Raw genomic sequence first — 144,179 nt, 5'->3', positions numbered from 1 at the left:
TGCATAAGCAATCAAACTTTTAATTATTCCTTAATTGCTTACAATTACATTGTACATATATATTAACCCATTTCCCCAATAAATTGATATTATATAAATAAGTCAAAATAATTTGTCATTTTATATTTTTTCCTTGTACTTTTTTCTTTTAGAAATAAAATTCCATTCCTGGTGATGGCAATATTTTATAGAATAATTATTTTTCTGATGTTTTTATGTGAATTCTGAATTTTTAAAAATTGCTTATAAAAATATCATTTTTTCCAACAGAGTTACTCCCCTTACTTTGGCGTGTTCTATTTTTAGATTTACGCACTAGAACCTTTTCTAATGTATTTTATTAAAATATAGAAAAGTTCTCCTTTCAATCCGTGTATGTGATTCAGAGTTTTAATTACTCTGAAATTAGGACCCGAAAGTCCCATACTCCCTTAACTAAACCTGCTAGCATGTAAAATATGATAACTAATATATATACTGTTGAATAACACATTTTCGTAGGGGTAAATATGTGCGTGTATTAATGGACGACGACCCAGCAAATTCAAGTCCTAAACAAAATGTACTACATGAAATATGAATACCAAGAATAGTAATCAAATTCTCGAATATTGGAGCAGAGCAAACATGACCTATAAAAATTATAGGTGGGATAAGGTGCCATGGATGAGGACCACCATAATGGTATAGTGCTACTTGTACATAAATATGGGAAATTTGCTATAAATTTTTTTAAGTCATCACACAATGTTATTAAGATAAAGTTTTTGTTGTAAAATTGACGAATAAAATTGCATATGGTTCTAGGTCGATCCACAAAATCAAAGCTCTGTGAATTTTAAGTATACAAAAAATATTTGATTTTACAACATATTTTCATGAGGAGCAACAAAATATAATTCCGAATATTATTCTACATTTCGTCAATATTACAATTTATAATATATCAACTGGTTTAATGCTAATAAATAAATATAATTAAAACATAAAGTTATAATTGCTTTTCTTTTTTTCTATTATTGAAGTTATTTAGTTCATTTTTATTTGGTTTGTTGAAATATATTTTTGTGTCCAGGTAAATCATGTATCATACTCGAGGACAAAAATGTAAAAATTCTTCAAATGCGTTGTAGACATTTATCTTCATTATTTGAAAATAATTTATATATCAGAATTAAAAAAAAAATCTTAAAAAATTTCATACACAAACTTCTCGTTTAAAAAATGTAATGGTAAAAGCTGACTTACTTTATAAATGTAACGACACCAATATTCGCGATGTTAACTTTGATAGAATCCCATGACTTCTCTAATAAATTAAGCTGTTCCTCAGAGAGTCTAGGTCCTGCAGCTTCCTTCACTGCAATTTTGTTGTAATTAATGTCACCACAGAGAGGGCTAGTCACTACAGAACCCATGTCATAAGACAATAGAAGAAGATAACACTTTGTTTTCACAATTCACTTTTCTAACGTTGTAATTAACAATCAAAACAATTGTATAATTCCTGTAGCTTATGGAGAATTTAATCTGCCTTTCTATTTTCCATTGTATTGACACTGTCGCTAGGCTGTGTTTGCAACGTACTCACTTTTTCTTGAATTAATATCTTTGGAGGATTAACTAGTATAAATATGACAAATCGCAATTCCGATTAATGACCTCTTTACGTCAAGCAAGTGCTCTTGGGTTTTATTCTTTCGTTATTCACTTTCATAAAAAATGAACAACACTAACACAAAAGAAATTGACCATAAAGACGACCTTTCCTTCTTAATGAGATACTTTCGCTATAGCAACAGCCAATAATCACCATAATAGAAAAGTCATCTGAAAAAATTCAATTTTACATGCATTCTACATGAATTTCTGTTAAATACAATATATGACTGTTAGAAAACCCCCTCTTTTATATGTAAAATGCAATTACTTCTTGGCTTCCTCTAACTAACCAAAAGCATATTAAATTCTCTGTTGGAAATATTCAGAGAATATCATTTTACGTATTTCGTCAGCACGTCAAATCCATACTTTGAGGAGAGAAAATGCAATTTTTCGTCGAAGGAAATCACGAAACCAATTTGTTCCCAGTTATTCTAGTCGTAATAGAGCTCTCAAGCTGTATTAACTAATATATTAACATGTACATATGTAAGCCTCAAGACTTCATGCAATCAACATGATGTCAAGCTTTAATAACCCTGACCATGCTAGTTTATAAAAATTTACAGGTGCAAACTTAAGACTATATATCCTTGGAGATGGCAAGAAACCTAAAATACATCCGTACGGTGACCGTTCAAAGACACATCTATGCAGTATACCGCTTATATTGCGAGAACTTTATTTTTGCTTAGTTACGCGAGACAGACCGTCTCTCATATTTACGCGAAAATCAAGCCAATGCGTACTCCTTCTAGACACCATCTGATCCCAACTCATTTTTCTGAGTTCTGGGATTTTGTGTCGTATTTACATGTTTGTATTGTTTGAAGGTTGTAAGAGATCGATCACTGTTATCTTCACTTTCGTTAAGTCATAAGGCTCTGTCTTTTATGCCAGAAAATTTCGATTACGTATAAAATATAACAGTATTGTGTACGTTTCTCTTTCAGAAAATGTTAATAATGTCCGTAAAATATGTCTACATTGACGGATTCTGTCTTTGTTTCTGAACTAGAGTCTCGAAGTAAGGACTTGATCCTTACGTCGCGGGTTCGAAGCCCACTATGGGACGTAGAGACCGGTCCATCGGATGAGACCGTATAAACCGTGGTCCCGTGTTGCAGTAAGTGCTGGCATGATAAACACCCTCACTACTTAAAGCCGCTTGGTCCGATTCTAATCGCTAAAAATATATATTCGTTTTTCTTCTTGAAAAATAATTGTCCATAAATTGTTTCAACTTTTGTCAAATTATATCCCCAAAGTCTTTTTCTTTTAAAAGATATCAAAATTCAAAAGTTAAAAAAATAATTTTTGTTAGGTCACACAAAAAATAATCCTATGTTGATCATTGTTGATATCGCGTGAAATCACCTTCGAAAAATTAAATTTATCGCTTACATGTTTATCTCATGAAGAACAAACCCGAGCATTTTTTTTTTCACAACAAAGTACATAATATATTACCCGTACACGGACAGTATTTTAGCTCCTTCAAAAAAATCATTTAAAATATCTCATTCTACTTTATTCTTTATATATGCATATTAATATAAAAATTACTATGGATTATATTCAATTAATTTCTTAATTTTGAAAAACTGTATTATCACTAAGGCTTCTACTAATAAAGAAAAAAATACTCGGGTTCGATTTATCTTCATTATTAGATATAACCGATAAATTTATTTTTTTTCAAAATTGACTTCACAACAGATCTTAACTTCCGTCAGGAACTACTGTTTGTCAGTAAGGTTTTTGATTTGCGTTTTCCATGTTAGGATTGTTGTAATAAACTATTAAATCAATCCCATGATTTATTTTTATATATTATCTATGTAATGACGTACTTTTATTGTGTAAGATAATATGTGCCTATTTCGGGTTAAGCGGCTTTAATGGCCGTAAGTGCCGACTATAGGACAAAATTTGCAGCTCTCCACCGGCATATGAATGAAAAATTCTCGAGAAGGACTTAAAACTACATAGAATCAATCAGTCAGTCAGTAGCTCAGGATTGAAATGTGAAGATAACAGTGATTATTCTCAACGGTTCACTGAAAGACTACAAACTATGAGCTGAGACAACAGGGGCGTCTGGAAACAGTATTGGGATCAGGTGCCATGGAGGAGTAAATAACGTTTAAATAATTATTTCAAAGAAAAGGTGATCCATACAAGTAAATCTTAATCAGGTAACTTAACACTGTTCATTTCTTCTGTATTTAGCCATGCAACACTCGATTTTTTCAAGAACGTACATTTTGCAGACAAATTATCAAACCAAAATTAATCTATCTTAGTTATGCAGGAAGCCTAAAACTAAAATGAACACATGTCAAGATAATATTAATCAAATGAAGTGTTGTAAATCATACAGTTCAGACTTTATAAATCAAAGGTGTAACGTACGTTGTTGAGAAGTAATACGTGACAGTCAGCATCAATAAACATATGTATTTTGGTATTAATAATATGAAAAGCGCTCGGAGTATGTTTTCTTGAAAATCATTTCACAGTCAGAATGATAAATGGGTTTTAGTACAGTACTTTACCCTTATTATATACATAATTTATCGTACTATGTACCATCATCATTTAACCAAAACACTCCATATAAAAATACATGCTCCCTTAACAGAGAAAAACTACTGCAAAGTAATTGTGCCATCTACATTGTTTTGAATTGATGCATTCTGGTCAGCAATGATCTTCTCCATTATTTTATTTCCTTAACATCAATGAAGGCTGATCATCCATTTCATTTTTCTAGAAATTCATTCCAATGTCATATGATGTACATCAAACAGTGCTGGTGTCATATAAACTGTTTTAGAATCATGTAACATTTTAATATTGATTGTCGTGTCACTGTAATGCAAGGATATCTGTGTTGGGAATTGCAAGCTGTCTGTGATTTATATTGTTTTAATGATCATTTCACCTCAGCAAAAATTTATTTGAAAAATTACAATTCATCTATAAAATCAAATTACAATAAAAGCATTGTTAATAAACGCGCCACTCTTCACTCTCAAAATCATCCATAATCATTCAGAAATTTCTGTAAACTCTGACGTACCTATTTCTCTGAAAAGATAAAAAATAAGGTGTTAATTAAACAAAATAATATTCTAGGTACTAATTCAATTATAAAATCGGTATGTAGCATAAACAGATCACCTGAATTGGTCTGCGAATTCCTATCATTTTAAGAGGGTCTTTGTGGGAATCCTCAACTTCTTGTAATCTCTTAAAAGCCTAGAGAAAAAGAAAAAACATGAAATATTAATGCATTGATTTTATGTTGATTTCTTTATTCATATAAATACTCCATGCATTATGCAATCGCTAGCTAGTGCATTTGTTCAGCCCAACAAAGCCAGTATTCACCAAGTTCAATAACTTATATTATAGTATTTTCACATGTTATATTGGTGTTAAAAAATGGACGCAAAAAATAATAAGGATAATATGATTAGTTTGCTTTTTATACCAGGTAGATCATAAAAAATGAAATGGTTCAACAACTTAAAAATAAGAAATACATGTAATACCTTTAATCAAAATTGATGCATGTTTGTTAAAGATTAACTTCCTCTTCTAAAGAATAAAGCAGCGTCGAAAACATTCAAATTTTGAACACGATATATTTTTTAAGGATTCATGAATATTTTTTTTTATTTCATGGCTCCGGTTCTTATTCCACCCACCTTCTTTGTCACCATTACAGGACATTTGAAGACAATCCATTGAACAGTTTCGTAACACGGCGGTGTCGTTAAAGATCCAGCGTACGTGTAGAATCTCTGATCATATGGAAGGACATCTGCTGGAGAGATCCCGCACTCTACATTCACCATGTCATCATGGTGGGCCTCTTTTTTAAAACAGTTGTTGTTGATGTAATTATAACTAGGTGTTCTTCCACACTGAAGATCTGAAAGAAAAAATAGTCAGTTGGTTTTATCAACCAAAAAATAATTTGCAGAATCTATTAGAGGGATTCAGTCCAAAAACAGTGATTGTCTGAAATCTAGTTTTATTGGTATCAATCATAGATACATGTATGCTCAATTAATTATTTTGATTTTTTTAATCCACACCAAAGAAAGAACAACTTACCATCAGGGGGTGAATCCGCACCAGCAGTATCAGGTTCAACTGCATTGTGTTTTCTAATCTTTTTGTAGTACTTCTCCATTATTTTACTTAATGTCCTAGCAAACCGCACTCTGCATTCACCATGCTGTATATAAGTAAAAAAGTATATGAAGTATATATCCTTGGGAAGTTACGAATGTGTCCCATATTTTTCTCGTAAATGTATATAAATATACATGTATCAATGAAAATCAATAAAACATGTTTAAGAAATGAAAAAGAAGGAAAAGCAACATTTTTACGTGTATATACCCGAATTCTTTATATTGACAGTATTTTAACACCAGTCACATTTTCAAAAAAAAAAAAAACAACGGCTGAGGGTTTTTGTGGCAAAAATAGAATTCTTCTGGCGACAGTCGGCAGTTCATTGTGCATTGTCATCTACGATTTTGACATCCTTGATCGTTGACCGACCAATTCTGTGTCCATGTGGCCAAGTTACATATGTATATTGTTTTCTGCGTCGGAGGTCGATTCATTAAATAAAACTCATTCGATAAATCTTCAACCATCGTCCTATCATCACAAGACAGCTTGTTAAGTCAGTTGTCGGTCGGTCAATATTTAAGAATTCAATATAGGGATTTAATAAATATCGGCCAATTATGAAAATCAAACTGGAATTCAGCGAACGATGATAGGGTGATTGTTGGCCGACATATGAATATTATGAAGTTTATACCTTGGTCACATTTAAGCCGATGGTCGGGTGAATATTTTTTTTCTCGAATCGTCTTCTGAAAAAAACCATGATCGGCTGACGACAGTTTCGGGCTTAGCGGTACAGTCATATTTTTTCCTAGGCACACCGATGATTTTAAAAATGTAAATACGTAATTTTAAGTCGGCCAATCGTCGCTTGATCGTCAAGCGCTGGGCTGCAGTTTGATTTCCTTCGTCGGCCGACATTTACGAAAACACATTGCTTAAATGTAGACCGACAGACAATGGATTTAAGAAACTATTTATGGATGGTCGGTCGATACTCGATTGGACGATGGACTATTCGATGACAGCTTCAATTAAAGAAATTGGCCATCGATGCAGAAAAAAAATATATATAACTGGAACTGACGGACATAAATTAAGTCAGCCGATGAAATAAGAGGTAGTGGAACTGCTGACGTAGCTCTATGAAAACCCAATTTTACATAAAAATCCGTTGGTCTTAGGTTGTTTTTGGAAACTTGGGCTTAAAGGGCATCAGTTTTTATCAGATTCAGATTACTTTCTCTGCGTCAATCTAGACTATTTATTCGGCCTATTCCTTTTTTTAGCCATCGACATAAACATTTTGGTCGCCCGACCATTGTCAAATATATGACTATAGGTATAAGTTTTCAAAAGTTCATTTTGAATTCACAAAATGGTTGTTTATTAGGAACCAGTAAGTCATAAATTTGTTTTGATTATTGGAACATAGTTTTGAACAATTTGGAGTACCATGGTTAGATACCATTTTGGAACAGTTAGAAACATTTGGGTAATCATAGCAATAGAAAATAGAGGAAAGATGGTTCTAAAAGAATCAGATCCTATAATGTAAGTATTCCGAATAAAAAACTCTATCAGAGATTAAGTTAAGCCATGTTCAATAATGCATTTACATAGCATTTGGAAGTTGAATTTTAAAGGAAAAGAAAGGATGAGTGCACTTAAGCTATTAGAGTTAGATCCCGGTGTTTTCCGCAAAATAAAATCATGAATTTCATTAAATTCATGTTTTATAGGTATTAAACTATGTCTTAAGAGCAGGTTTTGTTGTATTATATTACATGAAAGTACTAAATAATGCCGAGCGACACTAGCTTTTGAGGCGGGGGTCTAACAGTTTTGTCACATTTCTATTGTCATTCATATGCATACGAGTTTTCAACGGCATTGTTTACATCGAGCCGCAACTTCGCCGTTGGTCTCATTACAGAAGGTGCATTTTAATCTAAACTTATGCATATTCAAAGGACAATGTTGGCCAAGTTTCGGCTCAAATCTAATTTAAAAAAAAAAGTCTCTAAACTGCTGTCGAGTTCGCCAATAAATTAGCAAATTCCCGAGTGTCAACAATTGATATTATAATCACTTTACTCACGTGACATTCCACGGCTCGATACGCCAACGCTTTCATTGAACAATTTATTGTGTTTATCATTTGAAATTTCTATTCAGACAGTATCTATCGTACTTCCAACTTCAAACTATGGAAGATTTTTGCGCAATTTTTAATAAGGTTCGAAGATTATATGTCTCTAATTTTACTGTGTATTTTCCGTTAAGAGGAGTGTTTTGAAAGAATTCTGGAATTGGAAGGGAGATTATAGTAAACATAGGCCGATGTCTCTTCTGTATAATGGTCTGTAGGGCGATATATTTTTCTCGCATAATTACCAGTGTTAGATTGACTTGTCCGGTGTGAGACAGCAGTGTGAGATTTTTCTGTCTTACACCGAGTATTACTACGCCGCGAACGATAACGTTAACCTTCCGTCTTAATATAAAGAAATTGTAATAATGTTAAAAAATATCACATATAATTAAAATGTTGTCATTTAACTTATTAAAATAAACTTATTTTCATTCAAAATATTGTCGTATTTTCACTTTTTAAAATGCACTATATTTAGATCGCGGAAGAATTCTAGAATGAATGTTTACGCTATCGGATAGATAAGTTTTTTTTATTCCCAGTTTTAATCTATCTAATTAATTTACATGGACTGAAATTCATTTTATTAGTTTACACTACCTGTAAACCATTTTCAGGTACGCTTTCTCCGATGGTGTATTTAGATTTTTGATTAGATGGAAAATTAAAAAAATATTTTTTTTAGCCCTATGGCGACGCCATTGACAGGCCGTTATTTTGGATAAAATAATGCGAGAAAAATAATCATTCATTACTTACTAAAATACATGTATGTGGGAATTCTTTATTATGTGTAAGATTCTTTTTATATGGAATATTTATCACACTGTAATGATGATTTTATAACCTCATAAATTTTTCATTTCACATGCTGAATACTATCATTTAGAAAAGTACATGTATCTCGGCAAAGCCTCGTCCTAGACTGTGCGAGAGACATAACCACTGTCGCTTTACTCAGTGGAATTTGCAGAACTGAAGTCACACACATGTATATATTCAATGAATGATTCTATTAATCCCATTCCTAAACACTGGAATCATTTATTATTTGTGCACCATGAAACTACACAATCTCTCTCTTCACCATTTCAATTCGTAGCGTAGCATCTGATTGCGAAAAAAAGCATATGTGCTATTGTTTACATTCCACATCCATGCGATTTAAATGTCTCCGCCTATTTGTGGGTATCTTAAATTCGATAGAGCGATTAAAATACACCTTCTGTGCAAATGAGACCAATGGCCAAGTTGCGGCTCGATGTAAACAATGTCGTTGAAATCTGGTATGCATATGAATGACAATAGAAATGTGACAAAACTGTTAGACCCCCGCCTCAAAAGCTAGTGTCGCTCGGCATTATTTAGTACTTTCATGTAATATAATACAACAAAACCTGCTCTTAAGACATAGTTTAATACCTAGAAAGCATAAATTTAATGAAATTCATGATTTTATTTTGCGCAAAATACCGGGATCCAACTCTCATAGCTTACCGGAATTTAAGGCTAATACATGTTCTTTTCAATGGCATTGTCTGTAATTACAGAAATATGTATAACAAAAAATTCAAGGCATAAATATCAAAAGCATTTGCTTGCACAATAATTATAAATTAATTTAGCGATATATTGTAATGCAAAGATTAAAATGGGTAGCCGAAAAGGTTCCAAATGAGCACTCATTCTTTAGGGCTGATAGAGGATTTAAAAAAAGACATAAGTAACAATGTTGGTTTTGCAATTGTTTGTTCATACCCCTCTGTAGAGTCTTCCTCTGAAATAACCATGGTCTTCGTCGCCATTTTCTGAAGGACAGCCAAGATTTCTTCTTCTCTGTAACATTCAAAGTAAGTAACATTGTAATACATCACTTTCTTTAATGATAATCTCATAAAAAGAAGGTTGGAACAGAAAGAAATATATAAGTATTTGACGCGATCGATCATTCAATGCACTGCAAATTTGTAGTCTGACCTAAATTTATATAAGAGGTTAAGGATGAAAATTTCAGAAAACGTCTTGCAAAGCCTATACTTGTGCTCCAAAGTCGTTGCACATGGTTTTATATCTTTGAACGTTGTGCTTTATTTAACATAACTAGAAACACAACCAAACATAAAATTAACCTCTCCATTATCATTGTAACCATTGTCGTCATCCTCATCAGATTCGTCAGAATCATCAGAATCGTCAGAATCCTCACCCCCTCTCCTGTCAGGCTTTAATTGAAAAAAAAATGCATTAAAATTATGTCAATAAATTAATTGGAATAAAAAAGAGAAAATGACATTTTTTGTATGCTAACCTATAATATATTGACAGGTCGGAATAAAAAAAAAATACCTCCAACATAACGCCCAAAACAACCAAACCGTCGGGGGCAAACTTTGCATGGCCTATGTCTGAATACATACTGTCGTAAAATACCATGTGAGCCTGAAATTACACGGTTACCACTTATTATGAAAAATATCAAAAGACGAAAATTGTGATCATTTATATATCTATTAAACTTTATCTTTAATAATGACAAATCATACAACATGTACAAGTGTATTCAAAAGGAAAAATGTGATGGAAATGGAAAAAAATAGTTCACCACTTATAACACAAACCAACAATATTGATAAAATATTTTTCCAATACTTTGATTTACAGCATCTAAACATGTTCTTACGACATTAATTAACACGAAATATTAAGAACTGAAGTTGTCCTCAGGGGACATGAATCCATTTTGAGAACAGAGGAACGAGTGTATATTTGCTCACATGTGCAATCAAACAGTTAGCATTTATACAAATTCGAAAACGGTAATCTTTTCTGTTGAAATAGTCTGTCCGTCTCATTATTTATTCTTTCACATCCTTAAAGCGTAATTAAAAATAACTTAAGAACATCTGATTGGACAAAAATATTTACAACATAACCCTTATGATGAGGAACTTGAGAGTAAAAGGTTGAAGATATCGAACAGAGATCCATCTAAAATCAATAAACAATACGAATACGGGTACATGTATTTTGCGAGGATATTATACACGCACTCTTAGAAATTCGAGAGTGGGATCAGGTTCCTACGAGGAGTAAGCATCCCCTCCTGTTGACGGGTCACATTCACCTTCAGTCGTTTGCATTGATCAGGTTGAGGAACTTGAGAGTTTGACCTTTAATGTTTACTTGAAGGTTTATTTCTGGATATATTTTACCTCCATAGGGTAGAATCTGTCGTTAATTGAGTGTTCTGACCCCTTATCCTCGTCATGACCGAGATGCACGTGCAGTTGGGCAAAGATGTACCTCTTGTAACTGGGCCTTCCTGGGACACGGGTCAGAATGATATTGTTATCATCATCACTGGTGTCCACGTTGACATCAAAATGTGGAGAATGCCCTGTTAATTAATTAGATTCTTTTAATAGAAAAATTTTGCTTTTGTCAGATGTTGCCACTCCACTCAATACATTCAGTCGGATACATATTTTTATCTTTCCGAGATTTAAAATACTGGATATTTTGAGAAATTCAAGATATCTTATTCAATCCATTTCACTTACAGTATCAACAACTTGAAGATAAAATGTCACTTTTTTTAATATTCAATCACCGGAATGTTAGCTCATTCGGTAGAATACTAGCTCTGTGATCGAAAAGTTGTGGTTTCAAACCTCGATAGTGACTGATCTGACTTGATAAAATTTATGTAGCAATTGTTCTTTTACCCAGCACCAAATGAAAACTTGCGGGGATTAGACCAATTTGCAGCAAATAATGGCCGTTTGAATACGCGTAAACATAAAGGTTTTAAAAATTGTACTATTTTTTCCGCACTGCAAATATTTTCCTTATGTATTGAGTCAATTATATATCCAAAAATCTCTTACAGTGGGCATAACCAATTATTTTTAGACCGTTCAGCTACACAATAATTTTCTTAAAAATATAGATAAAATTAAATTTTCGATATTTCTATATATTAAATATTAATAATTAGTTAAGATATTTAATCATTTTGATTAGAAATAAATGTCACCCATATTATCAACTTCTCAGGTTACTTGTTTCAGACAGTCTAAGGGTTGTAAACATCAAATTTGACATCCCGGAAATATATAAACAATGTCCTGGAATGTAATCTTAGCCAGGTCAAAAAGTCAACTCAGTTTCATATTAATGTATTCATAGAAAAGGCATCCAAAAGAAATTATAAATTGTGTCCTTATCTTTGATTTTTAAATAAATTCCTTTTAGAGTCCTAGCATATACATTGCTTTTAAACATTTTTCAAATTGTATACACTAAACATTTGTCGAAAAAAATCATTCATGCTAAAATGAATAATTATGTACGTATCGATCGACATGTTGCAATAAAATTATACTAAAACAAACATCACAATGTCATTATTCTATAACGCAACTCCCCCTCTCATGCTTGGTAAATTATATTTGATTATAACACGAACATGTATCATAAATTACCATTGTTGAAGATTTCTGCGTTGGCTCTCTGGTTGAGGTTTTTAAGCTCTAGATTCCTGAAATATCTCCGTTCTGTTCTGTGGGAGTTGATGTTGATAGGCGATTGTCTTCTATCTGAGCCACAAGTCGTCCAACATTTGTTAACTGAACACCAATCCCTTGGACCTAGTATTGAGGAAACGGAAGGGATTACAAATCTTTCAAATGATGTCACACAGATTTATATTTATCAATTAATTAGCTGAACACCTTTGACATACTATCATGCTTGTCTTCATAAAAAGAAAAAAAAAGCCATATACGCCCGACGTCCTTAACAAAAGGTGCATGGTAATTTACACCTACATGTAAATATTTTGTATCAATTTTCTATCTAGAAACAGCATGCCTTTATGTTCTTAAAAAAATCTCAACATGTTTATTTGTGAAAATAATTTTTATTATAATAAAATGTATTGGCGGGAATTATTCAGTTCTTGGAATTAGATAAAAAATACATTAATAATTCCAAGAAGAAGTACTTTCCGAATTTTTAAAAAGAAAATTATAAAAACGATATATAATACTTTACCTTTTTGAATAATAGTAATTGATTAATTGAATAATAAAAATTAATATTAACTTAAAACAAACTACACTGTCAATATTTGATTTTTCATTGTTACGGGAATAAATGATTGGAAGAGATAAAACATGATTAAGCTGATCTTCAGATGATATTTTCAGAACGGATAAATTCATGTCCGACAATTTAACTTCTTAGCAGGACTTTTACTTTCAACGTGAATTAAAATCAGCAAAACTGAGCTTCAATACCTTTTGATTAAACAAAGAGAATTGCTTTTTGCTAGAAATGTCATAACTTGTTTTGTGTTTAATTATTTTTGTCAAGAGATACATCGGAAGTTATATAAAAATGTACAGTGGGAACATACATATTGTTTACCACCAGTTCTTCTGTGTACAAGGAATTGCCTTGTTTATTACATAATGGTAGTTACTAATATTACACATTTAAAATGCATGTTGATCTTGTAATTCGAACCCTAGATTAAAGGCCCCTTCCCGACATCACATGTTATATGCAGAACTCCAATTAACGAAGTGTTAAGGGGAATGACACGTTTCTTAAGTGTATTTACCTGTTGTGAAATGACCATTTTATAACTTTGATTATTTTGGTATCATAAACACATGCAAAGATGTCATAATATGGAGGATTTATAAAGATGTATGATTCGACTCTTTTATCCTCTAATAGACATGTTTGTCAAAAACATTTTAATGGAACATTGACATGAAAAAAGTTGGTTTGATTCTTCTGCAATTTTTCAACATTGTATTATTCTTTTACATGCGAAACTAAACAAATTAAATAAGGAAAATGACTTTGTTAATTATTTTTCAAACAACAGAGGTTTAATCACGCTAAATATGACATATAGACTCAGTAATTATGTACGCGAATTACTATTTTAATGAACTTCTATATATTTATGATACAAAACATTTATTATACAAAACATTGATAATACAAAATTTAACTCATTAATAATGAAATATAAGTCTTTTAAAAATTGGCTGTGTAAGGGCACAGTAGTAAATAAATATGTTTACTATTTTTTAGAGTAAGAAAGTCTTTTTCTGCAGTAGGAATATAGTGGAAAAGTGAGGCTGAGATTGAAAGTGAGCTCGTCTAAGTTTTTTGGCCCCGGAGCATGATTCTTGTTAGTCTTAACACAAAATACATATGAAAGCCCGAAAAAGTTTAAATTAATTTTGAAAAGTAAATTTGCTTATAGCTTTAAAAATTCTTCAATATAATTTTCAAGTGTTATCTAACAAATTCACTTACCTTCGCAAGATCCCATTTCGTAGCTGAAATGGGCGGCATTAATGTCCTCATAGTAACATGCGCCTTGGGAGGGGGGTCTTTTGCCAATGTATCCAACACAGTATACCGTTCCTACGAAACACAAAGCCAAAACTACCACCTGCCCGAAGCCTGACATGGTCTTGAGTGAGATGGTGACACCCAGCAAACCTTATATAGTTCCTATCGTGTATTGTACATTGTCTATACTGGAAACCCTTGTCCACTCATAGAATTTATATGAAAGACGAGGACAATGTATCTATGTCATAATAAACAGGTTATGACCCCAGCAGAAATTGTTAAGGATTAGGTACGAAAGTGTACATTGTAATTAAAAAAGGCATGTTGAGAGTTCTTTTTTTCTTTACAATGCATAATATGCATATACAATGATTTTAAATGTATGTTTCCACTTTAGATCTATGGTAAGAAACAGTCTTTAAGCGCATATTCCCCGGTTAGTTCTTTAAACTTACTAAAAATGAGAAAAGTCATGAAATAATGATCATAAAAAATAATTAATATATGAGATCCTGTTATTTTCTTGTAAAAATAAAGAACATTTTTGCAATAGTCGATATAGTTTCATATTTTCTTAAAGTACCTATGCTTCAAAAATAGGAAGTGTTCAAAGGATTATAAAAGTGTGACCTTTTAATGCAGTGAAGTGGATCACTGTCATTCAATCTTATCCTGATTTTTCAATAAATATTGAATTTGGAAGGAAAAATTAGCATAGACCAAAAAAAAAAAATTAAAATGTATTTAGTAATTGAATATATATGATCAATTTATCTGAAACTTGCATCTATTAAATTCAAGATCTCCTATAAAAATTAAATTCTAAAAATAAATAATCAATTTGCTGACACAATGTTCGCAATAAATGAACTATCGTTCTCTTCAGATGATAAAATATCAACAATTATCAATTTATTAATAATGATAAAATATCAACAAATTATCAAATTTATCAACAATCAAGTAATGCAAACAATGATTCATCTAAAGAATAAAATACTTCGATGGATGTGCGCAATCATTGAACCATGTTGCTTTAAAAAATTGAAGTGAGCGCACAAATTTTATGCATTTAAAATATACGTAAATAAGCAATAAGATTTATTGATATATATATTTCTCACAATACATTTAAAATAAGTTAATGATTGAAAATAGAAAGTATCATTACGATAATTTACCAGGGGTTGGTAAGAAATTTAATTCACTATGTTAATTAAATGATATAAAAAGATAAATTCATTTTCCCTTATTGCAAGAGTTTTTTGTCTTAAAATTACAAACATGTTAAAGGTTACTACTCCCTAAAGCCGAATGGTTTTAAAGTATTACAGTCATTTCATTAAACGATTATATAAATACAATTTTTTTTTCAAAGTTAATTCATGTATACGAGGGCTGTTCAATAAATAATGTCCTGAACTATATGACATACATTACAGATATCGTATGACATTAAACTTGACTTTCTCTCATTATTGAATCTTTCGTGAATTTATAACAGTTTATGTGACCACCTTTAATCACATAGTTTCATCATGAGAAGCTGGGAAACAAGGGCTTTTCGAGACACTGCATTATAAATGAATGGTAAAGAATCAGTAAACAAGAGTGAAAATAAAAGCTTCATTAAAGCTGCCGTAAAACTTGATAAAAATCCCAAAGAAATATTAACTGAAATATGTGACATTTAGAGTAATCAATGCCTGTTTTATAGACAAAAGAGCAGGTGGATTTCAATGATAAAAATTTTATAATGGGCATCAAAAATGGGTACCCTCCTTGCCAACAAAAATTATAACAACTCATGTACTGTTCGCCAAATTTCAACAAATAATATTTGATGTTGTATGATTGACTTCAAGACACATAGCAAATTTGATAGACATCACATCGGGGGTAGTTTACACTGTATTTAAGAAACGTTTGGCGGTAAAAAAGCTTGATACTCAAAGGTCACCCTATATTTTGAAAAATGAGTGAAAATGACAGTGTGTACGAAATTCTTCACAATTATTTTAAAATATCAGTAATTGTAGTTATCCACGTTTGTTTTATTTTCAAACAGATATTGGAACATGAATCTATCGCTTAAAACCCTCAAAACAAAATTTACCATTAAGATGTACTTGATAAAAACGGCAAATGTCTAAAAAGTGCTCAGGTATGCAAGAGCACAAAGACAGATTTATATGTAATTTTCGTAAAAAGTAGTGGTTATGTTGTTCAAAATCGTATTTGGAGAGACAGTTAAATTTCTGGAGGAGTCAAATTTTTTGGCAAAAAAATCAAAAGGTTTATTAGAGGAAGGACAGAATCAATCCACTACACTGAATTTCTTCATGCCCTGAAGAGTAAAGGGGTTTTCGGAATGAACAGAAAAATAATGTTCTTTCCCATTAACAATATTTGCAAGATCTTTGACCTCTTGACTTGTTTCAATTTCCAAACTTGGAAAAAAATACCTTTTAGAAGGAAGAAACAAGTCAAGGAAATCATTGGATCTGCCATTTTCCAGTATACTGAGGGACATACCCAAATATGAGTTCTACATACAATCAGATATTGGATAAAAAATGTTACGGACATGTATTTTACTTAAAAGAGATTAATTAATAAAATTATGAAGAATAAATAATTGAAAAGCGTCTTTTACTTCTTTCTGAGCACCGAGGACATTATTTATTGAACAGCCCTCGTAGTCTTTGAAAACAAACTACGTACGTTAAGAATGTGAGGAAAATTTTGCATATTATTGTATGGATTGTAAAACCTATGAATTCCACGAATTAGAGGTATAAACTGAACTAGTAACCTAGTGGTCAGAAAGCAGCACAGGGGCTGAACACTTGTGGCTGACCTCATTTATTTATTCAAAGGAAATAAAGGAGACAGCTAAGTGACATTCAATGAATGTGAAAGAACATCAAATGACACAACAATATCCTCATCTTAAGGTTAGAACTTTCCTGCTTAATGTATAGGTTAGATATAAGATTTTTCACTGTAATATACTAAACAGTATTCCCGTTCGTCATCATTGGCTTAAAAATAGAAAGAAGATATTTAATTTGAAAAATTTTCATGCATGTAATCTCAAACAAAATGAATACATGTATGTATGGGGGTTTTTTTTATCTTAAAAAAAAAACAACGATCTTTAGCTCTTCCTTTAAACCGTTGGCAAGACCTCAGATGTATAATTAAAACCTCTAAAAAATCATAATTCTTTTAAAATGAAAATAATTTCGTAAAAATATAAATCCGTGACATTCCCTCAGTTGTTTAAACAAATGTGAAAAATAGCATTGTTATCTTAAAATTCGATTTTAAAATCAAAGGTATTAATGTCAGCAAATTAAAATTCAATGTACATATAGTGTAAGGCAGAAGAAAGTTTGATAAATCTATAGCCACTGGGGCCAACATTGACCCACACGTTGTCCAGTTTTTCTATGTCACAAAATGCAGTAAATTACCCCTTTTGAGGTCAACACGGTGAAAAAATCCCCTAGATCTGGCCCACAAGGTAATGTGACCTAACCGTGTAACTACCAGAGAGCTAAAAAGTGCCACCAATTGAAATCATAAAGAAACATATCTATTGCGCACAAAAAAGTTCTGCTTCTCGATTTATTTCTCCACATACGAGTAGTGTAAACTGAAATGATATAATATTACAAATTGTGTGTTCCTTACATATCCTTTTACTACTTTCACAATAAAAAAATACCTTAAATACCTACCGGACTTTTAATTTGAGACTATGAAAAAATTCCCATTTTATACTGCCTTCTTAGGTGGCATGACAACTCAAACAAAGGCGATTTTTACATGACTTGTACGTATAGTTTTGTTGAGGAAGTGGTAAAAGAATATTTTTAGGAACATATTGTGTTTGTATATATACTGAAAGGAAAAAGAAACGCATAATAGCATAATATCGAAATATATTTAACTATATGGCCGAAAATTATGAAAATTTGTCAAATGTGTATTTTGATTACTGTGCACTAAAATTGCTGGTCAAAATTACTCAACCATGAAATGTATGGCGTCACGTAGGGGAAATGATAAAAAGCCAAAAACACGTGCATGTTGATGATGACAATTTTATGATCACATTTTGTGGTGCTAATCGATGCATTGGAGTTATAGACATCGTTTTCCGCATTTGAAATCAGTATAAATTTCATGCAATCATGGTATGGCTGACGGAAGTTACACTGGTTCCAGTAACTGAATTGCGTAAGTGAATAAAAAGGCAACAAGATGTTGCTGTGCAGTTTGTTTTAAACTTTTCAACAAAAAAAGGTTTTTCAGTTGTCAGAGAGTAAATTAAAAGGTTTCCAACCAACGATGGCGGTGACGTTGACGCGTAACAACGTCACATCAAGACAGGGCTTTTCATCATGTCACCTCGGTTGTTGTCAAGGTGTTATCACTGAAACCAATATTTATACGGCAAACTATCATACCAATATTTTCACCTTAAAATTGACAGAAATTCTCTGCTCTAATTTGGTCCGCGCGTTTGGCAACTTTTACGTCGATTTTACTCTCACGCGCGCACGTACGCGTCGTGTGCGTAATGTTTTTAGCATGTTCACACTCGGAAAATGTAGCCAGTGTTTGTCGAGACTTTCTCACAAACATACGTGTACCAAACCAGCTTTCTGTAAATTCTATCCTAAAATGAAAATTCGTGGCACTCATTTGGCGGGGGGATTTGTTGGCTTTGGAATAATACAGCTTCTATCAACCATTAAGACTATTGTCGGATTGAATAATAATCAAATGAGAAAGATAAATGCTCTGGTGAACTCAATGCACAGGAAAATCAAGGCTGTTAAAAATGTGCAAGGGAGATGATGAGAATTTTTATTTTAATTTTGGGGGGTATCGACATATCAATTTCAATAACTCAGGAATTATCAGTCAAAGTCACACAAGATTTTGGTAACTTGTAGATTAAAGATGAATTAAAATGTTTGATAACAATACTGGAAAACATTTTCGAAAAAATAGTTTTAGTTTAATTTAAAAGTAAAATATGCGTTTCTTTTTCCTTTCAGTATATATGGAGAAATAATTTGAGAAACCATGCGCTTTTTATCGATATAAATATAAAATATGTACAATGGGTGTTACTGTAGGGCTCTGGTCGTCTTCAGTACAAATCTGCAGCTAAATAATAGATCGTGTATGTGTTGACCATTAGAAATACACTATACATCATTTTGCGTTATGTTGGTAAAAATATAGCCCAAAAATGGTGACAGTGACAATAGATAAGTAGCAAAAAATTCACAATAAAACTAAAAATACACTATCATAGCTATCATAAAGATATTAATAAACAAATGCCTGAAAAAGACAGATGCACATACGATGAATTTAAATTAGGGCTGCATGTAAAGGAACATGTAATGTAATATACATGCAGTTGCTGATGCTGTGACATCAGATTAAATACAGCGCTACAAGTGATCAAAGAGCAAACAAGATACTTCTAAAAAAAAGACTGTAGACAAAAAATTAAGGTGTGTGTGGTAAAGATGATTTATGATGAATAAGGCGTTCAAAGATTCAATGTGTGCAGTTTTGTTAGGTATAGGTCTACTCTTTTAGCTTGCTGAGTTGTATACATTGTATTATAATCTGGGAGTGTCTTTCCCAATTAACTTACAATAAAGATTATTATCATAAATTTAAACTTATGAGACACTAGTAAACGATATATTCATTCTTTCTCCAAAGGAAGTTTTACAATAACAAGGCGAAGTTAATGATGAACAAAGATACATGTAAATACCTGTATGTGCACTTACATGTACAGGTTAAATATATTTTAAAATTTTGGTAATACTTGAATTATTCTCAATATCTATTTAGGTTGATTAATTTGAATATTATGTCCAAAGGGGATTCAAATTTATTCAAATGAAGGGTCATGCCCTTTTCTAAGGTGAGATAATTATGAATATGGGAAAAATCAATGGCATTTAAAAAAAAATCTTCTCAAGAACCATTGTGACAGGAAAGATGAAACTCATGTGAAATCATCCTCAGGTGGTGTAGATTTATGTTTGTTCAAATCAAGACCCCCGGGGGTAGAATGGGGCCACACTGGCCGATCAAATTTTTACAAAGAAATATATAGGAAAAATCTCTAAAAATCTTTTTCTCAAGATCCACAGGGACAGGAAAGATGAAACTCATGTTGAATCATCCCCAGGTAGTGTAGATTCAAGTTTGTTTAAAACAAGGCCCCCGGTTGTAGGGTGGGGCCACAATGGCCGATCAAATTTTTACATAGGAATATATAGGAAAAATCTTTAAAAATCTTCTTCTCAAGAACCATTAGGACAGGAAAAATAAGACTCATGTTGAATCATCCTCAGGTAGTGTACATTCAAGTTTATTCAAATCATGACACCCAGGGATAGAGTGGGGCCACACTTGTCGATCAAAATTTTACATAGGAATATATAGGAAAAATCTTTAAATATCTTCTCAAGATCCATAGCCCATAGGGATAGGAAAGATGAAACTCATGTTGAATCATCCTCAGGTAGTGTACATTTAAGTTTGTTTAAATCATGACCCAAGGGGTAGGGTGGGGCCACAATGGCCGAACAATGTTTTGCATAAGAATATATCTGAAAAATCTTTAAAAATCTTCTTCTCAAGATTCATAAGGACAGGAAAAATGAAACTCATGTTGAATCATCCTCAGGTAGTGTACATTCAAGTTTGTTCAAATCATTACCCCCGGGAGTAGGGTGGGGGCACAATGGCTTTTTCATTAATTAGATCAAAGTTTTACAAAGGAATATATAGGAAAAATCTTTAAATATCTTCTCAAGATCCATAGGGACAGGAAAGGTGAAACTCATATTGAATCATCCTCAGGTAGTGTACATTCAAGTTTATTCAAATCATGACCCCGAGTGTAGGGTATATAGGGGCCACAATGGTACATTCAAGTTTATCAAAGTTTTACATAGGAATATATAGGGAAATCTTAAAACTTTTCTTCTCAAGTACAACAAAGCCATGATTAGTGATATTTTTATGGAAGCATCCTCAGGTACTGTAGATTCTAGTTTGTTCAAATCATAACCCCCAGGGATAGGATTGGGACACAATCGGAGATCCAGGTTTTACATTAAAATATAGGAAATAAAATCTCCTAAGGAATAGCAAAGCCATAGTTAGTGATATTTATATGGAAGCATCCTCGGGTAGTGTAGAATTAAATTTTTTCAAATCATAACCCCCAAGGGTAGAAGGGTTTCAATGGTGGATCGAAAATTTCCGTAGGAAAATAAAGGGGGAAATCCCAATAACATAAAAAGCTATGTTTAGTCATATTGATATGTAAGCATCCTCACGTATTGAAGATTTAAATTTGTTCAAATCATAAGTACCCTTTGGGGAAGGGAGGGAAACAATGGGGAGTAAAATTCAAATTATTACAAAGTAATATATACAAACAAAATGTTAAAAAAAATCGTTAAAAATCTTTTTCTCAAGAACTTTCTCAAAAAGTTATATGCAGTATTGATATGGAGGCATTCTCAAGTAGTATTAGAATTCAAGCCCCCTCCCCCAACCCCTCAGTAATCTTTTCAATTCTAATCTGATTTGTTCTTTTTCCTGGCCGATGTGATCAGGTAAGGGGTGTGGCCCCTGGGCTAAGAATTGCTGGTGTTTATTTTTATAAGTATTTCAATTCCCCAATATGAAAAAAAAACTTGTGTTGTCAACAAATACTCCGTTACATGTAACCGGTTAACTGTCGAATGATACAGTAACGGTTAATAAAACTGCTATGTAGATTATTAAGAAATCTTGCATGTGCAAATAGTTAATCAGTAAAAAAAAAATCACAAGTATATATATATTAATGAAATAAGTAAAAAAAAATCAGCCAAGCAAAGTTTTTCATTGCATTGTTTATTCAAGAATGTTAAACACTTTCATGAAATTAAGTTTTAACTTACTTCCTTAATCGAATTCAAACAACAAAAAGAAATGAACAAAAAACAAAACAAATCAATCCGAACAAAAACAAAGCACAAAAAGTGAAGAAGTAAAGGAGGGATAATATCACATCAAAGTCAAAGCATTTGATTGCAAAATACACTTAGGGAAATTCCATTTTTCAGCTTTTGTAAAGTTTAAGCTGAATTCTTCAATAATTGCTATATACGTGAATGTATCCATGGTTTTTCTGAGAAAAAAAAATTAGAAATAAGTATTAATCTAATTTTATTTACATTAGCTAAAAATCATTTTGAAGTTGAATATGGATGCACAGATTTGTATGCATTCTAATCATTCTGCATTTAGAGGAAGAGATATTCAACAAAATGAAAAAAAAATATAAGGAACAAACCTGAATTTGTCTCCGAACACCCAACTTATAAAGAGGTTCTCCTTGAGAATCTTCTATATACTGGAGACTTTGGAAAGCCTAGAAAATGAAAATAAAAATTCTTTTCAAATTTTTATGTGATTAATTACATTAATTAGCTGAATATGATACGAAAGAGGCCAGATATTTGAATCTACGTAATGTAGTCACTTTGCAATAATTTTTGATTTGCATCATGATTTTGTAAACTATAAAATTAAAAATATCTACTGACCTTTCTTGAGACAGTAACTGGACACTTATAGACAATCCATTGAACAGTTTCGTAACAAGGTGGCGAAGTCAAAGATCCGGCGTATGTGTAGAACCTCTGATCATATGGAAGGACATCCGCCGGAGAAATCCCATAATTCACATGATGTCTATGATCATAGTACGTGTTTCTTCTGTAGCAATGGCGTTGAATGTAGTCATGACCTGGTTTCAAGCCACATCGAAGATCTAAATAAAAACATACAAACACTACTGACTATAAAGCCTTACAAAACAGAGACTAAAAGAGATGCCCCGTGTTTCTGATACTTTTTTGTAATGACTCTCAATATTGTTTTTTACTTTGCGGAGAACTATTTTTTTACGTATCGATGCTGATTTTTATGCTTCCTTTGCTTGCTGATTCGAATAATCCTTTTGTTAGCTGACTTAATGCTAGTTATCCTTATCCTGATGTTGTTTTATAATAAGGTACCGGAAAAAAGATGCTGTAATTGAATTTTAGCATGGTCATTTAAAGCAATAAAACTGCCTATTTAATAATTTCTCTTTGTATTAATAATTTTAAAAAAAATGACAAGATTCTCCTCCTGTTTTTAGTCTTAAATATAGACAAATTATCGATTTTCTAATGTAAGTAGCATAATGCTGATGTAGGTCAATGCTAGTTCTATCCTTTGCTTGCTGATGCTGATCCTAGCAATACTGTTTTTTAATGCTGATCCTGATTTTAGCTGGATGCTGCTGCTTATTTTGTTTATGCTTATTTATATAACAAAATTAGTGCCCTGCACTGCGAGCCTTACTAAAATCAAAAGTCACTTTTACCTTTTGGTCGATAGTCACTAAAATGTTTGTGCCCCAGAGGATAATGCTTCCTAATCTTCGTGAAGTAGTTCTCCATAAGGTAGCTCAAAGAGCGTGCATACTGGAATCTGCACTTCCCATACTATTAAAAGACAAATGTCATTAATACTATGGACATGTATGTAAATTATACACTGTAGTTGCGGATATTTAATTAATATTTAGAATGATAAGACGATGCATGATGGTGATAGCGAATTATTTTTTAACTGGGTCATCAGATACAAGATATTGAGGCCTAGAAGCAGAGGCACTTATTTGGAATCAATGAGCAAAAAGTACTATTTTACTTGTGTTCATCCATTTTATTCAACAAGATATTTTGCTGTGATGAATAGTTTCAACAAATTTTTTAAACAAAATTGGTAAAAATAATGTAGACATTGGATTCTAATTGACACCATTAAAATATCGCAAGGATGAATTGCTTCCTGAATTTAATGGATCATACCCCTTTGTAGTAATTCCGTCCAAGAAATCCATCTTTTCCACGTGTTATTCTTTTTCCCCATCCTACAAGAATCAGCAAAAAAAAAAAATTAATAGCATTTAATTGAAATGAAACAATAGATCATTAATAATTATAATTTTATATATTTTAATGCTTAAGTACCGTTATCTATTTATGGAATAAAATTGGCATTTTTATCATAGTGTGATAGAATGATGAAGTGATATCTAATCATTGAGAGATTATATCGTAAATGTGATTTTTCTTCCCATTGCAAGAAGTTTGAGTTGTACAATTACACTTTTGTCTGTGAGTGGAGTAAATAAACCATCATAAACACTCCACATTTAACTGAAAGACTTTGACACTGTGTTACGAAAAGACAAAGGCAGAGGGAATATCAAAGAAAGAAAAATATACAGAAAATTTGATATTTTGTAGATTAATACGGAATTCTAGATCTATTCATAATTTTGGTATTTTTGACTAGCTACAAATTTCTGTAATAAAATCAAATTGATATCTACAATGCTAAAAAAAGACCATATACATGTATGTTTCAATTTCCTAGCTTTATTTCGTGTAAAAATCCAAAGTATTCAACTTGTGAGCCTTATTTTGCTGTTCAACCATAACAACACAAATACATTGTATGAAATTACATAACCTTTCTTAGATTATCATTGAATGTAAAGATAAGTGATATTCTAAATAACTGGAAGAAAAGTCTTTGCTAACTTTATCATCATCAATTTCTCCTTTGAGGAACTGCAAAGTTAGATAAATGAGTAGTACAAGAAAGTTTTTTTATATGAAAATAAGTTGCTTTTACCAAGTTCATCATCGTCATCATCACCATCATCGTCATTGTGGTCATTTGAAGGCTGATAATAGCCTCTGCTTACCTGTTAAAGCAAAATGAGAACATCAAAAGATATAAAGATGCACATACTCCGATGCTTGTGCTAGATTAATGAATTCGTTTGTAACAAGAAAGGTGGCGAGGTTGAAAATATGAGCTACCTCCAATATCGGAAGATGAGTGAAAAATTTTACAAACAAACATATATGAAATAGAACACCTTACCAAAGCATAATCTTTTCTGGTCTTCGAAAAATATAACTATAATTGAATAAAGATGCATAACATTGTATACCTCAACCATGACCGCCATGACTACCAAACTGTCGGGATAAGAGAGGGCGTGGTTCAAGTTGGAATATTTACTGTCGTAAAATACCAGCTGGGCCTGAAAAAAATTACAAAGATACACGCAAATGAAACAAGTGAAATAAATTTTGTTAAAAATTTTAAAAAGTGCACTTAATATTTAAATTATGTGTACGTAAAGCATATCTGCTTCTAACATTATTTAAGAAATATATGTACAAAGTTTTATTTAAGTATTTTTCTTACTTCCATAGGGTAGAAATAGTCATCGATTGAGTGTTCCGATCCTCTGTATTCATCCTGCCCGGCATGCATCTCAAGCTGAGCAAACACATATTCCTTATATTTTGGTCGGCCAGGAACATTTGTCAGAATTATTTTATCCCCTCTCTTGTAGTAATCTAGCTTCACTTCAAAGCTCGGAGAGTGTCCTGCAAACAGTAACATGAACATGTGCAGGATGGATAATAGTACCTTGTTTAAAAGAAATGTATTTGTTCAGATCTGTGGTTCTCAGAAAGACAAGAGCAAACTTACTTTAATACTGACTCATAATTGAAATCATTCATTGCTTTATGTTGTGTACATATGAGTAGGGGATATTAAATCTAAATGCAAATTGGAGTATCTTGCATATGTTTGGTGGAACAATTTGCTGGGGAATGTTTAGAAGTTCTACATATAACTAAAGATAAAACGTTAGAGAATGTTTTCTAACTTCGACATATCTTATTTTTTACTTTCAAAAATTTTCAAAGAAAATAATTTAAAAGTATATTGAAGTGAGATAATTACCATTGTTATAGATATAGGCAGGAACCTTTTTGTTGAAATTCTTTATCTGCACGTATCCATGGTGATTCTGTTTTGCCCTGTATGTGTCTATGTTGATTGGAGATTGTCTCTTGTATGAGCCACATGTCGACCAACATTTGCTTATTCTGCACCAATCATACGGTCCTAATAGCAAGAAAAACGTAGATAATATGTGCATAATATACGAGTTATAATACTGACTGGCTTTAAGTAATCTTCTTAGAATAACTTTAAAAAATACAGATAGTAGTTGCATCTATTAAGCCTTAAATCTTTTTTAAATATGCACAGTAATCCATTTGTAGTTTTCATTTTTTAAATGATGATCATGTAAATTACTTTAGCAAAACTTACTTAAAATGATAAATATGCATTATTACAGCACTTGCATTGTTTCATTTTTATAAAAAAAATTCTCACCTTCACAAGCGCCTCCTTTGTAACTAAAATGAGCAGCATAGATATTGTCATAATAACAGGCACCCTGAGTTGGTGGTCTTTTGCCAAGGTACCCTACACCGTATGCATTTCCCAGAAACCCACATACAACTAATAGAACCAAGCCCGTCATGTTGAATTTTTGAATTTTCAGTTAGAATTTTTTCTTTTATAGAATTCAATGTGCACTGCACATGTTCGCCAAAGTTAATTTTAGAGTAATGCACGGATTTTGTGTGTCAGTGGCATAGACAGTATATCCTAATCGTGCATCGTATGAAGATACTATTAGGATATGAACCTGTTATACCGGGTGATCGAGTGTAATATTGTCAATTTTTTGAACATTAATCACGAATACATATAAGCTTCTCAGGAGATGTTCAAGTTCTGTTGATAATTTTGGAGAAAGCGTAATAAAATTTTAGCTGACACTTAACTCAAAGCGAATATTTTGAATTAATATTAGTATCAGAAACGTTAATTAGGCACTGAATTTGGACATTATAGAAATTAAGTGCCTCTGGACGTATAAGTAATGTCTGTATTATAACCTGTAAAAATAAATCGACCAAGAAGAAGCAGTTTTACTGTAAAAAAAAAATATATAAATCAGTATCTTCAATGAATGTAAGCTAGTTTTTTTTTTTTTGTTTGCAGATGTCATTTTTATTATCCTGTACTCACGTACTAACATATATGTAATCATAACTCTGGAAGATGTTAGAAAATTGCTTTGAGTGGTTTATAACAAGTTATTCAATTATTCTGGAAAAAAATCAGTCATGAACTGAAGGACATACGTAGCTTAGTTCGAATTTTATTTTCATTTTCCCTAGAGTAAAACAGTTCCACTGTTTTGTTATTTTTTTTTGTATGCTGTTAACCGTCCATCGCGAGAATTTTTCAATTATATGGAGACACCACCACCTGGAGAGCAGCAAATTTTGTCCTATACTCTGTATTCAGGGCCATCGAGCAGGGAGGGATCTTAATCGTGCCAACACCTACTGCGATGCGAGACCTCGGTTTATACGGTCTCAATCGAAGGACCGGTCTCGCCGTCTCACAGTGGGATTCAAACCCGTGACGTAAGAATCAACACCTTACTCTAGAGCAGACGCTCTAACTACTACGCCACGCGGGCGACTTCAAATTTTGAAAGGAACTGTATAGACATTTTATTGTCTATATATGCTGTTGTATATTTCTTCTCAAACAAGTTTGGATAAATTAAACACCTAGAATATAAGTATTTTTGTATACTTTTCTTTGAACTTTTCAAGAATTTTATCGATTGATATATTTTCAAAACCCCTGATTATGCATTCCGATTTTTTGTTTACGAATATCTAATGGCACTTTTTAAACGGAGAATATCTTGAAAAACATCAGTAGGTAGATACGTTGCGTATGTCCTTAAGTGAAACATTAGTCTATAAATGATAGTCGATTTGAAGTCAAAAGTGCAAATCTAAGGAATCGTGAATTATGCGGAAATAACAAGTGACTAATTCTTAAAGTTTTAACCCTGACCCTGAATCTGATTGTACTGCAGTTAAGTTCAACTCCAGACTTTAGTATATTGTAATGGAATGAAATTCGCTTAAATGAAAGGTCAGATTTACAGTAGCTCTTGTAGTCATTCTATACGGTGTGGAGTTAGGTTTTTACAACATCCCTGCAGAAAAAAAGCTGCATAGAATGAAAAAAGCAATGGTATATTTAAAATCTTATCCCAATAACTGATATTAATGGGATTTCCTAGTTGATTAAAGTATACAGTGTGTATTTATGTAGCCGATCGCGTTAAACAATTAACAATTTACCATGGGCTGACACCAAAATATCAATATGAGAAAATAGAGAACGGAAAGAATAATGCTACCTGGTTTCAAGGCCTTAAATTAATAATAAACTGAAGTCAAAATTTCAAAGCAATATAACTTTAGAAATAATTTTGATCATCTAACAAAAAATCTTAATTTTAAAGAGAATTGCTTTTGAACAAATGCATTATATAGAACACGAGGTATTGAGTTTGATCTACGTTTAATGCCTTGGGACCTGTAGATTTTCAACCTGAATTATAATTTGATACAAGAGTAAGGAAGTCCAAAAAATCATCTAGGTTTATAATAAGTAGCCAGGAAATATTTAAAGGCATACTCAAATTGGTGTCCCTCAAATGCTTACAACCCCCCTTTATACAACTACAAGAATTCTTTCAGAAGTAAAAAAAAATGTACAACTTTATAAAACAGGTTTAAGGACATACACACCGTACATGTACACAAACTCTACAAATTACCTTTCTCACAGATAATATCTTATAATATTCTCAATTTAAATCATAATACCATTATATCTATATAAAATAATGGAATTTGCAGTAGTATTTGAAGTAAAATTAACATAGATACATGTATAGATTTAGATGGTATTTCCTAAAAGTTTGATTTAGAGGAGGTGTGCAATATTACTATAGCTAAGGATCATAGAAATGCAAAGAAGTCTATCACTAATTAGAAGTTATTAAAACTACACTGCGTATGTCCTTCAAACAATAAAAATATATGTGGAATTAAAAAAATCGTTTTAAAACAATGATTTTTCAAATATTCCAAAAATTATTACCCAATCGAAAAATGATATCAAAACTTTGCCACTACAATGTATATATGCTTTTCTGCTAACAAATGTATTATTAATGTTTGAAATTCAGATTTTCAAGATCTATTTTGTTCTGCAACATTTTTGCTGTATACTTTTTGTTTTATTTTTAAGTGGCTTTTTTTTCTATTATCAGTAAATTTAAGGGATTGGTATATTGATATGCATTGTGCGAGTACCTTTTGGTCTAGATCTGCTCCCCTATAATGTATATTTTTGGTAGTTTCGTCATTTTAACGTTACACCTTGGAATGTATTTCTAGTAATTGGATCTAATTCAATAGGTACAGGACAAATATTTGTCAACTAATAGACCTATAGAACTTCATTGTTTTAAGGGCAAACTATAATTAAAAAAAATTAAAATTATCATTCATGAATTTTAAATTAAGATAATGTTGATTATAAATAAACAGCAATGAAATCAGAAAGTACGATAATATAGCAATTGAATGATTTTTTTGCCTATCATTAAGTCAAATGCTGACTGACGTTTTCATTCTAATTTTAGACCATTATGGCCACACTGAATTGTCGACAGAATTTTCAGTTATATCCTAATCATTACAAAGTAACACGATTTGTGTGACTGGTCGACAGGGGATACTCACTTCTCCATGGCACCTGATCACATCTCTAATTTTTTAAGAGGTCCGTTTTTGCTATGTTCGGATTTGTATTGTATTAATGGACGTCTGAGTGTGAATACTGCTTGTTATCTCCATATATTTCATTGAAGTCTAAAGCTTCCAGATTAACTTTTTTCATCAATCGGTTTATTTCGCCAAACCCATACAAAATTGTACACGAGGAACATAAATAATATCTATGAAATCGTTAACGGTACACATACATACATGTACATAAAGATATTAAAACTGCGTTAGCAAAGAGGATAAACATATAATAAAAAGTGTGTTTATAATTAATGCAAAAAAAGACCACCAGAAGAACAATTAGTCGTAACTGAGGGTCTTCAAGATTTTTGGAATAATGTACAATGGTTTTCTCAAATATATAATGTCTGTACAAAGTTTTATAAAAAGAATTGACATTTGTACAAAGTTTTCAAAAAAAAAATTAACAGGAAATATATACGGAGATTACGAACAGTATTTAAACTCAAAAGTCCATCAAACGAAACAAATCAGTTAGATCAGAGCGAAGATTTAAAATGAATTCATTTTTGTCTCCTTAACTCTGAAAAATCAGAACATTCTTACATATAGTACTATTAATTACCTGTCTTTACTTTGTTACAAAATAAACATATATTCTTCATTTTGAAAGGGGCACTCTCCCTGTCTCTACATGGTAGAAGTAAGTTATGATTTGATGTACGCATTTTCGTCAATATCTTTGTTTCGGGCGTAATTTATTTTTAGAATTTAATTTTTATATCCAAAAAAAAGTTTTAAAAATTTGAACAGTAATTTTAAAAGAATAACATTGCAATAAGGCTTTAAACTCACATCATCACAGAGATTTATGTAATTAATTATTATTGAACTTGTTTCTGGGTAATTTTGCGGTTTTCCTCTTTTTATGCAACTTCAATCATATCAATATTATTACTATACCTTAAACGGTTAATATTTGTTCAAAACATTCTCAGAATGTTTGTTTATTTTCTTAATATTTTGAAGCTAGTACAATGGACATGAAAAATTATTATTGCAAATTTTTCCACATAAGTCAGCCGTGTTCTACTCGTTTATACAACAAGATAAGCAGCAAGGACAAAACGGCAATGGGACACGCCTTTCGCCTGAATATTTTTCCTGATAAACATTTTTTGATTAAAATCAGAAGTAATCTAAGTTGACTATTTTTTTTCAAAACAGAAATTACATGACATTTTGAAAAAAAATATTAGAAAATAAAAATTTGTAATAACTTAAATTAATGTGTTGTTTTCTTGGTCAAAAGATGTGAAGTCAACATTTTTAGTACTTACTCGATTTGTGAATCTTGTGATTTTTCAAGTTAATTCTGAATTTTTTTTGCAGAACCTTAAAGTTAAAAATCTTAAATGCAATCGTTTTAAAAAAGTTCATGAAAGTTTTCAAGTCTATTCTTTTAATTTATGTTCAGTTATTTAGAGTCAATAACTTAAAATTATGCAGAAACTACGATAGTTTGTTTCTTTGTTGTTAAATGTCAATCTAGAGAATTTTTCAATCATATGGAGATGGTACTACTTGTCAGTGGAGAGCTGCAAATTTTGACCTACATGTATACTCAGCACTCAGGGTTATTGGTTAGTGAAGACTAAAGACGTTTTCGTGCCTGCATATGTTTATATGGTCTCATCCGAAAGATACATGCAGGTCTTCATTTCCCACAGTGGGATTTGAACCTGCAACAAACTACGGTAGTAGGAAATACATTATCATAGCATTCCTTCAACTTAAAATAGAAGTTTCTCTCTTGGTATAGAGTAATACCACAGAAATTAATATGCGCTTCCATAAATTTTATATCACAATGATTTAGTTTAAAGTACATTCCTTGCTTCATTAAATCTTAATATAAAAATAAAAGTAAACTTAGCAGCATAAAAAGGAGTCGCAATTTCATAGTGTCCAGTATTGCTAAATAATTTAGCGTTTTATCCTCTTTCCCTATTTAGACATCTTAGTGGTCAATTAGATCAAATCTATCATATGATGGAAACATAACTTCAGTCTAGTTTTTGTCTATAGCTATTCATTATGTTCCCCAAACGGAGTTTGGGAACATATTGTTTTTACTCGGTTTCTTATTATTATTATTATTATTAAGGTCTTCCGTCTTCAGCGGAAGACCTTCTTGTTATTCTTAGGTTTCTTTTTCACTTTTATTATTATTATTCTTTTTTTTCTTACCGATTTTGTGCACGCGATTTCTCAAAAACGACTCAATGGATTTCCATGAAACTTTCAGGACTTATGTAACATTACTTGAACCTTATGCATTTTTTTCCGATTTGATGACGTCACTTCCGGTTTGGAGATATTGTCGATTTTATGATTTTTGAAGGGTCAGATTGTCCGCAAACTTTCTCAATAATGGCTCAAGATAGAAACATGAAACTTTCAGGTATGATAGACCATAGTTTATAGATATGTATAGTGTATTTCATTTTTATCGGAAGTGCCGCACGTCGGCGCTCGCTATGGCCCGAAAATAGTCCTATCGTGAATTTCAAAATTTTTAACACCTTTTCTACGATATCTTTTTCCCTGGAAATATTTTGTTAAAATATATTGAACAAAAGAAGTGTAGAATTCCAAGATCTTTCAAATGATATCTCAAAAAAAGGGCTGGCCCCTAAAATGAAGGGCTCAGAGGGGCCGAAAGTTTTTTCTTTATATCTCAAAAAGTATTGAAAATTTGTAATACGCCAAAGAAGCAAAGTTGTTCAAAATGTCAAGCTTAATCTTTTGGAGTCGTCAGAATACGTCAGGCGTCGTCACTTCCGGCTAAACCGGAAATAGTCGAAAACGTGTATTTTTGCCATTCTTCACAAGTTTTGGGGTAACATATGTCTCTGGAAGCATAAAAATTAATTTTCCGTCCGTCGTCGTCACTTCCGGTCAAACCGGAAGTAGCAAAAATTGCTTATTTTTGCATTAATTAACATAGCTTTAGAGGATTCAAACCATTTTTAGGCATTATTTCTTATTTTTGTTAAAAATTAAAGCTACTTCCGGTCAAACAGGACGGAAGACCTACTCGTTGCTTTGCAACGAGCTTTGCTCTAGTTATTATTATTATTCTTTTTTTTCTTCTTTGTTCTCCGGTACTTTTTTGTCCGCGAGTGTTCTCAGAAACTGTTCACCCAACTAAGCTAAAACCTTTTTAGGGTTAATAGGTGTGTAGTGTAGGTGTGCGGAACGAAGGTCATTTTGCGCGCATACGCATGCACGTGCGTGCGCGTGAAATGAGTGAAATGACCGATATACTTAATATCGCTATAACTTTTACATTTTTTAATTAAATGATTTGAAACTCATTATATAAAGATATATTAATAGTGTAGATAATATGACACTGTCAAATTAGCACGAACTCACGCGCATGCACGTGCACTTCGCTCTGATTGGCTGAAACAAAAATCTCAATATCTTTTCTGTTTTTTTGACGAAATAATATGAAATTTAAAATATAGGCATACTTTAGGATGTTCTACAATATTGTGTATAAAAATTGTCATGAAAACACGCGCATGCACGTGCGCTGCAATCTGATTGGCTTAAACTTGAAATGGCTATAACTCCCTTATTTTTCAACCAAACAGGATGGGATTTAGAACATAGACAGATATAATAGACTCCTACAAGAAGGTATGGTCATCATGCACGTACGTGCATGTGCGCTTCGTTCTGATTGGCTGAAACAAAAATCTCAATATCTTTTTTGTTTTTTGACGAAATGCTATGAAATCTAAAATATATACATACTTTAGAATGTACTACAATATGATATACGTGTATAACAATTGTCATGAAAACACGCGCATGCACGTGTGCTGCAATCTTATTGGCTAAAACTGTAAATGGCTATAACTCCCTTGTTTTTCAACCAAACAGGATGGGATTTAGAACATAGTCAGACATAATAGACTCCTACAAGAAGGTATAGTCCTCATGCACATGCATGCACGTGAAATGAGTAATATTAAAATACACTTAAATGAGTGTATTTCCTAATACTTCTGGATTAATTGATTTGTTATTAAGTATATTAAAATATATATATAGTGTAGACAAGATGATGTGGTCATTACGCACATGCATTCAGATGAGCACGCGTGCAATGCTAAAATTTAAATACATTTTGTATTCTTCTGGGAAAACGTTGTTTAAGTCTAAATTGCATAAAGTGTGTCTTACTTAATAGCGCTTACAGGGAATACGGCACCCAAATGGAGTTGGGGAGCGTTTGGGGAACATCTGTAACGGTCCCCGTTACAATTAGCCCTAGTTATAAATTGTATTTCAAATTTATATCAGAAAAAAACTATTTTAAACCAGTTTTAAAAAACTTATAAATCGTTCTATCTTTTTAAAGATTATTTTAAAAATTGTTAAATGTTTAGTTTCAAGCAACAATATACAGGATTTTTTTTTATCAGTATTCCATTTTAATCTAGTTATTCTTCATGAAAATAAATTAAGAAGTAAGATAAAAATCTTGCTAACAGATGTATTTGTATTACAATGACGAATCAAAACATTGTGATCTTCTGACTGAAGAAGCAGCGCCATATTATGTTTTTACTACGATTTCAATGGTTAAGATACTAAATATTATTTTCATATACATGTACACTTCATATGATTAATTTTATAATTTGATAATTAATTGTTACTCTTTCTATTCTCTGTGTTAAAATTTCTTCATATCATGATCTGACATAAAAGTCATTTCTGGTAAAATAAGACACGCTTCATACCCGATGATATTTCCCCATTGAAACTGATCCTATAGCTCTTTATGAAAATCAGTGTTGGAAAAATGAAAGGACACGGTAGGGTTACGGCTGAATCTGGCCCTTTATTTTAATGTGAAAAATCAGAACACTGGTAAAATTGTGATTGTTTGCAGTTAAGAACTTTTAAAAATGATGCTTGCTTTAAAACCAGCATTTATTTGGATTTAAAGCTTACATGGAGACAACAAGAGGGTGTAAATTCTAGTGGATTTCATCATTTTTGAGACACTTTTCTCTTCGGGAAACATAGAGCACAAGCTTGCCTATCTGAAATTTTTACACATGAGATGTATCGGATACTAGTGTATAAAATATATCAATTTGGTAGGTAGGCAATCTTGTGCTTTTTGTTTTCTGAAACAAAATGTGCTGTAAAATCGATGAAAATTTGCATAAAAATGAGAAAATTCGGAAGTTGACCTATTTAATTACTTACCTCTCTGTGGACACATTCTAGAATCAATACTCATTTTGTGACAGGGTTAAAACAGGTTTTTATTTATAAACTGTTGCACAATTCTAGTGGACAATCAAAGGGTCTTACCCTATCTTGTCCTTTAGAGCAGAAGGTTTACTAGTTCTGAATATCAAGACAACAGAGCTTTAAAAATACTGGATCTAATAAGTCACACACAATGTTGAATAAATTCTATACAGCTCCTTTTCTGGAAAAGCATCTACTTCAGTCATAAATGTGGCTACTTATTTTATGTACATCTAGTATCCTAGTTATTAATGAGTGAAAATTAAAAAAAGTAAGCCAGTCAAAGTATTTGAATTGTTTATTAAAGAATATTAAGCACGTTCAAGAAAATCATAGTTATATCTTCTACATCGTAAACAGAAGGGAAAAAAAACCAACAAAATAAAGCAAAATCAAACAAACAAAAAATTTTAAAAGCGGGAGATGGATAATGTCACATCAAAGTCAAAGCATTTGATTGCAAATACACTCGAGGAAATTCCATTTTCAGTTTTTGTAAAGTTTGAGTTGAATTCTTCAATAATTGCTATATACGTGAACGTATCCACGGTTTCTCTGAAAAGAAAATAGAAACACATGTAAGTATAAACAAAATGTTGTCAACATATGCTTAAAAATTATTTCAACTTATGGACACAGGAATATGCATGTGCATCACTATAATGTTACGAGAAGAGCTTTACGCCTTAAAATAAGAAATATAAGGAACAAACCTGGATTGGTCTCCTAACACCCAACTTATAAAGAGGTTCTCCCTGAGAGTCTTCTATATACTGGAGACTTTGGAAAGCCTAGAAAATAAAGGTTCTTTTCAAATTAGTATGTGGTTATTTACATTGTTTAGGTAAATATGACACGTGTGCGAGTCAAGATTTTCAAATTTCCTTAAAGGACAAATTGCCTGAAAACTATAGAATTTACAAAAGACGAGATAATCATTATGTATGCTGACCTTCCTTGAGACGGTAACTGGACACTTATAGACAATCCATTGAACACTTTCGTAACAAGGTGGTGAAGTCAAAGATCCGGCGTATGTGTAGAACCTTTGATCATATGGAAGGACATCCGCAGGAGAAATTCCATAACTCACGTGATATCTATGATCATAGTATGTGTTTCTTTTGTAGCAATAGCGTTTAATGTAGTCATAGCGTGGTTTTCTGCCACATCGAAGATCTAAATAAAAACAAACACACTTTTTTTAACTTAATAAATTCTTTCACAACGGAAACTAAAAGGGTTGTCTTTTGAATCTGACACATGAATTTAATTTTTTGCTTTCTATTTTGTTCATTAAAACCGTGAGTACAAATTCACAAAAATCCAAAAGTAGCTCTCACCTTTTGGTCGATAGTCAGTAAAATGCTTGTGTTCAAGAGGATAATGCCTCTGGATCTTTGTAAAGTAATTCTCCATAAGGTAGCTCAAAGAGCGTGCATACTGGAATCTGCACTTCCCATACTATGAAAAGAAATTTGAAGAACTCGTTTACCTCAGTGTAATTAATATTTATTGGAACAATTTTTAAAAGTCATTTAAGCAAGAGAAAGATATGCACATAAAAGGACTGATATTTAAATCATATTTGAAATGATAAGATGATGTATGCAGCTAATTGTATTTTTTTTAACTAGGAAATGTAATGGTATGATAAGTTAGGCGTTGCAACAGAAATTTTGACAAAATTGATTATATAGTGTTGTGTTACCTGTCTTCCTCCATTTAAAATTATATAAACTAATTAACTGATGTAAAGACACTCGGAATTAATTGACCACTTTGAAACATCTGGAGGGTGTGTAGGTGTTGGAATTTAATAAGTCGAGGGTTATTTATAGTCGATAAAATTTTCTTAAATCCCATCAGTTTAAACTTTTTGTTACACCGCGAAATGTAATAACAACGCATAATTCAATAAAATTGTTTTTTTTTAATTTTGTTTTAAACAATGCTTTTAACTCTTTATATTTTTTTCTCAGTTTATTACCCCTTTGTAGTACTTCTTTCCAAGGAATCCATCTTTTCTATCTCTTGTTCTCTTTTTCCACCCTACAAGAGTATATGAGTTATAGATAACATTTTCAATGGTGAAATAAGGTATTGTATATATCAAAAAAATTATTTTTTCACTGCAAGAAGAAATAACGTTTAGTTACATTGTCCTTTCCTATACGAAAAGTGTTGTACATGCACCCCTGCTTGAAAGATCCAGTAACTAAGCCATCATAAAGGCTCAACTATCATCTATAGGTCCATGACACTGTGTTACAAAGAGGGCGACGACGGGGCGAAATCAACGGAAAGAAAATTAAACATGCAAATTCAATGATTTGAAGTTTAATACTAAATACATTTCCTCATGAAATTCAAACTTTTGGATTTGTAAATAAAAATTAACAGCATTGAAAAAATTGACCTGCTAAAATTTTGTAATTTTTGATAACAAACAGATTTCAAAACAACGAAGAATACCACGTATTTCAATTTGTGAACGTTAATTGGTTGTACAACCAAAACAACACAACTAAGAAAATATCTACCATTCCTCAGATTATGATAGAACACATAGATCAAAGATACCATAAAAACGGGATACGAAGAATCTCTTTACTATATCATGGCCAGTGTTTCTTCTTTGAGATATGTGTTGTACTAGTAATTTTTTATGTGAACATAAGTTTATTATTTACCGCGTCCATCGTCGTCATCATCGTCGTCATCATCATCATCATCATCATCATCATCGTCGTCATCATTTAAAGGCTGATAATAACCTTTGTCTACCTGTTAAAATAGATTGAGTATATCAAGATATAACTTTTGATTAATATTTTCAAATGCTTGTGCTTGCGTACGTTATGCATTTGATTGCAACTTATTTGAAGCAGGGGTAAAGCTTTTCATATGTTTGTTTAACGCCCCTTCGAAAATTATCACTCACAGTGAAAATCGTTTGCTGTGGGAGGGGTCTGCAAATTATGTTCTGATGTGCGTGGAATGCTAATATCACTAACATGCACTATATATGGTAAGCATATCTAGTAAGGAAAAATAGGATTTTTTAAAATAAAATCTTTAAAGGTATAACTCCTCCAGCACAATATTACTAACATGCACTATATATTGTAAGCATATTTAGTAAGCAAAAATAGGATTTTTAAAAATAAAATCTTTCAAGGTGTAACTTCTCCAGTTTGTTCAATAAATTATCAACACATGAACTAATTACGGAAGTTGAATTTTTGTGACTTGAGATAAAATCATCAAAAACTGTTTAACAAAGAGACAACCCCACCCTTGCTTTTAATATTTTATGCGTTTTGATTCGGTTTCAACGAAACATTAACCAAAACCCCTTATAAGAATATACGATTTTAAGAGTATTCCAAATCATATAACGGACAGACAGGTACAGTTATAACATAATACAGATATATAACATATTGTATACCTCAACCATGACCGCCATGACGACCAAACTGTCGGGATAAGAGAGGGCGTGGTTTAAGTCGGAATATTTACTGTCGTAAAATACCAGCTGGACCTGAAAAAGCATAGAGACTCAGATACATGCAAATAAAGTGTGCTCAGTTAATTTTGTTAAACATTTATCAAAGGGCACTTGATATGTTAAATTATGTGTATGCAACTCATTCCGGGTATTCGCAGACTAACATTATTTAAAATATACAAAATTTTATGAAATTATTTAAAAGTATTTTTTCTTACTTCCATTGGGTAGAAATAGTCGTCGATTGAGTGTTCCGATCCTCTGTATTCATCCTGGCCGGCATGCATCTCAAGCTGAGCAAATACATATTCCTTATATTTTAGTCGGCCAGGAACATTTGTCAAAATTACGTTATCTCCCCTCTTGTAGTAATCTAGCTTCACTTCAAAGTTCGGAGAGTGACCTGCAAACAGTAACATTTAATTGTAAGTTAACGTAATTACAAAGAATGGGCAAAATCCTGACATGATAGTACCTTGCTTGAAAGAAATGTATTTGTCCAGATATTGGTCTTTCAAAAACACGAGCAAACTAATTTTTATACGCTAATACTGTCTAGGAATTGAAATGATTCATCACTTTCTCTTGTGTTCCGGGGATATTAAATCCATAAGCAAGCTATAACAGTCTATCGTTGAGGATAAAAAAAATTTGTTTTCATTACGTATGTCATTAAGTTAAATCGTCAGCTTGCCATCAGTATCTTTCTCTAGAAAAAGCATCGTAATATAAAATACATGTCAACCTCTGCGGATTCTTTTATTTAGTGAATATATGCATGGAAACAATTTTTTTCAGTAAGAATGCGAATAATGTTAATTAATTAAATGACATCGGTAAACATACATAATGGATATGTCGAATTAAAGACCTCAACAAGAGACATCAACTGTCCCTGTAGAAGTTTTTGAACTAATTCTGCTTTGTATCAACTCAACAAGATATCTGCTATTAACTGGGCACAATGAAGTACCCATCAAAATTCCAACAGGTTATAGGAAGTGATATCTTTCCGTAGTTTTAAGTATCCTTGTCTGATTTACACAACATCCATGGAGCTTTATGTTGTTTGAATAAGGGCAATTAAATTGTACTGATACCAGTTTGAAATACATGTTGCTGCTTTTTGTGGTTGAATCAGAACTATAATTATATTACAAAAAAAAATGATTTCGCGAGAAGTAATTAACATCTAATCCCTTTAATTACCATTCAGGTTTAATAAATTTCTTGAGGGGGAATGTAAATTCTAAGTTCTACTTGTAACTATAGATAAAAAGTAAAATATTGTTTTCTAACTTCGACATATATTACTTTTAACCAACAATAAATGTTGAAAGTAAATGATTTTAAAGTATATATTTTAGTGAGATTTTCTGAATAATTACCATTGTTATAGATATAGGCGGGAACCCTTTTGTTGAAATTCTTTATCTGCACGTATCTATGTTGACGCTGTTTTGCCTTGTATGTGTCTATGTTGATTGGTGATTGTCTTCTGTCTGATCCACACATCGACCAACATTTGCTAATTCTGCACCAGTCATACGGTCCTAATCGCAAGAAAAGCAGAAATAATATGCTTGACATAAAATCATATTAGCGAATTAATTAAACTTTTTGCATCTATTAAGCATGAAAATAAAGTTCAAATAATAGGCAAAGCGAATCAGTTTCATTTCATTTATTTCTTTTTGTAAGACAATTGCTTGAAAACACATTCCATACTAGAACACACCTAATTCGTCAAAGAAAGTAAAGATCGAAAATTTAACTGCATATCTTTCACTTAGTTGATTTTAATATTTTTTCACTTACCTTCACAGACACCTTCTCTGTAGCTGAAATGAGCAGCATAGATATTGTCATAATAACAGGCGCCCTGAGTTGGCGGTCTTTTGCCGAGGTACCCTACACCGTATGCAGTTCCCAGAAACCCACATACAAATAATAGAACCAAGCCCGTCATGTTGAAATGTTTAAATTTTCAGTTAGAATTTTTTTCTTTTATAGAATTCAATGTGCATTGCACATGTTTACCAAATTTAAATTTAGATTTTTGTACGGATTTGAGAGTCATTGACAAAAACAGTGTATCCTAATCGTGAATGGAATGTATAAACTATTAGGATGTGAACCCGTTACTAGAGGTGAAATAGTGCGTTAAGTGTATTATTTTCACTTTCTCTAACGGTCATTGATAAATATAAGCATCTTAAGAGATGTACATGTTCTGTTGATAATTTTGGAGAATGCTTATTTAATTTTATCTTAACAAAAATATGCTAGTTAACTATAGAAAATCAAGTAAATCAGTTTTCAAAGTGATCTCCAGTGACATAGTTATTACAATAGTAAATCAAAGTTTTCAAATTCATCACTATAGTAAATCAACGTTTTCCCATAGTAAATCAAAGTTTCCATAGTTATCACCATTTTTAATCAAAGTTTTCATAGTTATCACTATATAGTAAATCAAAGTGTCAACGTGTTCACTATAGTTAAGTATAGTTAACTATTATAATAGTATTGTTTTGTTAGGGTAGCTGAAAGGTAACGCAAAGCAAATATTTTTATTCGTGTGATATTAGTATCAGTAACTTCTTTTAGACACGGAAGTTATAAATTCAAATTATATGTTATGCTTAACTCGAAGGTCATTTGAGGGCAAAAGTTACATATGTGCTATCAAATCTAACGAAAACGTGAAATATCTAAGAATAGCAATTGACAATTTTTTTTAAAAAATTATAACTCGTAAACGTGATTGTACTGTAGTTACATGGAATAGTCGACGGATTTTTCTGTTCATTCCCGATCATGACAAGGAGCACACGCCAGATGTGATCGGTTGGCAGGGGGTGCTTACTCCTTCATGGCCTCTGATCCTACTTCTGGTGTTTTCATCTTTCATTAAAACAACTTAAGGTATTTTTCAAAAGAAACGAAAATTGGTTGAATAAAAAATTGACATAAGCTTCTGTAACTAGTCTGTACTGTGTGATTTATAAGTTAGTGAAATATTTAAGAAAAAACTAAATGCATTTCAAAACAAATTGACGATTCATTTTAAAAAATGATAAGATAGCATTCTTAGTGTGTCTTTGGTATATAATCTTATAACGTGATATGATTTAGGGTTGATGTTGAAAATACAATTTTAGGCGTTTCAGAAAGTAATAAACATGATTCAAAATATTTCAAATAAAAAACAAAGAAAGTAGAAGAATTACACGCTTAGTTTGGACTTTCAGTAAGGCGTGGCATTCTCGACGCTACCTAATTAGCTTCTGAAATTTACACAGCTTCCCTTCACTGTTGAAATATACATGTGATAAAAATGCGGCCGAATGTCAACTGCTGTAGTAAATAGCCAATTAAAAGTTCTCTCACGGCACAGAGGTGGGGCATAAGTCGTCTGATCGTTGTCAACAACAATTTTAAGTTCCTATGTTATTAATTTCGTAACCTATAAGAATCTACTAGTATTCTCCATTACGTAGCGCCGAGAAAGTCACGCCCTACTGAAAGTCCAAAGATAGGGTAAAATACTCCTAAAACTATGTTTTGTTAATATGCCATCTGTTTCATACTGAGCATTTATTGTCGACAGAATTTTAAAACAGTACTACGGTATTGACATTTTTTCCTGTGCATAAAAATGCATAATAAACAGAATAAATTCTAATACGAGTATGACAATTCAGTTTCAGTGAAAACCGTTCGTTATCTCCATATATTTCATTATTTTTTTCATAAGCACTGAAATCGCAAAAACAAGCCGTCTTTTTTGTTTACACTTTTCAAAGGAACAAATTATCTATCAATACAAGTTCAAAACACAGGCCACTCCACTGCAATCTTAGTATTGGAGCGACTCAGATGTCAACCAAAGATGTAACAGGTTACTAGTAATTCATACTTACATTTTTTTTTATCGTTTAAAAAATCTTGAATTTGAAGTCATATTAAATTCGCGTCTCCATATGAGTGAAAAATTCTCGAGAGGGACATTAAACATCATACAATCAATCATATAAACTTCATTTAACTTCGATCCGTTAGTCATTTTTTATTTATAACTGACACAATGTTCCAAATTATCAAATTTTGATGTCCACTATGAGATACAAATCTGAGGAAGAACACACCCCAAACTGAAAGAAAATATATAACCGGACTCTATTCATCCACTCAATTCTACCTTCTATGTTTTGTTGTGTTGACATTCGCAGGTACGATAAGGCTTCCCAGAGAATATTGTAGTGTACTCTGTGTATGCACTTCTCTGACCTACAAATGTATGACGTCATAATTGAAAATAACGTCAAGTCACTGCAGGAAGAATTCCATTTTATAAAGAAGAAATATATCATGCCCCCCCCCCAAAAAAAACCCCACACCAACCAATTAAAAAGGAAATAAGCTCCATAACAAGTGTGCAACTTTACATATCAATTTATATTATTTTCCATCATTTTGCCGTTAGCAAAACACGAGAAAATTAGCGTGTTTTATTTCCTCCCATCAAGACGGAATTTTTGTTATTAAAATGATTTTATTCGAGTAGATAAAACATATTTTGATAATATTTGCATAAAATATGCATGTTATATTTTTTCTCCTTATAAAACAATACAAAAAATGTCATTGATCAAATTTTTATTTCTCAATTTGTACCATCATTCAAAACCATGTACAGAAATTGTCTTTTCTCACATACAATGCTCAGAATGAAATATAGCTCAGAAGTTTTTGCTGATATTTATATGATTTCTCTGAAAAAGGAAGAATGACGAGGAAATATTAATTTTTTTTAATGATTTGCCATTAGTAATGAGAAGACTTTATAATTTGGTGAAAAAACTACAACTTTATAAATCAAGTTTAATGCTAAAAGCATTAAAGAGGAAACAATTACACATAACATATTCTTTTCTGCTAACGGTCGAATGTACAATAACCTTTCACAATCATATTTTCAAGGAAATTATAATACATGTACATAGTACTTAAAGTACTTATGAATGCATTTTTTATTTTTCACTTAATATTTTGCATGAATTGATATAACTTTGAAAGATTTCATTTAAGGACAGATGATACAAACAAAAATGGATGCCTGGATTGGTATATATTTTTTGACCTAATGTCATTGAAAATAATGCAAATAATAAATTTCTAGAATATATTTTTAGAATTTGTAAACCTTCTGTGATGTTCAAAATCCTGCCTCTCTGAAACCATCCTTATTCATCTATACAAATATTTTTCACTTAAAATCTCATTTTTGTGAAAATTTGAATAAAAAAATAAAAACTACGCATTGACATGTTGTCATTTTACTCATTAAAACATGACTAGGTTGTTAATTTCATATCTTTTGACAACAGTTTGATTGTATCATCTGTCCTTAACGGATTTTAAATTAATATATAATACTTCGAAGTAACTTTTCATCATTAAATTTTTAAAGAAATTTGATCTCATTGCTTTATTGGTATGAAGAGACCCTTTGCTCTATGTACTCCACAAAATATTCAAATTACATACTACTATACAATATTCCAAAGATAAATATTCTTCTTCAGTCTTCATAAATCCCCCCTCTCCCAGAGAATAAGTAATTTTTATGTTCTAGTACACGTTGTTATTGAAAAAAAGATATTTTTGAGAAGATTTATATGTACTTCGATCAAGCAATATCATACCTGAAGTGGTCTCCGTACACCATACGTTTGAAGAGGGTCGTTGTGGGAATCCTTAACCAACTTTAAGTTCTCGAATGCCTACAAATCAATTATAATGTATCAAAATACATCTGCATCTGCTTAATTAAAATATAATTATAAAGAATTCTGCATGAATAACACATACTCTTTTCGACACTTTAATTGGACATTTGAAGACAATCCATTGAACAGTTTCGTAACATGGCGGTGTGGTCAAAGACCCAGCGTACGTGTAGAACCTTTGATCATATGGAAGGACATCTGTTGGTGAAATCCCACAATCCACCTGCACATGCTCCTCAAGGTCAGGGTTATTCTTCATACAATTACTGTAGAAGAAGTCTAAATCTGGCGTGTCTCCACACTCATACAAGGCTAAATTTATTTGGTGATAAAAAAGAAAAATAACTGTGAAACGACACTGAGGATAGTTGCACAAAATATGTAAAATTTGAAGATTTAGAAATCAAAAAGTCTAAGCTTGCTCCGTTTTAAGCACATACATTTATGTGTTTTTGAAGATTCAAGCAATACTATCATGTAACATTTACATTAACTAGAAGGGACAACTTTTTAAAGTTTAGCTTATATGGTGTATTTATGTTTTTCCTGCATATAAATATTGGTTTTTATTAAATCGAGATCAATAACATTGCTTTATTTTAGAAATTAAAAAAAATTCTGTAAATCGTTCATGTTTTCATCTGGCGATATAATTTCTTCGATAAAATATAATAATACATCCAAGTTACACTTAAAATAAGCAACTCACGATAATCAGAATCCTCTTTTATGAAATCTTCTGGCGCAATCGGATTATGTTCCCGAATTTCCTCGTAGTATTTTTCCATGAGATAACTTAAGGTTTTTGCAAATCTCACCTTGCACTTTGAATGCTTTTTTTATTAATGAAAAAAAAACTATTAAAGTAAGACGAATTAGACGATACAAACGATTTTTTTAATATCCTTTATCACAAAACTGTGGAAGTGCCATTTTAATATTTCCATTCTTTTTGATATTATTTCTTCCTTTTGTTTTTATTTAAACACCATGCATCGAAATGCACGTGTCCAAGAAAGCTACAATTTGATAAAAAAAAACTTTCTGAACCATTTAAAGAGATTTCATTCTTACTCCATTATAACACTTTTTACTGTACTCATCTTCATTTTTATCTTCATTGTTTGATGAACAATCACGGCTGTACGTGTACCTTCGATCCTACAATAAAGATTTCCTAAAAGTACATTACACCGATATCTAAAGGAATCAAAAACTAGTTAACCCAAATCGATGCTTTTCAGAAAATAGCAGTTTTTTTATCATGTACTTAGTATAGTTATTAGTCTTTTAGAAGATAGTGCCTTGGGATTTAATGGAAATGACTGATTTAGTTGCTTTTTCTAATCCTAAACTGATTAAAATCTTAATTAGCTGTTAGAATACCTTCCGACCATCCTCTTTTTCATCATTATATTCGTCCTCTGTTTCTTCATCCCCTTCTTTCTCGTCATTATCATCATCACGGTCATCATCATCATCATCATCATCATCATTATCATCATCTTTCACCTTTGGTACAGAAAAAGAGGAAAAATCTTAGCTCGAAGATAAGATTTAGGGGAAAAAATTGAGATGAAATGATTATGTGATTTTAAATGAAAAATATCAGCTATAGAATAAATATATTCTATTTTAATACGCAACGATTGTTACCTTTAAAAATTATTTTTAAGCAATTATTTTTTTTTGTTATTAACTCTACTTTAAGCCCTATTTCAGAACATTCATCAATTTGTTTAAAAAGAAAAAAAAATGCATACTTTATGAGATTCATTGTGCATTACACTGACCTTAACTTTCTATTAAATGTTTATTTTAAAACAAATCGCTTGGCAAGCCATCAGTGAGTCATTAACTTGTTTGTTATATTGCACCAGCTTGTTCTGTTTCTAAAACTAAATTTCATTTTTGCATAATTTCTTTATTTCTTACTTTTATCATCACACCTATTACAACAAGACTGCCAGGTACTGGTTTCGCCATAGAAATATTAGTATATGTCCTATCATAGAAAACCATGTGTCCCTGAAAGGTGACAAATTAATAATTTACATTATTGTCTAAGAAAGTGTTATCAATGTAAAGTATAATTGAATCTTTTCCTAAATAGTATCGGTTTGATTTAATTCAAATTGATTGGATCGTACCTCCATAGGATAGAATTTGTTATCGATGCTGTGTTCCGATCCTTCGTGGTTGTTCACTTTTGAACCTGAGAGGTCGCGATTTTTGGTTCTTGTATCTGTCTCCCTCTGCTTCCCAACATGGATATGAAGCTGTGCAAAGATGAACTGCTTGTTTCCCCTGTAGGGAACATTGGTCAAGATAATATTGTTGAACCAGCTAACTTTGTCTACGTGAACATCAAAGTGGGGAGAGTGTCCTGTAAATGAAATTAAATGAAAAGCAACATGTTATTTCATGAATAACGAATTACATATAAATAATAAGCCCATGAGTTATGTTACACCAAAACACTTTCGTTATATTCAAATCATATTTATGAAGATTTTTTTAAATGATGATAAATTCTGTTATGTATTTTCAGTAAGATGTTTCTTATTTTTTAACTTTTTTTTCTTCCGATTTAAAAACCACGGAACATGTCATGTTTGATTAACATAAATGTCATGTTTTCTTTCAACAGTTGACACGCTGTATTAATCTTTGAGTGATACAACATTACTCTGCCCTGATATTAATTTTAAATTTTAAAAATTCTAAAAATATGCCAAACAAAATTAAGTAAATCCCATTTTAATTCCGGCAGCTCCCGATGAAAACAAATCCACTTGTTAATACGCTTAAGGTACATAATAATTATAAAGGTTGCAAATAAATGCTTTACTTGTGCCTCAAATTTTCACATCCTGTCAAATACCGAATATGAAAAAGAAGTACACATTCAATTCTATGATCACTTGCAAAAATTTAGAATGCATTCAAACTTTTAAAAATTTAAAGATTAGAAAGATAAAATAGCTTATGTGTAAGACGATATTTTCTGCACTCTGGATTGATTTACAATAAATTTAGGAATAAATTTACGAACATTTGTTTAAAAAAGAACGTATATTTAAAGTCAGTATCTCTGCCTGTTTATAACCTACCATTATTAGAAATGATTGCAGGAACTCTTTTATGCTTGTTCCACAACTGAATGTTATCAAAATATTCTCTCTTAGCTTGATGGGTGTCAATGTTTATTGGAGACTGCCTGTGTTCCGACCCACAAGTCGACCAACATTCGTGTACCTCGCACCATTTAGATGGACCTGTAAAGAAGCTTCTTTATATAAAATGATTGTGTTAAACATATAGGATACACATGTCAGTGGCTGATGTTACATATACATTATTCATGAAACAAATACATATACATTAAGTCCCTGACTGTAGTGCTACTGACTCTCATCTTATAAGCAATAATTTTTTTCCAAGAAACAAACTCTCTTTGACAAAAGAAAATGCTTTTTCGACTAGTTGTGGTACTAGTAAATGCATTTATTCTAAATACCATGTTCTTCTGAACTGCTGTATTTATTTAAAAAGACAAGATTGACATTATTTGGAACAAATCCGTCTTGTATGTGCTATTTGGCGAAAAAAACAAGCTCAATGTAGTCAGAGGAGTGTTTTATCCTAGGAATGAAATCCAAATTAATATTAAGATAAATATTAATTTCCCATCAACAGAGGATAACAAGATGCTGGAATTTACGATATCAAAGTTGTGTTTGGAGAAAAAGTCTTCTAATCATCTGTTTGAATTGGTGTATGCACTCATTGTGCCCCTTTATAAGCCGACTTGATATGTTCCTTGAAGTAGATACTAGTATATTAAAAATTTTCTTATTGGAAGAAAACTTTGATATGACTTAAACTCGATATTCAGATATTTCAATGACGTTTTATCAATTTTAAAACAATTGTTATATCCACTCATCTGTTTACTCGATTTTTCCCAAAGCACCTGAATTAAAAGATATGCTCTAGACACCAGTCGATATGTTATATACCTGAAACATTAATGCAGTTATGTTTCAACAGGCTTTTGAGTTTGCAATTTAAGCAAATAAGCAATCTTCGGATACGATACAAATGAAAATTATCGTAATAAATAAGAAAATATACATTACAAATAAGAAATTACATAATGCAAATTAAAAATATGGAAAAACAAATAAATCCAAGTAAAAAGATGATTTTTTTACAATACAATTGAAAAAATACTATAAGAATGTAACATCATATTATTAAAAGTAAAAAAAAAATAACCATAAACGAAAAATTATACTAAACAAAAGAAAAATTATTGCATTGCCAATGAAAAAAACCCAAAGCAAATAAAGAATTATACACAAAATACATAAAAATGGAAAATAAAACAATGACATATAGGGAGATAATAATCAGCATTCAAACTTAAAAGTTCACTAATGTAAGCCAGAAGCAGAGCAAACAGGCACATTCTAAAATATGAAAGGTTGGATCAGCTGCCATAGAGAAGTGAGCATCCCCTGCCGACCTGCCACATCCGCAGTATGTCATGATTGTCAATTCAGTGTGTAAATAATGGTCTAACAATATGAATAAAAAACGTATGATAGCATTTAAATTAATGGTAGATTATATTTGCTGAAAAGGTCATTGTATCGACTAAAAGACTTATAAAAATGGAAAATAAAATGGAAAACTTTACAATGTAGATGGTAAACATCGAAAATTGAAACGTTTTTTCATTATATATGTAACTTTCAAACTTTTGAAAAATGGTTATATGTATAATATCATGTTCTTCGTTTCTTATCCATCTTTTTTGTGCATACTACGTGTAGTCATTTGTATCATAAAAATACATACTAATAACACAAGGCAAAGTTAATGATAAAGAGGACTAGAAATCTTGATAATATTTATGCTTGTATTTTTGCAAACTATAGCAATGCTCTTTTTGGGGTTTTAGAAAAGTAGAAAATTGTTAATTTCTATTTTAAAGTAATTATTTAAGAATTAATTTGAATATTGATATAATGACATACCCTCACAGTCATTTCTGTCGTAGCTGAAGTGGGCAGAATTGATGTTTTGGTAGTGACACTGTCCCTGTGATGCTGGACGCTTCCCAATGTATCCTGCTGTTTGAATTTCCCCAATTAAACACAGCCCCAGAACAACAGGTAAATAAAAACGCCCCATTATCACCGCGCTTAAACGTGGACAAAATGCAGCTCTTATATAAAGTTTCATAACCACTTGTCTAATATATTTTTAATTATAAAAGGAAAGAAAATTCATTTTGTTAAAACTAAATTTGACAAGCAGAAGATGAACATGGCGCAACTGTTGTTAGAAAAATATTTCTGATCAAAAATTGTTAAAATTGATCGTTATAGCGTTTGAAAAATGCTTGCATTAAAATCTTTTTTTTACTAAGCAGATTGACGTAATATTCCATTTTTGTCGCTTTGAAATTTTAAGATTTTAAAATGCATTCTATTAATAACGTTATCAAATAAGAACAATGGTTGCTTTTTTTTCAAAATTTTAAAGTTTGAAGCAGAATGCATGTAAAATACTTAAATAAATTAATTTCTTTTTACAAGTAGAGTAAACCAATGAAAAGCAATAGAAAATTAATTGCAAATTTCATATCCACCCGAAGAGACTTAACAGTTAAAAAATAGTTGCTAGACATTACATGTTTCCTTTTTTTCTGTGTTGTAGAGCTGTTCAATATAAAAACTTATGAAGTAAAAATGTAAATAAATAGGGTTTAGAAGCATAATTTTAGTGCTAAATGTTTTCGTTTATATCTGTTTTGTTTTTATACATCTGAACCTTTTCTTTGTCTTTTGGACGAGACACAGAGTGTGCCTATTTGACATTTATAATTTTTTGTGCTCTTTGAAAGTTTTAATGCTTTATATGAAAATTCCATGGGATGCATGTACCTTGTACCCATTTAATAGATTCTACATCTCAGTGTTGTAGGTTTTTGTGCTTTTTTATTTAGATTCTATCATTATTGATACATTTAAATCTTAGCGAGTAACCGAGACAAACCCCCCTCCCCCTTAATTTTATTTTTTATTCAAACTTTTGAATATGACGTATCATATTCATGAAAAGAATATATATATATGCAATATTTATTTCAGAATACATTCTCCTTGAAGAAAAAATTATTTTATTAATATTCAAAAAGATTACAAGAAATACACAATTGGTTGACAATACAATTTGTATGTATGTTATTTATAATGTGCATTGTACATGAATTTTATTTATGTATTTCCAATTTTTATTTTGACTAGAATACCTTAGCACCACTTATTTCATAATTCCTGTAGATGATTGACAAATTCAACAATATTCTGTTTTCATAAAACTTCCCAGTTTTGTGCTTCATATTGCATTTGATCACTGAGGTTTAAGAGTTTTCTAATGGAGAGGTGTCTTAAAACACTTTATTTAAAAATAACATGAATGTCTTGCACGTTTCATTCATCTCGAATGAACATATAACTTGATTCCATCTGTGGGCCGCATAACAGCAGCTATCACCTTTTCCACATGGTGTTCTTTGTCCAGTGTAAAAGATAACCTAAAAATAAATATCTAGAATACAAATGCTGAAATATACATAGTAGAACTGAATAGGATTACCAATTTTATTTAATAAATCTATAAAACATGATCTTGCTGATGACAAAATAAAAATCTAACGCATGGTCGTTAAAAAGTTCCTTGCTATAGGCTATTGTCTGAGTGAGGTATTAAAAATTAGTATTAATCAATCAGATGATAGGAAAGGTGAATGCTTTTTAAAGAAAGAAAAACAACTAATTTTTGGTTCTTGAATACAGTTTGACTTTATGAAGGTTTAATCACACACTATCTATTCCTGCTAGACAAAGATACTCACTTTTGCAAAAGTGTCGCTAAAACTATTTTTTCCTCGTTCATTGCAAAGTTTTGGCCAATGCAATTTCTGAAGAAAACAAATGAAATGAAATGAAAGATGAGTTAATTGTTATTTCAATTTCTACATGAGCACAGCAAATAAAAATGAATTCTAGAAACTTTTTATATTAAGTTTTAAGTCATTCTATAGTCTCAAACACAAACCTAGGTCCTGCAGAAAATGGACAAAATGCAAACGGATCTCTTCCTTCTGAATGTTCTTTAGTGAACCTCTCAGGTTTGAATTCCATGTGATCTTTCCCCCAGACTGTTGGGTTGTGATGCAGTGAGTAGAAGTTTAGGAGTATTATGCTACCTGTGGGAATTTCACACTCATCTACCTGGATTGGCTGGCTGTTAACTCTAGAGACCCCAGGGACAGGGGTGTGAAGCCTCATTCCCTCTTTTATACAAAGAGTAAGATATTTCAGTTTCCCTAAGTCTTCCCTGACAATAAAAACAATATTAATGATTAAGACTATAAAGTGATATTTTTCAAGTTGAGCAACTTTCTTTCTGAAATTCCTTGAATTCCTTGAATCTGTCCTCCTAACTGTTTCCTGTTGAAAGAATATAAGCCCAAATTTGACAATGTGTGATGCCTTTCAAAAAGTTTTATATATCTTTTTTTCTCCAAAATCTTAAATAAATATCAATACCTAGAATTTTTTCTGAAAAATCTCTATTTTATCCAACTTATTTTATTGATTAAATTTTTTGAAGGGTATATGTACATATTTATAGAACATATTTTAAGGTTTTATTTTACTTCTCTCTTTAATGAATTATAAGAATCTCATAAATTGTATGCATTTTATTCTCCCTTTTGATTCGTCCAAATATAAATTAATTAAGTGTTAAATAATCAACAAACAAATGTGCCATAAACAGGATGCAGCTCGCTAGCTCTTAATTTTCAATATATAAATAATCTAAAGATACCTGCCAATTCCAAATCATCTACAGAAGATTCCATTTGTATATAGTCCATTTTTTTTTTTACAAAATGTTCTTAATACACAGTGTACCTACTACCTAACTTGATATTCAAAGAACCGAGCGAGCTTAGATAAACGCCCAACCCTGCGAACTGCTATTTATACCAACAAATCACGTGACCCTAATTTCGAACACGCGACAACTACGGCCGCACATAAGTATAATTATTATACAAACGCCTTTCCTGCAATGTATGGAAAGAAACAAAACTGTAAACCTAACCATTTGGAGTTTTTTTTTTAATTAAATCAATTCAAATATTTAATAAATATTTCAAGATATCTGGAAATAAAAGAAAGATTAATTACCATTCGAGTTCCCCAGACTTGGTTTCACTAACAACCCTGTCAATTTCCTCCTGACAGCGTTTTTGATGCTCGGGATGCTCAGCCAATGAATATAGAATCCACGAGATGGCACTAGCCGTAGTATCATGTCCTGCAGATAAAATGTGTCAGATATAGGATACTTTAACTATGATCTGACCAAACTGGAAAAATTGAATACCACTCACCCTCAAATAAGAACGTGTCCACTTCGTTACGGATGTCTTCTTTTGTCAACCCCTCTCCATTTTCATCCTTAGCCGTTAAAAGTATATCAAGAAAGTCCAGATACTTTTTGGATGACAAGTCCTTGTTTTCCTATCCAGAAATTAAAATTCTTAAGGAAAAAAGGTAAAGGGTATAAAGGGTAACATTTACTACAATAAGATATGAATTAATCTTTAAGTGGTAAATACATGTACGTTTCGATTTCCTCGTTTGCATAAAGTATTTAGAATAAATTTAAATTATTTAAAATAAAAGAAGCTGATTAAATGTTAAAAATGCCAAGTTCAGCAAATAATATTCATTAAGAACCTTGTCAAAATTTCCGTTGAAAACTTTCCTGTAGACATATAAACATGAACAATAGATAGATTCGCAAATGGATTTATAAATGCTAGTATTTTTTGTTTCTAAATTCATGGCATGATTTTGAAAAATTAGCTTTTCATTTCTGCCCTTGTACATCTAGATGGACCCAATTGGTTCCCATTTAAATAGGATCAGTCTTAAGACTTCTAATCCAATTACGCTTTTTGGGAACAATTGAGTTGAAGTAATTATCAATCCCAACCCTACGAAAATGTTGACATACTATTTCTCGACGTCGCTTGTTTATAATATCTTCTGCCACCTTATGAACATAGTCACAATTTTCCTTGAACTTTCGTCCTTGTTTCGTTCTGTAGAATATGAAATCTGAATGCAGCCAAGGCGACCTGCAAGACGATACAGGATGTATTAAATAAAAAATATGTATGAATATGCACATATTTACGTCATAGTGTATAGCTAAAAAAATATCTGGAGCAGGCATCAATATCGATTTTAAAAAGATACGATATACTGACTGTAAGCTTAGAAACTATACGGAGTGATGCATTTGGATAAGCAAAGAGAGCTGCCTTTATGTACTAGTACACAGACAGTCAGCTTCACAAAATGATACATGTGCAATTACCACAGAGAGTTGACTAAAATAATTAATTCAGAATGTACCTATATGATTATGAAAAAAACTTACTTATTTCTCAGAAGCCATTGTATAGCTATCTCTTGAACTGCAGTTACGTAAGGATGAGTGTTCCCTCTGTTAAACAAAACCAGATTATATAATTCGTCTTCGTTTTGGAATTTCCTCTAAATAAATTTCTTCTGTTGTACACAATTTGTAAAGGTAAAGTTGTATTTAATTTAACATTCAAAGCTGAATAGACTTTTGTTTTTACTAAATAAAAAATTTAATACTTTTCCTTTTTGGATTTATTTTGCTGTGAGCTAATCAAGCCCCCTTTAAGGTTACTTTAACGATTATCATGCCTCTATGTTATATATTCCTTGCTACATGATTATACTTAACAATAGAAAAGAGTGTTGTTTTATGTTAAAAAACAAATTCGAAATCAGAATATCTATTTCAGAAATCATTTTATTTCGAATAAAAATTAATGATTCTTAAAGACACCTTATTTCCTGACAGTCTGTTTTGTAAGAGAAGGCGCATCTGAGTATGATGTCCAACGTACAGGAGCTTACAAGATTGTAAATTTCAATACTTTTTCCCGTATCACTCTGTTGCATGAGGTTTCTCTAGCGGACAATAAAATAGCAGAGCACATTGAAAAAATCTTGTGAAGAGAGCTATACATGTATACCTGCTGTCTGATCTATATGTTTCATATCATAATAATGTTCAATTCGAAAAAAAAATTACAGTATCAGAAATCTCAGAAATATTGAAATGTTACAATTAAGAAATCTATGCCTATGTCCTGCTAGACTTCATGTAAATTAAATTTTAGTTAACCAGTATTTGGGTTAAAAGGATCATATCGAATAAGACCTTAGAGCAAACTTTTATAAACATAATCATATGATCTTCTTGGAAAAAATTACACTGTATATACTTTAAAATGTTATCTTTAGTACATTACCATTAATAACTCTGCACAGCTTTTATAGATTTTCACGTAGGGTCTCAAAATGTCAAAATGAAAGGCAGGTGTAAGCATGCGCCTTGATCGCCTCCATTTTCTGCCACTGGAAATCAGAAGTCCCTCCCCAAGCCAAGGTAAACCGTGTCTGTAAGGCTCACCAAAACCGACAGGTTTAGGATCTGGAATGTACGTTTATCCAGTATTTGATATCTATCAGTCATAAACATTCTAAAGTAATCTAATTTAATTTGTGTAGCATGTTCCAGGTACCTGAAGTGACGAGAACTTTTTTGATAGATTCTGGGTGATGAAGAATTACGCGAACCCTGGTTGGTCCAACCCATGTAATGAACATTTTTGGAAATTGTGCAGTCCATTCCAAAATTTTGTCTAATCTAGAGGTTTTGCCTGCAAACTTAACACAATATTTTGAAACCATCAAGTTTTTTTTTTATTTCCAATGTTCTGAAATATATCACATAAAACAGAATCTATGCATAATATAGTATATGTCCCTGAAGCGACAGATGAAGAAAATTAATGCAAAAATCAGTTTGATGATAATCTTTCCCAACACTGCTTCATGTATATCAAATCATTTAATTCAAGTGTCACTTTATCATTATGCTTGTTAAACCACATGCATCAAAGTTTAGGAATGTGTTTGACTGGCATATAATCTTGAAGTCAAGCAGGTAAGGTAGAACTCTTACCTGTGTGATTAAATAAAAACAGCGGATTAAGTGCGTATAAACCTCTATCTACTGTAACCACACTATATCTAATGTTTACGTGATGAATCAAAAGGTCACTAAGGAGGACAGACATAGGGAATGTTGTTATTGCTTTTATAAATTAAGTAACAAAACGTTTGCATTTATCAATATGAAATTTAATTTAATTTTATTTAATTTGGATTGTCACTGTCATGTACAAGTTAACATGGTAACAACTTCTGTGCAATTAAAATTTCCAAAGTCGATCTATAGTAAATAAATCCAGATCGAAAGAACTAGTTCAGCTATTTAAAAGTCTACTAGAGTATTCAGTGAAATATTAATTACATAATAAGGAAATCGATATTCAATTTTTAAAATGAAATAAGATAAATATTATAATACAATGAACAATTTAAATACAATAAAATAAAACTTACTATAAGTATATGACCGAATAACCAATGCCTTTCCTTTACCGGTTCTGGGAATCCCCTGAATGAATTCCAGAGATAGACAAGACCTTTGATATATTTAGTTGTAATTATGGCTAAGTAAGTTAATATCAGTACCAATAGGATATTTGTCCATTTTCCGCTCAGTAATTCACGTGCTTGTAATATCTCCATCTTCAGCAAGTATGATAAAGTATGGTGTGTCGTTAAAGTAAAATTTCAGTGGTACATGCATTTGTGTTCATGATGTATAACTTTATTTTTTTTAAATGTATGCGCATCTTAGGCATGCGATGCATTAAATCCTATAAACAGCCATTCTGCCTCATTTTGTCATGAAAACAAAATAGTATATCATTTGTTAAAAGGTGCTTTTATCCAACCAATCGCATCGTCTCGGATCTTTCCGTTGAAGGTTGTTTTTCTACTAGTCGGAAAGGCCCGAGAAGTTGCAACTGATTATCCAATATATTCATAAATATGACTGCGTCCAGTTCCGATTATTATACTCACCTGCTTGAAAGCGGGAGGGTATATAGTAATCGGTATGTCGGTCCGTCCGTCTGTCTGTCCGCCTGTTACGCTTTGGGGTACCCATTTCTTATCCGCAACTTCTCTCATACCACTGAATGAAATCTGATAAAACTTTCACATAATTTTTATTACATATTACCATTTTGCACCTCCTATTTTGATCCGACACATATTATGAGTTTTCCATAGCAAAAACATGGACACTACCATTATTAACGTAATTGGGAGGCGGGGGGGGTATCATTTTGTGAGGTCATTGCTCACAGTACCTCTACTTATGGTATTTATGTTTTCCATTAGATTAAAAAGAACATACATGTAGTATTTGTTATATGTGGTTTTGCAGAGGTAAAACATTTATGTATAAAATCATCTATCAGTATTGACTATGAAAAATGAAAAGTCCATGCGGCTTATTTTTCCCTTACGCTTGTTAATCTTTTTCTTTGAAGATTCCAATCATAAATCACAACATTTGAACAAACGTAGCACTTTATTTTGGATTGAAATTAGATGATATTTCAGGCAGAAATTATCAAACATAACAATTAAAATACGATTAATTAATACTAGTAGTTAAATTTCAACAGTTCATCTTGGATGTGCAAATAACTTTATTCCCTCTTTGGCTCGCATAACTGCAGCTATTTGCTTTTCAACATTGTGTGTTTTGTCCACAGAAAAGTCAAATCTGAAATAAAAGATATTCATTAAATATGTACAGTTTTCAAAATTACATGCATACACATGCATTTGAAATTACAGAATTTTATATTTACTTTTGCAAGAGTGTTGCAAGAACAATCTTCTCTTCGCTCATGGCAAATTGCTGTCCAATACAGTTTCTGAAACAAAGATAATAGACTAATGATAATGGTCTAAAACTATTGCCATATTAAATAAAATCTTTTAAAAAATACATCAATTTTCTACCTGGGACCGGCAGAAAATGGACAAAACGCGAACGAGTCTCTCTTTTCGATGTTTTCGCGCGTAAACCTCTCGGGTTTGAATTCCATGTGATCCTCTCCCCATACTGTTGGATTATGATGCAGGCTGTGTATGCTGATTATTATGTTCGTTTTTGCTGGAATTTCAAAGTTGTCAATTTTAACTGGGGCTTGATTTTCTCTGAGGATTCCTGGTACTGGCGAATGAAGCCGCATTCCTTCTTTTATGCACATTGCAAGATATTCCAGTCTGTTAAGGTCTTTCCTTAAAACATAGAAACATTAGGATATATCAAAGCAATTTTTTTTTCATGAATCATTTTATCAAAATTGCTTATGATCATTTTATTTTGAAAAAGGAGAAAAATATATTCTTGGTCTGCTGTTAGCAAATTAAAAAAATTTACCACTCGAGTTCTCCAGATTTTGTCTCACTGACAACTCTTTCAATTTCTTCCTGGCATTTCTTCTGACATTCGGGGTGTTCGGCTAATGAAAACAGGATCCATGAGATGGCACTAGCTGTTGTATCGTGACCTGCAATAATTTATCACTTTTTAATCAATTACTTTTATGACAAGCTGTCCTAAAACATCAGTATAATAAAAGAAGCAAATCCAGTCGCTATATGAAAACACAATCATTTTGAATACTAGTAAATCATATATCTTTTATAAGTCAAGGTACAGTGTACATATAGAGTGAAACGTGATATAAGAAACTAAAAAAGATGACAAAAATTATCGAGTTAAAAAATTATTCTTAGTTCAATTATAATTCTTTAGCACTTCCTAATTCATTTGAAATTCCATTCACTGAAAGTTTTGAATTAAAAAAATGTTCTGAGTAAGCATTAATAATAGTATTACATGTAAAATATTATAGGATTAAACGTTCTTTTTTCAGAATTTATCGATGTGTAAACTCTGCCTTTTTACTCACAAACTGAATAAAAGTGCGAAGCACTTTTATGTAAAGTTTGTGAGTAAAAAGGCAGAGTTTACACATCGATAAATTCTGAAAAAAAGAACGTTTAATTCTTATAATTCCAATTACGAATTTCTAAAATTATTAAAATTATTTCTCTTTGAGGCCGCCATACAATCCGTTATTTTGTACGGCGTAGGAATACTTTATGCCGCAAAGAAAGGTATACAAGATGAATATCGATAAAATCCAACTTAAATTGTCAAAGCAATCAATAAATAAACTTATAAAAACTCATTGAATGTTGTTTAAGTCAACAAATATCGTAAATACGTGTATTCTCCAGAATAATTCGTCCTTGACCATGGCCATGTTGACACTAACGACAACGCTCATAGCGAAAGTTGTAGACAGACGACGTCCTCGATCTGCTCTGGTTTGTTCAAAGATTTAGGGAGAATACGGGATCTGTAGGATGTAAATATATGAAATTGAAGCTGATAAGGCAAGAGTCTGAGGTAGGCCTACGTTTCTTTTCCCTATCACAACGATTCCAACTGAGATGATATGGAACGTCGAGAAAATGACAGCATGATCAGCGATTTTTTAAAATTCACACTCGTGATCCGACAGTGACATAAACATATTCCCGTCTGTCAGTCCTGTTTATTTCCTGTTTTGCTTTTTTTTATTTCAAGTTTCTTGTAATCATAATTCGGCTAAAAGGGACTAGAAGTATCTGTTGTCATTATTTTTACAACAGCCTAGAAGCTAGGTCAAGAAACATGAGAAAGTAGTTCTGATTGAAAAATTCATCGATGTGTAAACTTTTTCTTGAATTTGTTCTCGTCCAATCAAAACACAGGGAATCAATAAATAAAATTAAGATTGGAATTATGACGCAATATATCGACATTTTTAAAGGAAAGTTACCTTCAAACATAAACGTATCAACTTCACTGCGCATGTCTTCCTTTGACATCATGTTTCCATCTTCATCCTTTGCTGTCAGCAATATATCCAAAAAATCCAAATATTTCTTTGAGGAAAGGTCCATAGATTTCTGTTGAAAAAATTAAAACCTTGTGTAAAACATCTTATTTAAAAAAGTTCTAAACAGTTAATCATAGTATTACACTTTATATTAAAATTTTGCATTTACCTCCATCCATCAAATTCAAAAAATTTTGCATTGTAATAATTCCTCAAAACGTACCAGATCTTTTCGTCTTTTGTCAATTACATCTTCTGCTACTTTGTGAACATAATCACAATTTTCTTGAAATTTTTTGCCGTCTGATGTTCGATAAAATATAAAACCAGGATGAAGCCACGGAATCCTGAAAAAGAAAAAAAAATAAATATATGAAATTAATTGTCTAGTATATGTTCATTGCATTTATTATTGAGTAATACAATTACTAATAATTATCAATCTGTTTTTTGGGGACGCATCTCAATCCATCTGCTAGAATTAATTGTGTATTTCACTAGAATGAACGTAATTATATTATCTATAGGACAAGCACATTATTAATATACCCCCCGCTTGAAAAGCGGGAGGGTATATAGTAATCGTTAATTCCGTCCGTCTGTACGTCTGTCCGTCCGTCCGTCCTTCCGTCTGTCCGTCCGTCCGTCTGTTACGCTTTGGGGTACCCATCTCTTATCCGCAACTCCTATCATACCACTGAATGAAATTTGATGCAACTTTCACAGAATCTTTATTACATATTGCCATTGTGTATGGAACGCCATGGCTGTCTTATGTTAGCTGACTTTATTATATGCTGTGGGTTTGTAATTATATGCTGTGGGTTCGTAATTATATGCAGTGGGTCTTTAATTATATGCTGTGGTTCTATAATTATATGCTGTGGGTTTATAATTATATGTTGTGGGTCTATATTTATATGCTGTGGATCTATTATTATATGCTGTGGATCTATTATTATATGCTGTGGTTGCATTATTATATGCTGTGGTTTCGTTATTATATGCTGTAGTTTCATTATTATATGATGTGGGTTCATTATTATATGCTGTGGGTGTATTATTATATATTCTGTCGGTTTATTAGAAACTAGCTATTCGAATCAGGACTTCTCGTTTTTGGAGTTTACTTGCTCAAAATGGCGGCAACTGCAACAGGGCTTACCGTAATAGGAATGAGAGTACCAAATCTCCGAATGAGCACATTGCTTTATTTGTGGTGCCACAAATAAAGCCATCTGCTCATCCGGGGATTTGGTACTCTCATTGCTAGCGCTCTCGAGCGCTAGCAACTACGTTAGTCCAAATTCCTTGAATACGCATGCTCGTTCTGCATTCTGGGAAAATTGTGAAAACTACCATAGGTAGACAGTACGATAACAATTTCGTTGTATCATTAAATAACTTTGTTTATTTATTGTGTAGTTTACACTCTAAAGATAACTGCATAATTGTAATACTTCAAATTTTCCCTTTTTTCTGACGGAAAAGCCCGAGTCACTAGCTCATTGTTCTAAACAAAGACAAAGGAGGTTTTTTGTTAGCGATCGGCTTCACGGTCGGGCATTCTGGGAAAACTTCACACGGTCTAGCTGTCTGTGAAAACGACCATAGATAGACTGTCCGATAACAATTTCATTGTGTCATTAAGTAGAACGGGTCTTTTCTGGTTGATTCTGAAGTTTGTTTATTTACAGTGTAACTTACACTTTGATGTAAACTACCCAAGAAAAAACTTAGGTCATATACGTAATGCAAAGATTCTAGACATCTAGCTTGCGGGTTCTACCACCTTCCTGGATAATGCCGTCAACCTCATAAAAAATCTTCTTTTTTTTTCTTTTCAAAGTTTATTGAATTGGCAAGACACAATAAGCGATTGATACTTCCACACTATATAAAATACACTTCACAAAAGATTATATCTCTAACAATCAGACTCCATACTCATTAAACATTAAAGACTTTGGCAAAATAAATTAGTTAACCACGAACCTTCCTTTCGGCGCTAGCTCGCCTATCTTTTTTTTTAAAAAATAAACTTGTTCCTATTACGGTTAGGCCTGTTGCAGTTACCGCCACTTTTGAGCAAGTATACACAACTTTTTCCCGCAATTACGTCATAGTTACAGAGCGTAGCCATCACATGTCACGTGATGCATCCGCCATTACAACCGTGAAACCCGTGAGCCGTGAAAGATGCATAAAGATGGAGGGGGGGAATCGTGCGCCGTGTTTAACTGTTTTAACAACAGGAAGAAAATTTATTTGTGGAAACATTCTCTCTGCAAAGACCACGTCGGCATTCTCCACAAAGATTGTCCCTGCATTGTGCCTTACAGCCTCCACAAGATGCCGAAAGCGGAGCCAGAGAAACTTCAATGGCAACGGGCACTACACCGCAATGATTTGCCGAAGAATGTGTTCGTGTGTTCAACACATTTTATTGATGGTCGACCAACTGCAAGAAATCCCATACCCAGTCTGTATTTAGGTTTGTTTACGACTTGAAAACTCTTCATACAACGATGTTTAAAAATAGATTTGACATTCATGTAAAGTTAAAGTAAGCTTGCAACAACGCATTCACAAACAAGGCGCTACTAGGCATAAAAATGATAATATTTATATATTATGTATAGTGACATATTTCTGCTTTCAACATGGAAGATAAATTATAAATGTGAACATGCAAGAAAGTTATGTATACATGCAAGATAATTATGTTGACATGCAAGTTACAAATCTTTTATAGGAATCTGATTTAAATCATAGGTGCTCCCCATGTAATTCTGTAAATGACATGTAAATGTAAACATGTCTACATAATTAACTCGCTGCCGCATGTTGACATAGATAAGTGGCATGTTGACATAATTATCTAACATGTTGACATATCAAAAAATGTCGCATGTCTACATAATTATGTTGTATATTGCATCTAAAATGTCAGATACAGACGTTAGTAAGTAAAATTACCCATATATAAATTATATTTCTTATAAGATTGGTAAATTGCATGTCAACATAATTAATTTGCATGTTGACATACATATGTTGCATGTTAACATGATTTATCTTGCATGTAGGGGGCAGAAATATGCCACCATAATTATGCCTTACTAGTAATACGTTTTGAAATAATTTGTAAATGTAAACACAAATCATAATCTATAGTATCTAGTTTACATGCATTCATTATATTTTCTCTGGTTTTGATATGCACATACTCTATGTAATGGTAAGAGGGTCGTTCGATACAACCATTCCCCTTTATTTATCTGTGCTGTGATCTACAAGTTAAATGCTGCTAGATTTTTTCTATTCAATGTGCACCAAAAAATAACTAAAAGTATAAACCATTTATTTTAAAGTTTTTTGCCGGGAGGAGGGGATGAATATTTATTTTATAAGTATCAATCATTTATAGAATTTTTTTACAGGTTATGAAGCTCCCATAAAAGTTGGTCGTCGACTTTTGAAAAGGAAGTCTGTCACAGAACAAAAGACAGATGGGTATGTTTGAATCCAAATAATGAAAGAGCAGAGATAAATATATATTTTGTAGTGCTGCCATTTAAAATAATTTCAGAAAATTGATTGATTGATTGTATGTTGTTAAACGTCCCATGAGAGAATTTTTCACTCATATGGAGACGCCACCACTTGCCGGTGGAGGGCCACAAATTTTGTCCTATGCTCGGCACTCAGGGCCTTTGAGCAGTAAGGGATCTTTTTCGTGCCAGCACCTACTGCGACACGGGGCCTTGGTTTATACAGTCTCATCTGAAGGACCGGTCTCCACATCCTGCAGTGGGATTCGAACCTGTGATGTAAGGATTGACTCCTTACTTCGGGACTCTAGAGCAGACGCTCTAACCACTGCGCCACGCGGGCGACTATTTCAGAAAATTAGATATTATTTTGAGAGATACCTGACAGCAACAGATTAGTTCCCCTCCCCACTTCCAAATTTAAATTAGTTTGTATGAAAGGTTACTGCGACACAATATAACTGAGTATCACAGGACAGTTAGATATACAATTGAAAGCAGAAAATTGTTTTGTATAATGACGTAATGAATGTTTAACTTTATGTGAATAATACCAATTTATTGTATATTCTGGAAAAGAACATATTGATAACTTGGTCACTTACTAGAAATTCCACCATGCTCATTTTTGAGCGCCATTTTGTTCTGATTTTTAAAACATTTTAAGTGTTTCATTGTAAAGGGAAAATACCACTTCCGCTATCTTTTTCTGAATAGATGATATGATATGCCTACTGTTGAAACACAGGATCAATACAATTAATATATTCCTGTATCGTTACAACTTGTTTATCTATTAATAAAACTTGAAATTTATGATTTTGCCTTTATGTTTGTCAATTCTTGTATTATACTGTTAATATTTTTTGCAGGACAGAAGTTATAAAACAACAAAAACTGGCTGCTGCTGCTGCAGATGAAGTCGAAACCCTCACCATTCAGACTGAACCAAACATGACATCTTCTTCCATGCAGACGAGCATCACAGAGAGCAGAACTGCGGGCACACAGTGGACAGATCCCACATTGTGTGAACATGAATACGCAAGACCATTCCTTGCAGGATCTAGGAGTTCAGGTACACAAACAACAGTCATCAAGATGGAGGAAAAAGGTGTAAACTGCAGCACTCTACACGTACGTCTCAGTGCTACTGACATAACAACTAACTCCTTAGTATTGCTCTACACAGGACTGCCTTTGAAGACTTTTAGAACTCTTTTGCGTGTTATGGAAAATTTGAACAATCCACTGACATTTACTATGCCTGTGTCAGATCAAGTCTTACTAGTTCTTATTAAATTAAGGCTTAATTTACTGTTTGCAGATATTGCCAACAGATTTGGTATATCGGAGTCTCATGCGTGCAACATTTTTAATCAAAGACTCTCTTTTATGGCTTCAAAACTAAAAAACTTAATAGTTTGGCTTCCATCTGAAACAATTAGGGCAACCATGCCAAAGTCTTTTCGTGAGAACTTTCCCAAAACTACAGTCATCATTGATTGTGCAGAAACTTTTATTCAACGAGCAAAAAACTTGAAGACCAGAGGAGAAACATATAGTCACTACAAGTCCAACAACACTGGGAAGTATTTGGTTGGTATCGCACCACATGGTCAGATTATGTTTATATCTAAGGGCTTTGGAGGAAGGTCTAGTGATAAAGCAATAGTGGAAGAATCTGGGATTTTAAATTACCTTCTTCCTGGGGATGAAATCATGGCTGATCGGGGTTTTACCATTGATGACCTACTCTTTCCTCTAAAAGTGAAACTTAACATTCCAGCTTTTACAAAAGGTAAAGACCAACTTTCAGAAGAGGATGTTACAGAGACCAGAAGAATTGCCACGGTACGGATTCACGTGGAACGGGCTACTAGACGATTAAAGGTGTTCCGCATATTGAGTCAGATTGTTCCAGTTACCTCGGTGAAGAAACTTAGTAAATACTTGATTGTTTGTGCTGCATTGGTTAACTTAAGATCTGACCTTATCAAAGATGATGATGAGTAAATTGTGTATTGTCCCACCCCTGTACACTACTGTAATCAGTTTATACCTGTCAATTTGGTTATCTTTGCATCAGCAGGTTACAACAGGGTACATGTATTATTTTATAATAACATAATGTTTTCATGTTATTAAAATATTTGTATTAAAAAAGATACTGTGCTTGGCATATCATTATGGAGGTTTACATGAGTGTAATTCCAAAAAGTTTTATGTCTTACAAGAAATCTAAATTCAATTAGTTTTCAATCAATAGTTTGCCAAGATTTGAATATGTTAATTCAATTTTGATCACAGTCTATTTTTTTTTACACGGAAAAGTAACAAATTTCTTTTGTTCATTTAAAAAAAATACATTTGGAACTCCATTAATGTAAAGTTATATACATTCAAGTCACTTATTAAGTCTTTGCATGTTGGTCAATAAATACTGTTTAAGTTTCTTGACCTAACTATTTGAATTTACTCTTTTTTCAGGCATTGATTTTTTATGTGGCACCTAACTTAAAAAAATTGTTTACATATTATATTAAGTAATAAATGATTACCCCAGAATGAAAAGATATTTGACTTTTATTTCAGAAACAAGTTTTATTTGCATCAGTTTGAAAATTTTTCATATTTTCTACTAATCTTCAATCTTCCAGATTCAAAGTCATCAACTACTCTGGGTAAAAGTTTGTTGAAGTAAAATAAACGTAATCTTGAAATTGATGATTGACAGAACTGTTGGTTATATTGAACATTAACAATCTTGTATTCATTAGCTGTCCATATAACAAGTTTGCACAATTCTTTATGTGTAACATGCAAAGTCAATTGTATCTGAAGATAATATCCTCGTGAACTGCTCTGCTTTAGGGACAAAGAATCATTTTGCAATGATTTTACAACATCATATTTACCAGCTGTAAATAAACTGTCAAGGGTCTGGTCATTTTTTAGTATTGGGCATTTTACTTCTAAAAGACATTGTGTGCCATCGTCATCAGTTATTATTCCGTCGGGGGAAACACTGAGCCAGGGCTCTTCATCTGAAACTATAGTCCCTGCATCTTCTATTTGTATTCCAGTGGAACGCAGTTGTTGTTTTGCTAGATTTTCACCAATCTGTCCATGTTTTGTGAATTTATTGCCTTTAAAGGATGGATATAAATGCTCTCTAATGAAGTTATCACTATTTGTAGTGTCACGGATTGGAACCTTGTGAGCAGTGCTGCCTGTTATTCTAATTTTTCTACTGTTATGCCACAGTTCTGATTGACTTTGTGAAACAGTTTTATAAGATAAGGACTTGATTTGAGAATCAGTAAGTTTGATATACTTATTATAAAACTGGCAACACTTTTTACACGTTAGTTCTGCAGAGTGTTCAGTATGAGGCTCAGATGAAGGTTTGAATTGAAGAGTATCAACTTTAGCTTGCACAGATGTATTTAAAAGAGAATTTTCTACTGAGAACAATTCCTGAAGTTCACTATTTTGTACAAAATATTTAAAGGATTGATGGGATACAAACATGGGGAATACTGGTTTTGTGTTTTGTGGTTTTTCATCATTATTGTTAACTTCACTACTGTTGTATTTAGGTTTTATAAAATCCATCTCCTCAAGAATACCAGGTTCTAGGTTTCTCGTCGAGCCCTTGTTCCATTGCATTTGTTCATCGGTACAGGATTTGCCTGTTAGCCCTGACCTCACAGCATATTCAATTTTCCATAACACAGCGCCGACATGACTACACGTTTTACTGTTCCCTGCCATACATGAACAACCAGCACTAAAAATCGTGCCAACTATGTCACATATAATCCATGCATTATGAAACTCTGAATTGACTTTTTGTGAGGGGCGTACTTCAGATTTTAAAACAACTGTTGTATTGTTAATAACAAAATGTAGAATTTTCCCCACGGAACCACTTTTAAAATAATTGAAACTGTCCAAAGATTTGTAGTTTTTCATCCCTTGGCCATCACACGCCTTACTCAATATTAAATAATTGTAAATATCGCCATACTCGACTTGGGGCCACTCCCGCATATCGTCCTTCCATTCTTGTGGTTTGACATCTTTTGGCGAGGAAATAATTCGATCCTTGCAATTTTTACATTGATATTGATTCATATTTAAGGTAAACGAAAGAATTTACACGATTTTCATATATTAAATGTTGTTTGTGCGCTAATATTTACGGTTGAACAGTACGTAGTTTCATCCGTGTGTTGTTGCTACGGAGTTTGTTTATGACAATAATGCAACGTCACGGATGCAATGGCGGCTGCTTTCTGCGACCCCTATCGGGATGAAATTTTACTAAGCGAAATAACTGAAAAAAGTTGTGTATACCCTCCAAAAACGAGAAGTCCTGATTCGAAAAGCTAGTTTCTAATAAACCGAGAGATTATATGATAATACACCCACAGCAATGAACCTACAGCATATTTAATGAAACAACAGCATATAAAAAAAGAACCACAGCATATAATTATGAACCCACAGCATATAATAATGAACCCACAGCATATAATAATAGATCCACAGCATATAATTATGAACCCACAGCATATAATAATGAAACCACACCATATAATAACGAAACCACAGCATATAATAATGGATCCACAGCATATAATTATAGAACCACAGCATATAATAAGGGAAACACAGCATATAATTACAAACCCACAGCATATAATAATAGACCAACAGCATATAATTATAAACCCACAGCATATAATAATAGACCCACAGCATATAATTATAGAACCACAGCATATAATAATAGACCCACAGCATATAATTATAGAACCACAGCATATCATTATAAACCCACAGCATATAATAATAGACCCACAGCATATAATAATAGACCCACAGCATATAATTATAGAACCACAGCATATAATAATAGACCCACAGCATATAATTATAGAACCACAGCATATAATAATAGACCCACAGCATATGATTATAAACCCACAGCATATAATTATAGAACCACAGCATATAATTAAAGACCCACAGCATATAATTACGAACCCACAGCATATAATTACAAACCCACAGCATATAAGAAAGTCAGCTAACATAAGGCAGCCATGGCGTTCCATAATTGTGCACCTCCTATTTTACTTTTTGATCCGACACATATTTTGGGTTTCCCGGCCACAGGAAAACATGGACATTTTCACCAGTTATAACCATATGGGGGGCGGGGGGTATCATTTAGTGAGCTCATCGCTCACAGTACCTCTAGTTTTGATATATTTTGTTTCTATTTAAACTCTCTTGTAAATGACTAAATATATTGTTTATTTAAGAAATAAACAACAATGTTAAAAAGTTCACTGGGAAATGAACTTTTAGTTGGTACGTGATCAAATCTTCTCAGTAGATTTGATCACGTACCAACTAAAAGTTCATTTCCCAGTGAACTTATTAACATTGTTGTTTATTACCTATATTTACATTTGAAACGAATACATTTCGAGTTAAATTGTATTTATTACACGAACGGGCAAATTTATTGCTATGTAGTGACGCGCAATGACCTAGAAGTTGTTTGGTCAAAATATCACATCGCTCTGTGATCCGGTCGCGCTATGACCTCTGACCCCCAAATGAAATTCACACAGAATTGAACAGGGGATCCGGTTAGAATAGATCCTCAGTACCCCCTTGCTTGTCGTAAAAGGCGTAAAAGGATGAGACCGTATAAACCGAGGCCCCGTGTCACAGCAGGTGTGGCACGATAAAGATCCCTCCCTGCTCAAAGGCCGTAAGTGCCGATCATAGGCCTAAATTTGCAGCCCTTCACCGGCAATGGTGACGTCTCCATATCAGTGAAATATTCTGGAGAGGGACGTTAAACAGTATACAATCAATCAATCTTCAATAGGTTCATCTAAGAAAGATATTTGCAAATGTAAATATATTCATATGCACGTTTTTAATTAAAAGCGTTACATATTCTTCATCTGTAAAAATTATTACTTTCTATTTGTTGCCGACATTTAATGAAAAATCGTTAAGGAAGTCACAAACGACATGGATTATACTTGTTTTGTAGTGAAAATGAAAATTCTGGATTCATTTTTGAACGTGCGAATAATGTGCGATCCCTGCTTAAAAACGTAACGCGTTACACGCTGAAAATACCTTTTATCTGTGATGTAAAATTCTACATTTTGCACTAAAATTATTTAAATGTTATTTTCTAACTATAATCGGGTAGTACTGTTCAAAAACCTATCCATTCATACCAAAATTACCCATATTGCGAGTATATTTTTTTAAATCACCGATGAGTTTAATAGGTCATATTCTAAAATTGTAAAAATGACACCAACATCGCGCGTAACGTCAATATGAGTGAAAGATTCGATTTTCCCCAAATCTGTCTTTCTGGGATGTAGCATATATCAAACCCTTGTGATGTACATAAAAATAAAGTCCTAGAAGTCTTACCTGTTTCTGCGGGTCCATGTTGACGCTATTTCATTAACAGCTTTGATGTACGGATGCACTTTTCCGCTTAAAAATAAATATAAGCGTAAATTAAAAAATAAAAGCATTATAAATAAAATTCAGCAATTGTAGTATAACATCAGTGTTGAGAGAGAGATGTATTGATGAATTTTATACAATACACAAGGATAAAAAGGCAATTTAGACACGAAAATTGTGGGAAATTCAATATGATTAATATCTTTGAATAATACTTGTAAATCTTCAAACCTCGAATTTTGACAATCTGTTTCATACGAAAAGGCACATCGTAGTATAATATCGAATGTACAGGAACTAACTAGGCCAAAAATCTCCAGACTTGATTTCTTCTCCGCTAATGCCATCATATTTTTCTTTCAAAACAAGAAAATTAAGATTAAATATAAAATCACATTGTCGGTGGTTTGTCATTTGTGATACTGGTACTATTATGGCATCTATTGCCACTTGAATAAGAGAAAAATTACTTTTAAAATTGTTCGTAATTTATGTCCTAGGCAGATACATATATATTGTGCTTAATGATACATATTTACAATGAAGCGCATTGAAGTGGTAAAATTTTCCGTTTGGGTGAAACGTTCTGAGTCATGTTTTGAACGTCAATTATAACATAATGACACGCCCATATTTTTACAAACGAGAAAGAAATAGTCGTCGTAATGTTTTAGGACACCCCACTCTTCGTGACAAACAACATGAGTTTTATCCATTTCTAAAGAAGTGGGCGTGTCATAAGATGACAATAAACGTTCTAAAGATAGCTCAAAACGTTCCATTCACACTTCAATGCGCTTCATTGTGCAGAAGGAACGTGATACAAACAATATAATGATTTGATTCTTAATATTTCCATTTCCATTTGTTTCTCTGTGATAACTCTTTGAACGTTAAAAGAGTTGATTTTTTTTATCATTCTACCAGTGTGTAAATTTCGCCATGAAATAGGCCAAGTGCTATGGAGGCCTTATATGCTTGTAAATCTCGTGCGTCCGTCTTTGTTTATGACGCTAAAGAGTCCTAATATGCATGTACGTATATCTAGTGCGGCAGTCTTTGTGTTTGAGGTCAATGGGCGGAGACTTTTGAAATTGACTGGGAGGCCTCGTGTAATTTTAATCTTTTGGTCTACATTTTTAAAATCGAAATTTACAATTTTATTTCACAATAAAATAGAAAAATAAGAAAATACTGACTAGTTAGTAGAGTACGAGTACTAGGTTCATCAAATTTAGTTGGACACTTGGGATAATACATGCATAACGGGCTTAGCCCGTTGTGCAAATTATCACACGATTCCAATTATCGATATCGTTGATGCCCTGGCATCCTATACTATTTAGAAAGTGATTTAAATTATTCTTTTGATAAAAGAATATGAGCTGCAACTTTGATGTCGGAATTTTTTGTCGAAAAATTGTTAATTACTTTTTCAATGACAGAAAAACTAACTTAATAAACTTCTGTTGTTTATATTTGCGATCGAAGAACTATTTATAAGCTTCGGAAGGATCAAAATTACATTATTGTCGTCCTGTACAATAATGATTTCTTATAAAACTGTATATTGGATTGTATATAGAAGTCTTTCTCCTGCTTTATTTTAATCTAATTGATCATAAAGGTTTAATTTACATACAAATTTATCATAATAGCACATTTGAACAGAAAAATAAAACTTTCAAAAATGCAGCTCATATTGCTTTAAAATAAACAAGAACCTTGTGGAAAGTAGAATGACCTTGTTATCTCTGTTAAACTGAAATGTTACCACGCCGGAACAAAATCTTGACAAAGATTTAGATGCCATCACTCTAGAGTTCTTATTGAAATTTCAGAGGAAAATGCACTGTACTCGTACTGGTGTTCCAGGGGTAAAATTGCAAATATTACTTTACATTATTATTCTATAAATAAACAACAAAGTTGAAATGTTGCAAACTTAACATAAAAAATTAGAATATGTTGAATTTTGTTGATTTTTCTCAAAATAGTAATTTATCCATATTTAATATTACTATTAAAGAAGTTAAATAAAATACCACAAGGATGTCTGCGCATGATTTATAGATTTTGACGTAAGGCTTCAGAATGTCAAAGTGGAAGGCAGGAGTAAGCAGACGTCTTGAGCGTTTCCATTTTGTGCCCCCAGCAATAAGCAGTCCCTCTCCTAACCACGGAATACCATGTCTGTATGCTTGTCCATAACCAACAGGTTTCGGATCTGTATGAAAATGAAATTTGTAAGAAAGGTTATCATGGGTTAGCAACTTAAACTTTGCATTCATGCATTGTCTGTCATATTTAGAATCAGAATATTCCAATATCAAATTAAAGTGAAGTGGTACCTGCGGTTACTAAGACCGTCTTGATTGTTTCTGGGTGATTCAGCACCACCCTTGGATTTAATGGACCAAACCAGTTGACATAAATTCTTGGGTACTTCGCCGTCCATTCCAACAATTTGTCTATCATGGACTTATTGAATGTCCTTGCTGTAAACTGTAATAAACAAAAAAATTAAGGAAGTAGCGAAGTTAGTAAAGAAGTAAAGCAATACGTCATAAAAGCAATTTATCAATTTAACTCATGAGAGTATTTTAACTGATGCTTTCCGACCAACAAATAGGTTATTTTTACTTTATTCCGTTTAGCTGAACAACACAGAGGACTCAAGTAGGTGTGACCTAGCATTGTGGCTCGCTGGTCTAAAAAAGTAAGGATGGACGACCAGAAAGCTAAAGTGCCACCCACTGGGAAAAAGAGTGTATTGCGCACAAAAGTGCGCTGTTTCTACATTTTTTCACTTGCTTTCAAGAGCATTGTGCATTATCTTTTATAGCTTTCTCATTATTCAAATATTGTGGTAGAATTTCTTTAAAAAAAAAGAAGGGTAAGAAATGAGAATAAGTATAAGTACAGTTTGTAAGGGACAGAGATTTTCCAAAGTGACCACTAAATTATTAAAAGGTCCTTTCTGCCCACCATATCAAGATGAAAAGTGTAATGAAAGGTCAGAAAATATAACGATCTATTTTAAGAAATCGGCGTGAAAAGGTTAGAATGTTTAACACATGCATTTAGGACACACGCAACGTACATGCACACAAACTACAATGTACCTCCCAACAATAATTTTCTAGAGTTTCTTAATTTTAAATTGAAGTCCCAAAAGATACCAAGAATGCATGTATAGGGTTATCGAGTTTTGACCTGATATGTAAAATGATTAAAATGCTAGTATTTAAAAAAAAAAAGAAATGAATATAAATATAGTTTTAGTTGGCATTTCCCAAACATTTGATTAAAAAGAGTTACACAGTATAAGCAGGTATCATAAATTGTAAATAGGTCGTTCAATAACTGGAACTTTAAACAGGGAAAACTACGCTGCGTATGCCCTTAATCTGTAATATTTACAGGTTTTAATTAAAAGTAAATATATACATGTATACTTTACACATTGTAATATGAATACTGTCACTATTTATTGACAAAATATATACATACTATTGGAAGATGACCGAGGAGCCAGTGTTTATCTTCGAGGGGTTCCGGGAATCCACGAAAAGCAATTTTTAGCCTCATAAACTTAACAAACTGCTGGATAATAATAATTATCACAAACGCAATTGCTGCTGTTATAAGAAACCCCGACATGTTGTGAAATGAAACGCAACTAATTCTTTTGTCACTACCTATTGATAGCTAAAAATACAGTGGAACGTAAGGATGTGTAATCAAAGTAAACCATTAAGGTAACCCGTCCGTGACACTGAGATGAAACGGTGAAAAAACTCATTCAAAAGTCATGAGTAATGTTAAAGTTTTTGAAAAGTATGGTAAACTTCAAGGTCACAAGGTAAAAAAATCATAGAGATAGGGCTTATCACAGATAATACTCATGTTTAATGTGAAAGCCCTATCTCTTCCCATTCAAAAGGTGGTCAATTTTAAGTATTTAATTTTTCATAGTGGGTTAACTTCAAGGTCAAGGTCACAGGCAATAGCGTAGCGGGAACGATAACTCTGGATAGAGATTGGGTCAAAGGATAAAAAATCATAGTGTTTTAGAACGGTCTTGTCACAGGTAATACACATGTATAATATGAAAGCTCAGACTCTTCTCATTCATGACCAAGGTAAAAGTTTTTGAAAAGTAGGTCAAAGTTTAAGGTCAAAGTCACGAGGTCAAAAATTATGGTGTATTTAAAAAGGTCTTGCCATAGGTAATAAACATGTTTTATACCACAGAGTCTTGCACATCTGTTTCATATTTAGATATTTTACTTGAAAAAGACGTTAATGGTAATCTAACAACAAAGCTTTATGATAAACGTGTTGACTTAAATTTTTCTATCGTCAATCTCCCTTACTTATCCAGCAATAAACCTTCATCACCTGCATACGGAGTTTATATATCACAGCTAATTCGATATGCAAGGGCATGCTCTACGTAACGAGGTAAATTTGATGATACAAGAATATCAGCAGTCTCGTTTAAAGTTGTCATTTCGTTAGTTCTATGGTTGGTACAATGAACTTGTCAGCAAATACAATTTATTATTGAGTCAAATACTGACATTTTGCAATCTAATTGTTAGTCCATTATTTGTACACTGAATTGAAGACGGATTTTCCCGTTAGTTTCCCATTATGACAAGGAAGACACGGCGGGTGTGACCAGTCGGAAGGAGATGCTCACTCCTCCGGACTGGTCACCTTATCCCATCTCTGATGTTATGGAGGTCCGTGTTTGCTCTGCTCCTATTTTGTATTTTTTTTTTACTTTTGATGATGTATTCTGTTCGTTATCTTCATATCCTTCACAAAACCCCTATCTCTTCTCATTAAAAAGTTATGGACAACTCAATGTGTTTTTTTAAGCAGATCAAACTTCAAGGTCAGGGGGTCAAAAATCATAGTGTATTTAGAAAGGTCTTGTCACAGATAGTATACATGTATAATATGAAGCCCCATGTCTTCTCATTCGAAAAGATTTGACCAAGGTTAAAGTTTTGTGACGGACAGACTGACAGACGAATGAGATTTAATGTCTCCTCGCTTACAGCATTTGATTTGTATTTGAATTAATTCTTAAAGATTTCTAAAAGATTTAAAAATTAACACAAAAAATGATTTCAAGATCAATTTTTCTAAACTTGAATTTCAAGACTTTGTGAACAAGTTCATGATTAGGAATTAACGGAAATGGCGTGCAATCATCCGTGTAAATGTCAGCAACGAAATACTGTTTTGAACAATATCTTATCTCGTACCCATTTGCTGATATCGAAATTAACATATTCTTTTCAATATACAATACTACCTTCAAAGTTCGACATTATTATATGTATTTTTAAATCCTGTACCCGAAGAACAAGATAGTTCCTTATACTGTGACGAGTTTTGTGCTTACTGTATTAGAAAGTACATATTTTAGTAAATGATTGAGCGTGCTTGATGTCAATTAGTGGGGAAGTACATGTATTATGCACTGTGAAACTATTGTTTTTTCTGTCTTTCTTTAAATATATGTAAGCTAGCATATGACATACTATCATATTACCACGTATAATTTGAAGAAAGACATTTTTAATGGTCATTCATGTTGATTCGAAGAACTCAAAAATAAGAACAAGTTTATCTTGACAATCTTTTATGACATTTTTTATTGTTTCAGGATATATTTATAACGTTATTTTGTATCTCTTTCTTTCACACATTTATTGCTCTAAGTTAAACTGATCGAGGTTCATTTTCATAAGAAAAAAATTTCGGCTGCATGTCCAACTGCCCAGTTGATCTTTAGAATTGAGCCTGACAATGAAAACATTGTTCACCTTGGGATAGCAAAAAGCTTAATGCCATTCTTAGCCCGCATAACTGCTAACACCTGCTTTTCAACGATGTGCGTTTCATCCAATGTAAACGTAAACCTTTAAGATAATATATGAATTTAACAATAGGATTACTTAGTATTCCAAATTTTCTAGATTCACCACAAACTTCAAATAATATATCATTGTATGATAAACTGACTTTGATTTTTTTTTCAAAATAGTAAACACAAAAATGCCAACAAATGCATTAACAAGCAAACATAAAAATATATTTCAAATTCATAATGTTTTACAAGTTTACCTCTGAAGAAGCGTTGCTAAAACTATCTTTTCCTCGCTCATGGCAAAATTTTGTCCTATACAGTTTCTGTAATTTATGATTACATTTGATTCTTTCAGATACCATTTAGTCAATCATGCCAGAAAATAAAGAAAGAATACAACTATATTGAGGTATATTTACATGCAGTTTTACCTTGGACCAGCAGAAAATGGACAAAATGCAAACGAGTCTCTCTTTTCCATATTTTCTTTTGTGAATCTTTCAGGTTTAAATTTCATGTGGTCCTCTCCCCAGACTTCAGCATTGTGGTGTAAACTGTAAATATTGATGACTATCGTACTTCCAGCTGGGATGGCTTGATTATCCACAGTGATTGTAGACTGATTGTTTCTTAGAATCATAGGGACAGGTGTGTGTAGCCGCATTCCTTCTTTAATACACCGTGTAAGGTACTCCAATCTCTCTAGGTCTTTCCTGAATTGATATCAAATATTTAAATTTGTAAATGAATTACCTGAATCCATTTCTGATGGAAAGTGTAACCTTTATGAGGAACGATTATGACAAATACACAACGCAATTGTATACATGAATTCTATATTCTCTCGCAAGAACTTTGACATTTCTGTTTATACCATTCGAGTTCTCCGGACTTGGTTTCACTGACCACCCTGTCAATTTCCTCCTGACATTTCCTCTGGTGATCTGGGTGTTCTGCCAAGGAATACAGGATCCAAGAGATGGCACTAGCTGTAGTATCATGTCCTGTTAATGTGCATTAAAAAAAGCTACTATTTAATGTTTTGCAATTATTTTGTTGAAGCTTCCTGTTAAATCCAGCACATTTATTGCCCATAAATAATATTACCCATTTATAAATTTTTATTACATACTTAGTAATAAATACAGGATTTTTGCATATGCGATATGGCTGACGTCACAATAGCCGTATAAGCCCTGCAGGGCTGATATGGATTTGCGGGGCTGATATAGGTTATTAGCCCTGCAGGGCTGATACGGATCAATATCACACCCCTAATAAATTAAACCTCAAAAACAGTACTTGTGATCCTCAAAAACAGTACTTGTGATCATACACATATTTTTGGGGTTACATAATTCTCTTAATTTTAACTTTTTTGAATGTAATGATAATCTAACTGATAAATAATAAATTATTTTAAAATTACGGATTGAGGCAATCTAATTAAAATTAGATGTTCCGAATCCGCTATCACTTCTCAAACGCATTTAAGAAGAGATAGCGGATTCAGAACATCTAATTTTAATTAGATTGGGATTGAGGACATCTGAAATAGAAGTACATGCAGAAACAAAACGAAACTCACAGTACGAGATAATGGACTATGTAAATTTTAAGAAGTCCATGCATGATTATTTACTTATTTTCTTCTCAACTTAATGTGTTCTGTATTTTATTACTACACTGTAAGTATATAATAAATATAATAAAACATACCCTTTTCCACATCACATCATGTATCAGCCCTCGACCAATATCAGCCCTCGGGCCTTCGGCCCTCTGGCTGATATTGGTGTCTCGGGCTAATACAGGATGTGATATGGAAAAGGGTATGTATTATTCTGTATATAATAAACAGTTTATTATTTGGAATGAACAAGTTAACAGCAAACCTTCAAACAGGAATGTGTCCACTTCAGTGCGTATATCTTCATTTGACATACCGTTACCATCCTCATCTTTGGCAGTCAATAGAATGTCTAGAAAGTCCAGGTATTTCTTTGATGAAACTTCTTCATTTTTCTGAAACATCCAATGTATTTTTAATATCATATTTCATTCTAAATTCTGAAGACAATTTTCCCATTATAAGAAACGCCACTCACTAGAGCTTGGCGACGTTTCTCAATAACGCCCTCTGCCACATTGTGCACAAAATCACAATCTCTCTTAAATTTCTTTCCTCCTTTTGTCAAAAAATATACAAAATCTGTGTAAAGCCATGGAGAACTACAAATGAAAAGAAAATATACTTTACTTGATTAAACCCAGTATAGTATAGGCCTAGTAAATCTATCTCGAAAAAGATTTATCATAGATTTTTCGTAGGCTTAAATTACACATTATATTCAACATTACCAATTTCTACGTGTCCATTCCCATGTTAAATCATTCACAGCTTGGATATAGGGGTTTCTCTTTTGACTTGAAAAAAAAATCATAAGATAGATTGAAATAACTGTAAAATTGTTACCAAATTAGGTAAGCTTTCTAATTTTCAAATTGCAGAAAACATTCATTATAAAGCACAGTGTGTTCTTATTATTACTGTTTTTCCTTTTAATGAAAATTGATTAAGTAAGTTTTGATTCCAAACCCGATGTTTTGACAATCTGTCTCGTATGAGAAAGCACATCTGAGTATGATGTCTAAGGTACAAGAACTGACCAAGCTGAAAATCTCCACACTCTCGCCTTTGTCTGACTCAGTCGTTATGTTTCTCTAAAGGTTATAACAATTTGCAATTGTATAAATAGACTATAAATGTAAATAAATAAGAGCATACAAAATTGAGCACAACCATCCCCTTTCAGAGTTAAAATGACATTAGCTTGTTCACACATTTTTATAGGGAAGTGATGTTTTATGTTAGTACAGTAAATAAAAAGATAATTTTTTTTTTAATATTTGAAATTTTACCTATAAACATAATTAGAATTGAATATGTTTTGTACATTGCATTTTCATGTACATGTATAACGTTCTTAAAACCGCAGAGACTTTCTTTTAACTTAACACTAAAGTGCTTAAAATGAAATGTTCATCATTGTTCAAAAGTCGAACATTTTCCAAGCCATCTAAAGTTTATAAAACAAAAGACGAAGAGGCAGGAAATAACACATCAGTACACAGTCACTAGATACCATACGCCATTTCAAAAAATACAGAAAATTTGCATCTGTTTAGATAAAAAAATGAGTATTTGAATTATTGAAACAGCATACCACCAAGAGATCTGCACACGACTTGTAGATCTTGAGATATGGTTTCAAGATGTCAAAATGGAAGGCAGGGGTGAGCAGACGTCTTGAACGTTTCCATTTGGCACCCCCTGCAATCAAAAGTCCTTCTCCCAGCCACGGAATTCCATGTCTGTATACTTGGCCATATCCGACTGCCTTGGGATCTGTAAAAATACATCTTGGAATCCTCAAGCTAACGGATCTTACATATTTTTTTCCTTTATTGGGCATATGCAGTATGGATATTGGATAAAGTGTCGTTATGTGAGCTTTATGAAATATCTCGAACATTATCTTTTAAGACTTGTAAATCTTTTTCAAATATCTTTCTGAATTTTATTTTTTTTTTCATTTTAAACTCCTTTGAGCACCTTATAAAGGTACTCTTTATTAAACAAATCATTCTTGCATGAGACAAATTTTGTCGGATGATATGTGATAAGCTGACGATGAGGAGAAACGCTGTCAATATAAATGAAGAGATTTCCAATCATTCTATTTTAATGATACCTACTAATGATTTGCTATGGGCATTCTGATACCTGCTGTGACCAGTATCTTTTTCACAGACTCTGGGTGATGGACTTCCACCCACACAACAGTTGGTCCTACCCAGAGGACAAAGAGGTGGCGATATTTTCCCATCCATTCAATCATCTTATTCAGTATATACTGGTCATAAACCCCTCCTTGAAACTGAGAAATTAACGAAATAAAACAGGTTTAAAGAAAAACAAAGAATAAAGGCATTTCACTTCAAGTCGATCGATTGAAGAGATTAAGGGTTATTGATCGACTTGGTATTAAATGAATTGAATAATTGTTAATATTAATGTTTGTTTAAATACAGATTTGTTTTATTTGGTAAACTATACATTTTAACAATTGTAGAATTATATAATGGTAGTACGGCAAAGGAAGTGCTATGGAGTTATTCCAATACCATTTCTACGTCAGTCTGGATAGCTTGGTGTGTAGTACCCTGATATAGTGTATTAGGATCGACACAAAACATTGCCATAATGATTCTTTTCCTTATTTTAAATAATGAAAGTAGAACTTAAAAATCATCTTTAAAGAATTTAAAAACCAGCTAGATCGAGAGATATCTTGATCATAATATTAAAACTATGTTCTCCACAAGATTGCACATATCCCTTCCCATATATAATGAGGCACTTAAATAAACAAATAACATCGCAAGCGAATATCAAACTATACCTACATGAGGTAAATGTCCGAGTATCCAGTATTTGTCGTAAGTAGGTTCGGGAAGACCTCGGTATGCATACTTTAACTTGATGTATTTGATAAAGAGCTGTGTTATTACGACCACCACAAAAGTAATGAGAGCTATCGCTAGGATTCCAGCCATGTCTGATTCCTCCCAAACATACAGAACCGAGGTTTATAAATACAGGACACCTAGATTTAGGTTATAAAGGGGTGTAAGGTCAGTTCTCTCTAAACCGTTTCTCTCCCAGGTTATTATACCCCAGCCTGAAAAGTGGGAGCGTACATATTAATTGTGATGTGACTTGTCCGTCCGTCCGTCTGTTACGCTTTGGGGTACCAATCTCTTATCCTTTACTCCTCTCATACCATTGAATAAAATTTCATGAAACTTTCACAGAATCTTTATTACATATTACCATTGCGCACCTCCTTTTTTTTTACTTTTTTACTCGACACATATTTTGGGTTTCCCATAGCAAAACATGGACACTGCCATTATATTCGTATGGAAGGCAGGGGGCATCATACAGTGAGCTAATTGCTCACAGTACTTTTAGTTTCTTTAACGTAACATTTCTCGGTTGGTCATTTCACTCTCCTACCATAGTCATTTCACTCCATTTTTATCTGGTCTAATCAAATCATTTACAATTCAATTCTTGTGTTATCAAATATAATCTGGTCGATTCAATTATCTTAATTAATTTATTATACTTATAAAAACTGAACAGGAGAAACTCTTCCGTCATCTTTTTTTTTACAGGATAAAATGATTTAGAATAAAACAATAAGATTATACCGTTACCAAGCCCTTGCCAAGTGGCAGTTTTCTTTTCATTACGGGCTATAATTTCAAAAGAAGTAGTCAGATCTAAAGTTAATAACTTTTAAATGGCCAAACTTTACCTAAGCCGATATGAAATTTTGTTTTTGAGACGGGATTTTTTTTAAACTTTACAAAGTAATAAAACAAAGGAAAAAGTTCTGTGAACATTTTTTTAATTTTATCTATTGATTTTATAACAATGACACATGTACATGTATGTACGTACTAGAAAAAATAACAGTCAAAAGTCTGTGTGTGTACATTTATTATATTCTGCCTACTTTTTTATTCTTTGTTATTTTTGTAACTTATAAACTGTAGGATTGTCCCAGAAAAACGCAAAAATTTAAAATATCTTGTTTCACTTAGACTATTCCCTGCGAGACGATCATGAATAATTCATGAATTTCCTTGAATTTTTCATGAATTTTATTAATGAAATGTTCATGAAGATCCTATGAACTTATTATTGGACATTTTCAAATCATGAATTTTTATTCATGAAACAAAAAAGATGAATATTCATGAATATTATTTTTTCATGAATAATTCATGAAGAGTCATATTCATGAAGATTCATCATTTCAAGAATGTCCAATATTAAGTTAATTGTATCTTCATGAACTGTTCATGAATAATTTGATGAATTTTTTCAATTTGAATGAATAAAATTCATGAACCATTAGCATTCATGAATATTCTTGCTTATTGTGTAAACAAAAAATGCAATATTATTATTCATGTTTATTCACAAAATGCATGAAGTCATGCTAAAAAAGTAACAGTAGATGATTTATAATACAGCATCTTGAAAGATTTCACAGAAATGTTGTTTTTTTTTCCAACCATGGCAACAAAATCTTTGTTAAAAAACTTAAAATAGACAATTCTGACATAATAAACCATAGTAAATGAGTAATGTAGTTCATTCCTGATAAAAGTATAAAAAAAAATTCAATTCAAACGCAACTCTTTGCACAATGTTTAACCTTACTTGGTCAAGAGGAGAGGGGGGTCCTTCCTAGCTCAGCATGTTTCAAAGTGTGTTTTAATGCCAGAAATTGAACAGTTTTTAATTCCAGTCTAGGAGAAAAGTTTGTTCCGCACGGCAGGGTAACAGTTTTAAGTGCTTTCAAGCAGTTCGAGCAGAAATGGTCAATTCAAAAATCCTTATTGTCTCTCGATGTGGAATTTCCAGAATTTCATCATTTTGATCCTTTGATTGAATGTCATTCATACTTTCATTTCTTTTTTTCTTTCTTTTTCAAGAGCTCAGATTTTTTGCAGCCAGAGATTCTTGTCTTCTGCTCATCAACATTTGTGAACTGCATGCTTCTCTTTTTTCCTTCAAAACGAAAGATTTTCTGAAAATACCCATGATTGTAAAACATAAGACTTTTCTGCATTTTCTTGCATTTTAGTTTCATTTAATTTTGCATCAGAGGCACTTCCAAATTAAAACATTCTGAGTGGAATTTAAGCCTATTTTCTTGGACCGCCATTTTGTAGATCAATCAGGCCTATGAATGTTTTGAGTCTCAGTCTATAATTAATGCAAGTTATATGGTTGGATCCAAACTCAAAGCAAAGTGAGATAAAACTTTCATTAAAAAAAGACATATTAATTTATTTTACAAATAATAGACAGTAACATTTACAGACAGATTTATATTATATTGCCTCCATTTTTTGTCACTCACCAGTTATGAAGTAGATGCGATCCTATAATATCTTCCTTCTTCATATTCTGTTATTTTCTTTAAAAGTTGACAAAGATCAGTGACTATGCAAATTATAGATCACAAATACTGATCCTTCCACTCTACAAATTCCCACTTCCAACATCTCGCGCGTTTTTAAGTTTGCGCCTATTCAAAAATGTACGGTAATTTGTTAAGAAATACGTCAGACAGTTTCGAATTTCCAAGATTTCTGTTTAAAAAAAATAACAAACACTATCTGAATAATTTTTCACTGAAAATACAATTTTTTAAATCAAAATATGTTTTATCAATGAAGAATTCGAACGTTTTTACGTCATTAATTATACATGTATTGACTTTAGTTTCGTATAGCAAGTATGGCGGCCCCCATTAACAGAGGACATATGACATGATAATAACAATCTCTCGCCCTCAGACTGAATATTCTGAGCTGTAAAATAGGAAATTAAAACTACAAAATACGAATGTGGATTATGCCATAGACACTTTACAATCATGCAGTCTGTGCTCTATCATATACACACGAAGCAAGGAAAACTTTTGACATTTTATTTTTAACTGCATCAAAATTAAAATGTATATAGCATGACACATGAATAATATGGTACAGTACAGACAAGCAATATAATTTTTTAGTTGTTAATAAATATATAAACACCCATTCTCAATATAAGGGCTCAAATGATGTCGCCTCATTTTCATTTAAAAGAAATACCACTGATGTAATTTTTAAATCAACATTATAAATAGTCATATAACAATGAATAAGAATTCATATAATTATCGATCTGAAAGGGTATTTAAGGAGTTCCAAATTCAAATATAGTAGCCTATTTGAAATGTACGTTACTGTCGCCGAGGCAAATATTATTCGGAATCCCCTCTGTGTAATATATAGTTTTGATTCTCAAGTAAAAATTTTCTGATAAGTTAAACTTTGTATCATATATATTTCTTTTCATAACAATAAATACATTTTCTTTGTGATAATAAATAATTTTTATTGTGCAATGTCCCTGTCGCTTAATTCTATTTCAACCACAATAAAAGCAAACACAAAGATTATACACCGGATAGTTTTTTTCTCCTTTATTTATTGATGGGCAAAAATTTCAAAGGATTAATTACTTACTTAGATAATGTAACATGAAATTGAACAACTTGAGCAACTTTTATAAATATGTTTACGGAGTGAAAGACATTTTCAATCGTAAGATAAGAAAGAAATGTACGTTACCTATATTCTTCCATTAAGAAAACATATTAAGTAGAAAATATGAGACGACTCTGAATAAGCAACCCCTTGTATCCTGTAAACTGGCAAAGACGTTTTGCTTAACACAATTAAAAATTATTCTTTACATGAAAAGTGATCATTTGAAATGTACGTGACTGAAATGTACGTTACCATGAAATTCGAATTAAGTGAATCTCGCACGAATTTTCATGTATTCTAATACTTTCACACACTCGAATGTTTACACAAAGGAAAAGTTTTAAAGGTTGGAGGTCGGCTAAATCCCAAAATTAATCAAAATAAACGTCTCTGCTGAGGAAAAAAATATATTAAGGTCAATTATTATGTAATATAATTTTGATGCCTGGTATATATTACTGAATACGAAACCTGTATGATGCATTTCTTATGATATGCAGGTTCAAATAGTATCAATATATTGCGCGTCTAACGTATGCTTGTGGAAGAGAATTGATTTTTATATTTGAAATGTACGTTACGTATGGTAACGTACATTTTATGTATTTCTAACTGACATTTTTTTTAATTTAGTCAATGAATTGCGTTTACACGAGCGAAACAAAATTATCATTACAATCCATTTGACAACTGGCCACATCTAAATGCACCCCAATCCTCGTAAATGTATTAAACTGTTACCACATGCTAGAAAATTTATTTCTAAGTGTCTTAAATTCATCTTTGGCAACCTTTTTGCAGTTTGTTTACTTTTAATATGCGACTTTTCGTCAATATTAATTTAATTGTTGTTGATAATTTAAAACAAGGTATGCATAGGCTTATAATTGGTAAAAAAAAAAACAAAACAAAACAAAAAAAAAAAGAAAAAAAAAGAAACAAAACAAATAAACCCAGAACACATTACGGTCACGTACATTTCAAATACTGAATACTCAGTTTTGATTGAATCATTTTTTGGGTTATATTTTTCTAGATCTGCTGATAAAGCACGTATGTTTGTGTTTTGAAAAACGATGTTGCAACATACTAAATGAAATTGTTAACAAGACTGTCGATGGATATATTCGGAATAGATTTATGTTAAGTTTCAATGGCCAAACACGAACATTTGTTAGACCATAGCAAAATACATCTGACTCTTATATTTTTTTGTCTGTAACCTTGCACACAGTTAGAAGTAACTAGGCTACGACCGGTGTCAATTTCAGCGAAACAGCACAAAAGAATGGTTATGAACTTGAGGTGGAGGGGACTTCCCAATAATATGTGAAATGAACGTTACCGAAGTGACGTGACAGTCATGTTTTGATGACAATAACCTCGTTTGTTACATTATGATTTCTATATTACTCCTTAAAAGGCTTCATTGATATGATTTTTATGTCAATAATTGCTTTTTTTTTCAATATTTTGTTATTACTAATTTACATATTATTACAAGCTTGAAATGTACGTTACCTAATACTGAATAATCTGTCTTTATAGTGGTGATTGTGACATATAACACAATGTGATTACATAAAATCTTTTTTGGAATAAACTGAAACAAACGATTAATTTTTAGATGAATTTTAGATGAATTTTAAGCTTTTTATTAAACAGAAATATATCAAATTGAAATGTACGTTACATTTACATAGTTTTCTAAATCGGTATGGATATATGTTAAAAAAGACAGTAACTACAAAATAGAATTTTACTACATGTACATGCTAATTTCCAGTTTCTATTAAAAAAATGACAAACACTATCCAAAATTTTTCACAAAACAGAGAGAAGAATTTAAAGCATATATTTAAAAAATGTTTTTTACATTAATTATAAAGTAACCTTTGTTTTTTGAAAGGAAAAATCAAACACACGTTAACAGAGGACATATGTTGCATGACAATTGGTAGGATCTGCTGGTGTTAAAATGAGATATTCCAATTGTGATTTTAATGACTACATTTTTTTTGACATATTTTTTTACAAAAAAACGAATGTACATTTCAAGATACATTTCTGAATAAAATTACCCTGCTTTATCGTCTTGTCATTATTTCATGTATTACAATTTGACGAAAAAAATCTGGAAAAAAATTTCAGATTTTATTTTTAACTTTCAAAGGTATATTGATAGAAAAATTGTTATCTTGAACTTCATTTTTTACAAAATCAGAGAGGCATTTTTTTATATTGTTAGAAATATATAAAACGTTTTTTACGAGGCTCATAAAGTTCTTTTTCCGGAATGTTTCATCTTCCAACAAGTTGATTAAAGTTTGATGTTAGAGAAAATTCGGTCGAACAAAGTTGTGTGATGAAAAACGACATTATTTAAAGCACATTATGATGAATATAACTGTTTACTTTAAATTATGAAGAAACATAAGTAATCAATTTAAAAAAAAAATGCTGTCAATGGTGATGCAGTGTTTGTTTAATTAAAATCAAATAAAAACACGAAATGTTTAGAGATTTCATGATTTATTTTTTCAGATAGTTGGTGAAAGAATGTTATTAAATATAAATTATACCAGGGGCTTGTTCAACAATTGCATTTGCATGCAAAAGTTGTATTATGAGAGTAATGAGTGTTTTCTGCCAATCATTTTTGTCAGTTATTTTAGTCTTCATGAAAATTCATGAACATTCATAATACCTTGAACTCTACATTTTTTCTGTCTTTAAAATAAAAATTACCAATATTCATGTATATTCATCATTTGTTCATGAACTACATTTTATGAATATATTCATGAATAAAGTTCATGAACCATCTTTATGAATGAACCATTCATGAACACATCATGAATGTTCATGAACGATTCATAAAAGTTCCTGAAATTATGAATTTCACCTCGCAGGGGATGAAGTTAAAAACTGGCATACATCAATATCACTTTATTGTTTTCATATTCGTCTGTATTACATTTCATTTTGAACTTCTTTAATTCTTCTTTCTTTTAATTTGATACAGTTTCTTTAATAAATAATTTGGAATACCTTATTATGAACGTAAATTCAGTCACGCAAACCATGAATCACATTCAAGGCGAATACTAGTAGTCCGAATTTAGAGACATTGTTTACTTGTTATTTTGATGATTTTCAAGAAAATATTTATAGCAGTAATCCTATTTGTTTGTTACTAAACGTCTCTCTCGAGTGCTACTTTTTAGCTCACCTCGACGAGGTCGAGATGAGCTTATGCTATACCCCCGGCGTCGGCGTTAGCGTCGGCGTCCCGCTTAAAGTTTTAAGAGCAGGTCCATTCCCAAGTAACTATAAGCCCTACCTGGACCAAACTTCCATGGATGATGCATCTAGGGATGGACACTACCAGACTTGCTTCGGATGCTGGATGTGACCTACATTTTCCAGATGAGTGACCAGGTTAAAGTTTTTGGAGCAGGTCCATTCCCAAGGAACACCTGGACCAAACTTGCATGGATGATGCATCTAGGGATGGACACTACCAGACTTGCTTCGGATGCTGGATGTGACCTACATTTTCCAGATAATTGACCAGGTTAAAGTTTTTGAAGCACGTCCATTCCCAAGTACATGATAAGCCCTACCCGGACCAAACTTGCATGGATGATGCATCTAGGGATGGACACTATCAGACTTGCTTCGGATGCTGGATCTGGCCTACATTTACCAGATTAGTGACTAGATTATTTCCATGTAACTATATAAGCCCTACCCGGACCAAACTTGCATGGATGATGCATCTAGGGATGGACACTATCAGACTTGCTTCGGATGCTGGATGTGACCTACATTTACCAGATTAGTGACTAGATTATTCCTAAGTAACGATAAGCCCTACCCGGACCAAACTTGCATGGATGATGGACAATTGAAACTTGCTTCGGATGCTGGATCTGACCAATAATTTCCAAATATCTGACTAAGTTAAAGTTTTTGGAACAGGACAATCTCCTATGAATTTTAAGACCTGTTTAAACAGAACTTGCTTGAAAATTATTGTCAGAATAAAAACCAAGTGTTAAGAAAATATGATGTGAGATTTGCATTACCTAAACTGATAATATTCGTCGAGGTGAGCTTCGTAATCTTTGATTACCTATGTTTAGTAATGAAGCTTAAATGTTACTATAACCACATCCTCTAAAAAATAAATTGTTCTTCTCTTGCACTATAACCTAAATAACCACAGGAATGCAGTAAAACGTGTTTGTTTTCCCTTCAATTTTGCCCAATACCGGTGTATTGTTAAGAAAAATGGTATAAAGTTGACGTCAACAATTTGAGAAACGAATATCATTTCCTTCAGAAAAATGAAAGTAATTAGCATCTTTCAGAAATCCATATTAGCCTCAGAAAACCTCAGTAAAAGTCATATACATCAGAGGAATCTCAGTGGGCATTAACTTCATATCCTATCCATGCATTTTTGCTTATGAAAAGTACGCATGCTTGAATAGCATGGGAGATGGAGTCCCAAACAAGGACGATTTACACGTTCACGAGGTACACTTGGACGTTCTATAGATTTTCAATAATTATTCATTTGAATTAGTGGAATAGTCAAAATTTTTAACTTAAAAAATTGTGAATTCTGAAAGTTTGTACCTTTTTGAGTGGTATGAAAAGAATGCAAATTCTATCATAAAATTTTATCAAGTTGTTTTTAATGAGTTGCACGCAGAAGGATAAAAGGTACGCTCAACTAGGACCTTAGGTCCCCTGCTCAGTTCACGACTATCGGGCCTGTTTACTCCGCTACAAAATGTAGGGCGTTGTATACGTAAAGTTAAAATAGAATAAATCATAATAATATGAAGCCTTGTTACAGTGTAAAAAACCCCAGAAAATTTATTTTTGTCATAGGAATAACCATCGGATGGGTATTAGAAAAGATAGAGGGGGCGGGGTGCTGAGCAACATTAACTGCAATATTATAAGATATATGATATACATGTATAAGACATTGATGGATTATGTTGGGTGACATGTGGTCTCCCCTATGATTTTATAATTCCATGTAAGGTTATAGTATCTATATAACACAGTGCCTAACCTCTGATCCCCTTACTAATAGTAAGCGACTCAGAGTGAACGACGCCGACGTTCCAGTCTCTGCATTCGCAGATCTCTAACAAGCTAGGGGAGGATGAAGATCATACCCCCTACCATCCCCTACCTCTTCATTTCGCTCGGACTTTTCACCAATCCTTTAACATAATGGAATAATTATTTGTTAATAAATTATCTAATGTCTCCTTTGTCTTCTTTATGCTTCAATAGGCGACTTCATCACTTTAACACTTTTTAGTAAACCCCTGATTTTATTTATTTTACGAAGAAGATGTACCCCCTGTATTGCGAAGTTTGGGGCTGCATGGAGTTCTCCTCCCCTTTTCCTGGAAATAACACATCAAATTCATAAAACATTCAAAACTACATTTAAAAAAAAAAACAGAAATAAAACTTTTAAAAATGCACCGATTGTTATTTAGTTTTTGGATACATTTAATATATTTGAAGAAAGCAAGTTGACTAATCCTGCAAATTCCAATTACATACATTTAGAGAATTCGGAGAAATTGTGCACTTTTTTCCCTGTCAAAAAATTAGGGTCACAACTTTTTTTTTTGGAAAGGATTTGAAAAATAATTCTACACATACCATGATTTTAAATTATTGCCTACTTACAACTTTTAGTCACATCGTAATAATGTTCAACATAAGATTACCTTTGTCTCATTCATATACAACAATTTGTGAAGCATGAAATCCTTATTGATGTGCAATATAAGACTTCCGCTTGTTCCCATAATCTTTATGCAGATACCAGAGGTAACAAAAAGTTAATAAGACCAGAGGTATATTGTACACCTTTAGGGTGACCATAGGTCACCTTATATTGTACATCAAAAGGGAGACCAGATGTCATTTTCTGTCTACATCAAAAGGGAGACCAGATGTCATCTTCTGTTCTGCATCATAAGGGGGACCAGAGGCCACCTTATATTGTACATCAGTAGGGGGACCAGAGGTTACCTTATATTGTACAACAGTAGGGGGACCAGAGGACACCTTACATTGTACAACAGTAGGGGGACCAGAGGTCACCTTATATTGTACATCATTAGGGGACATGAGTAGGAAGACCAGGGGTCACCTCATATTGTACATCAGTAGGGGGACCAGGAGTCACCTCATATTATACATCAGTAGGGGGACCAGAGGTCACCTTATATACTGTACATCAGTAGGGGGACCAGAGGTCACCTTATATTGTACATCAGTAGGGGGATCAGAGGTCACCTTATATTATACGTCAGTAGGGGGACCAGAGGACACCTTAAATACTGTACATCAGTAGGGGCACCAGAGGAACCTTATATTGTATATCAGTAGGGGGACAAGAGATCACCTTAAATTATACATCAGTAGGGGGACCAGGGGTCACCTTATATTGTACATCAATAGGGGGACCAGAGGACACATTATAGTGTATATCAGTAGAGAGACAAGGGGTCACCTTATATTGTACATCAGTAGGTGGACCAGTGGTCACCTTATATTGTACAGTACTTCAGTCTGGGGACCAGAGGTGATCTTTTATTGTACATCAGTCAGGGGACCAGAGGACAACTTATAGTGTACATCAGTAGGGAGACCAGAGGTCATCTTACATTGTACATCAGTAGGGGGACCAGTGGTCACCTTATATTGTACAGTACATCAGTAGGGGGACCAGATGTCACCTTATATTGTACAGTACATCAGTAGGGGGACCAGGGGTCACCTTATATAGTACATTAGTAGAGGGACAGAGCCTTCAGGTTAACGTTCGTCTCTAGGTGGACCAGAGGTTAAGTAATCTTGTACATGAATAGGCTGACCATAGGTCACCTTATATTTTATTTTATTATGGAGATTAAAGGTCACTTTTATATTGTTCAACAGAGAGGGGACCAGAGGTCACATCATACTGTACAAGACCAGACGTCAGATTATATTGTACATCATAGGGGGAAACAGAGGTCACTTTATACATCAATAGGTGGTCAGAGGTCACCCCATGCTGTAGATCATTATGGGGACCTAAGGTTACTTTATATTTTACAACACAAGGGAAACCAGATGTCACCTTATATTGTACATAAGTAGGGACACCAGTGGTTCCCATTGTTGTACATTTTTAAGGAAACCAGACATATAATAAAATTTATATGAATGCAGAGATACGGCATCTAGACCCGTCTTAACAAGGAGCCATCGGAAAAAAGAATAAGGGCGGACCAGAGTTTACAGATAAAGTGCATATTAACGGGATACTAAAGGTTCTCTTATAAGAACATAACAAGAGGCCTATGGGTCTTATAGGTCATCTGAACATCATATGAAAACTTTAAAACAATTGAATTTGGTTCGCACTTTGAGCCAGTGGCCATGACATTCGCAATTTTGAAAAAGAGCACCATTGCTCACCATAACTATATACTTAGCATGCTTAGTTTGGCTACTTAATACCTATATAGAGCGTAGGAGAACAAAAAAGTGCATTTCAAATAATCAATAATAATTAGCAATAATAAGTAGTGCCCATTGACCACAAAAACCCTCATCCTGGGGTCATGCATTTCACAATTTTGGAAAAGGCACCCTTGTTCATAAAAAAATTGGTTTATACCAAAGAACAAATTTCAAAGCATTAATTCAATTACAGTATTATATAAGAGCCACCACCCCTCAATGGTACCCATGAGCCAGGGGCCTTGAAATTTATAATTCTGGAAGAGACTCCCTTGCTTATCATAACTATAATTATATAGTTAGTGCAATTAATATCCAGGAGCAGAGATAAATATTTTTCAGAGAATTAATGAATTTTAACTTTACAATTTATATAGCCCTATACCGTATCACAAGAACCCCTGACCTTTGGGTCATGAATTTCAAGACTTTGGAGAACAAATGCATTTCACGATATAAACTTTTATAGCCCTGTCCTAACCCCAGGGCCCCTGACCCTGGGACAATGAATTTTACAATTTTGGAAGAGGAGTCAATGCTTATAAAAATTATGTCAACAGTTCGACGGCTTGATGTCAATGAGTAATGAAAAGTTCTGAAGATTTCATAAATTGTAGTAGTTTTGCCCCTACTTTCTTGCCTTAGGAGGTGGAGGGCAGGGACCATGATTTAAAAATCTCCCTTTCACCCTTAGATGATTTATGCCAAAATTGGTTGTAAATGGTTGAGGGATTGCAGAGAAAAACTGAAAATGTTCGAATGTTAACGCACAATGCTCAGCGCACGACGCCAGAAAAAAATACACATAGCAATAAGTCACATGAGTTGATTCAGGTGACCAAATAAGGAGTCCTTTGGTCTCAATATTTATGTAAAATATTAGGTGTCTTCTGGTCTCCCTGTTGATTTACAATATAAGATGACCTGTGGTCTTCTTATTGATGTAAAATATAAATTGCCTTCCGGTTTCTTTATTGTCGTTCAAAAAAGTGTGATCATTGATCTCCCTACTGATGTACAAAACGAGGGATGTTCAATAAATAATGTCCTGAACTCTGTGACATACAATACAGATATCATATGGCATTAAGCTTGACTCTCTCTCATTATTGAATCTTTAATGAATTTATAACAGTTTATTTGACCACTTTTCATCACAAAGTTCCATTGTGAGAAGCTGGAAAACAAGGGTATTCGAGACACTGCATTAAAAAAAAAGAATCGATAAACTAGAGTGAAATTAAACCATTCATTAAAGCTGCTGTAAAATTTGTTAAGAATCCCAAAGAAATACTCACTGAAATATATAAAATTTACAGCAACCACTGTCTGTTTATAGGCAAATGAGCAGGTGGATTTAAAAGATAAAAAATTATATAATGGGCATCAAAAATGGATACCGTCCTTGCCAACGAAAAATTAAACAACTAATACTAGTACATGTATACTGTTTGCCAATTTCAACAAATAATCACTGATAGTGTGTGATTGACTATACTACACATTGTAAAGAACTTTATTCGGAAATAACCAATATTTGCCCCCCAAATCAAGCTTTGATGGAGATATATTTAATAAAGTTCTTAAACAGGGGAGTATATGCTGACTTCAAAGCACTGAATATTTTCATAAGTAATAACGCCATATGTACGTAATGACGCCACAAACATGACGTAAATTTCAGTGTTTTAATGAATTTTACAGAAAAATGTACATATTTCGTCGATATTTTGAGTAAAAGTCACCGAGCGCATGTGTGTTCAGGATCAATATTTTGATACAATGTGTAGAATGATAATATCAATGAAATATGCCAATATTGTTCCTGAACAAACTTGCGCTCTATAAATTTTAAAGCTAAAATTGTTGAAATTTTGTCCATTTTGTCCTCTTTCTGAAAAAGGATATAAAATCGGACTAGTTTGTGACGTCATAAAAACAAAAATTGTGAATACACTGCTTTGACACTATAATATTTTCTGTTAAATTATATTTCTCATACAGTTTATTGAATTCAGCACATTTCAGGAAGTTTTCAAAATTTGACTTTTGTGGGGGCAAATATATGCAATATACATGTACCGCATATAGTTCTTTGATAAACATCATTTCGGGAGTAGTTCACACTGTTTTAAAGAAACGTTTGACAGTAAAAAAAAAAGCTTAGAACTCAAAAGTCAGCTATGTTTTAAAAAGTAGTGAAAACGATTGCGTGTAAGAATATCTAAACAATTAATAAAAAGATAATCAGTAATTGTAGTTATCCACGTTTGCTTGAATTTCAAACAGATAATGAAACATAAATCTATTGCTTAAAATCCTCAAAACAAAATTTACAGTAAGATGTACTTGACAAAGTCAGCAAAGACCTGAGAAGAGCAAAGAATTGCAAGAGCACAAAGACAGATTTATATGCAATTTTCTTAAATATTAGTGGTCTTGTAGTTCAAATTCGTATTCGGGGAGGCAGTTTAATATCTGGAAGAATCTAAAAAGCAAATTTTTTGCAAAAAAATCAAAAGGTTAATGAGAATCAGGAATCCACTACATTAGATTTTTTTTCATGACAGCGTCCAAACCCGCACGCACTGAAGAGTAAAGGAGTCTTGGGGATAAACAGAAAGTTAATGTTCTTTCGCTTTAACAATATTCGCCAGATCTTTCGCCTTTTGGCTTGTTTCCTTTTCCAAACTTGACAAAACGCCTTTCAGAAGGAAGAAACAAGTCCAAGAAATCATAGGATCTGCCATAATCCAGTATACAAAGGGTCATACCAAAAATGAGTTCTAAAAACAATATAATCAGAAATTGGATAAAAATGTTACAGACATGTTTTTAATTAAAAGATAATATTAGGTTAAATCATTATGACTAAATTATTGAAAATCGTCTTTTGCTTCATTCCGAGCACCGAGGACCTTATTCATTGAACAACCCTCGTATAAGGTGGCCTCTGGTCCCGCTACTGATGTACAACATAAGGTGTCCTCTGGTCCCCCAACTGATGTACAGTATAATGTGTCCTCTGGTCCCCCTACTGATGTACACTTTAAGGTGCCCTCTGATCCCCCTACTGATGTACAATAGAAGGTGACCCCTGATCCCCAACTGACGTACAGTATAAGGTGTCCTCTGGTCCCCCTAATGATACACAGTGCAAGGTGTCCTCTGATCCCCCTACTGATGTACAATATAAGGTGACCTCTGGTCCCCCTACTAATGTACATTATAAGGTGACCTCTGGTCCTCCTACTGATGTACAATATAAGGTGACCTCTGGTCTCCCTACTGATATACACTATAAGGTGTCATCTGGTCCCCTAATGATGTACAATATAAGGTGACCTCTGGTTCCCCTACTGATGTAAAGTGCAATATAAGGTGTCCTCTGGTCCCCCATTGAGGTACAATATAAGGTGACCTCTGGTCCCCCTACTGATGTACAATATAAGGTGTCCTCTGGTCCCCCTACTGATGTACAATATATATATATATATAAGGTGGTCTTTGTTCCCTCTGCTGATGTACAGTACAATATCAGTTGACCTCTGGTCCCCGTACTGATGCACAATATAATGTGACCTCTGGTCCCCTAAATGATGTACAATATAAGGTGTCCTCTGGTCCCCCTACTGATGTTCAATGTAAGGTGACATCTGGTCTCCTTATTTATGTTCAATATAAGGTGACCTCTGGTCCCCCTACTGACGTACATTATGAGGCGACCTCTGGTTCCCCTACTGATATACTGTACAATATTAGGTGACCTCTGGTCCCCCTACTGATGTACAATATATATAAGGTGATCTTTGTTCCCTCTACTGATGTACAGTACAAATAATAGATGACCACTGGTCCCCGTATTGATGTACAATATAAAGTGACCTCTGGTCCCCCTTATGATGTGCAATAAAAATAAAAATTGGCCCCCTATCTATTTAAAATGTAAGATGACCTATGATCCCTCTAATGATGTTCAATATAAGGTGACCACTGGTCTCCCTACTGATGTATAATATAAGGTTTCTCTGGTCCCCCTAATTACTTTCATGTTTCTGCTAATATATATATAAGAAAGTAGATCTGTATAAAGTAATAAATATTATTATTTTGGAGTAAGACAAAGAAAACTCTCTATCTTATAAAATTCAATCAATATATAAGGTGACCTGAGGTCACCGTATCGTATTGATATCGATGAATTTACTTTCGTGCCTTTAATGCCTGAAGAGTTCCTAAAATGTTAATTTTATTACTACGCAAAATGACGAACTATTTGCGGGCGACCCGAGGTCCTAGTTGAGCGTACGTTTTATCCTTCTGCGAGTTGCAGCGTACCGTCTTTTTAGATGTCGACGCATAAAACAATCTCAAGCTCTATACATAATTTATGTCTTTTTTCCAAAAACATGTTCAGAAACAGAAATTAAAGTGTTCTAAATTCATCAGTTGGTAGATGATGAAAAGTACGCCCATATTGTCATACATAAGAAAAAAGATGTGCTGAAGAATATAGATCTGTCTAGGTAATATCCATTTGATATTTTTTTGTAGATTATTCATTCTAGTTAGATGTTGAAAGGTTTACTCAGAATCTTAGAATCTAATAATCTTAGCTTCAATTAATTCTACCGTACAAAAGGTACCGGAATGTGCTGTTTTATCACTTAATATTTCGATATAATTTCCATATGTATACAGTCAAGCCTCCAAAATCGCGGTTTTTGTATTCCCAACAAAATTTTCCCTATTAATGAAGGTCCCGGTTAAAGAAGAAAATATTTTATTACTATTTGTAGACATAAATCATAATTCTGTTTGAAAAGCAAATCGTCCGGAAAGTGAAGTTCCGGATAATTTGTTTCTGGAAAATGATGCCCTGTATAATATAATGCTATATTTAATTTCCCCGTATCCCTTCATACAGGTCCGTCATGTAAATTTGAAGAACTCAAAAATAAAAACAAGTTTATCTTGAATATTTTTTTTATTATACTTTTAAAATTTAAGGATAAACTTATGACATTATTTATTTTTAAATATTTTCTTCCCATATTTATCGTAAAAAAAATTGAGGTTCATTTTCATACAAGAAGAACTTTGAATGTCCATCTGGCCAACCGGACATCAGCATTGAAGTTGACAGTGGAGACGTAGTTCACCTTGGAATAGCAAACAGTTTAATGCCATTTTTAGCTCGCATTACTACTAACACCTGCTTCTCAACAATGTGTTTTTCATCCACGGTAAACGTAAACCTTAAGGACAGTTTATAAATATATAATTACTCAAAATTTTCTAGTTTCAACACTTCAACTAAAACACTTTGTTATTAATAATAAACTAACACTTAATGAAAAGCAAACAGTCAGTAAAATGCCAACAAATGTATAACATCTTTCATAGTTGTTTTCCGAGTTTACCTTTGAAGAAGAGTTGCTAAAACTATCTTTTCCTCGCTCATGGCAAAATTTTGTCCTATGCAGTTTCTGTAATTTATGATAAAACTTGAATTCTGTCATGTACTAAGTCAATCATGACAAAGAATAAGGAAAAAATAAAACTATTATCAATTATACTTAGTTTACCTGGGACCAGCGGAAAATGGACAAAATGCAAACGAGTCTCTCTTTTCCATATTTTCTTTTGTGAACCTTTCAGGTTTAAATTTCATGTGGTCCTCTCCCCAAACTTCAGCATTGTGGTGTAAACTGTAAATATTGATGAGTATCGTACTTCCAGCTGGGACAACTTCATTATCCACAGTGATAGTAGACTGATTGTTTCTAATGATCAAAGGGACAGGTGTGTGTAGCCGCATTCCTTCTTTGATACACCGTGTAAGGTACTCCAATCTCTCTAGATCCTTCCTGAATTAATATTTTGATATTAAATATTTATATTTACATTGGTATATGCATTGCTTGAATTCATTTCTGTTGGAAAATGAAACGTTTATAAAGAACTATTATTACAAATTAATTACATAATCTTATTCATGAATTCCAGACTCTCTCTCTCTCTCTCTCTCTCTCTCTCTCTCTCTCTCTCTCTCTCTCTCTCTCTCTCTCTCTCTCTCTCTCTCTCCCAGGGAAAAGCTGACATTTGTCTTAAAGTAATACCATTCGAGTTCTCCAGACTTGGTTTCACTGACAACCCTGTCAATTTCCTCCTGGCATTGCTTCTGATGATCCGGGTGCTCTGCCAAGGAATACAGGATCCAAGAGATGGCGCTAGCTGTGGTATCATGACCTGTTTAAGGTAAGCCATTTTACTAGTTAACAAATTTGACGATGAAGCTGAAATGTTACATGTACTTCTAGCATACATAATGCACACAAAAGCAGAAAAGATTAATTAATTCAAAGCAAATAGCAAAATTCTATGTGTTTTTCTTCTAAGTCAACTGTGAAATTTACTTTAAAACAATTTTCGTGTATACTACTAACGCGTAGAAATAAACACGGAGAATTTCGCGCTAACGTTACGTCTCAATGAGACCACAGCTTCATTCATTTTAGTAAAAATGCAACGATATAGGGCAGCGAGAAATTCAAATATTGAGTATATTTTTGGTGTTTTCTAACATGTAAAATGTAAATATAAGGAATGTTTTTTTAAGTTTAGTGTGAATTATTGGTGTGTAAATCATACAGACTTGCACGTAGGCATATTTCATGAAGCGCGCTACTTGCATATAGGCATATGCCTAGTTGACAAGTCTGTGTGATTTACACACCAATAACACACAAAACTTTAAAACATTCCTTAAATGTTAACACATAAGGCCGTATGTCAGTTTTCTTTCTCCAAAAATGTTTAACTTGTACTTGTTTTGCTCAAATGTTCATAACTTATCACATATTAATTGGTATGTACCGTTTCAGTCATTGAAATTTGCAAACTTCATATTGCAAAAAAAATTTTTTTTTTTTTTCGAAGGTACTTTTATCGAGGAACCTCAATGCAACTAATTAAAACGAAAGAAACTGTGGCATTTAAAATTTTCATTTACATGATACAGGCACGATACTCTCTGATTTATTATTCACAGATAATTCCTCCTGAATTAGATGTTGTTGTCGAAATAAAATGCATACATGCCTTACCTTAATCTCAGTACTTATTCTTAATTGTTATCTTTCTTGTTAAATATTTAGTTGATATTGTCCCATTTAAAATAAACACTTTAGGGCGCTTTGGTTGAAGCTTCCTTTTTAAAAAATCGGTAAAAATTTTTGTTCTTGTTATTGTGTATTATTCATCTGAAACACCTACCCACAATATCCATTTAGAATAGATACTGGTTTTTTTTTTTGTTTTTTGTTTTTTGTTTGTTTCTTGTATTTTTAGATGAAGACTCAAAGCAGATATAAATCTAAACATGACATTTTTAAATCCAATCATTACTTCAACATGTTGGACTTTTGAGATAAAAATATCGACAAATGAAACAACAAAAGGAACCAGCCAAAAGTATTCAAGCTCACAAAATTTTGGGCTTTCAAGAAATTCATTGGATATGATCTAAGGAACAGCTATGTATATTCTTTGTCCCAACTTGCATGTCTTAAGGTATCCTATCCATAATAGCCTCAAATTCAATGAATCTGAATGCATAACAGATACTAGTATATATTGGCTGAATACTCGGTGTTTCAGTGTCAATATGTAAGAGCGGAACGTGTCCTAATTTTTGACCTTGACCCGTCTTTGAAGAGTTTCCCCCTTTGCTTTTAATTAATAAGATTCATTTTTTTAAAAATCTATCTGCTGAAAAATTAATTTTTAATCGTTTTCTATTCTAAATAAGTACATACATCTTTCGACCATATCATTTTGTAATTCAAAGTATTCAATTTTTTATCTAAAAAAATTGCTGTTACCATAGACCTCAATGTATTTTTAATTAATTATTGCTCGGGTAATCATATTTTTGAAAATTTCTCCTGCTACATGTAAATCTTTTTCTACTCTAAACTGCTTTGAATTAGTTCACAACAGTCTCGTTTAAAGTCCATTTCGTAAATTCTATGGACGATACAATGACCTTGTCAGCAAATACAATTTAACATTGAGACAAATGCTTACTGGCGTTTTTCATTAGTCCATTATTTATATACTGAATTGACGACGGATTTTCCCGTTATTTCCCGGTCACGACAAGGAGCACACGGCGGGTGTGGTCGATCAGCAGGGGATGCTCACTCCTTCATGGCATCTGATCAAACCTCTGATGTTTCGGAGGTCTGTGTTTGCTCTACTCCTATTTTGTATTGTTTTCTGGACTTTGATATTGAATACTGTTGATTATCTCCATATCCTTCTTTCAGAGTTTTCAATACGAGATGGATATTTAAGATTAGAAAATTATGTCCTTTCATGGGTCGGATACCTTAAGATGTGAAAGAGATTAATTTTTATTCTAAGAGCAAACCTTGCATCATTCCTGCAGTACACAAAAAATAATGTGGATTTATAGAATCTGACTCTACTTTTCTTTTCCAGCTGAGATGTGCGCAAACGAGCGGCACTAAGTAACTATCCTTATACGCAGTGATGTAATTCATGAAAAATTAAAAGTAAACCTTGGATTTAGATATATGTAAATAAGTGCTTGACTTCTGCACCTCGCAGGGTCAAGGTTTTTACCGCTTGTGAGATGGAATTTGTGAATTTTGACCTCCGTACTATGAACTTTGAACCTGAATTTGAATATTTTAATTTTGATTATGTAATCTTTGCTTTGTTGTGTTGCCAGAGACAGCAATAGAGTTTGATAATTCTTGTCTCTGGATATACAGCTGATATAAATATTTATGCTAATTTGGAATAAACATGTTAACAGCAAACCCTCAAACATAAATGTGTCCACTTCATTACGTATATCTTCCTTTGACATACGGTTACCATCTTCGTCTCTGGCAGTCAATAAAATGTCGAGAAAGTCCAGGTATTTCTTTGATGAAACTTCGTCATCTTTCTGAAGCTTCAAAAATATTTTATGCAAATACACTGACAATAGTTTTTCTTCGTTTGATATTGCAAAAACAAATGACGATAGTTTGAATTGAAAAAATATCATTTATTTTGATCTAATAATTAATGACAAAAGAAATCATGCAGAAAAGCTATTTATACAAAATGACAAGCATTACACAATCATGAAAAACATGTGCATAAATTAAATTAACAAATACATTTTGTTTATCCAAAAATCATAGGTGGGGCATAAAAAAAACGCCCATACTTATTTCATTTCATTTGAAAAAAGTCACCTACCAGAGCTTGGCGACGTTTTTCAATGACGTCATCTGCTACTTTATGCACAAAATCACAATTTTCCTTGAATTTCTTGCCACCTTTTGTTAGATTATAAATAAAATCTGAATAAAGCCATGGAGAACTACAAAAGAACAAGATAATTCACTTAACTTGAATATACTTTTAGATAAATAAGAGAGTAGAGTAAATCTATTTCGTATATATTTTATAAAATTTTTTTGCCGTAATAGAAACATTATTTTCAAAAATTACCCGTTTCTACGTGTCCATTCCAATGTCAAATCATACACAGCTTGGATATATGGATTTCTTTCTTTACTTCAAAAAATTCATTAGATTGAAATAAAATACTGTAATTAATTAGTTTGCCAAATCATTTTAACATGCTAATTGTCTAAATACTGAAAATATTTATTACCGAGAAGTGTGTAAAATATAAAGCACAATGTCTTTTTTATCTTGAAAGTCTACCTTTACTTTTTGCTTTTTAATGTGTAGAAGTTACTTAACAATATTTGAAAAGAAAACCCCTCAAAAGCGTGTTGTTTATTTAGAGTGACTTTTCAAAGACGGGCAGCTTATAAATATATATCAAAATTTAATATTGGTGCTTTGAATTAACTATCGAGGTTAAAAATATGAAACACTGATTGTTTTGTTTAAATCTTTTTTTTGTATACGAAAATTGATTTAGTAAAGTTTTGATTCCAAACCTGTTTTGACAATCTGACTCGTATGAGAAAGCACATCTGGGTATAATGTCTAAGGTACAAGAACTGACCAAGCTGAAAATCTCCACACTGTCACCTTTTTCTGACTGAATCTTTATATTTTTCTGAAGGTTATATCAATTATACATTAATTAGAGCAATTCAAAGACCAGAATTCTGACAAAGAAATTCAAATGATATATTAGCGTGTTTATGCATTTTTTGCACAGGGGATAATTTGATATGTCAGTATAGTAAATAAAAAGATGATAAATGATTTTTTCATATTGAATACATGTACCTACTTTTAATAACAATATATAAAAAAATATATTGAAGAAGTTATGTTTGCATGTGTAAGCTACATACAACCGTCAGGAAGACATTTATTATTTCTTAACACTATAGGGCTTCTCACGCTGACGTTTTAAATATACATTTAATTTCAATATTAATATTCTAAACAAGAATCCTTAAGGTTATCTCTTTACTCTTTCAAGATGTGACAGCTTGCATGACAAGAAAGTATTTTGACTCATCTTACATTTTAAACCAAAGTCATTAAAAACTGATGAAACATTCGTCGTATCTGAAAGTCTACGTTATTAGAGATTAACAACCCAAAAGACAAATAGGCAGGAGATAGCAAATCAGAAATCAGACAAAAGATAGGTATATGATAACCTACATAATCTATTTAATAGAATTAGAACATCAGCTGCTCAGATTAAAAATCATGGATATCTGAAACGGCATACCACTAGGATATTTGCACACGACTTAAAGATCTTGAGATATGGTTTCAAGATGTCAAAATGGAAGGCAGGGGTGAGTAGACGTCTTGAGCGTTTCCATTTGGCACCACCTGCAATCAAAAGTCCTTCTCCCAGCCACGGAATTCCATGTCTGTATACCTGACCATATCCAACGGCCTTGGGATCTGTAAAAAAATTATATTTTGGAACCACCAGACTAACGGTGATTGCATATTTTTTTCCTCATTTTTTTTTAACCTGATACTTACAGTTTTACAAAATGCTGAGATATGCACCATATAGCAATAATGTTTATTGTAGAATGAAAACGTCTATGGTTTGGGTGTATTAAGCGGGTTATGTAATTTTTTTCTGCAATTGCTGTGACATTAATTCCCGTACTAACAAACAGAAAACATTTTATTGTTTATGTTTACATTTGTTTTGAAAATCATATAAATTACATGTAAGTAAAATTAAATTTGTTAACTATTGTTTTTAAAATGAATATGTCATTGTATGTAGAACTGATGGAACAGCCATTGTTCAAGAAAACTACACACGTGGCTTGCTTAGTGTTGTTCATGCACTGATTAATGGCAATGGTTTTCATAAGAAATAAAGGAAAAAAATATTCAGTGGATGTAAATATATCTTTATGAAGTTTATCCAGCATGGACAAGGTTCCTTTATGTGAACTTTTGTGAAATACTCGAACATACTTTCGCTGGTTTGTAATTTATTTCATTTAGCTTATTTTAATTTAATTTTTTTTTCACTTTTTTATTTTAATTTTAATTCATTATTTTTTAAAAAATTTTTGAAGTCCTCTGAACATACTACAAAGCTACGCTTTGTAGTATAAAAATAATTTTCAGCTTTGTATTAGGCACATTTCGTCTGACTATATGTGTTAAACTGACAATGTGAGAAAGTGCTGTCAATATCAGTGGAGAAACTTCCATTCGTTTTTACATAATGACACCTACTAATGGTTTGTTATGAGCATTCTGATACCTGCTGTGACCAGTATCTTTTTCACAGACTCTGGGTGATGGAGTTCCACCCACACATCGGTTGGTCCAACCCAGAGAACAAACAGGTGTCGATATTTTCCCATCCATTCAATCATCTTATCCATTATATACTGGTCATAAACCCCTCCTTGAAACTAAAAAAAAGGTAACGAAAGAAGAAAAAAAAATTCGGCATCATAAAACTAAGATAACAGTCATCTTAGTATACATTTACCACATTCAAGATGTTACATGTAATTCTATTGTAGTTGAGGTGTCCTTTTCGGCTTCATATGGAACTTTAACCTTGTACTTAACAGACATAGTACATGTATTTACTTTTCCCTTGTACATGACAGTAGGATTCTTTGAAAGACCTTAAATGAGTTCAGTTTTAAATATTAAAAAGGTATAACTTGGCAAGCTAAAGAGTTATTTTAGATAGCTCCTTAGCAAGTAGTTTTGTATTATGCAGATCCATACCAGACTATTTGCCTTACGAATTTGACTTCTGAAGTGTCATTAGTAATACAAAGTATAAACTTAAAAGATTGTGTTGCAGTAGATGCTGGGATAAAAAAAAATTTGATTTTTCACTGCTTTTTTACCTAAATGCCCTATAAAGACCTCAATTTGCCGCCTTCCATCGTTAACTGTGGCAATCAAACCTGAGTGAAAATTCTAACAGAGTAATGTAAAAGGCACATTAGACCCTGAAATATAACTATCAGTTTAACATTACGCCCTACATTTCAAATCTTTATATAGAATTCATCCTCTAAAAATTTCGCGGTAAGACTATAGATTTATTGACCAGTGTTAATAATTTAATTAAATGACCTAAAATAAAATTTTAGATTTATTACGTATAGTTTAATGTCCAAGTACCTGTTCATTCCTCCTAAATGAAATAAATGGAGATAACGAAAAGTATTTTAGCTCAAAAATCGATGAAACAATACAATACAAAATAAGAGCAGAGCAAACACGGAACTCCAGAACATCAGAGGTGGGATCAGGTGCCATGGAGGAGTGATCATCCCCTGCCGACCGGTCACACCCGCCATGTGCTCCTTATTATGATCGGGAGACAACGAAAAAAATCCATTGACAATAATGTTTATTCAGTGTGTAAAAAACGGCCTTGCAATTAGCATGAAAAATGTCTGTCAGCATTTGACTCGATGATAAATTGTATTTGCTGACAATTAATGTTGGACAAATATACCATTTGTATTATTTTGTAGTATTACATAATTCCCGTAGGATGGCAAAACAAATACTTAACGAAGTTTTTCAAATATCCCATTTCGGCATTGGTCTGAATAGCTTGGTTTCAAGTACCCTACTTCCATGGTAAGGAAACTTGTTTCGACACCAAAATACATGTACCGGGTATTTTGCCCATTTTGCATAAAATTAACTTAAAGCATAATCCATAAAAACTTAGAAAACAAGATGTATGGAAGAGAATCTGATTATAATAAGTTTTTAAAAAGTACTAGCCAGTATGTTCTCCTTGAGATGACAACTCTCCGTTCCTGATAATAATGGAGAGTTCAAACATGCAAATGACACCATAGGCAAATTTCAAATTATATACATTGTACATACATGTGGTAGATGTCCTACTAGCCAGTATTTGTCGTAAGTAGGCTCAGGAAGTCCTCGGTAAGCATACTTTAATTTGATGTAATTGATAAATAGCTGTGTTAGTACAACGACCACAAAAGTAATGAGAGCTATCAAAAGGATCACAGCCATGATCGATTCCTCCAAAACAAATGTATGTGACCGAAGTTAATAAATATAGGACACTCGATAAGTTGAGAGTTTTACAGGTTGTCATTCTACTTATCAAGACAAAGTATGGAGATCATGGAGAGTAAACTATTTTATCGATAAGTTTAACTTATCAAGGTTTTTTTTAGATATTTAAGAAATAAGGTATCATTTTTTGAGTGTTATTGGGATGTAAAATGGGTTGGTCACGTGATCAAATCCCATAAAGCTCGAAGGGCTTTATGGAAGATTTGATCATGTGCTAACCCGTTTTACATCCCAATAAAACCAATAAAACTCAAAAAATGATACCTTATTACTTATATTTACATTTGTGACTTATTCATACTTTAAACTTGCCTGATTGTGACTTTTAACGTGTGAAATGCATTATTTTTCAAACCCAACGGCATGCATGTAATCCACTGACCGCGCGTCGACCCTTTATGACGTCACAGAGAAATTACGTCGAACGTTTATCCATACGAACATCTATGACCTCTTGACCCCGTACCTGCATTTATACAGTTATAAAAACGCTTGCTTTCAGTAGTGTTATATAAAGGAAAACATTTGCAAATGTAAATATAAGCCATTATCAGTAAGCAACAAATCAAGTAGACATTCTGTTCACAAGTAATGGTGGTGGGTGAATCAGTACAATTTTTTCATTTGTTTTAAGGACAGATAATATAAACGAAAAATGGATGCCTGGATTTATACATATTTTTGGACATGCAGTATAAGTAGAATTTTTAGCGAGGTTTTAATTTTGGAATTATTAGCGAGGGTGCTGACATCGCTAAAATTAAATATCGCTTAAAATTAATTGCTATTATTTGTAATATCTACTTTAGTAAGCAATTTAATATCGCTAAAATTACTTCTCGCTAAAAATAAAATACCAGATTTTGGGTAGAAATCGCTAAATTTGCGTCTCGCTAAAATTTCCACTTATACGGTATTTTGATTGTAAATGACGCAAATATTAAAACATTTCAAACAATTAGAAATTTAACTTATGATTTTCAAAATTCTGATTTTTTGTCTATCACACATATAAGTCTAGACTTTTTTGACTTAAAATTAAGAAAAGTGCGGTTAGGATTATTTATTTCATTAATTAAATATAGTTTACTCGTTATTTTCATCATATTCAAGAAAAGTTTGTTCCATTAGTCCTTAAATATTCTCTCTTTTTTTGGTTAAAATTAGCACTATCAATCAGCAACTCTCTTAGACTAGTTACTGGAAAATACAAATATATCAACTTGTCTATGAAATATTTGAAATGTGACGAACATTACAGAAAAAAAATAATGAATGAATGATATACGTACATAAAGATACTAAATTGTTTGAAACTCAGTCCACCTAATAATGACCTTATTCCGTAAAGTTCAAATTTATCAAAAAGTAGAATAACTCTCCTGGTGGAATTTGGAAAGATAAATTTCAGAATTAACTTGAATTCGTACCTGTCTACCATTAGTTCGACATTGTATATTAAAAATCAGGATTGAGAGACTTCTTAAACCTTTAATTTGGACTCGAGTTTTTTCATTAATGTTACAATATAAAGACCCATCACTGCTGTTGTGTACTAGTTTTTATTTTGACCTTGCTAGGGTAAATGCAGGCTTTAAAAACTGACCTGTAATAATCTTTGTATTTACACCCACATCGAGATGTGTGACAAGCAGGAAATGAATGCATTTGCGTAACTCAGATTCCACCTTTCTGGGACTGTATTCCATGTGTATTTTATCTACGGCTTTTTGCTTCATTTTTTACCATTATGATTAGTAAGTTTATTATTAGTTCGAACATATTTTATTGGAAATTTTAATTAAAAAGCGTTTGGGTACAGTTCTAAAAACTTTTTGTACGCTCAAATTCATTAATCACCATCTTGTGTAATTTACACGAGAAAAAACTTGAATTTTTATGTCTGTTAAATTTCAGGATACCACAAGGACCCAAAACCTTGTACATAAGACAACACGTCTGTGGTATAGTTATTAATCATGAAGTCCCCTGTGTTTCGCCACATTTAATCTCCAATTTTTCTAGCGTTTGGATTCGTCCTCAGCTCCCAGATGGACGGCCACTTTCTTTAAATTGTGTTTGCTGGGATTTATTATGTGGCTGGTCATCATGTCATAATGTTTCTAATAGAATCATGTCAGATTTAAACATTGTATGTTTGACTTTATATTCCATGGCCAGAAAGTTGAGTATTTGTATTGTTTTATATGCTGTCTTTTTCGTCACTTACATGATTAAATGGCATTTTTACTCATATAACAAAGTACATGATTTAGCGAGTTGCCTGTTTTTGACTAAGATTGTAAATAGAAAAAAAATTATAGATATAAATCACTAGTCTGTTGTTTGAAATAAAAGATACCAAAGAGTATGGCGCATCTGTTTCATATTTGGATATTTTACTGGAAAAAGATGTTAATGGTAATTTAACAATAAATCTTTATGATAAACGTGACGACTTTAACTTTTCAATCGTCAAATTCCCTTACTTATGCAGAAATATACCCTCATCACCTGTATACGGGGTTTATATCTCTCTCAGTTGATTCGATTCGCTAGAGCATGCTCCGGGAATTCCAGAGTTGGGATCACATACTCAGGAGGAGTAAGCATCCCCTGTTGACCGATCCCACACGCCAAGTGCACTATATATTGATCAGGGGGTCGTAACATAAAGGGTACTATCTCAGACCATGCTTAAGAAGGACATAAGTACATGTAAAATCTTTGGCAAAACTATGGCGGTCGGTCGAAGAAGTGGTTTAAGCATGTCTGAACTATCTTAAACACATATTTTTTACCTATTCAACTTTAAATCTCGACGTTGAAACATCCCCTTATTCATATTAAACAGTAAAATAACATGATTTGCATAACAAAGGGGCTAAAAATTGGTATGAAACATATCAGTCAAAATACGTCCCATTGATATGTTATTTATGAAATGCTGATTTAAAGCGAGGATGTTGAAATCCCTGCAACATCAACTTCACTGTAAGTAGTTTGTACACCCTGGTTAAAAATTGATCGCGTTCAGAACATGCTCTTAAGTATCGAATAAAATGGGAAACGCAGGCGATAGCAAAATATTACTACATAGTTAAGGAAAGCTGATGATGAAAAAGCTGAAATCATCACGTCTGTCATACAATTTAGTTGTAATTAGACTCCTATCGTCTATAGACAGTAAAACATCCAAATATGAAACAGGTAAATAGACATGGCAGAATCTATGGTGTCTTCCATTTCATGTTCACTGGGAAATATGAAGTCAATATTTGAATGGCAGTAAGTATTGTTATTTGTCTATATACAGGCACGTAGCATCGTTTTTGAAAGTGGGGGGGCCAACCAGAGAAATTTTTTTTACTTACCTGAAAAAGTTGACAAGCAAAAAAAAAAAAAGGATAAAAGTTAAAGTTGCCCAAACTTGAAAATCCTATTTCGGGGGGGGTTTTCTTCCAACTTACTAACTTACTATCACTTCCAATTTTATATCACTATACTACTATGGTTATAAAGTGGGGGGCCAACCATCCTATCAATGAACATTTACTACAGTAAAGGTTATGTTGGGGAAAAAAAAGTATATATTTTAATGTTGAGTTAAAGGCTACAGCAAGAGTTTTCTTCTACATGAAGTTACTTAGAATGAATGACATTATGGTGGGAAAAGTTATTGCTTAATGATCTTGAATTGCTTAAACATTTCCATAGTTTTTTTGTTTTTTTTTTTTTTTTTTACAAGACATCAAAAATTAATAAAATGTTGTTTTTTGTTGAAAAGTATTTATCATATTTTGTATTGTCCTTAAGATAAAGGTATGAAACTTTATTCGATTTTGATGTCTTCAGCACAAATAGTGGAGAAGAAGATTATATTGTTACAGGAATCTTTCTGATTGTTAATTTGACCATCATTTCCTCAATGCTAGCGAAAGATGTTCCCGGCCTTGTAACATAAATTCCTTTTGACAGTGGAAGGGTCCCTCCCATCCCCCCCCCCCTGTAAAAATATGAAGATCTAAATATGGGATCCAGGATGTTATCCAGCCCCCCGGGCAATGTTCTCTACTTATTATAGCATTATACGGGTTTTTTTTCCAATTTTGACCGGGCTAGCTAAATATGTTCCCGGCCTTGTAACATGAATTCCTTTTGACAGTGGAAGGGTCCCTCCCATACCCCTCCCCTGTAAAAATATGAAGGTCGAAATATGGGATTCAAGATGTTAGCCAGCCCCCCGGGCAATGTACCCTTATTAGGAAATACATATAATAGAATTATAAGGTTTGTTTTTTTTATTTTCTCCGGGCTAGCTATATATGTTCCCGGTTTTGTAACATAAATTCCTTTTGACAGTGGAAGGGTCCCTCCCATACCCCTCCCCTGTAAAAATATGAAGGTCTAAATATGGATCCAGGATGTTTACCAGCCCCCCGGGCAATGTACTCTTATTCAAAAAACATAAAATAGAAATAAAAGGGATTTTTCCGAATTTTCTCCGGGCTAGCTAAATGGGTTCCCGGTCTTGTAAAATAAATTCCATTTGACAGTGGAAGGGTCCCTCCCATACCCCTCCCCTTTAAAAATTTGAAGATGTACAAATACTTATTATTGTATTCAACAGTTTTTTTTATCCAATTTTGACCAGACTAGCTAAATAGTCATCATTTTGGTCAGGCTAACTGCATTGGTTTGGGGTCCTCAGTCCTCTTCTTTAAGTGAAGTCTTTGCTTTTCTTCTTAAACACGGATTATGATGCGTTTTTAAAGTTTTTTGAAAAAAAAATTATTAGGACATTTACGGTAATTTGAATAGCGAACCGGTAGACAGCCTGCGGTTCGCCATTCGAATGGTGAATAGCGAATAGCGAATAACCGTCCAACTTCCGATTGCCAAGGAAGCTTGTAATTCACTTTGGGTCAACAAATGCCCGCATTGCAGCTTCTCAAGATATGCGTTTCAACCAATGTAGATGGAAAACAATTGAAATAGAAATATAAATGAAGATCATGTGTTTTGATAGAAAAAAAACATAGTTCTTCACCTAATGTACTCGTACTTCCTCAGAATACGCCCTCTGTGTTGATTTGAAAATGCTCAAAAACAAATTATCTTGACAAGTTTTGATCATTTGCATTTTATTGCTTTTTCTGATATAATTATGACCTTATTTCCGATATTTGTTTGTTTGTTTGTTTGTTTGGTTCTTTTTCTTTTTCTTTTTTTGCACAATTATTGCTTGAAGATAAGTTTCATTTCAGGACAAGAAATTTTCTGAATATTCACTAAAGCGGATCTTTCAGTTCGGAGCGTAACAGAGCGTAAAGAGTTCACCTTTCGGCAACAAACATCGTCGGAAACCCACGGGTGATCTCGTCTAAAGACGGGGTGCGTCCACAGTAAATGTAAACCTTTTAGATTGTGTATAAATAGATGAAATAAGATTATTGTAATTTTTTTCGCTTCAACATTTTTGCTTACAATATTAAATAAATATATACAATGTATAAATAAATAATCAATTAACCTTAGAGAAAAGAAAAATACTCACACTCAATAAATTTATTGGCGTGTCGTCAAAACTAAACAAGCTTACAAAACTTCTCTGTTAGCTTAAGAAAGAAAATTCAAATCCTCCATAAATAATCATGTTATAAAAGAATAAAGCTGGTATTTCGTTTATTCAGTTTACCTTGGACCAGCAGAAAATGGACAAAATGCAAATGAGTCTCTCTTTTCCATATTTTCTTTTGTGAATCTTTCAGGTTTAAATTTCATGTGGTCCTCTCCCCAGACTTCAGCATTGTGGTGTAAGCTGTAAATATGGATGACTATCGTACTTCTAGCTGGGATTACATGATTATTAACTGTGATTGAGGACTGGTTGATTCTAAGAATTCCAGGGACAGGATAGTGTAGTCGCATTCCTTCTTTGATGCACTTTGTAAGGTACTCCAGTTTCTAAAGATCTTTCCTAAATTAAGAAAAAAAATTAGAATAAAATGCAAGCAATGGCAATGACAATGGCAGCTACTTGTATCTGCTTCCAACGGAACATCACGAAATCATATAATAAACACAGTCACATAATATTCAGTACCACATATGAACTATGCATCTCTCTTTCTCTCTCTTTCTTTCTCTCTCTCTCTAATCAAGGAAAAACTGCCAGTTGTATTTTTTTTTATACCATTCAAGTTCCCCAGATTTTTTTCACTGACAACCCTGTCAATTTCCTCCTGGCATTTCTTCTGATGATCTGGGTGTTTTGCCAAAGAATACAGGATCCAGAAGATGGCACACACTAGCCGTCGTGTCATTAATTGTCAGTTTTTTTTTACTTTTTAAAAAAAAAAGTTGCCTATTAATATTACTCTAAAAGTAGTAATTTCATGATGAGTTATTTCGGACGTACTATACTAAATATGTACAAATAAAGAAAGCTGCAAAGATAATATAAGAAGAATAATACATGAAATGTGTCATTGCCATATTTCAAAACCATTTAAATGTAAACTGTAAACGAAAACTTTTCTTTCTACGATTTGCATTAGTTTGATAACTTTCCTTCATGATATCACAAATTAAGATCAGTTTCAGCATTTGAAATATGCATTTTGCAAACTTCAGATGTCAAAAAATTATCTAGATATTTCATAAAATATGATTTGCTTAACTTATCAAAACAAAAAAAAAATATAGAAATAATTGCCAAAATGCAATTTTGTATCAAACATACTTAGTATGTTTAGTTACGTTTAGACAATGCTCTACTAACATATTTAAGGAAAAGAATCGTAATCAGCTATAGAATTTATAACCTTCAAACAGAAATGTATCCACCTCTCTCCATACGAGGGTCGTTCAATAAGTAATGCAATACATAGCACATTATGTATCTCATGATAAACATTGAGGCATTTGATTTTATTTTTTCACATTTGAAAAGTTCTGTTAAAGAGCTCTTAAACACAAAAAATCCCACGAATTTAAATACTAGTATTGTCAACGCAAAGAAATTCATTTTTAAAGTAAGCATGGTCACTACACTGAGCTGAAAACTGTTTATAAATGATCTATGCCAAAAGGATTAAAATAAGAACGTATTTGAAAATTGTGTTTTTTACATAAATCATCGAAAACCTCATATTTGATATATGATTTTTATATGTTGAAAAAAATTATCTTTATTAACGCTGTATACTTTTCAGATGGATTCAATAATTCAGAAGAAAAAACGAGAATTCAAATATGGCAGTCAATGTGGTCAATTAAGATTTGTCGGGAGACCAAAAATTATCCACTTTATGTGCCACATGAAATTTGAAAATGCTATATTTACATGGAAAGACATTGTTAAGATGCTAAACATTTTATCGTCACAGCATTTTGTAGAATTCTGACAAAGGAAAAACATTATAGAATAAAAGAATTAAACGTTCTTTTTTCAGAATTTATCGATGTGTAAACTCTGCCTTTTTACTCACAAACTGAATAAATGTGCGAAGCACTTTTATGTAAAGTTTGTGAGTAAAAAGGCAGAGTCTACACAAAGTTTAATTCTTATAATTCCAATTACTAATTTTTTAAATTATTAAAATTATTTCTCTTTGAGGCCGCCATACAATCCGTTATTTTGTACGGCGTAGGGGTACTTTATGCCGTAAAGAAACGTATAGACCCTTTTCCTATGACATATTTTGCCTAGGAGTTATTCCCCTTAGCCGCCATCTTGTAGGGCAAAGTAGTGAATTTACCTCTTTGAGCAACCAATTTTTAATATGCATGCAAGAAATATATGTTGGAAAATATTTACAATTTTAAAATCATGAATTAATAGAAGCCTTGACAAACGTATATTCATAAGAAAAATAGTGTTACCTTTACCTCATTAACCAGTATAACAAATTGAACTTGGTTGAATAATGAAGAGAACTGGAACTGGATATGTTGCCCTACAACATGGCGGCTAAGGCCAGTATTTCTCGGAAAGATGCGAATGTTTTGTCATAAAAGTTTACTTTTCAGGTATAGTCGGTCTTCGCTCCATTTTTTTGTAAACCAAAAAATATTTATTTTATCGTAAACTTTTATGATTATTTTTCAAAAAAATGGAGCGAAGACCCACTCATATTGAAATATTTTGTTAAAGTATGAAAAATTGACCGTTTTTATTCTTTTAAGTCTGCGTATGCTTTTTCATAGGCAAATATTTTCAGTCTTTGTGAGGTTTTTGTAAATTATACAGATTTTACATTAAGTATACTTTAATTAAGGTAGGCCCGTACTTTCAAAATTTTCTGTCAAACTGATCATTTTTTAACTTGAAAACCTTGAATAACTCATGAACTAACTAAAACACCCATAAAAGACATATCTTTGCTGGTTAATTTTCATACATGTCTCAGAGTACATACCTCTAAAAATTCAACAGCCAAAATTAACGTAAAGAAGTGTGATGTCATATTTTATTTAGTTATGCACCAAATCACATCAAATTTATATTAAAACTTGTGGAAACAATAAACAGTCATTTGCCAGGAGAATATTTGAAATCTTTCCTGGAAAACATTAACAAATTGATGTTGAATCTGTCCACGTCTTTAAGAATAAAATCTCAAAATATTTTTATTTTTAACAATTCTGAAAATCTGAATTGTTTACATGCTATTTTTTCTTTAAAATTAGTAAGAATTATATTTAAGGTTAACAAAAACACAAACCTTTTTATGATTGACCAGAAAATTTAACAAAACAGCCCTTTGAACACGTATACCCCCATTTTTGGAATATTAAGTTTTTCAATCATTTTTTTACAAAATTTAAAACGAAAGTAAAATTTAAAAAGATGATATAGGCCTAAAACCTATAAAATAAACCTCAAGTTAAAAAAAAAAAAAAAAAAAAAAAAAAAAAAATATATATACACAGTACAATTTAGGTTCATAAAGGCAATTAAGAATTTTGTGTCTGTGTATGTGCTAAAAGCATATAAATCCTATGGACAAAGTGTAAAGTATCAATTTCCATAAATTTTATATATTAAATGCTTTGTATTCAAATTGATACTATAAATTAATAAATATATACTTAATAAATAATTTTCAAGCAACCAAAATATTTTATTACAAAAAAAGTGATAATCAGAATTTTATATTGGTGTATAAAATTAAAACCGGATCCGTAAAGGTATGGACCTTCCTTAATATTAGATGAAATATGAAATAAAATTTGAATATAGATTAAATTTTTCACTTTTTATCTGTTGCGCTATATGCATTCTGCCCGCCTTATCCCCCCCCCCCCCATCTTCTTACAAAAAGGAAAGTTAAACAGATTTCCTGCAAAGGGAGTCCAAAATTCGTGACCAGGGTATTTTTCTTGTGACTGACAACGCGACTGCATATACGATTAGAGAAATAAACTAGAGCAAAGCTCGTTGCAAAGCAACGAGAAGGTCTTCCGCCCTGTTTTGACCGGAAGTGACGTCAGCAAAAAGAAAGCAATGAGCTTAGTCGTCTCCAGTCACTTTATAATTTCAATTTTGCATCAAAACCTTAAATAATAAGCTATTTTTGGCTACTTCCTGTTTGACCGGAAGTGATGTCGATGGACAGAAAATTAAGTTTTGTGCTTCTTGTGATATATGTTACCCAAAAACTTGTCAAGAACAGCAAAAATATGCATTTTCTGACTACTTCCGGTTTGACCGGAAGTTACGTCGCCGGACGCATTTTGACGACTTCATTAGATTAAGCTTGACATTTTGAACAACATTGCTTCTTGGATGTATTACAAATTCTCAATACTTTTTGAGATATCTGGAAAAAACTTTTGGCCCCTCTAGATCCCTTAATTTAGGGGTCAGCCCTTTTTTCGAGATATCATTCAAAAGATCTTGTAATTCTGCACAAATTTTGTTCTATATGTTTTAACAAAATATTTTTAGTGTAGAAGATAAAAAGCAAAATATGTGTAAATTTTCGCTCTTTTAGGCGTTCTAATTTTTGACCCCTATATAGCACCATTTTGAATAGAGAAATCGAAAAACAAAAACCACTATGCACAACTTCAATCCTTCTATTATCTAAAATCAGTCGAATTTTTCAACTAGAAACTAGAATTTTTGCTCCAGCTTTAGCCGTCTCTGAGCCTTTGTCTGGAAACGAAAGCCTATAAATTTTCGTTTAAAGGGAAATAACTCAAAACTGGAAGTGACTTTTTGAAATTTTAGATAACATTCTGATAGAGTTTAGTAACGTCTATCAACTCTGAAAATTTGAGCAAAGTCCATCGAGAAATGAGTGAAATATGAGGCCTCAAAGTTGACGTCTAGGAAAAGGAAAAAAAAAGAATAATAAGAATAATCTTAATCATCAGAATCAGTAGAAGGTCTTCCGTTGGAAGACCTTAATAAAATTTTGAAGAAAAGAAAGTATACAGGACTTTTCAATCACCCATATTAGCTTGATCGCAGCCACTGTGAGATCTTTTCATTCTCAAAACACATGAAAACAATCAAAGGAAGATTGTTCAATGTCAGATATGTCATGGGAAATGATGTTCATCAGTGTCTTTGTGGCATCCCTAAAGACGAGTATGCTGAGGATTTCTGTTCATGGATACAAAGACCTAAGACACGCGTAAAGGGTAACAGGAAATGCCTTGATGGATTGAAACTGTTAAGAATATGTATTACGTACTTTTCTTACTTTTAACTGACATGTTGCATTATTTATTGAATGACCCCCCGTATACTGTACGTGTACGTAAATTGGCATATTCAAATTTTAGAGGAATCACTGCGCATTGAGTTATTGGCATAGTCATGAATGAGCGCTACACACTAACATGCTTTATTATATAGCTCATAAATAGTCTCTAATAAAATACTACCAAAAATCTAGAGAATTTTAGCATTCAATATCTCGACATTTAATTGAAAGCTGACTTTGTCTCACGTATATGAGTATAGCCGAAATATTCCGAATACGAGCGTTCAATATCAAACGCCCTGTTGAACAAAAAAAAAGTCTGGTCAAATTCTCAAAGTCAAATTTAAGAAAGGAAGTGGCATCTAGGTAAGATGTGTTAAGTGGAATTATTTATTAAAAATTTAGTACGTATTAGACCCATTAAAACCTAAATCGATGCGATATTGAACGCTAAAAGGACAGACGTTAATTTGAATACCGATACTAAAAAATGATTAATTTGAGGTGTTTTTTTAGTTGGAATAATTATGAATTATGAGGAAATGTTTTAGCTACACAATATAGGAGTTATTGAACTTATATTGGTGAATATTGCACTCGCAAGCTCGTGCATTTGAACAGCCAACTTGTGCCAATATTCAATAACCCTATAATACCTTTTATTTATAAATGATTATTTAGCGGTATTTATAAATTCGCCCATCGCTTGCTGAGCAAAAGCCGTTAAAATAATTTATAAAGCCCGCTTTAAAAAAAAAAAAAGTACACATACACAGTATCTTCCTTTGACAAACAATTACCATCTTCTTCTTTAGCAGTCAATAGAATGTCCAGAAAGTCCAGGTACATCTGTACAATGTGTGTCTTTGAAGAGACATTGTTATTTTTTCTGAAGGAAAAAAACAAACATTTCCTTATTTCCTGGTATGTCATTCTAACACTTTTCAAAAAGAAAAGTCACTTACCATTTCTCGATCTTTTATGGTCGACAGAAGATGCATGATATGAAAATTCCCATTACATGTATTTTCATTAATACTAGTATTGGTTTAAATTTTGTTCAATGCAAAGGAGGTATTTTCTGATGAATGTTCCTTTTTTGTGCGACATATTAATTTTTCAAGATTTTCATTCGTAAGAATTTAATTAAAAAACATCGACAAAACGAACAAACGAAAACCTGGGGGAAATGAACATGACACTTATTAATATATCAACTAGTAAAAAGTTTTTCTATATTTTTGTAGAAAGGAGAAATTATATTTTTGATGCAAACATTGCTGGTATTTTGTCATTATATGCTGGTACTTTATCATTATATGCTCGTATTTTGTCATTATATGCTGATACCTTGTCATTATATGCTGATACCTTGTCATTATATATGCCTTTATTTTGTCATTATATGCTAGTATTTTATCATAATAAATATGCTGGTATTTTGTCATTATATGTTGATACTTTGTCATTATATGCTTGTACTTTGTCATTATATGCTGGTACTTTGTCATTATATGCTGGTACTTTGTCATTATATGATGATACTTTAACATTATATGATGATACTTGAACAAATATATGATGATACTTCACTATATATGGTGCTTTAAAAATAGACATCGGGTTCGTCATCGTGATATCCAAAACGTCCAAAACTTTCACAAGACATGATTGCTACGACAATAATTTTATTTAATCTCTCAGACAAGAGATTTCACTAAATGGATATATGATAAATGCGTCGGTAAGAAATTTCAAAAGTAAGCGTTTTTTTTTATTCAGTGAGAATTTGTCAAAATATTCATGCCTGGGATTTGTTTAATTAGACAAACGTCCGCGACTCAAAGGGATCGGATGGTCATAATTGATCCTACAAATCCTGGAAGCCCTGTGGACCCTCCAAACTGGCGACACAGCTCTAGGCGGAGAGGACAATTAAGGTAAGGGTGTGTGTGTATGTGTGTGTATGTGTGAGGGAGAGAGACGGGTGTATTGATCATTAAGTCAATTTCAAATTTCATTTCATACGTACATATAGCTGACCAGTATTTACATGAATGTTGCTTTCAAAAACAAAAACATTTTAGTAAAGTTTGACAACGGTAGTAACATTATCATATCTATCCCTCTTTTATTATACCCCCGCTTCAAAAGTGGGAGGGTATATAGTAATCGGTATGTCCGGCGTTGTCCGCCCATCTCTCTGTCTGTACGTCCGTCTGTCACGCTTTGGGGTACCCTTCTCTTATCTGCAACTTCTCTCATACCAATGAATGAAATTTTTTGAAACTTTCACAGAATCTTTATGACATATTGCCATTGTGCACCTCTAATTTTACTTTTTGATCTGACACATTTTTTGGGTTTCCCACTACAAAACATGGACACTCATATAATATTCATATGGCAGGAGGGGGGTATCATTAAATGAGCTCATTGCTCACAATACCACTGGTTTCTCTTTTAAATAAATAAGAAAATTTCAAATCGTTCAATGTCATGTACAGTATCTTTGTTACAAAACTTTGCTAGTTTTATTAAAAATTGTATTGGTAACAACTAACAAGCACTGTTCTGTCTTTCACCTTTGCTGCCCCAAGTTTTGACCCAAACTACAGTTCTACAGACTGAGGTTTAAGAGTTCATTTCTTTTTTGACATTATATTAAATTTTACTTGTCATATGACGGTTCAGCTTTCTATACAATCAAATTGCAGTAACTCTTCCTGTAAATGGGCGTTTAGTAACTTTATGTCCAGGAGAACGATCTGTTTCGTTCTGGTTTTGGCGAAGCAGTTCCATTAGCTCGCGTTTTTCCAATTCTAATCTTTCCGTGTCCTGTCTACGCTTGACTTCTAACTCCATTAGAAGCTTAATCTTTTGAGAGAGTCTTGAAACTTCAGACTTGAGTTCATCCATCTGAGTTTGCATGGAGGATTCCTTCTGGACCATGTGACATCTCTGTGTGTTCAGTCTAAGTTCCATTTCTTTTTTCTGCTCGTCGATCTTGCAAGACATTTCTGAACGCAACACGTCTATGGCCGTTTTTAGCTCGGTGATACAATTATGATCTTTGTCTTGTCTTTGCACCATGAGCATACCACAGCCGTTCGGACATTCTCGGGCACGGAATTCACAGGAAGCAAGATGGTTTGCAAGATCCTTTCTCAGTACTGTAGCACTACAGTTGTCATTGGTGCATGGAACAGAGCTAAGTGGACACTCCGATTCGTGGCCTTCGATAAATTCCAGTGAAGTTATATGATTGCAGCCAAGGTTTGCATTAATACATCGAAGCTGTAACTTATCTAAATCGTTCTTCATATAACGAAACAAGGGCTTCAGGTTCAACAGCGATAACTGTTTCCTGTCCTCTGGGCATCGACTTTCGTGTACCAGCCACCCCTCAATGCACTGGCGACAGTACGCATGCTCACAAGGAGCTTGTACGGGGTCTTCCAGAACGTCACGACAAATACAACAGAGAAGGCCTTCGTTCACAGTCCCCAAGAAGCGCTCCACATCAAAACCCATACCTACATGTTCAACGAAATCAATTAACAGATTTTTTATAAATTCAATTATTTAGTGCCAATTCACTACTTAAATGACTTTATATGCGCTGGTGCATAGGTAGTCTGAAAAATACATAACTTGTTTAAAGAAGTCTCTTAATTTTCTTTAGATATTTTTGAAATTAATGGACAATTTTTATATACATAATTATATGTTTGAAAAATGAATGGAAAGAACAGTTCTTATTTTTTAGAGAAGTTTTGTGATATATTTATACGTAGAGGGACTATGTGTCTGCCTTAATTACATGTATATGTGCCACGCATAAAGCTAGAGGACTAATTAAGCACAGTCTTTATTTAGTAATTACCGTATGAAAGTGCACTTATAAACAGTATAAATAATTAGCTAGTAACAAGATGCTCCAGATAGATACTAGTAAATTCTTGCGTATTAATTTAAATTGTTACTATGGTAAAATATATGAAATGTACATTCGGAATCTCTCTCCCCAATTTTTAAAATTATAAACCAATTTAGAACTAATGAAATTTCCATTTACCTGATATTGTCACTAAGATGTCCAAAATTATTATGTTTACTTCCAGAAAAAAGTTTCGTAGCTCGCTGTAAGTCGGTGTTCCTCGAGCTCTATATCATATCCATTCAATAACTCATGATCACTGACGGGTAGAAAGTTGTTTTTGAATGAAACTTTACGATTTATGGTCCTTATTGTTTGCCCATCTGTAAGCTTCAACACATTTATCTCTGTAAAGCAACTCTCGAAAATTGTAAATCTTGGTCAGGTTGATATCTACAGAGACGAAAGGTTGTTTATAAACAAAGCATAGACAGTTACACTCGGTGACCACATTAATATTTCAAAGTCATAAACGGTTTCATTGTTCAAATAATGGTAGAGTATATAGAAAATGGGACACGTGCCAGGTCATTTGATCTCATTTTAATATCGGTACCCTGTCTTGAATTTTCTGATTGCTATCGGCGAATACAACATCGGAAGGATTTTCACGCATATGCACGCAGTGACGTAGCATCGTTTTTGAAAAAGGGTGGGGGACCCGAGAAATTTTTTTAACTCCCCTAAAAAAGCTTGGCAAAAAAAGGAGAATTTCGCAAACTCGAAAATTCTATTTCGGGGAGGAGGGGAGGGGGGGGGGGTTCTAACTCTAACTTCCTTTAGTACCAAACTTTTTACTCATACATTGCATTATCCTTTTATTACCCTTATTTGACAATACTGCAACCAAAAGTGAGGGGGCCAACCTGACTTTCAATGAACCTTTAATTTCCTTTAGAAAAACTTATGTCTGGAAAAAAAGGGGGCAGTCCCCACCCACCCCCAGGTGCTACGTGCCTGTGCACGTGTATGTTGCAAAAAAACTTATTATATTGTTAATATTGATTTGAATTTCTGAACTGATTTAACTTAGTAAATAATGCCTGGAAGAAGGTATTTAAAAAAATCATATATAAAATTGAGTTTTTTTGGATAAGTTCTAACTAATTTAATAATATGGCGTATTTTTCATTTTTAATCAGAAACCAATATTAAAAACATCATTCCATTTAATTGTTAGATATTACCTCATAAATATAAAATATTTCTAAGACTTTCCAATAAATTAAGCACAAATCTTGAAATGGCTATAAATTTCAACATGTTCAAAGATAAAAAATTTAAAACATTATCCGACTTATTTTTACCGACTCCACATTTAAATAAGAAACAAAAACAGAAACATGAGAAATACTAGTATTCAAATTCAAAATCACGTAATGTTATTTTTCAAGCCAGTCAGGCACGCCACATATAGCTTTAAGACTTTAAAAAAAAAAATACGCTATAATAAATTTGCGAGAAAAGATTTGATTAATCCTACAGTAAACCTTTCAAGAACGGATCTATGATTAGATCCGCTCCACATGTCCCCGAGTGACTTACTGACGTATGAAATCTTTAGAGGGATTCCGAGCATACTTATTCATCAGCATGGCCTGGCGAGGTGCAATTTTATTGAGTGCATTAAAAAGTCCATATTTAAAGATACAATAGTCAGGAACAACCAGTATGAGTTTTTGTGCGGAATTAGTTTATTTTTTGTATTTATTCTGCCTTGTGGAAACTTCACCAATCGTGTCGATAAATGGACAACGACTGGAGTTGACGGAAAATGAGGTCAAGATTTTGACTTTCAATTTCACCGAAACGGATAGACCTGTCAAAGTATTTATCCACAGTTCGGATACAGAAATTTTCACAGTTATTGGAGGCACTCATCATAATATAACTGATGGAGAGCATGGGAACTTTTCTACTAGAATTCACGGTGAATTTTTAGGACGTGCCAAGTTGCATTTGTATGTAAACAAATATTTCCAAGGGACGCAACCCAGTCAAGCATTAAGCGACAGTGTTGTGAATGAAAGCTGGTACAAAGTTGATGATTCTGTTGACATTGTAGTTAAACGAGCTGACAGTCCACTCAATACAATTTTTACTTCCATTGTGATCATTCTGGTATGCTTGGCGAACATTGCTATGGGTTGTAAGACGGAACTGAAGGAAGTGAGGAAGACTATGAAGAGACCTGTAGCACCTGTCACAGGGTTACTGTCACAATTCATCCTCATGCCTCTGGTAGTATAATGTTATTATTGTAGATTTACTTCATTAATTTACATTTCCCCAGATATAGTTGATATAAAATATGAAGATAAGTGGCTGTGACCAGTCGACAGGGGATACTCACTACCCCGTGGATCACCTGCATGGTGCAGTGGTTAGAGCATCTGCTATTGGAACTTAAGGAAAATGATCCTATAAATATTACAGGTTCGAATCCCACCGTGGGACATGTACACCACCTTTGGGAGAGACCATATAAACAGAGGTCCTGTATCACAGTAGGATGCTGGCACAGTGAGGGTCCCTCCATGCTCAGTAGCTCTGAGTGCCCAGCATTAGGTCAAAATTTGCAGCTCTCCACCGGTAAGTGGTGGCGTCGCCATATGAGTGAAAAATTCTAAAGAGGAACGTTAAACAACAAACAAACTCCTTCTTAGCACCTGATCCAACCTCTGATGTCTAAAAAGAACTGTGTTTGTTCTACTAACAATTTCAATGGACTATAGAGCTTGAATACAGTTCGTTATCTCCATATTTGAATTATTTCATGCACATGCAGGCACTTGATGTTTCAGTGTTTTCCCTAAGAACCGGCTGACGGCCAAATTGACCACTTCGACTGATAAAAATGCCACCTAGAAATCAAAATTTCTTGAAAGGTTAACATAGTTCTGTTCATTAACATCTACCCTTAGCCTGTAACAATCGATCTTTAACCCTTTACTTTAAAATAAAGGGAAAACAATGTGTTTAAACCTTTCTGTTCATCATGTTCATCAATGAAATATCTCCATACTATAATATAGTATTGGGTGATTTTGATCAAATTGAATTATGAAGGAAGAAAATGATTTACATGTAAAACATCAAGCGCCTGTGGTAAGGAATTGTGGTATAAAAATTCCATTGCCAAAGCTCAGATGCTCAAATCTAAGATATCATCTAAAAATGAAATTGTTATACATGAACAGATTATATGAATCTTTGACCTTGACCTTTAATCTTTTACGTTCAATATCAATAGAAGCCTTCATTTATGCCAGAGGGAGTGGTGATATTAAATTTAATTGAATACCCAAAGAAAACTGAGGAAAATGATATTTGAAAAGTTATTTTTTGACCTTGACATTTGTTCTATTTGACCTGAAAGATCAATAGGAATCTTTGAGGCCATTAGGATATTTAGTATTATATAGAATTTCAATGCCAAAAACTTGAAGGCTTTTCAAACTATTGCACATGGAAATGAGTGTTGGACATAGATTTATGACCCTACCTATCAGCCTTTTATCCTTCACAAATTCAACAGACAGTGTTCTTTTTTAGTCCATGAAGAGTTGTGATATAAAATTTCATTGCAAAAGTTCAAATGCCTCTTGAGATATATCCTCTAGATAAGAAGCAGAAGACTGAGTATAAATTCTGATAATTATACATCAGCAAAATGAAATTGTATAATATTGTATGAATAAATATGCATTTTATAAATGCACTAGGGACTCATTTTTAACATCTCTGAAAGTGGGAAAAATATCCTTTAATCATCATGATCATAATGTATCATTATATATGAAATCCAACATGTTTATGAAACATTGTAGATATCTTTGGGAGTTGGCTACCTGCTTGGACTAGATGCAGCTTTGTGGTTTGGATTCTTTGCTATGGGTTCCTCACCAGGTGGAGCTGCTAGTAACATCTACTGTTATCTATTGGATGGGGATGTGTCCTTGAGTGTTACCATGACATTCATCAGTACCTTATCATCCCTAGGTCAGTGTGTCTGACATAATTTTTTTAGTTAAAAATCAATTACACTTAAAAACAATATAATTGTCTGAATTTTATTCTGATTCACATTACAGCATGTGTAATTTGAAAACCTTAAGGTTATTGGTGCATTCATTAAATATAGGCAGTTTGTGAATGCTATATATATATATAGAGAGAGAAATGATTATTAACTAGTATGCTGTTAAAAAATAAATTAACCTACAGTAAACTGTAAAACTCTATGAATATAGACAAACTAAGAAATTATATCATTCTGTGTGAATTGTGATATGAAAATTTTGGCTCAAAAGGTTGCATGTACATGTACTTTAAATTTTAGCCCTGATTCCTGCCTGGATATACAGTGTAGGGGTAAATGTGATTTACAAGGATATAGAAATCTCCATTCCCTTCACTAACATCATTGTGTCCCTGATAGGCCTGATCATTCCTGTGGGCATCGGAATTCTGATACAGACAAAGAGACCCAAGTGGGCCAAGTTCATTGAGAAGTTAGTTCGACCAATCACAGTTATTTTTGTAATTTTGGTTTTTACAGTAGGAGTGTACGCCAATCTTTACGTGTTTAAACTACTCACTCCTCTGACACTACTGGCCGGTGCCCTCGTTCCATATTGCGGGTTTTTCTTTGGTGCTATTGTCGCATTCCTGACCCGACATGACAGACAGAAAATTCTTACCATTGCCATAGAGACAGGTATCCAAAATACAGGGATTTCCATTGTCATGCTTCAGTTGTCACTGCCTCTTCCAGACTCTGATTTAGGAATCGTGGCTCCAATTGTATGTTCTATTTTCACCCCCATCCCAATGGCAATTGCCATTATATCATATGAAATTAAAAAAAGGTGTTGCACAAAGAAGAAACCTCCAAGCGATGAGAAAATGGGAGGTTTAGACAAAGTGGGGGATTCTGAAAAAGCAGAGGTGAAAGGTTTGTCTTATCTCCCTGTGACTGAGAAAGGAAGTGACAGCGAAGTGGAGGCAGCCAAAGACGTGGAGGAAGATGGAGATGTAAAACAAAGGAATGGGGCAATATGACTTTTTATGTGCGATTTTGAAGAATTTCCTTTGATTCATTGTGCAGGAAGCAGTAGGGATAAACACCGATGATAAAACATTGATCAGTGTAATATTAAATAAGAGAAAAAAAAATAGTTTGTGAAAATGGTAAATATTCAATGTAAAAGTGATGTTACTGTAAGAGGAAAAAAGTAAATGTTATATGTCTGGGGAGAAAATGGTAAATAATCAGGGTAAAAATGATATTACTATAAGAAAAAAGATAGATACATGTAATATGATTCAAGAGAAAATGATAAATATTCATTGTCAAAGTAATTAATTTTAAATACTTTAAAGAAAAAAATATGATTCAAGAGAAAATGTGTAAATGAGAAAATGGTAAATATTCAATGAAAACGTGGTACATGTATTCCTTTTAAATTAAGAAAAAAGTAAAGATGACTAATCATGCTCAAGGGAAAATGGAAAATAAGTGTAAAAGTGATATTTTTTAGTCACACTCAAGAGAAATATACAGATATGTAGTGTAAAATTTTTATTTTAAGAGGAGAATAATTAATATGAAATAATTAAAAATGACAAATACAGTGAATTTGTCAGTGTAAGAGTGAGGTTCTTTAAAAGATTCTGTTAAAGTTCACTGTAACTATACATTTTTTGATTACTTTCATTACTTGTAATGATTTACTGTAATTCAACAAGTTTTAATTGTTTCAAGAAATACATCTGTGAATTTTTAGACCTTTATTACTTTTGCATATTTCTCACCACAAAGCATTATTTTAACTGTGTGATAGTTCCACAGATACAAAAAATTGTAGCTGCAGATGGGTGTCATTTTTGTGATGATACACAAATAAAAACTGTCAAGAATTAATTTTGGCTTATAGTTCCAAAGTATTGTAATTTTGTACTTACATTTCTGTATTCATTTTCAAATGTAAGTAAGATAATATTACATGCTAGAAAGTGCATTATTACACTGAATTCGTCCAAAGCTATTAGCTCAGTAGATATTGAAAGTGCTGGTTGTTAAATTTCAAAGGTTTTGCACAAAAAATGCTCTTTTGCATTGTGTTAATCTGAATTTTATTAAGGTGCTCGTGTAATTGTTAAATATATTCTGTGTCACTATATATTTGATGTGCTGTGACAGTTGATGAGAGAATATCTTGTTTATGTTATATTTTATTAACATCTAGTCAGTGTATATACACATCCATTTATATGGCATTTTATCATGTTCATTATGTTTATAATTTTTTATGAATTTATATGATTTTTGTTGCATGTGTCCAGTCAATCTTTGTTGTCATGGACTTAAATGGACAGGGAAAAAACTGAGAGATATATGAGGATTCCATAAATTGAAATTAGAATACACAAAGAAAATTGTCATTTTGACCAGGTTACTTTTGTTTAAGTTTTACTGTATATCTTCATTGAACATACCTATACTTCAAGTTATGCACATGTATACTCATTAAAAAAAGGGGGAAGGTGATTCAAGAAATTATGTAATTTGGAGATATTTTTGATCCAGGAACTTTCAAACTGTTAACACATTAAGTTTTCAATAATGGTTAATTGTGGCTAGTCCCCTTAAGTGCACATGTATTTGTTGCAAGGATCAGGATAATATAAGAAGTGTCTATAACAGGACACTCAAGAAATTGTTGTCATTCAGGAAAAAGATTACGTTTTTTTTCTGCTGATAAAATCTTGAATTCAATGAGCTCATGCACAAATATGTTAACCCCCCCCCCCCCCACACACACACACACACACCACCACCACCACCACCACCACCACAAACAACCACCCACAGCAAACCCTGTTTATCTTGAAATTGATTGGATTAAGATATCAGAAGATTAAAGATATCAAGATTGAAATACTAGTACATAGAAAAATTAAGAGTTACTTTTAACAACTGTCGTTTTAAGAAGGTGAGGAAATTTGAAGTTTTTGTTGCACTTCTCATATCCTTTTTCTCTATGTCAATTATCACATTGATATTCTTTCATAAGTGTGACATTTATAAAAAAAAAAAACGTTTTCATTCAATAAATAATATACAGTATCCCATGTTGAAAATGTATGTGTTTATGTTTGAAAATTATTATCTTGAACTTAAATGTCTTGGTTACCAAGTTCATTCAAATTTAGCACAACTTAAATCTTTGCATATCTTTTGAATGCATGTCCTTGACCATATCATCTTTTCTACACAATCTGTTTGATACAAAGTAATATACTAAGTATTAAAGTTTGTTAATGCTGACTAAGCCAGCCAAATTGTTTCCTTGTCTGTTTAAAGGAGATAATTTACAGGATATACATTCATCATTTTATATTGTATCTAAAAATTCAAATTGAATTCAGGAGGAAAAAAATAGCTCAATTCACACTTTCTGCATTTCTAGAGTCTTAAGATTTAATGACGCTGGAAAACATAAATAAAATGTGTGTTCATAGCCATGGATAGAACTTTGTGCTTTTTTTGTAGGCCTATTTTTGTAGAAAATCTCAAAGGAATGTTATGTGCTTGTTGTCCTAAATATTCATTAATGTTTTCCTTAATTATAATTATACCCCACGCATAGTTGCGGGACGTATGTGTTTTTGATGTGTCCGTCAGTCAGTCAGTCAGTCAGTCAGTCCATCAGTCTCTTGTAGAAGTCCATTATATCTTTTTTTGTCAGCGCAACTCCTCATAAACCGCTGCACAGAATTTCGTCATGGACTTTGCAGGTATTGACACAATGTTGTAGATGTATATTATATTCCATTATTTTTTCCGGGAATTTCCTGTTTTTAACTTAGGCATTTGGCCATACCTTGAATTGAAAGTTTGTCAGCACAACTCAGATAAACCGCTGCACAGAATTTCGCAAACTTTGCAGGTATTTAGGACACAATGTGTAGATGTGCATATTACCAGGAAATTCCGATTCCATTATTTTTTCCGGGAATTTCCGCACTTTTTAACTTAGGCATTTGGCCATACCTTGAATAGAGAGATGAACAGTTTGTCAGCGCAACTCCTCATAAACCGCTGCACAGAATTTCGTCAAACTTTGCAGGTATTTAGAACACAATGTGTAGATGTGCATATTACCAGGAAATTCCGATTCCATTATTTTTTCCGGGAATTTCCGCACTTTTAACTTAGACATTTGGCCATTTATATATCTTGAATATAGAATGAACAGTTTGTCAGCACAACTCCTCATAAACCGCTGCACAAATTTCGTCAAACTTTGCAGGTATTTAGAACACAAAAATATTACTAGGAAATTCCGATTCCATTATTTTTTCCGAATTTCCGCACTTTTAACTTAGACATTTGGCCATACCTTGAATATAGAGATGAACAGTTTGTCAGCACAACTCCTCATAAACCGCTGCACAGAATTTCGTCAAACTTTGCAGGTATTTAGAACACAATGTGTAGATGTGCATATTACTAGGAAATTCCGATTCCATTATTTTTTCCGGGAATTTCCGCACTTTTAACTTATATCCTTGAATATAGAGATGAACAGTTTGTCAGCGCAACTCCTCATAAACCGCTGCACAGAATTTCGTCAAACTTTGCAGATATTTAGGACACAATGTGTAGATGTGCATATTACCAGGAAATTCCGATTCCATTTTTTTTTACAGGAATTTCCGCACTTTTAACTTAGGCATTTGGCCATACCTTGAATATAGAGATGAACAGTTTGTCAGCGCAACTCCTCATAAACCGCTGCACAGAATTTCGTTAAACTTTGCAGATATTTAGGACACAATATGTAGATGTGCATATTACCAGGAAATTCCGATTCCTTTATTTTTCCGGGAATTTCCACACTTTTCAACTTAGACTTTTTTGCCATATTTTGAATATAGAGATGAACAGTTTGTTAGCACCACTCCTCTTAAACTGTTGTACATAGTTTCGTCAATATGCTATATAGGACATATTCCATTATTTTATCCCAAAGAGTTTTGCCTATTATTCAAGAAAATTTCTCACCCTCACCCCCCCCCCCCCACTTCAAATTAATGTGTGGATTTGTATATTGTCAAGAAATTTTGATTCCATAATTTATCTGGAAACACTTCATTCCACATTTAAATGTCCTCATATGCAAGACATTTTGATGTGAAGATTTTTTGCAATTATTGCCCTTTTTGATCTATATTATGTATTTAAAGTGCACTGTGCCTTTCATTAAATGTGTTTCACCGTCAAGTTATGGGGGAGCGTGGGGTATGTGAGCTAGCTCACTTTTTCTTTCATTTTATGATCTTTTTCTTTTAAATGTAAGTAATGTTATCACTTATCAGATGCTTGTGCTTTTGTAGATTCATTGTGATGCAAGTTTTTAAGAATTTGAGTGTAGTCAAGTACCTTTGATCTTGTACTTAACCTGACCATTATAAGTGTTTTAAAAGTAGCTATAAGGTTTAGACTTAAAGGGAAGGATCTTCGGTAATGTTTAGTTCACTTATAAGAGGAGTGGATCCAAGTATTGGATATACCAGTGGTGGAATCTTTATTACTGGTGCAATAATTGCACCCGTGTGAACTCAATCGGTGCATGGAGACAGGCTTACATCATATTAATGAATTAAAAAAAGTAGTGTTTGCATACAGACACTACATTATCCATTTATAATTTAATTTGGTTGTAACGCGTCATTTGATTGGATAAAAAAAAATAAGTGTAGTATATCGTATAACCTATGTTGCCTACGTCACAATGACACGTCAAAAACGTATCAATCCGCTTGACATTACATTTAAAATTTGTTCAATTTGAAGACAATTTGAAAGATAATATGGCTTAATTTTAATTCTTCATAATGGAAAATTAAATTATAACGAATGGATTTAATAGCTCCCAAAGTTATTCTGGTAAAACCTGGGTTGGAGCAGCAATGCTTTTTTATAAAGTGCAAAGCACAAAACAATCCCAACCCATGTTATACAGTATAACTTGGTAAATTTTTCCCTTAAATATTTAGTTAGTTATTACATTATAATTAACTGAAATGGTATGATTATAATACGAATCATTGTCACCTTTGATTATTACGTGAAATGAAGGATTACGTCATATATTTGAAATGATTTTCTGTATACAGTATATTTATCTGTAACGATGAGTATCACTTGGTTATTGTTAAATTATAGATTTTCAGAGATTTAAATATTTTTCAATAAAATCATGTTTATCAAATATACAGTGTATTTCAATAGTTGTATTTTGTAAGAATCTTATTATAATACATGTATGAGGTTCAGAGATGATTAAATCTAAATTACATATTGCAGCATTCTCATTAATCCTGATTACAATATTATTTCTTAAAAACTATTGAATATATTTTTTTTTGTTTGTTTTTAAAGAGAGTTCTCGAAAAAGTCATTTTTAAGGGGGAACCTATGTCCGAAAAGTCTTTGTGTGAAATTTTCAAAACTTTGACATTTCTTTCCTGACCACTTGTCGCATATCTGCGGTGAATTTCTTTGATCTTTCTGTGGTGATATATCCCATATCACATATGCGATAATACTTTCCACGCCCCTTCATATATCACTGAAGGAGGCAGAAATCAGGTCATGAGAAAAAAAAACTGATTTTATTTCACAAGTTCATAACTATAGAAAAATGAACATGCTATAGCTATTTCTTAGCCTTTAACTAAATCAAAATACATGTATTTAACTCAGTTGCAAGTTCCCAGTCGTTCTAAAGATTAATCCATTTTGAAAGTTACGGTAAAATCCCAAAACTTTATACAGTAAATTCCTTGATATTTCTTTCTGTAATTTCATATCTGTCGAGTGCCTGGCTCAAAGATAAATCGTCAAAATCTTCGAACTCAGTTAAAAAGTCAAAGTCAAATTCACTATTTAACGTCCGACATGTTGGAGAGCTAGCTTGAAATGAATAATTTATTGAATCTTAACTGAATATTTTTTTTTTGAATTTTGACACTCTCAATGAAATTTACGTCATCAGACATGCGACAAGTTGCTTACATCACAGATGCCTCATACTATTGATTATATCGTATGTATATATATATATCGCTTCATGCCCTTGATTTCCACGCCCCATGAAAACGATATAATCAATATTACTCGGCTTCTATGATGTAACCTATACTTGATTTTAATTTTTAAGTATTAAAAACAATACCTTTATATGCTTATTTTTACACAGGAGCACGTGCAAAAACAGTGTGAAATGCTAAAAATAGACTATTTTCAGACGTTATTGTTCTACTCCAAATCTGCGCTAAAAAGAACCAAAAATGTCAAATCACATTCGAAATCAACATGTATTTAATTGATATGACTTGTATCTTTAAAATGAAGGCAAATTCATTGTAATTCATCTCGCATGACAAATTATACAGGAGCACAATGTAAGTATCACCCCGTTTTTCTTGTCGTATTTTTTACAATTCCGACATGCATAACAGGTAATATCTTAAAAAGTCTTTGTGTGAAAATGTGTTAATTCATATTTTATAAAGAAATGACCCCTTTCTTTATTTTAACAAGGAAAAAAGTATACCTTTATGATAAAATAAACGAGAAATATAACGTTTTCTTTTATTTTCGTACTCTTTTGTCATAAATATTGACCTTCCTGCACTAAAAAAAAGGTAAGTTAGCACTGACAAACATCTGAATAAAAAACTATTTTGCAAAAAACGAGTATTTTGTTTTGATAAGAAATAATTTAAACAGATATACTCTTTTTTTCTTCATGCTAATCATTCTGCCCCCCCCCCCCCTTCCCCGTCAACAACCAACACCTAATAGGAATGACTTTATACAATAAAATCTGCATACACTATAAATCAATAAGTAAATATAGGTACAAGTACATTCCTTTATTTTTCTTAGTTTGATCCAGAAAATACAATTAATGGTAATCATAAAATTAAACATATTTCCCTAATTTAAGCCACTGTCTTTGCTGAATTTTATCTTATATTTTTTGCATTTTTATATCAGCATATCATAGAGGTATTTCTGCACAACTGAAATTGCTATGAATTATCAACTAAAGGAAGAGAATTCTGATATTTACAAACTCCATAAATCAAATAAAACTGTTTTAAATGATTAAAAAAATTTCTTTTTGTGAAATTTGTACGTTTTTGATTAATAACAATGTTATGCCTATAATCACAGTTGCAAAAGTCAGCGGAAAAAAACAAACGTCGCTATTGTGACGTCACATAAAGCTGCTTTGACGTCGAACGACATAGGTCCCCCCTTAAACGGCTTTTATGTCATGATGACCGTCACGTTAACACTCGGTTAAGCGCCGTTTCCCTGGTCATGGGTTCAAACACCTACTGCAACTGGCAGTCGATAGAAAGGGTATAGCAAATGGTCATGGGTGCAGAGTAAAGATTTACATTCTAACCACAAGCACTTGTTTAGGTAACAAATTTTTAATCCATTGTATAATAATAACACAATGTGTTATTATAATATTATTATTTATTTAAGCATTGAATTCATATTTTTGGCTGTCTTCGGTCCTATAACACACCTGGCCGTGCCTACAAATTGAATACCGCGCGTTAGCGCGGTATGATAAATTTGTCGGCACGGCCAATGCTTATATTTACATTCTCTAATTTTCCTTCTTCATAATTACTTATTTCGTTAAGCTTTAATGTGAATTTAGCGCCTTTCAAAACTGACGTGGTTAATAGACGTAAGAGCCGTTTGTGACGTCAGGTGACGTTGCAAAGTTAAAAAACGCAAACAAACATTGCGAGGGAAAAATTTCATAAGGAAAAATACACGGAATGTAAATATTTATTATTATATGTATATTTTATTAATATACATCGGATAAAATTTATTTCCGAAACAAGTGCCTGTGATTCAAATCCCTAGATGCCGATATATAAAGGGTCGTCTCTTTGTGAGAGTACATGTATGTATAAAGATTCTCGAATGGGACGTAAATATCATTCATCTATCACTCATTCATGATCACTCATGTATCATGGGTGGCCAGAGTTAAAACTATAGATTACATAGACCCTGACCCTGGGAGGTCCAGGATGCAAGCATGGGAATGCCAGGGTGGACTTTAAAACTATTGATTACATAGACCCTGACCCTGGGAGGTAGAGGATGCAAGTATGGGAAGGCCAGGGTGGACGGCCAGGGTTAAAACTATAGAATATATAGACCCTGACCCTGGGGGTCCCCTGTGGCTTTCCATAGAAGACATCCAAAAATATGAATTCAATGCTTAAATATTTACTGCCAGTGAAAATTGTCACCTTAATTTTTTATGAATATATCATTAATATAAGAACAGATGATACAAAAAATAAAAAATGAATGATCGAATTTTGGATCTTCTTTGGTTGTAATTATATCATTCTCGGAGAACAATGGTAAAATAAAACAAAAATACAGAAAGAGATTAAATGTACTCGATATAGTTTTCAACTGCATTTATAATATCGGGGTATTACTTCTACTCATTGACAGGGTATAATACATACTTACTTCATCAATGGTACTTACTGAAATCCTCTGTAAATATATATGAGATTCAGAAGAGTATGGACATGCTGGTCGAGACAAAGAGCCTTACCCTAATAAGTCTACTAATTAGAAAGCTAATCACATTTCGTGATTAAATATTGAAGAGAAAATGACTTCTCACGCCAAATTCGGTGCTACGCCTTACCAATCTGCTTAGCATGACGTTCTTGGAGAATCAGAATACAGAACTTAGAATTCCAAGAACACTGAATGTGAGGTCTAGATCACCGAAGGTTTGTCATATATGGTGAAGGGTGGTGAATGAGAAAGGATGAGGGTGCAGTGAACCAGGGATCGGGTTATAACAAACTGAAGGCTATCGTTACAGAATTCATACCAATACAGAAAGGTATGTTATGACAAAACAATGTTATTTTAATTTTTTTTTTAACGAAAATTAAATTTTGATTTTTCGTATGCTATGATTTGATTTAAAGAACTACATGTACATGTAATTGTAATTATAAGAACTCCATGCACTTGAAGGGTTGCGAAATGTACTGAACAAAATATATTTTGCAGAGACTTTTTATAATATTTCAAAATATCGTGTGAAAAAAAAATTACTATGTATTTCATTTTCATTATTAGCAAAGGTTGATCTTTAAGCTGAAGATTCAACTTATTGATCAAACAAAATGGCGAGCTATACTTTTCTAATGGATGTTGGGAATGGTTCGGTGAGTATTTTTTCTTGAGAAAATTTCACATAGCAGAAAACCTAAGTTTTAAGTTACTCAAACCTAAGTTTTAAGTTACTCAATCTGATACGTGCAAAAAAGTTTATTCTGATAACTAAATGAAGACAATGTATAATTTGCAGCTTACAGATTCAGAAGTGTCTTCCATGGTAAAACTTTCTGTGACCGGAAGTGGCTTCTCTTTGGTTGGAACCATGTTGTCTTTGTGCTTGATTTGTTTTCTACCGTTAGTGGAGGGTTCCGCTCAAGTTTTTAAGGTGTAAACAAATTATTATACTATGTGAACGAATTACAAGATAATGTATTCTTTGATTGGTTTTCAGAGTTGCTTCAGATGGCATGTTTATTCTTATCAATATGAATGTGTCACTCATTTGTGCCCAGCTGGCATTGATCGGCGCTGAGAATTCATTTCAAAGCAAAGTAAGTATTTCATAAAGTAACATGACAAGATAGCAAACAGAGATCATTCTACTAAATCAAATAAATGAAACTGTGAATATTGGGAAAACACAGACGTCTGGAAACACCAGAGATGGGATAAGTTGCCTAGGAAGTGTAAGCATCCTCTGTTGTCCGGTTTTTGCCGTCGTGAGCCCTCTGTATCGATAAAGAATACAGATTACTCCGTAGTAAATTTTAGTTTAAAAGCAATGACCTAGCAAAAGGTATCGAACGTGTCAGACAAAATGCAATCAAACAATATGATGTACCTACAAACAAAGTCATTATTAATTTATGAGCGACCATAGAGTTTGTGTAATAATGACTTTAGATAAGTTGTGTAAAAGCGCTATTCCACCCAGGAAGATAGACGGATTGACAAATAGATTCCTACAAGTAGAAGTATAGTTTTATGTCTTAATATACAGGCGACATGAGTATATCGAGTGTATATTTATACTTTAAAATGATATTTAATTTCAGTTGGTGTGTAGGACAGCCACAGCTGTGATCCACTATTTCTTCCTCACTCTACAGTTCTGTTCTCTGTCTTATGGACTCCATCTTCTTTCTAAGGTAATAATCAGTGTATCTTAATTAACGAATTAGTTCTTTGCTTGTTCTGAACATATCCTTCCTTATAGACACATTTGAATGAAATTCATGTAAAACTGCATACTTGTATCTGTAACTTTTAATTCTGATAGGAGGTGTCGTAGCAAGAATTGTAGAGTTTCAATAATTATATTATTCATGTACTTTATCACGAAAAAAATTAACATTTTTGAATAATTTCTGAAAGACTATGCAAATACAGTGAACATTTAGGCAGCTGCTAAAATACCTCAGCTGAAAAGCTTCATTTTAACATTCGTATGTGTTTTAACTGGTTACCATTCCAGCTGAAGTCTCTGGCCTTCATGGAGAGGTGTCATAAGCGTGTGACAGCTCTGTTCATCTGCTGGGTGCCCGCCATGGTGGTTGTCGGTCTGACGGCGGCTCTGAGGGGGGATACTTACGGATCAGGCACACTGTAATGAGTTTGGATAATTCATTTTGGTTTATTAATTATATACTTCTCTAAAAGATATATTTATACACTTGGTTTGAATTGTTTACCGGATACATGTATATAAATTATAAAACAATGCCTTTTTTAAGGTAATGATTGAACCATGTTTAATAAGTCTGAAAAGTTAATAGAAAAAATAATACCGGGAAAGATTTACAAATATTTGTCTACATTAAATATGATTATTAAGATTATACTTCAGATGCTGGTTAACGGCTGAAAAGGGAACTCGCTGGGCATTTGTTGGTCCCACTTTAGCCATACAGTTGGTGAGTTTAAAAATTAAAAAGGATAACATTGCCATGATTTCAAATATTTTTTCAAAATATGTATATATTGAAAAAAATGTACAATATTGAGGCTCGACAAAATCTGGCATGGCTTTTATTTCGGTGATTTTTTAATGTGATTCTAAAATTGTTTTTCTTAGGTAAATCTAAATGTATTTGGCTTAATAATGACGACACGATTTGCAATGGATGTCAAAAGGAACTTTGGATTAAGACGTGTTGCTAAGTAAGTTTGAGCATTCATTTCAATGTTCTCTGTAACCATTATAAAATACAATAAATCTAAAATGTCCTCTTCTTTATTGGTTTGACAATGGTTTCCATCATTTTAATAAACTTCGTGCTCGGTCGATACGCTTTTCTGTGAAGTCGATATATCTATGGATCGACCTCATGAAAAGGCTATATTTGTATAATATCTCTAAGCTATATTGGTGTATAATTCACTATTATACTCGAAGACTAGTATTAAGAAGTATAATACTGAGTGTATAATATGGCCGCGGTGAATGTCAGTGACCAATCATGACTTTCTACTATAGGAACCAACTTTTAACTGCAATTTCCCTGGTCCCTGTTCTTGGTCTCATGTGGTCCCTTGGGCTAGCCACGACTTTTGGAATCTCCAGGAACACCCAATACGTGTTTGTGGCCTTGTGTTCCACTCAGGTACATTATATATACAGAAAGAGCAACAAGATATGTACAATGTGGATCTAAAATGTGATTTTGTCTTCACACAATTTTTAGTGTTTTGCTCTAACTGTTTTACTAAAGCCTTGGTATAATTTAAGTTATGACCCTACATACAAATTAAAACTTGCCATTTTCATACTCAAATAAATAAGTGTTCAGTTAGTTTTCTATATTTGTCAAATAGGGAATGTGCATCTTTCTTGGTCACGTGCTGACGAATAGTCACGTGAGGAAGTTGCTTTGTGTAAAGATAAAACCAGAAGAAGATAACGACGAGGACGTCTCAGTGACCAATGAAATCAGTAACGAGGTCACCTACATATCTCAACTCTCCGAAATGAGGGACATCCCTAGAGGTAGGTACGTATTTTTAATAAAGCAAAACCTAACAAATACAGGGTTGCTAAAGTCATATACAGTCAATAGGTTTATGAACCAGTGCTATTTATCTTCATTGAAGTAAGTTTATCATACATGTACAATGTATGAATAAAATTCTTAAGGAACCGTTACTTTATAACAAAACCAATAAAGACTTTGATCTCAGTAGAGAGACATGAACACTATAAGAAAGTTAACACAAATACTGATCGCCTAAAAATAAATTAGCCCCAAGATCACTGATTGATTGAGCAGTGAGGGTTCTTTATCGTACCGATGCTAGCTTTGACACTGGACCTCGGTGTTTAAGGTCTCATCCAAAGGATCTGCAACTTTCAATTGAAAATGCCGAACCCTTGATGAAGGAACAGTTGCTACTTTTTTTTATCAATTAGTCCCGCCCAGGGTTCGAACCACTTTAAATGAGAATTATTCTGAACATAAACTGTTTAAGGATTGTAGGAATATGACGGTGCATCATGTTTATTATGTTGAAAATGTCATAACCATTTAGATCTAGTTAGTTCTATGTTAGATGGCTAAATATTTTTGATGTTGCCAATTCATTGAAAGTATCTCTCTAGAAGTATTTATTTGTTAGAATTTGAAATATATTTGGTATATAAATCTTAAAATATATAAAACAATAATGATAAAACATATTACTATAGCTTAACAAACAGCGAGAAAGAGAATGGAGTTGAGAAAGAAAGAAGTCTTTCTGAGACTGACATTCAGGTCCCCAGTAAAAACCTGCTTAACGTGCCCGACGGAAAATGTCGACAGAGAACGCCAAGACACAGCCTAAAGTAACAGCATTTATTTATATTTGTAATATTTGGTCTAATATAACATCAATGTATCTGAAATATATGTTGTGTAACGACATTTTTATTCTTGTTTTAATATTAGTACAGCAAAAAACTACATCATGTCTTTGAATAATGTGTGTATATAACATTCTACGTATATACTATAAAATGAGAAGTTTTCATTTGGTAGTCAAACACACTTTAAAGAAATTCCTAGGTGTAACAATGAGCTAAATAACTAATTCATAGAGTTTTATACTTTCTCTAAAACGATTTCATTTTATTTCAACTTGAAATGTTGATCACAGCAAAACATGCATTTGATAAACATTGTGTAGAATCAAGGACGAATTTGGCAGAGCAAATGATATTACCCGAACTTCAAACAACTTTTATGCAATACACAACGAAAGAATCACAAAGACAACTGAATAAGTACGACTTGACCTTATGGTATCATAAACTGTATTCAGCAACCAAGTTTTCATGTGGAAAATAGTCAATAGCCTCAATGACAAAAACATTAAAAAGGATTTTAATTGACGATAAGTATCCCCTAATTCTCACTCTCATAAACTCACCTATATTTTCTTCTTTCTTCTGCAAGTTTGGATGGTCGAATTGTTGATTGTTGAGTCTATCCTATCCTAGGTACAATTTTTGATTTAATATATTATACTTTATAAAATTTCCTCTCTGGTTTTTGAACATGTTTTTGATAAAATAAAGCAAAATTGATGTTGTTAGTGTTATTGTAATTTATTCAAAAATAAGGCAGAATTTCACTCATGTTTTCAATCGTTATTCATTTTTTTTAAAATTTGATTTGACATTTTCAATAGCATTTTTCTGTAAAATAGCCAGTTTCTAATTTTAATGATTACCGATAGAACGCTGTATGATGTACCGGTATCAATTTCTCATCCAAACGATACTATTTGGAATTTATATACTAGTATTTTACTTGTAGCTCACATTGCATCTATTTATTAATATTAAGGATATTTAATTTTTTTAATTTCTTACTTTTTTATGGACAAAGACTCTGCTTAGTCAACTCCGATATTTCTACAAATATAAAATGCCTTCTTTTTTCATTTTTTTCCCAAAATGCTTACTTGTGAATTGTTAAACCAAATTCATGAATTTAAATGTTAGATTGTTAAAATGCATGGAAAATGTTATGATTTTTGGTTTTGTTTAAAGGATTTATATTTATTTATGTTTGAATCATTTTTAAAGCGAAATTTATTTTTTATCCTTATAGCATATATTTATGTTATATTAATTGTATGTACACTGTATTATACAAAATATATTGTAATACCTAAGGTGTTGTAACCTTTCTTACAGACAGACAGGACTAGTGTACTAGTTTCTTTTACAATGGACAATATTAATGTTATTGTGTGAATGAATATTGAATAGTTTGTGTAAACAGGAGTAATTTTTTATTTAGAATGTTTAGAATTAAAATTGTACATCAAAGTTAAAATTGATAATCACAAGGACATATATTGTGTGTTTGATACTTATTCAGGTGATGAAGTGTTATATGTTTAGTAATAGAGAGTTGGCTATGTTTTTTGTAATATCAATACATGCATGAAAATTGGAATTTCGAGGATAATTGGTATAAATGGTTATGTGTATACAAATTAATTCCATTGTTTTATTGATCGTATGTTTGTAAGATACCAACGTGTTCGAATTCTTTAAATTTTGAAATACAAAAAAGGCGAATATATTTAGCATCATTCATTTGCATGTGTTCTATCAAACATTTCCCTGTCTTTAAAATACGTATACTTGGACATATACATGTATTGTTGTTTCTTTTCTTTCAGTTGTTTATCATTAATAAAGTACTAGTAATTTGCATAATTACTACAAGTAGTTCTTATACTTGAGTACTTGTAGTACGTATCTTCCCTATCTTTGGGAAAAATCCACAGTGTGAAATTTTCTGAAAAAATAAATAAAAATAATAAATAAATAAATGATGATAGTGTAAAATTATACAGTAATATTATTAAGATTGAATATACCGTCAGAAAAACTGCTTTGGTGGTTCTGGTACAATTCTTTACTTCACAAAATTTAGATACATGTAGTGAATGAATGACATGAAAGAGAGTCCATGTATCCATGCCCAATGCCAAACCACAGCAAATTTATCAATGCAATAACTTAATTAATTGCACGAGACTGACAGAAAGGTCAAAACAGAAGTGCAAATTTTACAAGATAAGTGCAGAAAAAAAAATAGATAAACAAAGTCTTGGCACACTTCTGACAGCTTTGTAGCGTCACAATACGTCACGTGATAGGGTATAGGAAGTCAACCATAGATCGCATGATGAAACCGCCACAGCCGATCGGTAACTGATATCGGGGTTTGTGGCTATATCTGATGGCGTGAAGGCACCAGTTCAGTAACCACTTAAAGCGTTAGGGAGATAAGAAATGTGCTACTGTTCTATCCGATCCCCTACTGAGGTTTCAATCTTGTCACAATCTTTAACAGAAGCCAAGAATCGTTTGTCCATAATGCATGATGAGGCAAAAAGAAACTTCAAGAGATAAAGTTTTTCAGGTTTCAAAGGTGTATGTTCTAAAAATAGACGGAACTATTCTTTTAAGTTCTTGTAAAATAGTCAAATCATCACAACTGTTTCTGCCTTCGAAGAGACTAATTCACAATTTAATAAAAAAAACACATCAAATATGGGACAAGAGGATATGCAAATGGACATTACAGAGCGATGTGATAGTGTGAGTGACTTTGTGTCACCAATGTGGAAAATCAAAGGAAAATCTCGCAAACAGCGCAGTAAGAAGATGCCACCACCAATTCGTCCGTTCTCGGTGATTGGATCGTCCAACCCGGATGAGCTCCATGTTGACTTGCCCGTACGTCCAGAAACATCCTTTTATAAAGCCAATACTAACTTTTTGATGACGTCAAATGCAAATGGCGACGGTGTCTCCGCGTTGGATTTCCAGGACGACGAAAGGCCATTGTCTCCGGCAGAACATCCTCGTTTTCTATCCGGGAGCCACCTGAGCCAGTTCCACAGTATGAAGACGTACCAGGTCCACACGCGGACACCACACTGGAGGCGCCACATTGAGGCCCAATCCAAACCTGTTAACGGGGAACACTCCACCGTAAAGATTGTGGAAACCACAGAGAAATGGCTGGCTCTTTATGAGGACCTTTACCGAGCAACTGTCTGACATCGTCCATCACTTCATTATTCCAGTGTTCATTTGTGTTTCTAACACAAAAACATGCTAGAAGGCTGGCATCCTGTCGTACCAACAAGGCAGTACCATTGACTTGATACTTAAGATCCAAAGACCTCAGTAAGATGTAATATGAGAGAATTATGGAGAGCATATACATCCATAATGGATCCGATGGTATAGGAAAATGTCAACATAAACTTTTACATATAAAAACATTCTGGGACATTTTAAATTTATTTTATTGTCTTACAAGTAGTTTCTGTTTCAATTTCTTAAACAGCACTCTGTTCTTTACGGATATATTACAATTACTATTGGAGTGCAAATTAGGAATTTTCGTGCATGTAAGTCTATATCGACAATAATCACAAACTAACTTTTATAAAAATGTTTATCAAATATATGTAATGAATTTTCATATGATAAGAATGAAATAAATAATTTGATAAAATTTAGTCCTTGTATACAGTTATTGCTACGCAGAAACGCAAAATTTAGCAATTTAGGGTAAAATGTGCACATTTTTACTTGAATTATTATTCTTCCTCTTCAACAATTTAACCAATTTATTCCAAAGGCAGATATTGTTCAATATAACATCATTAAAAACAAGTTTACTATCATACGGATCAATTTTTAAATAATAAATAAAAAGGTAGCACAATATCTAAAAATGAAAATCTTCTCAAAAAGTCTAAGAAATGTATCGGCTCAAAATACTAAATCTGCAAAGAAATCAAAAATATTTTCGATAATAATTAATCTTATGTAGAATTTAAATTTTTACGGTTTATGAATTCCATAGTTTTTATCTTACAGAAGTAGAGCCATGAAAAATAAAAAAAACAAATATTTTATTTCAGTTTTTAAGACTATATATTTTCTTCTGATTTTGCGATAATCAAGTTAAAACAGTAATAAGTAAACAAAAAGTAAAAATGGATGATCATTAACGCTTTAGAATGTGTTTTTAAAGCAATATGAGCTGCAACTTTGATGTCGGAAATTTTTATTGCAAAATTGTAATTAACTATTTCAAGGACAGAGAAAAAGAATATTTATAAATCTTTGTTGCTCATATTTGCAATGGAAGAACTATTTATAAGCTGTGATTGAAGGAAAATTACATTAAGAAACAAAGCCCGAGTTTTTTGTGAATGTTGCCGGATAACCTCCTCGGTCTCGAAATGTTGTTTGAAATATACATGTAAAAGCCGAGGTCTTCATATTTCAAACAACATTTCGAGACCGAGGAGGTTATCCTGCAACAATCGCGACAACGAGGACTTTTTCAATTCTACTAAGAGCTCTAAAATAGGGCTGACCGTTTCCTCTGTAGAGAAACGAATTAGGTCCCCATGTCTCGATTACGCTCTTCCATTTAATACCAGAAGAATTTGTTTACTTACCTGTGTATGGAATGCAGACTATTTGAGCTTTCGTTGCATTAAAAATAGTTCTTTTTAACTACAAATTTGTTCGTAACATATATTGATTAATTTTAATGAATATACAAAAACAAAATCATGTTTCTATTTTATTGCCTTAATTAAGAATAAAATCACGTTGTTTAAATTGCATAGAGAGGTCCCTCTTAAATTGATTACATGTAGCGAAAAAACCTTCATTCATCAGCTACTTAATGCAAGTTATAATTACAGTGTTTTGACTGCAAATTAAAGACGACACATCGATGACTCTAAATAAGTATTTCATTTTAGAGTCAAATATTCATAACAACTGTGCAGGTTTGATACGTGTTTCTGCTCTGATTATTTTTTGATAACGTTCGTGATCAATTGGAGAATAATGTCCGCGGCATTTCTTTGATCTCGGCAATAATCGTGGTAGATAAGAAACCTAACAACAAAACTTTAAGTTATACGCGATGACGTCAACATTTCTATCATGTAGGTGTGCCAGCATCATCTGCATAGCATCATCTACATGCTCTACTTACAGATAAATTTTAAAACCAGGGAAGCTATTGACAAATAAATTGATGTCACAAAGATATCAACGGTCATGTTAAAAGTCAGCATTAAAAAATTATTTGTCGATATATGAGCTTGATCAAATACTCTGAGAGATACTGTTTTGAACATATATTTTATTGACAATCAAAAGGATTAGAAACAATACAAGTTCTATCAACTTACTTGTTCTTCTCCTTAACATGATAATAACTGTCATGCAAAATAATAACAAAAGTGTATACAAATGAAATAGTTATCAATATAACTATCTAAACCTTTATGTACTTGCGAACAGTAGCTCCGTTAAACTTCGAGGTACATGCATTTTCATACAGTAATAAATTATGCCATTCTGTACAACTTTTAAAAAACGTACCCTTGCATTTATGTTCAAAATAATTATAAATGGTAAAAGTTATAAACGAAAATAAAATTTGTCGTATGCGGGTGCTTGTATTCCGAAATCTTGCCGATTTCGATAAAACTTGCAGTTTCTCCTATTCCGTAAAGTCAAAGTTTTAATTCATGTCTTACTAGTATTGGAGGGATGTTTAATTCGGACATTTCTATGGTACCAATGGTATCGGGGTGTGACAAGTTTTACTGTACAAATACAATTTCTTTGATTTGTGTGGTTTCTGATGTATAGAAACCCGTCGACATGGAATTCAGTTCACCATGCAACACTCACATTGCACGAAACTAAGAATCAATGTCGCTTCTGCGAGAAGTCCGTACGACACACCCACATTGTCTTTGAATATTTTGTCGGACTGATCCTTTTTCTTTCACTGTCTTTTTATCTCCAGCAAATTTCCAAAGAGACAACATTGCACGTAGATTTTCCCCATTAATCCCGTCATGCTTTGTGTTGGCCGAGTCTGTCTGTTCGGAACACTTCATGCAAGATTCTAGCTCCCACTCAGTGTCCGGAAAAGACGGAATCAGAGAATGTCTTCTCCCAGGTCGTCCTAAGGCATGATAGCTATATTCTAGTCCGAAATGACTCAGGTTAGAGGCTGAGCTCGGGCGAGATTTCCGTACGTACCGGATGATGTTACGCTGCTCAACCTCTGTAGAACCGTTATGTGATTTATCCAGAGAACCGATGTGTGGTTTATCCAAAGAGTTTGAACGATCCCTGTTAGTATTACCTAACGTTACGTTTCCCGTTGGTCTTATCATACCCCTTTCGAGCATATTCCAATCTTTTTG

At 32.6% G+C, this 144,179-nt stretch overlaps 13 protein-coding genes across 14 annotated transcripts in view; 2 read left to right on the top strand and 11 right to left on the bottom strand.

The window, feature by feature from the left end:
• Positions 1 to 1,529, bottom strand: part of LOC134253309 (neuroglobin-like) — a 19,385-nt gene extending 17,856 nt beyond the window's left edge. Inside the window, exon 1 of the mRNA XM_062735837.1 lies at positions 1,249 to 1,529. Coding sequence (XP_062591821.1) covers positions 1,249 to 1,418 — 170 coding nt within the window. The 5' untranslated portion in view covers positions 1,419 to 1,529. The remainder of the gene's footprint in view (positions 1 to 1,248) is intronic.
• A 2,849-nt stretch (positions 1,530 to 4,378) lies between these two features.
• LOC134253499 (nacrein-like protein) lies at positions 4,379 to 14,471 on the bottom strand. Its single transcript, XM_062736027.1, has 10 exons — positions 14,315 to 14,471; positions 12,460 to 12,624; positions 11,188 to 11,372; positions 10,322 to 10,414; positions 10,105 to 10,197; positions 9,734 to 9,811; positions 5,791 to 5,914; positions 5,379 to 5,605; positions 4,849 to 4,926; positions 4,379 to 4,755 (listed from the first exon to the last, which is right to left on the bottom strand). Exons 1-10 carry the CDS (start codon positions 14,469 to 14,471, stop codon positions 4,720 to 4,722), a joined length of 1,236 nt encoding a protein of 411 aa, XP_062592011.1. The 3' UTR covers positions 4,379 to 4,719.
• Positions 14,472 to 22,374: 7,903 nt separating this feature from the next.
• LOC134253489 (nacrein-like protein) lies at positions 22,375 to 26,888 on the bottom strand. Its single transcript, XM_062736018.1, has 10 exons — positions 26,738 to 26,888; positions 26,297 to 26,461; positions 25,748 to 25,932; positions 25,488 to 25,580; positions 25,163 to 25,235; positions 24,331 to 24,392; positions 23,841 to 23,961; positions 23,014 to 23,240; positions 22,761 to 22,838; positions 22,375 to 22,595 (listed from the first exon to the last, which is right to left on the bottom strand). The coding sequence occupies exons 1-10, from the start codon at positions 26,886 to 26,888 to the stop codon at positions 22,557 to 22,559; spliced, it is 1,194 nt and encodes a 397-aa protein (XP_062592002.1). The 3' UTR covers positions 22,375 to 22,556.
• An 8,937-nt stretch (positions 26,889 to 35,825) lies between these two features.
• On the bottom strand, positions 35,826 to 40,917 carry LOC134253296 (nacrein-like protein). The gene is made up of 10 exons (XM_062735815.1): positions 40,724 to 40,917; positions 40,294 to 40,458; positions 39,124 to 39,308; positions 38,846 to 38,938; positions 38,085 to 38,178; positions 37,382 to 37,443; positions 36,735 to 36,855; positions 36,344 to 36,570; positions 36,105 to 36,182; positions 35,826 to 35,946 (listed from the first exon to the last, which is right to left on the bottom strand). The coding sequence occupies exons 1-10, from the start codon at positions 40,872 to 40,874 to the stop codon at positions 35,908 to 35,910; spliced, it is 1,215 nt and encodes a 404-aa protein (XP_062591799.1). The 5' UTR covers positions 40,875 to 40,917; the 3' UTR covers positions 35,826 to 35,907.
• Positions 40,918 to 43,585: 2,668 nt separating this feature from the next.
• On the bottom strand, positions 43,586 to 49,902 carry LOC134253482 (nacrein-like protein). Its single transcript, XM_062736005.1, has 9 exons — positions 49,746 to 49,902; positions 47,814 to 47,978; positions 46,851 to 47,086; positions 46,087 to 46,212; positions 45,775 to 45,861; positions 45,410 to 45,533; positions 44,783 to 45,012; positions 44,617 to 44,694; positions 43,586 to 43,683 (listed from the first exon to the last, which is right to left on the bottom strand). The coding sequence occupies exons 1-9, from the start codon at positions 49,900 to 49,902 to the stop codon at positions 43,651 to 43,653; spliced, it is 1,236 nt and encodes a 411-aa protein (XP_062591989.1). The 3' UTR covers positions 43,586 to 43,650.
• Positions 49,903 to 50,938: 1,036 nt separating this feature from the next.
• LOC134254122 (cytochrome P450 4F8-like) lies at positions 50,939 to 56,511 on the bottom strand. Its single transcript, XM_062736674.1, has 11 exons — positions 56,310 to 56,511; positions 55,424 to 55,568; positions 55,151 to 55,332; positions 54,682 to 54,806; positions 54,241 to 54,306; positions 53,812 to 53,935; positions 53,183 to 53,312; positions 52,977 to 53,106; positions 51,835 to 52,116; positions 51,632 to 51,697; positions 50,939 to 51,310 (listed from the first exon to the last, which is right to left on the bottom strand). The coding sequence occupies exons 1-11, from the start codon at positions 56,496 to 56,498 to the stop codon at positions 51,211 to 51,213; spliced, it is 1,539 nt and encodes a 512-aa protein (XP_062592658.1). The 5' UTR covers positions 56,499 to 56,511; the 3' UTR covers positions 50,939 to 51,210.
• Positions 56,512 to 57,332: 821 nt separating this feature from the next.
• On the bottom strand, positions 57,333 to 73,552 carry LOC134254110 (ultra-long-chain fatty acid omega-hydroxylase-like). The gene is made up of 11 exons (XM_062736666.1): positions 73,318 to 73,552; positions 72,156 to 72,309; positions 71,850 to 72,031; positions 70,036 to 70,160; positions 69,766 to 69,831; positions 59,952 to 60,075; positions 59,669 to 59,798; positions 58,216 to 58,345; positions 57,792 to 58,073; positions 57,638 to 57,703; positions 57,333 to 57,549 (listed from the first exon to the last, which is right to left on the bottom strand). Exons 1-11 carry the CDS (start codon positions 73,465 to 73,467, stop codon positions 57,450 to 57,452), a joined length of 1,509 nt encoding a protein of 502 aa, XP_062592650.1. The 5' UTR covers positions 73,468 to 73,552; the 3' UTR covers positions 57,333 to 57,449.
• A 1,909-nt stretch (positions 73,553 to 75,461) lies between these two features.
• On the bottom strand, positions 75,462 to 80,329 carry LOC134254132 (ultra-long-chain fatty acid omega-hydroxylase-like). The gene is made up of 11 exons (XM_062736681.1): positions 80,165 to 80,329; positions 79,482 to 79,635; positions 78,922 to 79,103; positions 78,294 to 78,418; positions 78,056 to 78,121; positions 77,803 to 77,926; positions 77,590 to 77,719; positions 76,569 to 76,698; positions 76,126 to 76,407; positions 75,952 to 76,017; positions 75,462 to 75,746 (listed from the first exon to the last, which is right to left on the bottom strand). The coding sequence occupies exons 1-11, from the start codon at positions 80,312 to 80,314 to the stop codon at positions 75,647 to 75,649; spliced, it is 1,509 nt and encodes a 502-aa protein (XP_062592665.1). The 5' UTR covers positions 80,315 to 80,329; the 3' UTR covers positions 75,462 to 75,646.
• A 16,096-nt stretch (positions 80,330 to 96,425) lies between these two features.
• LOC134254143 (cytochrome P450 4F1-like) lies at positions 96,426 to 104,993 on the bottom strand. Its single transcript, XM_062736690.1, has 11 exons — positions 104,822 to 104,993; positions 103,209 to 103,362; positions 102,195 to 102,376; positions 101,420 to 101,561; positions 100,979 to 101,033; positions 100,724 to 100,847; positions 100,295 to 100,424; positions 97,564 to 97,693; positions 97,030 to 97,311; positions 96,865 to 96,930; positions 96,426 to 96,699 (listed from the first exon to the last, which is right to left on the bottom strand). Exons 1-11 carry the CDS (start codon positions 104,969 to 104,971, stop codon positions 96,600 to 96,602), a joined length of 1,515 nt encoding a protein of 504 aa, XP_062592674.1. The 5' UTR covers positions 104,972 to 104,993; the 3' UTR covers positions 96,426 to 96,599.
• A 5,738-nt stretch (positions 104,994 to 110,731) lies between these two features.
• On the bottom strand, positions 110,732 to 116,607 carry LOC134253472 (cytochrome P450 4F5-like). Its single transcript, XM_062735996.1, has 4 exons — positions 116,525 to 116,607; positions 111,865 to 111,890; positions 111,160 to 111,347; positions 110,732 to 111,004 (listed from the first exon to the last, which is right to left on the bottom strand). Exons 1-4 carry the CDS (start codon positions 116,605 to 116,607, stop codon positions 110,732 to 110,734), a joined length of 570 nt encoding a protein of 189 aa, XP_062591980.1.
• Positions 116,608 to 118,464: 1,857 nt separating this feature from the next.
• Positions 118,465 to 119,994, bottom strand: LOC134253286 (RING finger protein 151-like). The gene is made up of 2 exons (XM_062735805.1): positions 119,837 to 119,994; positions 118,465 to 119,294 (listed from the first exon to the last, which is right to left on the bottom strand). The coding sequence occupies exon 2, from the start codon at positions 119,290 to 119,292 to the stop codon at positions 118,465 to 118,467; it is 828 nt and encodes a 275-aa protein (XP_062591789.1). The 5' UTR covers positions 119,293 to 119,294; positions 119,837 to 119,994.
• A 1,258-nt stretch (positions 119,995 to 121,252) lies between these two features.
• LOC134254101 (ileal sodium/bile acid cotransporter-like) lies at positions 121,253 to 125,335 on the top strand. The gene is made up of 3 exons (XM_062736657.1): positions 121,253 to 121,939; positions 123,529 to 123,700; positions 124,041 to 125,335. Exons 1-3 carry the CDS (start codon positions 121,370 to 121,372, stop codon positions 124,760 to 124,762), a joined length of 1,464 nt encoding a protein of 487 aa, XP_062592641.1. The 5' UTR covers positions 121,253 to 121,369; the 3' UTR covers positions 124,763 to 125,335.
• Positions 125,336 to 133,944: 8,609 nt separating this feature from the next.
• LOC134253269 (adhesion G-protein coupled receptor D1-like) lies at positions 133,945 to 138,356 on the top strand. Of its 2 annotated transcripts, none has more exons than XM_062735788.1 (10): positions 133,945 to 134,020; positions 134,164 to 134,267; positions 134,365 to 134,464; positions 134,969 to 135,061; positions 135,388 to 135,518; positions 135,760 to 135,826; positions 135,988 to 136,073; positions 136,390 to 136,516; positions 136,728 to 136,903; positions 137,596 to 138,356. In XM_062735788.1, exons 1-10 carry the CDS (start codon positions 133,979 to 133,981, stop codon positions 137,735 to 137,737), a joined length of 1,068 nt encoding a protein of 355 aa, XP_062591772.1. In that variant the 5' UTR covers positions 133,945 to 133,978; the 3' UTR covers positions 137,738 to 138,356. The 2 variants fall into 2 exon arrangements, with proteins under 2 accessions (XP_062591772.1, XP_062591779.1); XM_062735795.1 differs by having other exon boundaries at positions 136,728 to 136,899; positions 137,596 to 137,718.
• Positions 138,357 to 144,179: the final 5,823 nt, after the last annotated feature.

This window comes from Saccostrea cucullata, unplaced genomic scaffold, assembly GCF_032062105.1.
Source record: "Saccostrea cucullata isolate Sc308-1 unplaced genomic scaffold, CSIRO_AGI_Scuc_v1 ctg319, whole genome shotgun sequence".
NCBI lineage: Eukaryota > Metazoa > Mollusca > Bivalvia > Ostreida > Ostreidae > Saccostrea > Saccostrea cuccullata.
Note: the sequence above shows the minus strand (reverse complement) of the source record. Positions and strands in the feature narration are given on the sequence as shown.

Bases quoted from the DNA above. Each gene is read 5' to 3' on its own strand.
- LOC134253499 (XM_062736027.1), bottom strand. From the start codon at position 14,471: ATGTCAGGCTTCGGGCAGGTGGTAGTTTTGGCTTTGTGTTTCGTAGGA. The intron at 11,373-12,459 runs GTAATTTATGAT...ATTAATTAACAG, and splicing joins CGCAGAAATCTTCAACAATG to GGCATTCTCCACATTTTGAT. The intron at 10,415-11,187 runs GTAAAATATATC...GTGTAATTTCAG, and splicing joins ACAGATTCTACCCTATGGAG to GCTCACATGGTATTTTACGA.
- LOC134254143 (XM_062736690.1), bottom strand. From the start codon at position 104,971: ATGGCTGTGATCCTTTTGATAGCTCTCATTACTTTTGTGGTCGTTGTA. The intron at 97,312-97,563 runs GTATTACTTTAA...ATATTAATTCAG, and splicing joins AAGTCTGGAGAACTCGAATG to GAAGGATCTAGAGAGATTGG. The intron at 96,931-97,029 runs GTAAACTAAGTA...CATAAATTACAG, and splicing joins CCATTTTCCGCTGGTCCCAG to AAACTGCATAGGACAAAATT.
- LOC134254101 (XM_062736657.1), top strand. From the start codon at position 121,370: ATGAGTTTTTGTGCGGAATTAGTTTATTTTTTGTATTTATTCTGCCTT. The intron at 121,940-123,528 runs GTAGTATAATGT...GAAACATTGTAG, and splicing joins AATTCATCCTCATGCCTCTG to ATATCTTTGGGAGTTGGCTA. The intron at 123,701-124,040 runs GTCAGTGTGTCT...TTTAAATTTTAG, and splicing joins CAGTACCTTATCATCCCTAG to CCCTGATTCCTGCCTGGATA.
- LOC134254110 (XM_062736666.1), bottom strand. From the start codon at position 73,467: ATGTCGGGGTTTCTTATAACAGCAGCAATTGCGTTTGTGATAATTATT. The intron at 70,161-71,849 runs GTATTTTATTTA...TTGTTTTGAAAG, and splicing joins CATGCGCAGACATCCTTGTG to AAAAATATGATGGCATTAGC. The intron at 58,346-59,668 runs GTAACTTTCCTT...AAATTATTGCAG, and splicing joins TGATACGTTTATGTTTGAAG to GTCACGATACAACAGCTAGT.
- LOC134253482 (XM_062736005.1), bottom strand. From the start codon at position 49,902: ATGGGGCGTTTTTATTTACCTGTTGTTCTGGGGCTGTGTTTAATTGGG. The intron at 46,213-46,850 runs GTACGATCCAAT...TCTGTACCAAAG, and splicing joins ACAAATTCTATCCTATGGAG to GTGAAAGATGATGATAATGA. The intron at 44,695-44,782 runs GTATGTGTTATT...ATTGATTTGTAG, and splicing joins CAATTAAAGTGTCGAAAAGA to GCATTCGAGAACTTAAAGTT.
- LOC134253286 (XM_062735805.1), bottom strand. From the start codon at position 119,292: ATGGGTTTTGATGTGGAGCGCTTCTTGGGGACTGTGAACGAAGGCCTT.
- LOC134253472 (XM_062735996.1), bottom strand. From the start codon at position 116,607: ATGTACCTGGACTTTCTGGACATTCTATTGACTGCTAAAGAAGAAGAT. The intron at 111,891-116,524 runs GTACTTTTTTTT...CCTCGTATGGAG, and splicing joins AAGGAAGATACTGTGTATGT to AGAGGTGGATACATTTCTGT. The intron at 111,348-111,864 runs GTTATAAATTCT...CACGACGGCTAG, and splicing joins GGATACATTTCTGTTTGAAG to TGTGTGCCATCTTCTGGATC.
- LOC134254122 (XM_062736674.1), bottom strand. From the start codon at position 56,498: ATGGAGATATTACAAGCACGTGAATTACTGAGCGGAAAATGGACAAAT. The intron at 55,333-55,423 runs GTACCTGGAACA...CGTACATTCCAG, and splicing joins AAAAGTTCTCGTCACTTCAG to ATCCTAAACCTGTCGGTTTT. The intron at 54,307-54,681 runs GTGTCTTTAAGA...TTTGTTTAACAG, and splicing joins ACAGACTGTCAGGAAATAAG to AGGGAACACTCATCCTTACG.
- LOC134254132 (XM_062736681.1), bottom strand. From the start codon at position 80,314: ATGGCTGGAATCCTAGCGATAGCTCTCATTACTTTTGTGGTGGTCGTA. The intron at 79,104-79,481 runs GTATCAGAATGC...GTATTTTTACAG, and splicing joins AAAGATACTGGTCACAGCAG to ATCCCAAGGCAGTCGGATAT. The intron at 78,122-78,293 runs GTTTGGAATCAA...TTTTTTTTCAAG, and splicing joins ACAGATTGTCAAAACATCGG to TCAAAAGAGAAACCCCTATA.
- LOC134253269 (XM_062735788.1), top strand. From the start codon at position 133,979: ATGGCGAGCTATACTTTTCTAATGGATGTTGGGAATGGTTCG. The intron at 134,268-134,364 runs GTTAGTGGAGGG...ATTGGTTTTCAG, and splicing joins TGCTTGATTTGTTTTCTACC to AGTTGCTTCAGATGGCATGT. The intron at 136,074-136,389 runs GTAAGTTTGAGC...TTTCTACTATAG, and splicing joins GGATTAAGACGTGTTGCTAA to GAACCAACTTTTAACTGCAA.
- LOC134253489 (XM_062736018.1), bottom strand. From the start codon at position 26,888: ATGACGGGCTTGGTTCTATTAGTTGTATGTGGGTTTCTGGGAAATGCA. The intron at 25,581-25,747 runs GTAAGAAAAATA...AATTTTTTTCAG, and splicing joins ACTATTTCTACCCTATGGAA to GCCCAGCTGGTATTTTACGA. The intron at 22,839-23,013 runs GTCAGTAGATAT...TTCATTTTCTAG, and splicing joins CAGTTACTGTCTCAAGAAAG to GCTTTCCAAAGTCTCCAGTA.
- LOC134253296 (XM_062735815.1), bottom strand. From the start codon at position 40,874: ATGACGGGCTTGGTTCTATTATTTGTATGTGGGTTTCTGGGAACTGCA. The intron at 39,309-40,293 runs GTAATTATTCAG...TACTGTTTGCAG, and splicing joins CGCCTATATCTATAACAATG to GTCACTCTCCGAACTTTGAA. The intron at 36,856-37,381 runs GTAATAAACTGA...TTCTTTTCATAG, and splicing joins GAAAGAAGTACTACAAAGGG to TATGGGAAGTGCAGATTCCA.